At 37.2% G+C, this 143,299-nt stretch overlaps 11 protein-coding genes, 1 non-coding gene and 1 pseudogene across 13 annotated transcripts in view; 10 read left to right on the top strand and 3 right to left on the bottom strand.

The window, feature by feature from the left end:
- The window catches only part of LOC146137439 (chordin-like), a 13,941-nt gene extending 3,322 nt beyond the window's left edge, over positions 1–10,619 (top strand). The window contains 16 exon segments of the mRNA XM_083394339.1: positions 398–545; positions 1,190–1,310; positions 1,816–1,924; positions 2,377–2,533; positions 2,950–3,056; positions 3,522–3,671; positions 4,334–4,454; positions 4,820–4,930; positions 5,439–5,563; positions 5,995–6,066; positions 6,877–6,982; positions 7,536–7,789; positions 8,286–8,424; positions 8,920–8,994; positions 9,478–9,687; positions 10,354–10,619. Of these exon segments, the coding sequence (XP_083250465.1) occupies positions 398–545; positions 1,190–1,310; positions 1,816–1,924; positions 2,377–2,533; positions 2,950–3,056; positions 3,522–3,671; positions 4,334–4,454; positions 4,820–4,930; positions 5,439–5,563; positions 5,995–6,066; positions 6,877–6,982; positions 7,536–7,789; positions 8,286–8,424; positions 8,920–8,994; positions 9,478–9,687; positions 10,354–10,619 (2,271 nt within the window).
- A 10,699-nt stretch (positions 10,620–21,318) lies between these two features.
- On the top strand, positions 21,319–33,876 carry LOC146137438 (eukaryotic translation initiation factor 5A-1-like). Its single transcript, XM_083394338.1, has 4 exons — positions 21,319–21,462; positions 28,458–28,562; positions 33,277–33,408; positions 33,808–33,876. The coding sequence occupies exons 1-4, from the start codon at positions 21,319–21,321 to the stop codon at positions 33,874–33,876; spliced, it is 450 nt and encodes a 149-aa protein (XP_083250464.1).
- Positions 33,877–37,139: 3,263 nt separating this feature from the next.
- LOC146137437 (eukaryotic translation initiation factor 5A-1-like) lies at positions 37,140–37,865 on the top strand. The gene is made up of 2 exons (XM_083394337.1): positions 37,140–37,298; positions 37,671–37,865. The coding sequence occupies exons 1-2, from the start codon at positions 37,140–37,142 to the stop codon at positions 37,863–37,865; spliced, it is 354 nt and encodes a 117-aa protein (XP_083250463.1).
- A 14,888-nt stretch (positions 37,866–52,753) lies between these two features.
- On the top strand, positions 52,754–60,455 carry LOC146137436 (eukaryotic translation initiation factor 5A-1-like). Its single transcript, XM_083394028.1, has 4 exons — positions 52,754–52,951; positions 54,269–54,373; positions 58,341–58,496; positions 60,285–60,455. The coding sequence occupies exons 1-4, from the start codon at positions 52,793–52,795 to the stop codon at positions 60,351–60,353; spliced, it is 489 nt and encodes a 162-aa protein (XP_083250154.1). The 5' UTR covers positions 52,754–52,792; the 3' UTR covers positions 60,354–60,455.
- An 8-nt stretch (positions 60,456–60,463) lies between these two features.
- On the top strand, positions 60,464–68,295 carry LOC146137435 (eukaryotic translation initiation factor 5A-1-like). Its single transcript, XM_083394029.1, has 4 exons — positions 60,464–63,606; positions 63,822–63,926; positions 65,973–66,104; positions 67,510–68,295. Exons 1-4 carry the CDS (start codon positions 63,448–63,450, stop codon positions 67,573–67,575), a joined length of 462 nt encoding a protein of 153 aa, XP_083250155.1. The 5' UTR covers positions 60,464–63,447; the 3' UTR covers positions 67,576–68,295.
- A 3,582-nt stretch (positions 68,296–71,877) lies between these two features.
- On the top strand, positions 71,878–73,713 carry LOC146137434 (cytochrome P450 4F6 pseudogene; annotated as a pseudogene).
- Positions 73,714–77,399: 3,686 nt separating this feature from the next.
- LOC146137432 (uncharacterized) lies at positions 77,400–84,880 on the top strand. Its single transcript, XM_083394336.1, has 4 exons — positions 77,400–77,682; positions 79,743–79,890; positions 80,982–81,088; positions 84,602–84,880. Exons 1-4 carry the CDS (start codon positions 77,431–77,433, stop codon positions 84,842–84,844), a joined length of 750 nt encoding a protein of 249 aa, XP_083250462.1. The 5' UTR covers positions 77,400–77,430; the 3' UTR covers positions 84,845–84,880.
- Trnastop-uca (transfer RNA opal suppressor (anticodon UCA)) lies at positions 81,930–82,016 on the top strand. The gene has a single exon. It is a non-coding gene; the product is annotated as a tRNA-Sec (tRNA).
- Positions 84,881–88,745: 3,865 nt separating the features above from the next.
- On the top strand, positions 88,746–92,339 carry LOC146137431 (uncharacterized). Its single transcript, XM_083394335.1, has 4 exons — positions 88,746–88,997; positions 90,467–90,614; positions 91,387–91,493; positions 92,100–92,339. The coding sequence occupies exons 1-4, from the start codon at positions 88,746–88,748 to the stop codon at positions 92,337–92,339; spliced, it is 747 nt and encodes a 248-aa protein (XP_083250461.1).
- A 2,931-nt stretch (positions 92,340–95,270) lies between these two features.
- On the bottom strand, positions 95,271–98,100 carry LOC146137430 (uncharacterized). The gene is made up of 4 exons (XM_083394332.1): positions 97,849–98,100; positions 97,254–97,401; positions 96,429–96,535; positions 95,271–95,510 (listed from the first exon to the last, which is right to left on the bottom strand). The coding sequence occupies exons 1-4, from the start codon at positions 98,098–98,100 to the stop codon at positions 95,271–95,273; spliced, it is 747 nt and encodes a 248-aa protein (XP_083250458.1).
- A 1,319-nt stretch (positions 98,101–99,419) lies between these two features.
- Positions 99,420–101,926, bottom strand: LOC146137429 (uncharacterized). Its single transcript, XM_083394331.1, has 4 exons — positions 101,675–101,926; positions 100,650–100,797; positions 99,868–99,971; positions 99,420–99,659 (listed from the first exon to the last, which is right to left on the bottom strand). Exons 1-4 carry the CDS (start codon positions 101,924–101,926, stop codon positions 99,420–99,422), a joined length of 744 nt encoding a protein of 247 aa, XP_083250457.1.
- A 1,208-nt stretch (positions 101,927–103,134) lies between these two features.
- On the bottom strand, positions 103,135–107,077 carry LOC146137428 (uncharacterized). Its single transcript, XM_083394330.1, has 4 exons — positions 106,826–107,077; positions 105,863–106,010; positions 105,481–105,587; positions 103,135–103,611 (listed from the first exon to the last, which is right to left on the bottom strand). Exons 1-4 carry the CDS (start codon positions 107,075–107,077, stop codon positions 103,372–103,374), a joined length of 747 nt encoding a protein of 248 aa, XP_083250456.1. The 3' UTR covers positions 103,135–103,371.
- Positions 107,078–140,595: 33,518 nt separating this feature from the next.
- Positions 140,596–143,299, top strand: part of LOC146137427 (uncharacterized) — a 6,571-nt gene continuing 3,867 nt past the window's right edge. For both annotated transcript variants that reach the window (XM_083393429.1, XM_083393428.1), the window contains exon 1: positions 140,596–142,273. In XM_083393429.1, the coding sequence (XP_083249555.1) occupies positions 141,896–142,273 (378 nt within the window). In that variant the 5' untranslated portion in view covers positions 140,596–141,895. The remainder of the gene's footprint in view (positions 142,274–143,299) is intronic.

The raw sequence follows: 143,299 nt of genomic DNA, 5'->3' as shown, positions 1-143,299 counted from the left end.
TACGCTTTTTTGAGAATGTGTATTCCGTCTCCTTTTTTATTAGTTTAAAACATAGTTTAATTTTATGATAAGGGCTCTAAATATATTGTATAATGGTGGTCTGAGTTGTCAATTGTCGATAATTATTTTCATCAAACATTCCTTATTTAGCCTCCTTTTTATATATAATACTTTTACAGTGCTCAAAATTAAAAAAACTTGGAAAAAAAATAAATTCCTTATTTCAGGAGTAATTTAAAGCACACGTTTAATCCAATATCGTCCAAATTGTTCATCCGGCAAAAATTAATTAAAGTACCAACCACCTATTCGGGGAAATCTTTTTCAGGGCAATATAATTGCAACTGTAGGCGAACAAATCCCTGGCAGCACAGTATATACAAATTGATCCTTGTAGGTTTGGCGCAACCTTCCAAAGCACGTGATCAACTCACTCGACCGGAAGTCTCTCCAACTTCGCGCGCTTTTCGTCAACTCTGCCCCAGATGGGGTCAACAATTCCACGTCACGGGGTCGAGTAATGAAGCACAGGGCTCTGGGTCGAGGTAAGACTAACATAGAAAAGTGTTCGTTTTTTTCTAAATGCTAGGTAACCATATTTCGGTTCGAACAGTCATGGTAGGAATATGTATATTATAGAAGTATATATGTATATTATACACCCATAAATAAAGGTAGTAGGTAACATTTTGAGGGTGCTGAGACGAGGTGAGACTACCCCAGAAAATGAGAAAAAATATATGTTTGTCCATACGTTTGTGCATTTTCCTTTGTTTTTAAAATGCCACATGAACAATATTTCGGTTCAAACAGTCCTGGTAGGAATATGATAACCCATATTACTCAAGTAGTGGTAACATTTTTTTAGGGATACTGTTACGAGTTAGGACGCCGAAATGACGCAGGGTGCAGGATTTTGTTGTTGTATATTGTATATCTTGTTCGTCCTGTGAAATTTGTTGATAATTTGGGAAACTGACTGTTGTTACGACGTAATAACTGTTGCAACGTGCAAGGTATTACGCAGTTTTTGTTAAAGTAATGAGTTTTGCCAAAACAAAAAGAATGTGTGCCAAGAATCTAATTTGTTAAGGTGAAAATGGAAATGAAAAAAAAACGAAGCGGTGATTAAACGTTTTTTTATAGTAAATGGCTACACTTTATTTCAATGCTATTTCTTTTTGCTCAGAAACCTTCAGTGCTCTGCTGACGACCCCAGGAAATCCGCACGATGGCAGCAGAGGAGCGCTGGTCATGGTCACGCTTGGTCGGCAACGCTTCAACAAGCTTCACTTTGCCGTGGTGTTTAGGTAACTTTAGCGACCACATATCAAAATCGCATTTCTGTTGTCCTCAAAAGTCGCCGCGTTACTGAAGCATTGGTACGAAATCAATGCTTAAGTACAACTTGTGATATTAAACTTGATTTTTATTTAGGCAACATACCAATTTGGCTGACTAATGTTGCCTTTTGAGTTGAGTTATAATGGTGAAAATAACGGCCCAAATAGACGTTAAAAGCGACATGCTTTATTTTCAAACGTTTCGGCAATTTCTAATGCCATCGTCAGTGATATGAAGGCCACATCGGTTGCACCCGTTTACACAGATCCGTATATAGTGTTCCATAGTTGAGTTATGTTTCCAAAAATGCTCTTTGTGTTGGCTTACATAGACTTAGCTAAGTTTGGGAAAACCATTGGTGCTAGTCTTGTCAAAAATACGCTCGCCAATTGAATTGTCAGCCTTCTGGCATTACTACATACGGTGTTAAGGCAAACGAATGCCCAACGTTATTTATTTTTTATTTCGCAGACAAAATAACTCGGAATCGTCGCACCTCAAAGAGGTCTCGCTCCAACTGAGAAACAGGGAAGGCAAAGTTGTGCGTAGCATGGAAAAACTGAGTCAGGTAACTTGAAACGTTGACAGGCGAAGTTGTGCTCTTCGGATCGAATATATCAGTTCGTTGTTCTGATTAATACAAACTATCCAAAAAAAAAACAAAAAAAAATCATTCGTTTATTAAATAATACAACATCTGAAATATAACAGCTTTTCACTTGTTAAACGATTGGGTACCGTACTACAAATGGCTACAAGAAACACTTTAGTGATTGGTGTTCGTTAATTTTTGTTATAGTACACCAAAACAAGTTAAAAGAAGTTTTAAGCAAACGGCAATCTTCATTTAAAAAGGCACAATAAGTTGGAAATTTTTAACCATTAATCAATTTTGTGTTGTTGATATTTTAGGGCTCCTTTTATTAAAGAATGTTAACAGATCTGCTTTTTTCATCATACTATTTATACTATACTAAAAAATATGCAATATAATTTAAATTGTTTCATCCGCCCATTTTTTTTACCTTATAGGAAACGGAGCTGGCTGACGTTTGGCCTACCGACCCGGAAATTTTGCGCGGCCTCGGCGACGGATCGCTCACACTGGCGCTCCGGATTGGCAGCAAGTCGTCAGGAGATGATACGCAAAGATTCGAGGGAGCCCTTACTGCCAGGGTTTCATGCGACCGTGAGTACTTAAATATTTTGCTTGCATAACTGCCGTTTTTTTACATTGTCAGGCCGTTTTCTTTATATTATCTGCAATTAATAACTTTCCAACGTAGCTTGTAGATTATAGCTAAAATTTACTTTCTGTGTTGCTCTTTTCCAAATCGACATACCACTGTGTGTCGCCACCTGAAAGGTTTTGTTTCTTTTAAAGATGACGTTTTATTAACAAACAGAAAACGCTTAAATTATTTGTTTTTTAAGAAAAAGAAAAACTTTAGCAATCTTAGAATTAAAATACAGTACTTACTCGATTGTGATGTGTGTGGCTGATTGTATGAAGCTTTAATCGACTTAAGAAACCTGACTATGAAAGGATTCAGTGAGCAATTTGAACTTACACACGGTATCAGTAACAAGACCTTTGACTTCCAGTTCTACAAGCAGTGTTGTCTGGCAGCGGTTGTGCCCAGCGTGCCAGCACCGGTGCTGCTGGATCCGCTGTGCTTACTGTGCACGAAAACAGCACCGTGTCCTACAAGGCAAGTTCTACGTTAACTTATATATGCTATGTCTTGTCCAATAACGGTTTGACTATCTACAGTGAATTTAAAAAAAAAATTAACAAAACGAAATACGATAAGATTGTTGTCGAACACAAAATAAGCGGATTAAAACATGGTCACTGCATGGTTGTAACTTGCTGTATAACGAAATATCCTATATATAATTAATTCAGCGACTGCACGCGAGGATAAGCATTTAACATTTTTTTGTCAAACCCAATGAAAATTGTTCTCATAATTTCGTTGTGCTTAACACAGATTGCATAACGGTGCGTTACACCTTTTTAATATATCTTTTTCAATATAGGTAGCACTGGTTATAGTTGAATTTAAATCCAAAAGGATTGGAATTAAAAATATTCTTCTTTTTTTAACACGGTGTCTTTACCCTCGGTGTCTGTAAATTACATTTCTCCGCGAATAACAAAAACGTACTTTCAGGTTTCACTGGTCGGCCTTTCCAGTGACGTCACTTCGATTACTCTGTTGGGGGATTACCACAAGAAGAGAACCCGGGTGATCGCCGACCTGACGACCCCCTACGCCGGTGGGGTGTCCCAAGGGGTCCTGGATTCCATCAATGGGAAAGAGGTAAACCACCGAAAAATAATTGTAATGATGTAACCTGTGCTACTAGGATTGAGTTTACTGAAAAAATACCTTATGGTTGCCAGATTTTTTTTTTGACTTAAAAGACGGCTGAAATTGTATTACTGGAAATTTTTTTTTATCTTGTGAAATTGAAACCCCTTAATAATCTCGTTTGACTCTTAAGTTCATATTTTATGTATAAGTCTTAAAATTTTTATATGAAACGTTGAAGTTTACTTTATTGGAACAAGTTTTAGGAGAAACAATCACATATTTTAACACCTTAATTAGCTGTCAATTCTTTTATCGCAGATTAGACAAATCTTTATCACCGACCTAAACTATCAACAATTATTTCTATTATACTTATTTTGTCGTAACCATTCAATATATAAAAAAACAATAAAGGCCTTTTTGGTCAGCGTACCTAATCTGAACACTTCACATCGCATTTAGACGTAAGGCATCCTCTGCTTTTTTCTTTTGGCATAAACCCAATAAAAAGGCTAAATTTGCTCAGCATATGACCAATGTCGAGTGTTAGCAATTCTTTGTCTGTTTTGCGGTGTAATTCTCTAAAAAAACAGTATTTTTTGTTTGACAAAACACGCAATGTTATAATACATTCGAACGTTTCCCTCAATAAATGAACTCCTCTCTAGCTCCACCTGCTGTTGAGCGACCACGTGCGTTTGAGTGTTGAAACGGTTCAGAGCAACAGCGGTGAACTTGGCGGTGGAGTGCTGCCATTCCTCTACGGGGGGCATCTGGCAAGATACAGAGGTAAAAGAAGTATTTGTTAATTAAGTCAAAAATTGATTAAATTTTTTTGTATTTTCTATTTTTTTTATACCAAATTTATTAATGAAGAAAAAATAATTGGATAAAATTTTATTAAACTGAAATTTTTTTTTTTAATTTTTTTTTAATTAGAATAAATTACCTAAAAAACTGAGATGAGAAAATTTAAAAAGTTAAAGACCACAAACATTGAAAAAATCTCCTACAAAATCACAAAAAAGGCTAAAAACTGTTCTAAAATTTACATTAAAGCACAGGTAACCAAGCATTGTGTGTTAAGGTTTATATTGAAAATACCCTTTCAATAACTTGCTCGCAAATCTTTGAAATGACATTATTTTTTAAAGGACTTCCGGTTCCGTTGGCGGGTGCTCTCGTGCGACCTCCAGTGTTCACCGGATCGGCCGGTCACGCTTGGCTGGAGCTGAACGAAGAATGCCACCTTTATTACGAGATAGGTAAGCATTGTTTGGTTATTTCCGTGGAGTATTGGTCTTCATTAGGATCTGAAAAGAAAATTTATTCGTCGATAAATATGTTGGTCTTCTCTGATTTGTGGTGTACAATTTTTCTTCAATTGTTTTGGAAAACACTGGCACATATTGCCGAAGAGACATCAATAAAATTATAATAAGAAAATCACATAAATCAAAAATATATATGTCCTCATTTAGCATAAAATGTTAAAATATGAGTTTTTTTGCCTAAAATAAAACTTAAATTAATTTATCCTGTGTTTCCTTTTAATTGAATTAATTTCGTTTTCGCTTAACAACCATCATTTATCAGCGCTCTAATAACAATAAGCTACTTCACTTTAAAAAATGAATATAGCGTGTTTGCTACAACCGACACTTAAAAACATTTTTTTCCTTTTTTTTTATTTTTTTTAATTTACACAGTATAAACATAAGGTTAAAAAGTGTGTCCTGAATAATGACTTCTTTAAATCTTTCTTTCTTGTAGTGGTGTCGGGTTTGAGCACTCACAGCGACTCGACTGCCGCAGTTCATCTCCACGGACTTGCAGAGCTTTCCGGAAGTGATGGTGGCGGGCACAAGCAACTTCTAAAGGGATTCTACGGCAAAGAGGTTGGCTTTAGTTTATCTTTGTTGAAAGTAATTCAGTGCTATAAGCAAGTCAATTCAATTGACTTAAGTCCCAGTCAAGACATTCGTAAATTAACTTCCAAATTAAGTCATTCGTGCAATAACTTGATTCCAAAATCAATTGTTTGAACAGTACCGAATATTAGCATTTGTTTGTCAGTTTGCAGCATTTTTACACATTTTATTTGAATACAAAACACACTTAAAATGTGAAACAAGCAAGACGCTTTTCTGTGAAATTTGAACTTTCCAAGTACATTATCTCAAGTGCAAAGCGTAAGAGGTCGGTAAACCCGGTGTTTTTGTCTGGTTTGCAGTGATTTTTCAAACTTTAAGTTGCAGTTTACTCGCAAGCCTGCTTTTCTCTGAGTCCGGATATTTGTCGACTTATGCACTTGTTTGTTTTTTGACAGGCGCGAGGTATACTTCGTGAAATGACGGCAAGTCTTTACGATCAACTCAACAAGGGAACTGCCTTTATTCAGGTGAGTCTTCAGTCTGGTCTAATGGCTAAAAAAGAAACCTTTTTTGTAAATATAAATGTCGCCTTTAAACACATGTCCGCAAATTGGGGTAAACATTTTTGTCTGTGTGCAACCAAATGCCTTTGTATAATAATTATACTCTTTGTCTTGTTCTTGGAAAAATTGTATTGTATTCTCGACAAGATTTCGCGCAACCGTGCTTCATCAGGTCAAAGTAGAAGCACCTGATTACCCTATTCTTAATATTTAAAAGATTAAATAACGTTTTTAACAAAAGCGAGCCACTTTGCGCTTATAAACTGAAGCAATTGTTTCTCTCATTTTTTGCACGTTGACCCGAATACCAGGTTTAAAATCGTTAAACTCGGAAACTGTTTAAGCTGCTATTTGGCGACTTTTATCTACTTTAAATTATCAATAAAAATATGTCTATAATAATTTGTTAAATGTCGTTTGGCATGCAAAAATATGCTGTCTGGTTCATCTAACTAACAATCGTATCAAGGAATATAATGAAACATTCACACATATGTGTGTTGATAGCTGAGATCTAGCCCTTCGAAGCTGCTTTTTGACCAACGACTACGACTAACGTATAATTAGTACACCGAAAGCCATCGCAGACTCACCGAATCTGTTGATCTATGATCTGTTGATCGTATTAAGAAAGTGCTAAAATTAAAGCAATTGCAGTTTGTTTAACGATAAATTTCTTACAAGTCAAAATTAATAGCATTTCGTTGACCGTCTTTTGTTCGCTCATTTTGTTTCAAGATGAAAGTAATAAAAAATGTTTTAACAATTTCGCAGATCGCAACGAAACGCAACCCAGACGGTGAAATCCGAGGTCGGGTCCATATTCCAAACCAGTGCTCACATATGGCGCCCCCACGGAAAACGGATTCGATATCATCAGGTAAGACTTCTAACTTAAACCAAACTACTGAAACGATTTTAGCACAATAACTTTGAAAAAAATTACATACTTAACCACGATTATCTGTTACAAAAACTAATTCTGCTGACAAACTAAAAATCATTATTTTTTAAAAACCACTCAATCCGAAAGTGGATTGTTCGAATCCGACCTCTAACTGTATAATTAATGTTTCTATATTCATTCATTCGGTATATTCCTCTGCAGTAATTATAGCTTTAACCAAACGGTAAACAACCAAAACGATATTACCGCAATAGGTTAGGCAACATATTACATAATTAACAACTTCTATCTGCTATAATTCGCAAACTAATCCTACTGACAAACTAAAAATCCTTTTTTTTTAAACCTGTAACTTTGGACCACTTGATCCGAAGTTTGAAGGTTCGAATCCCACCTCTGACTTTATAACTTAATGTTCCTATATATAAACTGTTGCGTAATTCTTTACCAATTTTTCGGCCTATACTTTTTTCTTTATTCATCATTCGGTACATTTCCTCTGCAGCAAAATAAACCAGCCAAAGAGTTACTGTTAAACAATCCGTTTCAGGAAATGTCGACAGGGCGAGACCGATTACGTCACGCGACCGTGACGTCACCGCCATGCCTGCTGTGTTCAGTGACGTTAATGCCCTGGTGCACGACGGGGCGGCCCCTGTGATGACGCAACGTCGGCTGGAAATGCAACCCTTGTCTTGCTACTCGGAAGGCCGCTGGAGGTCAGACCAGAGTCAGTGGGCGCCCTCGTACGACACCAAGTGTACGCGATGCGTTTGCGAGGTAAAGGCTTTTTTTATTGTTTAAAGAAGCGAGTGATTTTTTGTTCTTTAAAGATGGTGTGTTTTTAAGCAAGAAATAAGAAAGTTTGTGTGTTGCTGAACTTTATTTTTAGATTATTTTCTGAAATAAAAAACTTGTTTTTTTTATTTGGTTATTTTTTTTATCCTGAGGGTAACTATGAAAAATGTCGTTTATAAGGAAAGGGGGCTTATGTTTCAAAATCATTTCTATATTTATATTTGTAAATCAACGTTTTATTTCTGACGAAACTTCCTTTTTCCAACCTACATTTATCAATGGCAATGTAAAACATTTTAAAAATATTCATGTAGTATATTTCAGTTGTTGTGAAAGTGCTATTTCTAGCTTAAGAAATAAAGAACAAAAAATGTATTTTTCAAAATCCTAATATCCTAATTTTTTGTTAAATTTTCCACCAAACATTTTTGTCTCCCCCCTCGCTGGTTAATTAAACGCCTAACTTTTTTCCACCCAGGGTGGTTCGGTGGTGTGCGACCCGGTCCAGTGTCCCCGATTGGCCTGCGAGCGTCCAGTTGTCCTGCAGGACCGGTGTTGTCCGGTCTGTAACGACGGGCTGGCGGGAGCTTCGGCAAAGGAGGAAAGTCTGCCCATAGGTGAGACTTACGTTTCGTTGGTTGCTGAATAAAACGACAGCGTAAAAATTTGCGATTTTTTGGTGTGTTTTTTTGTTCTTGCGCCGTTTTCTGAACTTTAGTGTAAACATAACGAAATAACAAACAAAACTCTATCAGCTTAGTATGTATTTTCACGACAGAATCTTGTCATCCAACACAAACACATAATGCCGACGATAAAAGTTTTTACAGCTTGAGAGGGCACCGTTTCGAACAATAATAATTACTCAGTCAGCAAGGTTCTAGGTTCTAAATTTTAATAAAAATTTATGCATTTTGCAGCATAAACGAATGACATCACTAGTTTATCTAAATTGTAATGAGTTCGAACTCTTTTGGGTAGTGACGGCTTTAAATCCACCGTTTTAACTCGCTTAGTAATTTCGATTACGCTAAAAATGTGATCTAAGCATGGTATACTTTACATCGTATTACCCTTATTTATAACCACACAACGCCTTTTTCTTTACACAGGTTCGCTATTTCCTTCTTCGTTTCACTCCAGACGTCCAGGTTTTGGCTCACCATTAACTCCAGCAGCCGCTGAAGGTAAATGTTCTTTCTTAGATTTTAGATTTCAAGGCAATTTTGTGCGCAAAGAGATATAGGTATATAGTTATAGTTTTCTAAAACAGCCTAAAGTTTCGCTGGTTAAATAAGTGTTAATACTAACTTATTGCAAAAAATATAAGTATATATATATTTTTTTTAATAAACTATACTTGTAATGCACCTATCTCTACAATATTTGCCGTCAAAACAAGGAAAGCACTTTATATTATGTGTATTACAAGTTTTGAGCCGGGCCTTCAGGACAATTTTTGTTTTTTTCGCGACCCCTGTTAAAATAACGGCCCGTCCCTCTCTAGTAATTCTGCGCCATCAGAACAGCTTGAAGTTAACACGGATGCAAATCTGCCGCTTAAAATAAACTTTCAAACAACCACAACAACAACCCTGAATAACCTTATCGATTAAAAAACAACAAACAAAAAAATGAAAACTTCAAGACCAATCAAATCTTTCGTGCAGGATGCGTGGACGAACAAGACGGCAAAGTGCACCCGTACGGTTCCAGCTGGCGTCCGTTCTTCCCCATGTTCGGACTGGTGGCCTGTCTCAACTGCACGTGTTCGCAAGGTGGCAAGGTCACCTGTGGCAAGGTCACCTGTCCTCCGGTCACGTGTGCCTTTCCCCGCCGCGAAGGAAGGAACCAATGCTGCAAGACTTGCCCGGAAGAAGGTTAGAAGTTTATTTTGTTGCAGACGTTTTAGTGTGTACATTTGTACGATAATATCGGATCAGAGCCGATACCCGATTCCAAGTGGTAGTATCGGTACTCGACCGATGCTAGAATGATATCGGTGCCGATCCGATACCAAATTAATTTTCACATTTTAACCTTGGTTTGCGAGACAACTGAGCGTTTTCCATTTTGAAATCTACAAATGAAGACTTTTAGCTTAATATTCGGCAAACGTCCAATATAAGGGCTGTATCTAAAACAATTTACGATTTTTTGCTGGCTTAAAGCATTTTAAAAGCGACATCGTTCCGTATTAAATTTTGTATGAATTTCTGTTCAATTTTAGAACTAATCGCTAGCTGAAAGATGTTATTCATGTAATCGATCTACTCCAGTCTTGGGCAGACTACGGCTCATTTAAAACTAAAACGTTTTCGTGTCGTGATTTTGGACTATTTAATTGAAAAAGTTACACCTTAAAGGCATGCTCACTCACCAAGGATATGTACAGCTTTCTTTGAAAAAGGATCACAATTTTCCTTGTTTGACTTGGTCCAAGTTTAAATATTTCTCACGCGGTCTCTTTAAAAAATAAAATAATCGGCCTTCCCTGATCTAAAATCTAACCCTCTTTCCTTGTATCACAGATTCTCAGAGACGAGGCTTCCGACTTGACTCTGCGGCGCCCTCTCGCGGCGACAGGCGCATGCAAGACGACAGTGGACGCGGCATGTGCCCGTTCGGGCGTGACATCTACGCGCCAGGCGAGCGCTGGAGCGTGAACCTTCCCGGTTTGTCAGTTCGACGGGGTACTCCGGGGCGACGTCTAGCAGCTCCGTGCATCACTTGCGAGTGCGTTTTCTCGCCCCGCGCCAACCGCTGGAGGCATAAGTGCAAGCGCAGCTGTTCGCCGATCAACGAAGCGTGACGGGACGCGTGGGTTGTCAAGACGACTTCTCGAGCCAATTTTTCGTTTGAGTTTACGAAGGACTTTTTTGTGCTGCTTTTAGATGTAGTTATTTTCTTTGATGCCTGTTGTTTGGCATTTACCAGTCTTGCTGAAATGAACCCAATTTGCCCTGTAAAATAGTAAATAATAGATGTTTTTTATTTATATTTTTAGGTTTTTGAAAAAAAGGGGTAAATCATTATTTCAAGTTTTCCAAAGATGTAAATATGGATTTTTTTTAAAGAGTTTTTTCTCTATAAAAAATCCCCTTTTCTGTTGTAGGAGAAATGAAATGATTGATTTAAATAACAGTATTTTTAAACAATCCACCTGTTGATGTCGGAAAATCGTGAATGATATTTTTTATTTTCCATTTGTGGTATAATATTTGAAAATTATTTGGTGATACTTTGCCTGTTCGTTTTCTTGGTGCAATTTAACGTTTTTGTATACGTCAATTTTGGACCAAACCGTACCTTTTGCGCCGTAACACGTGTCAAATTACCTAAGCATTTATTCCGTCATATTTCCTTTTATGCGTTTTATTTTGGATTCGCAATTGCTTTGTTACCAATACACGACATATTTTTGCATTTCCACTTTTACTCTTTATTGGGCGACGGAAATGAATCAAAAATCAAATGTTATACAAAAAAATATTAGAAAAACAATAAAAACCTTAAGCCAATCTCTACAACGATTACGTGCAAACAATATGGGAAGGTTTGGTGAGGATCATACCTTTGGCTGTCTTTTTTACATCGAAGTTGAGGCCTTGTGTTAGTATGATATAACTGCGGCTCAACCAGAACTTTTATCAATTTTTGCAGCCCAAAATCAGGAAGACGGAAAAACTTTCTTAATTTTAAATTCAAATAGAATTAGCAAATAGAGATGGTGAGAATATAAAATTTGTGTTTGCTGCCCGTACCGCACTTTATTAGGTTGTTCGCAAGCTGCGCTGCACCGCAAAATTTTAGCATTATAAGCAATATATTCCAACACTTAAAAACCACTACAAACACAAGAAGAAGAATTCAAACATAAAAGTACGGACAACAGCTTCTTTTTGAGCATTAAACATTTATGTGTAAACTGCTTACTATTTCCATTTATTTAACCAAAAAGAAAGATTTAATATGCGACACGCGGTATGCGGCACGGCGCGGCAAAATTGTTAGATTTATTTACGCGGCGCTGTACGGTTGCTTGGCTAAACCGCGCAAGCGGCGAGACGGGGATGTGTACATTTTTTGCACAATGTGCCTAAAAATATGCACGCCAAAAAGTGCAAAAAATGTGTTTTTTAACAATGTGCGCACATTTTGAACTGCCTTCAAAAATGTGCGCACTTCTTTAACAATGTGCGCACTTTTTCAACAATTTGAGCACATTTTGAACTGTCTTTAAAAATGTGCGCACTTTTTTTCACAATGTTGGCACATTTCAAAATGCCTTCAAAATGTGCGCACATTTTTGGGTTTGAGACTTAAAGTACAGAGTTTATCTAACTCTAACCTTAACTCCAAATTTAACTCTAACTCTAACCCTAGCTCTAACTCTAGTTCTACCTCTAACTCTATCACTAACTCTAACTCCCAAAACTCTTACTCTAACACTAACTCTAACCTAAAAATGTGCGCACATTGTTAAAAAAAGTGCGCACATTTTTGAAGGCATTTCAAAATGTGCTCACAATGTGAAAAAAAGTGCGCACATTTTGAAAGGCAGTTTAAAATGTGCGCACATTGTAAAAAAAAGTGCGCACATTTTTGAAGGCAGTTTAAAATGTGCGCACATTGTGCAAAATAACGCCACGCCCCTGTTGCAAGCGGCCGCAAACGCTACGCGGTTGACTTGCTAAATAATCTGCAAAAATTATTAAAGAACATAGAAGACTTAGTAAATTTAGGAGCCTTTATGTCTATTTTGAAACCATGAACACTTTTCATCGACGAAATACTTAGGTACACCACAATTTGCAATGTTTACCGTTTGTTGTAATTGCACGCGATATGTTATTTATTTCAGCAAATATAAAATTGGTATTATATTAATAAATATTTCTATTTTGTAACATATTTTATCACACTGCATAACGCTGTTATTTGCAAAATCTACTCTCTTGCATTTGAAAAACACTCGTTGATTTCTATTAATCGGCGTCACAGCTTGGAGATATTTTTGTATTGTGTTTGTTAGTGTTGTTACTGTTGTATCGTATTGTATGCAGAGTTGCCACTCGCCCACTCCTATTTAGTTTTCCACTAGATCTAGTGGTTCTCAACGGGTAACACTAATTTACGGAATGATGAATGGTCGGAATGGTCGGAATGGTCGGAACGCTCACAGCATTATTATTAAATATAATAACACTTGACCCACCTTCACCCAAACGCTAACCCCACCCTAAACCAAATATTGTGCGTTGGTTTAATAATTGTTTTAACGGGGTAACACTTAAATAAGTGAGCGTTCCGACCATTCCGACCATTCATCATTCCGTAAATTAGTATTACCCGTTCTCAACCTGTGGTACGCAGTTTGTTTTCAAGTACAGTTTTAACAAAAAGTTAGGCAACTTTTGGCGCTGGTCTAGAATCCGGCGCTCTTTCACTGTTGTACGTAAAAATTAATAAAAAAAAAAAATTCTTCAAATGCCGCATACCGCAACACATATTGTTTGAGTTAGGGTGCGGGTTAGCGTTTGGTTGAGGGTGGGTCAAGTTATTATTATTAATAAACATAATATTACTTGACCCACCCTCACCCAAACGCTAACCCAAACATATGTGGTATTATTATTCTTTTTTTGCATAACTTTTCACATACAATAGTGAAAGAGCGCCTAGAATCCTACCGACCTACCACAGTTATAAAATCAACGCACAAAATTTTAGTTAGGGTGTCGGTTAGTGTTTGGGTGTGGGTGGGTCAAGTGTTATTATATTTCTTTATTTAATAATAATACCTGACCCAAACGATAACCCGCTTCCTAACTCAAATAATGTTTCGTTGTGGTAGGATTCTAGACCAAAGCCCAACTTTTTTCTATTGTAATAAACTATACATTTACCGTAATGATGGCATAGTTGAATATTTTTTTCTTGACTACCGGTATTTTGTAAGTTAAAAAGGAACATACAGTATCACGCTTCACAGCAGAAATTGAAGCTGGTGATATATAAAAGTGAATTATTTCAGAAGGCAAAATGGCTAAGATACAGCAATGGAGGAAATGAAACGTTTTAATAATGACGCAAAATATTCCAAGTTGTTTGGAAAAATATGAAAATTTAGCTGTTTTTTGAATATAGCTGTTATTTGCCAAAAAAATCAGAGATAATTAACTCGCAGGGTGAACTTTTTTGTCACTAACTTACACAATTTCGCGAGTCGTGGGCCGCATTTGTTTCAAAATTCCTGGCTAACAAATTAGCTAATCCGCCCATGTTAATAAATCTCATATACATTTTGAGTAAAGCTTAGTTTTCGATAAGTTGTTGGTACGCAACAAGATCATAAAACCTTGAGGGGATACGCGGTGAAAAAAAGGTTGAGAACCACTGACTAGATCTAGTGGTTTTTGAAATAATCTAGTGGTCTAGTGTTTTTTTTTTGAGAATTTTTTTTTTTTTTTATAACCTTGAAATCGAGTAATATAGTTTATGTTATTTCCTGCCTATCCATTGTTAAAAATGGTAGCTGAATAAAAAATTCTCTTTTTCAAACGCAATGTGAAAATGTGCCTTCTCATGTTTGGTGAACGTCGATGGCTCGATGCTTGGTAACAACAAGTTGTGATACCGATTACTGTCAGTGTCGGGCAGCCCAGGCTATAAGCATTACCGTTTGGGTGGATCAAGCATTATTATTAAATATATTCTTAGATATTTATGCCTTTCTTGCGATTTCAACATTGACAACTCGTTTCGTTACTGTTAAAATAAATGTGTTGAGTTTATAGACCAGTGCCAAATGTTTTTTGAAGCAGAAAATCTGGCGCTCTTTCACTATTGTACGTAAAAATTAATAAAAAAAATTTTTTTTTCAAATGCCGCATACCACAACACATATTGTTTGGGTTAGGGTGCGGGTTAACGTTTGGTTGAGGGTGGGTCAAGTTATTATTAATAATAAACATCTTCTTCTTTCGTGTTGGTTAGATATCTGGGCAGTGGCTTGTGAGCCACTGCGTGGTAGAGGGTTTTGCGGCCAACATCGCTGCCCAACCACCGGGACAGGAAAAGTTTGGACATTCTTCCACGATGTGGTTTGCTGTTGTGTGGCTCCGCACTCACATAGTGGGGAAGGGGCAAGGCCCCATTAAAACATGAGGCAAAACGGCAGACTCCTGTTAATAAGCGGTTGCGTCTCACATTCGCTGTTCTCGACAGCTCTGGGGCATGGTAGCGAGCCGCGGAGATGGATGCGTGTAGCTTTGTCTTGTTTGTTGACCATTCTTCTTCCCAGGTTTCCTCCTTCCATTCTGACGCAGTTTTGCCATCAAGGATTGCTTTCTTGAATGACTGTGCTGCGGTTACAAGGGATTGTCGTGACTTCAGTCTCGTTGCCTGCGCACAGCCTGAGATTTTGCTGTGCAGTAGATGGTCAGGCCACAAGAGTGCCTTGCGCGATTGAGCAAAGGTTGCTCCCTTTCGCCTTATGTCAGTTGGCACAATCCCTGCTAGCACTGGGAGGTTGTTTACTGGGGTCGCTGTTAGGCAGCCAGTGATGGTCCGCAAGCAGTTATTTATTGGCACGTCCAGTAGTTTGGTGTGTGCACTCCTGGACCATGCGGCCGCACAGTATTCTGCTGGCGCGTATACAAGCGCGAGTGCAGTAGATCGCAAAACATTGCTGCTGGAACCCCATGTTGTGCCAGCGAGTCTTCTAATTAGAGCTGCTCGGGATGAGACCTTGTTCCTCAAGCCCTCCAGGTGTTTTCGATACGTGAGGGAACGGCCCAGTTTGACTCCAAGGTAGGTTGGGCACGGGTCAAAGGGAAGGTTGGAGCCGTTACATATGATCCGTATCTCCCTGGAGGCTTCCCTGTTGTTTAAGTGGAAGGCGGAGGCGACAGACTTTGTTTCGCTCAGCACCAGTCTCCATTTTTCAAGGTATGTTGAGAGTGTGCCGACATCCTTGATGAGAGTACTTTCGACAGTTTCCCAACTCCGGCTTGACGTAAGTATTGCGATGTCATCTGCGTATGAGTATTTGCGGGCAGTGGTTTGGGGAAGGTCATACATGTATATGTTGAAGAGCATCGGTGCAAGCACAGAACCCTGTGGGACCCCATTTCTTAGCCGCCTTAAACGACTTTGTTGGCTGTCGCTGGTACGGAGAATGAAACTCCTGTTAGATACCAGTTCCATGATAAACTGTACCATGCATTTGTCAGGGACGGTTTTCAGGAGCTTGTAGGTTAGGCCCTGGTGCCATATGGTGTCGTAGGCAGCTGTCAGGTCTAAGAATACAGCGCCTGTTTTGTTGTTGTCTTGGTAACTGTCTTCAATATCCTGCGTCAGGAGGGTGACTTGGTCTGATGTGCACCTACCACGTCTGAAGCCTGCTTGCTCTGATGGTAATTGGGGATCAACGACAGGTTCTAATCGTGAGTGTATGATTCGCTCAAGGATCTTGAAAGGGATGCTTAGCAGGGATATTGGGCGGTAGCTCTTCGCATCGTCGGTTGGCTTGTTTGGCTTGGGTATGACTATCACAAGGGCTCTTCTCCATATCCTTGGAATTTTTAGCCGGTTCATGCACGACGAGAGGAACTTTGCAAGCCAATGGATTGCAGAATCCCCCATGTGTATGAGGAATTCTGGATGGAGGCGATCGGGGCCAGGTGCTTTGCCGGACTTTAGCTTCCGAAGGGCGTTGCGGACTTCTTCGGGTGTAAACTCGCTAGAGAGGTTTGCGTCTGCAGTCGGTGATCTCCAAAGCTCTGATAGTTTCTTTACCAGAGTTGTCTTGGATTGCCGATGGATTTTGGCATTGCGACCATTTTTCACTAGACGCGAAGCTATAGCGTTTGCTGTGACAGGACACTTGCCCGGAGCAGCCGTGCCACGGCCTGTGAGTCGATTAATGGTGAGCCATGCCTTTCGGCTAGAGTGTGTGAAGTCGATGGACTCTACTGTCTCGATCCAGCGAGCTTGGCACTTTCGGTCTAGGTGGTTTACCAGTTCATCGGCTGCTGATTTGGTTTCTTCCAAATTGCTGGAGCGTTTAAACTGGCTATACAGGTCCTGGCAGTCCTGGTCCCAGCATGGGACGTAGTTATTGCGGAATCCCCGCGGGATTGCCTGTTTTGCCGTGCGTGTCAGCATTCCTGCGAAAGCGTAATAGGCCTTATTTTGGTCTTGCGAGTCTGGGCTTGGCAAGGTTTTTGCCATGTGGTGTGTTGCCTTGTTGTAGAGCAACCAACGTGCCTTTCGGAAATTCCACCGTCTTACAGGTTTGCTTGGGGTGGGTTTTAAATGACCGGCCATTGATGTTATTGAAACTCTATGCTGTGACCGAGGAAACCGACTGATGACGTGTCGTTCGGGAAGGGCTTGTCCAGAAGTCACTCTCGCAAAAGCAAGGTCTGGATTGCTTCCAGTGCTCCAGCGTCCCGAGGTAAAACTGTCGGGTTCTTTTGGGTCATACAAGAGCGACAGGTTGTTAGTTGATGCCCAGTTGGAAAGGGTTTCTCCATCGCGATTGCTGGTCTGGTACCCCCAGTCCGTGTGGTGACAATTGAAGTCACCTACATACAGGCAAGGGGCAGGGAGTATGGGCAGCGAATTTATCTCGAGTGCTACAGGTGGCAGCTTGTAGACGTTAACGTGAGTGGTTTCTTGTACTTCAACAGCATGCCATTCAATGTCGCTTTCTTTAGGGCATCTTGCTTTGATGGTGTAGTTAAAGCAATTTTTAACAAATGTGGCAATTCCATGTTTACGGCTAGTAGTATAATCCGCAAGGCGATATTGCTGAATCTTTAGCCTAGCATCTGTGTCGCAGTGGGTTTCTTGGAGTAGAATCAAGACTGCATCATGTTCTTCCGCCAGTCTTGTGATTACTTCCAGCTTAGCATTGGTGAGGCCCTCTACATTCAACTGGAGAACCGACATCCTCTCATCTTTGACGATTGTCCGCCCTGAAAAGGGCGCAGTGTGGGATTCGTGGATGTGGTTCGACGTTGAAGCACTTGACGTTTTCATATCTTCGCATAAGTAGCAAGTTTCGTTTCTCAGGGCTGTTTCTCAGATTAGCTCTGATAGGCTCTGATACTTGCGGGGACGACCACGTGAAGGTACTTGCTTTCATCCAATAATAAACATAATATTGCTTGACCCACCCTCACCCAAATGCTAACCCGCACCCTAACCCAAACAATATGCGTTGCGGTTTTATTTTGTTTTGTTCTTTGCATAACTTTTCACGTACATAAGTGAAAGAGCGCCGAAAATCTTAGATCTAAAGCATCAAGCAAGACCCTTTATGCAAGTTTATAAAATTGTCAAGATTCTTTTTTAAAAAAAAAACTAGATTTAATTTATTGTAATTCTAGATCCTAATCGTAGGAACAAAACAACAACTATACTTTCCAAGGGCAATGGTGTGTTGGTTTTAGTCGTACCAAGGTTTAAAGTTTAGTTTATTTATGGCGGCCGACACTGTGTTGGCTAAAAATCACGAATGTTTTCACACCTAAATAATATTATGTGTGGATTAAGTGTTAATTTGATATTTCTATAAATAGAAATTGTGCACAAACTGTTTTAGCCCGTTGACGCAAAACATTAAAGTTATTATTATGTTTCTGAAACAAAATAACTTTTGGTCAAACAAAAGGTCTGGTGTTGTTTTAAACGTATAATTTTGTTATGTTTTAAATGCGTTTTACTAGATTTTGGTATAGGCAGTTTAATGTTGAAAACTAAACAAACTTGATGTCACTATTTTTTTATTGTTGGACCTTCCTTGTTTTTCCTGTGCACTCCACTATAGGGGTCACCCCAAAGGCTGTGGCGTATCCAGGGGTGTTTTGGGGGTTCGGACCCCCCCCCCCCCTTTTCGGAAGTGACATTAACGTTTATTGTTCGTTTTTGTCAGGGTTTACCTCACCGTCCGAAGCTGCGTGTTTTTTTCAGTGTTATTGGGTCACACGTCTTGCTAATGCGAAACCAAAATCAAAGGCAAAACGCCTTTTTCGTTTCTTGTTTGTTCGACCGTAAACGCAGGAAATTTTTTTGTCTTTCGCCTTTCGTTATTCGTTCGGGTTGGCTGATGAACAAGTGGGTGTTCGACAATTAATAACAGTCGATCAAGTGCCCGCTGCCTCTTTAACAAACTATACACGAGTCCATTTTAAATACTTTTAGAGTATTTTACGTACGTAAGTGCGAAAAATTTTCGCCCTTCGCTCGAATGTTTATTTTACGTCCGGTTTTTACGTTTTGATGCTGTCTATTGAACTAGATTAGCGCTTCTCTACCGTTGAGCCGTGGAAGGCTGCCAAGTGCCTCGCGGCCAAACGGAAAACGTATTCAAAAATATTGGACATATTTTTTTCAACATTTCTTTTATTTTTATTTTCGGCAATGTAATAAAAACTTGCAAGAAATTTTAAACAATGCCATTTTCCCCAAAAAAAAAATCGCGCTCGCTTCGCTCGCCAGGTGTGTACTCACTTATAAAGGTTAAAAACATTGAACTAGATTAACTATTGAAGTGGCGTTTTTGCAGATGTTGCCTTAATGACATAACACCGGGAAAAAGTGATCTTCGTTTAGTATTGCAGGTGGCGAAAGCCGTGCTTTTAATTTAGCGTAGTCCCGTAAATGGATTTACCAAAATCGATCACATATATTTCACGGACTTGTTTTCGTTTTTCTCCTGAAGTTAACGATTGTACACTAAGCGGTTTCGCAGTTGGCGCCTGGCAGGAGTGTCAACGATGTAAGTGTGACGTTGTGTTTTGTGTCTAAAAGTTTGCTTTTGCTGGACGTTAATTGGCTGTTTCTGATGATTTTTTTATTATTTATGACGTCATTACAATTGCTGTTTTATGACGTCATATATGTCAATATTTTATGACGTCATTTACGTCAGACAAAAAAAAGAAAAAAAAAAAACGGGGGAATTCGCGAAGTTGAAAATTCGGAAACGTGAGGTTGAAAAATTTCTTTCAATTTCATAAAAACCTTTAATTTCAACAACCGTAACATGCAGTTATGTATTATATATATTTATTTTGGTCAATATTTTGAAATACATAATTATTTATAATAGGTTTAAAGACACTTTTGTGTGTTGTTAATATTCTTTGCTGAAAAATATAATTTTAATATTTATTAACAGTTATTTTTTTTTACACAATAAAACAAAGTTGAAAGTTTTTTATCGGTAATAGTTCTGCATATAGATTATTCCCAGAGATGTGATTACAAAAAAAGATATATTGCTGTAGCATTTAACGCAATATGCAATATTACTCTATATTGCCTAATTCGGCGTATCTATACATGTGACCGTTGTTCACTGACGCGTGACTAACGCCGAACTGTGCTCTTTGAGTGTTTCACATTCATTCGAATTATACACGTCTTATAGACTAGCCGATTGAATCACCGCTCTGTTTATCGTTGTGTTTCTGAGATTTGTTAATATACTCAACCGGCAACATCTGCAGAGTGAAGTGTCTTTGCCCAGAGAGTTCAAGAAGATAAGGACAGGTATTCTAGCGGCCTGCTCCTTTGGAGTCGGATTAAGAAATTGTAAGAGACTAGGCAGCCGTCGGCTCTCGTCTTCAGAGCCAGCAGCCTTCTTACTGCTAATTAAACACCCCTATTCGCTACAATTTCTACAAATTAATAATGAATCTCAAGACTCCGGTTAAATGTGCGTTTTCGTCAAGTCCAGAGTTCGGCCTCTTTATGTAACAAAAATGAGGTGGATAATACAACAATTCAATCATAGGGACATATAACTCATGCACTCACAATACTTGGTTGGAAAATTTGCACCAAATGCCATTCCACCTTTACAATTTTCAGTTGTGGCATATCAGTTTAAAAATTTGGTACTGCGCATGTCGGACTCAGTTTATTATGTGGTCTCACTCTAGTCCTGAGTCAGACTTCAGCAAAACAAACCAAGTCCCGAGCCTGACTACTTCGCAGCCCTGGTCATTTGGATCCATCCACTTTAAGAGATGTCTTCTAGCACGCTCAACTAGAGAGGCCTGTTATGTAGTTGTTGGCAGATAAACTTACAGATGGGTGCCGAATGTGATCATCCAGAACATTTTCAAATGCTAGGGAATGATGAAGTTAAGCATGCAATAGTGTGTGGAAATTAATGTACGCAAATCCGTTTTTTTTTTTCTATTTATTAATAAATTGTTTTGTCGACAGTAATGGAAATGTTTTCAACCTAAAGGCGCTATAAGAAAAAAAAAATTGATACAGTCATAATGTGCAATAGTCAAAAAGCTGTTATCTAACAGCGGTTATATTATTGATGTTATTAGTATTCAGTTTTGCACCGGGTTTGAAATAAAAGCACTGAAATTTTGAAAGTTCGACGACTATTCTTAAAAAAGACTACTTTTTTGCAGGTCCAACCAGGTTTAAAGCTGTAATAAATAACGCTGTATAGTATATTAAATTCTAAAACGATGTCAGATGATATTTCCACTGTTCATTCCGGTGCCCCTGACTCCTATCAAAAGCAATGTTCTTCTCTGAGAAAAGGGGAGTATATACTTATTAAAGATAAGCCTTGTGAAATTGTGGAAATCTCAACATCCAAAGATGCAATGGTAAATTTATTATTTAAAGCTTGTAAGTTCTTACTAATTTAATTTGTGTTGGTCACTTGTTTGTTATTTTTAATTGGACCTATTTTTCCATCTCATGTGAGTTTGCCCTGTGAAAGTTGTGGCTCTAAAAAATTAACGTATGATTGTTGCTTTAAAGTCAATTGGGGCAGTAATGTGAAAACTTAAGTATGATACTGAAACGTACATACATAGCATATATGTGCTACCAGTGTTCCCGCTAAGCGCATATTTTTTGCGCATTTGCGTAAAAATTTTGGGCACTTGCACACTTTTTTTCACGCACTTTTTTTTCACGGAAGAGCGAAAGCCCCCAAAAATTAAAAGTTGTTTTTTATTACTAAAATTCAACCTTCAGTCGTCTACTAAAGCCCAGATTATCACTATTTTGCAAATATTATTACATATAATACCTTGGGTACTCCATTTTTACTTTTAAATTCCAAAAAATGCTCAAATTAGTTTTATTTAAGCTACATATGAGCAAAAAAGTGCCCAAATTAGTTTTATTTAGGCTACATTCAAAACAAAAGTGTCCAAATTTGTTTTATTCGAGATGTACGGCCAAAAATGTGCCCAAATTAGTTTTATTTGAGCTACGTACGAACAAGGAAGTGCCCAAATTAGTTTTATCAGAGCTACGTACAACCAAAAAAGTGCCCAAATTAGTTTTATTTGAGCTACATATGGACAAAAAAGTGCCCAAATTAGTTTTATTCGAACTACGTCCTGAACAAAAAGTGCCCGATTTAGTTTTATTCGACCTACGTACAAAACAAAAGTGCCAAGTTTGTTTTATCCGAGCTACGTACGACCAAAAAAGTGCCCAAATTAGTTTTATCCAAGCTACGTACAAAACAAAAGTGCCAAGTTTGTTTTATCCGACCTACGTATGACCAATAAAGTGCCTAAATTAGTTTTATCCGAGCTACATGTACAGACAAAAAAGTGGCCAAATTAGTTTTACCCAAGCTACGTACTAAAAAAAAAGTGCCCAAAATAGTTTTATCCAAGCTACGTGCAAAACAAAAAGTGCCTAAATTAGTTTTATTCGACCTATGTATGACCAATAAAAGTGCCCAATTAGTTTTATCCAAGCTACATACAAAACAAAAGTGCCAAGTTTGTTTTATCCGACCTACGTATGACCAATAAAGTGCCTAAATTAGTTTTATCCGAGCTACATGTACAGACAAAAAAGTGGCCAAATTAGTTTTACCCAACCTACGTACTAAACAAAAAGTGCCTAAAGTAGTTTTATCCAAGCTACGTACAAAACAAAAAGTGCCTAAATTAGTTTGAGATATCTGCGCGAAAAAAGTGTTTCTTAACTAGGGGAGGTGCTCCCCCCTAAATAGAGCGCCGTCAAACTCTCAGGGCGTTGCAAGGACTATAAATATTTTATTTTGTGTGCAGTAATTTTTATGGTTACATGTTACGCCTTGTGTGATTTCTGCCTATATTCAATGTCTTATGCTTTACTTTGAATTTGAAATGACATGCATGTGTAGTTTCACCCGATACTTTAGAAATTTTAGAAATTTATGCAGTTCTAAGCCCAAAGGTATACAACCATTGAGACTTCTAGACCTTGAGATCGCGGCAATGCACTAATTGGAACTTGAGATTAACTTTCCGGCAGAAAAATTCACAAAACATACAAACATGTGAAATAGAGTTAATTATAGTTAACTAGGGATGTTCAAAGTAGAATCCCAAGGTATTCTAGAATAATAGGTTTGGAATATAGAATAACGAATCCAGAATAGCGAATCCTAGTATATTTTTGTTAAATTATTTAATTTTGATTTTGTTTAAGGAAGGAATTATCTTAATCTACCCCACAGGGCCCACAATCACAGCAATAAATCGGCCAAACAATTCGCTAACATGTGTACATTATAAAAAAAATCTCCCATATGTTTAACATTCTTAACAACTGTCATTTGAAGGAGTTCTGTAAACTGTAATATGTTAACTGTCCGGGTTGAAGACTTATATTTTTGCCAATGGTGGGTACAATGAAACACTGCACGCAGAAGTCTTAGGCAACTGAATACTGTTTTTTTGGCATTGTTTGGTCTTAGTGCTTCTCTTTTGGCTGACATGATCTGTTATTGTTATGCAGTCAAAATAATGTACTGCAAAGAATACATAGTTACTATTGACATAACGAATTCTTACAATTATACTGCGCATAGCTGCATAACCTCGCTGAATATTGGCCTAAAGTTGACCTGAAACCCTATAGCGTATTTTGTGAATGGCCAGAACATTTTACAACGTAATGCTACTTTTGCAACTTAACGCATTTGGGGCAATTGCGAACTCCGCACCCGACATTACACGTTAGGCGCCCAATAATGCTTGATTGACACCTAATTATTAGACGAACGTTATCACGAGACGCGAAGTAATTGGTCGCCCGAAAAAACGCTAACCCTGCACTACCAGGTTACATTTAAAGTGAGCACTATAAACTGGTCGACTTACCACACGCGTTTGTATAATTAGGCCTAACAATCGCGGTAAAACATTAAATTATATCGGTGCCAATTACATGAAAAAAAACGGCAGAATTGGATTCGATATTCTACTTTGAACATCCCTATAGTTAACCCACTCGAACCCAAACGCCAACCAGCACCCTAACTTAAAGGGTTTGGTTGGGCAAGTAATGCTAAGTTTAATCTTCTTAAGCATTTTGGAGCATAATGGTTGGAGATTGTAGTAAGACGTAATAAGAATATCAAAGCCCATACAGAAGTAGGTATCATTTTGAATGTTTCGAATAACTCTTTATTCATAGATCGCGAATAAAGAGTTATTCGAAACGTCCAAAATGATACCTACTTCTGTATGGGCTTTGATATTCTTATTACGTCTTAAGCAGATTTGTTAAGTCAAATTAGTGCATTGTCTAAGACTTCAAAATCTAAAAGTCAGACTTTTACATCTATTTCATGCCCGAATTGTTGTAGACCTATTTGATTAGAACTGCACTAATTTCTGACTTGCATCTTTTACAATGAATTTTGGCTTATTTTGTCGGAAGAAGGCAGTAGTACAGTTGACAAGGATTCAAGTTGTGCATAAAGGTTAGACACCAGGCCATGGTAACTGGATTATTTTGCGATACACGCGAATCTTTTGATTTACAACTTTTTTTTGTCCTAATTTGGAGATATATTTTATATCAAGGTACCTTTGTTTAGCACTGTTTGTTTTGTGTTATAGGAATATACTTGCTTTATATAAAAAAACTCGCGTGGTAATAGCTTTAAACTTTTTTAAACAAATTTATTGCAATAATCTGGGATATGCTTTTATTTGCAAAAAAAAAAAAAAAAAAAAAACCTTTCATGCTGGTTTTTAACGCTTAAAAGGTTAGGACTGTCCGAAGATAAAACTTTTAGGCTCATTGTTTTGGTAAAACAGTGTACAACGCAAAATTATAATATACTCAAAAAAACAATGTTGCGTGTTGTCAACTAAAGAAGTAGCTTGAATTTGTGTCAATATAAACAGGAAAAACGCGAGGGCGAAACCTTATTTTAATTAAAGTTATCAGCTTTAAGTAGAATGCCTAACCTGTTTAAAAGGTAAAAATGTTTTCTGCTAAAACCGCTGCACTACACGCGATAATTACCTTGACCATTGGACGGTTACATGACGCTACGCTTGACTAAGTCTGCCACACAAACGACCAAGCAAAATCATGTCTCAAGCGAGCGCAATACTGCAAATAAAGTGACTAATTTTATGTCTGGGAGAAACTAATTAATTATTAGTGAAAAAGTGCTGATCTTAACAGACTAAAATAAGTGAAGACCAAAAACTAGGTCTTCCGCGTATCGAATTTGGGCAATTTTTTCTTGAAATTTTGGGCACTTTGCACACTTATTTTCGGCTTTTGGGCACCTGCGCACAGGGTAAAAACCAAAAGGGAACACTGTGTGCTACCTTTCTGAGGCTCCATAGCTCAGTTGTTCCAGCAATGGTCTGGTTTACCTAGTGGTTTTTCTAGCCTGCCTCCTGCTTGCACTACAATCCTAATCATGCTGACTGATTTCAGTAAGCTACTCTAACTGCATCCTGTTTACTCTTTGGTGAAGTTACAAATCTTGTGGTAGATTCTTAGTTTTGGTTTGCCCGAAGTTGTGAGCTCCTTTCACATTGGTACATCAAAATCCACGCAGACTCCATGAATCTGTCGATTAATGTAGAAAGCATTGGCGTATGGTTGTTTCTCGACTTGCATATCTCTGAGCCTGTGTAGCTCAGTTGGTAGCTAGCGCTATGACCGGAGGTTGTGGGTTTGAATCTCACTGCAGACCACTTGTTTTTCTAGCCTACCCTGCTTGCATCAATGATAGACATATTTGGTGAGTCTACCTTGGCTTTCGGTGTACTAATGGTACGTGATACTTGAGCCATAAGCCTTGATCAAAAAGCAGCTTCGTATCTAAACATAAATTGCCATATATAAAATCTTTACAGACAGTTATTTTTTAGGGTTTGGCTTGATAGGCCATTATGAACTTTAAGAGACCGCAACAACATTCTTTCGAAGACTAATTGCTAATTCTTACCTGTAGTAACACAAGATGGCGATATTTTAAAATACCGTAGTGTTTAGTATAACGTTTCAGTCCCTCGAAATATCTTAAAAAAACACTGACTTATAAATATTATTATAAGACATTTGCATTCAAACTAATTGTTAACAAAAACTGCCACAATTGCTTATGATCTTCTAATACAAACAATTCAATAAATTCAAATAAATAAAGTTTATCGCTGGGTACATCACAAGTCCAATAAACTTTTCCAAAGGTGTCAACGGCTGGGTCAAACATTTAAACGTTTAAGTCAGGGGTTCCCAACCTGTGGTACAGGGTTTTTCAGGTGGTACACGAGTAGCTTCTGTTTTTTGTTTTTTTTAATTTTGGATTCACAACTTTTATATTTTGTTCATCTGTTTTTTTCACAAAAAAATCTGTTCATTGTTACGTGGCTATCCCTGTTGTTTCGTACCATAACAATCCTTAAAATACAGGTCATGTCAATTTTCAACAAGGAGCACAGTTGATTTTAAAATCTGTTTGACGCTCTGGAACAGTGGCCGTGAATTATGTGAAATGGTTGCTGTTGAAAGCTATCATCTACTGTTTTATAGCTTAATCTATAAATATCATTGAATAATACTAAAAATAAATAAAAAATATGATTTGATCAAATTAGTTCTTCAAGTAGTGGTACGTTTTGCAGTACAGAGCGTCCCAGTGGTACGAGATCATAAAAAGGTTGGGAACCCCTGTTTTAAGTTTAACAATAAACCTCACAACAATTTGCCAGTGTAGCAATTTGACTATTTAATTGTTTGCTGGTAAACAATTAAAAAAACGATTTTAAATCAAATTCAAAACGCTGTTTTTTGTCTCTTGTTTGGTCAACCATAAACGCAATATATTTTTTCCGTCTCGCCTTTCGTTATTTAATCAGCAAGTTTGTGTTTTTAATCATATAACACCTGGGAAAACAATCATCATTTAGTATAGCAGGATTTGAAAGACGCGCTTGCATTTAGCGTAGTCCCGTACAAGCATCGTTTAGTATAGCAGGATTTGAAAGACACGCTTGCATTTAGCGTAGTCCCGTACAAGTATCGTTTAGTATAGAAGGATTTGAAAGACGTGCTTGCATTTAGCGTAGTCCCGTACAAGTATCGTTTAGTATAGCAGGATTTGAAAGACGCGCTTGCATTTAGCGTAGTCCCATACAAGTATCGTTTAGTATAGCAGGATTTGAAAGACGTGCTTGCATTTAGCGTAGTCCCGTACAAGTATCGTTTAGTATAGCAGGATTTGAAAGACGTGCTTGCATTTAGCGTAGTCCCGTACAAGTATCGTTTAGTATAGCTGGATTTGAAAGACGTGCTTGCATTTAGCGTAGTCCCGTACAAGTATCATTTAGTATAGCAGGATTTGAAAGACACGCTTGCATTTAGCGTAGTCCCGTACAAGTATCGTTTAGTATAGCAGGATTTGAAAGACGCGCTTGCATTTAGCGTAGTCCCGTACAAGTATCATTTAGTATAGCAGGATTTGAAAGACGCGCTTGCATTTAGCGTAGTCCCGTACAAGTATCATTTAGTATAGCAGGATTTGAAAGACGCGCTTGCATTTAGCGTAGTCCCGTACAAGTATCGTTTAGTATAGCAGGATTTGAAAGACGCGCTTGCATTTAGCGTAGTCCCGTACAAGTATCGTTTAGTATAGCTGGATTTGAAAGACGTGCTTGCATTTAGCGTAGTCCCGTACAAGTATCGTTTAGTATAGCTGGATTTGAAAGACGTGCTTGCATTTAGCGTAGTCCCGTACAAGTATCGTTTAGTATAGCAGGATTTGAAAGACGTGCTTGCATTTAGCGTAGTCCCGTACAAGTATCGTTTAGTATAGCAGGATTTGAAAGACGCGCTTGCATTTAGCGTAGTCCCATACAAGTATCGTTTAGTATAGCAGGATTTGAAAGACGTGCTTGCATTTAGCGTAGTCCCGTACATGGTTCTACCAAAATCAATCACCTGTTTTTCTCTTATCTTGTTTTTCATTTTTCGCTTGAAGTTAATGATTGCACACGCAGTTTCGCAGCTGGCGCCTAGCAGGATTGTCGATGATGCATGTGTTCGCTTTGAGTTAAAAGGTTGCTTTAGCTGGATGTTAATTGGCTGTTTCTGATAAGTTTTGTTGTTATTTATGTCATGATTAGTCACTATTTTATGATGTCATTATCATTAATGTCAGACGGAAAGCACGAAATAACCTAAGTTAAAAATTTGGGCCCCTTTCTTTTTGGATTTTCTGGATACGGCCTTGATACCAACATATCTTGGCCGGTTCAAAAGTATTTAGCATTGCAGACATTTTGCCAGTAGGTATGTGAAAAAAGTTATTTTTAATGCTTTCAACCTTCAGGTTCATTTGGTTGGCCTGGACATTTTTGATGGGAAAACATACCAGGATCTTTATCCCTCTACTGAAAATGTTAAATGTCTGATTGTGTCCAGAACTGACTATCAGGTGAGATATATAGCAGAGTCCAGCAAAAAAATTATGGCAATATTTCTGCCACACTGATTTGTCTAATATATATATATATATATAGAGAGATATAGTTTTTTCACCAATGATTTAACCTGGCCTTTTATTTTGGTGTGGTAAGTTCAATGATTTAACCAGGCCTCTATTTTGGTGTGTTAACATAGTTCCTGTATTCTCAGGGTGCATTGTTAAACAAACTAACATAGTGAATAGCAATTGAATTGTCGAGCCAAGGAGTGCAACATCTCAAGCCAGTTCAGTTGCATTCAGTTTTAAACATACCATTCTCTTTTTGATAATTTACCCCCCTGGGCTCTGGTAGAAATCTCTGCGTTGAGTCACTGGGTGGCAGTTATTTAAATTTTCTGTGTTAAGAGGGTTGGAGATCTTATGCTTGGAGATCACTCGCCCGCTCACTTATGCTAATTCCAATGTTAATATGTTAATTTTTTATCGGGAAATCAGGCCAATGGAAGGCTTTTGAAAGTTGATGTCGACTGAAGTTTTTATGAGTTAACAGACAATAAACACAATGATAGTTACAAAACCTTAGTTCCTTATTCAAATAGAATCATACATAAAGTTACCAACACTAATTACCACAGCATAAATATAAAACATAACTTACACCGCAACAAAAGTACATGTTAACACTAACAAAGGCACCACTCAAATGAAGAACAAATGAGAATCGAGGTTTAAATGAGGCATGTTTATGCTCTAGGGCTAGGAAAAGCGCGCCACTAGGAGCAGTGTTTAATAAAATAAAACACCAAGGTTAACAAACTCATAATTTTTTTTTCTTTAAAAAAGTGAATCACAACGATTAGAAAGGTTTACAAACACTAGACAATGCATGGCAAACGCAAGAATAAAAACATTACAGTCCATCTCAACACCAACTAATTCACTGCATTAAAGTGATACACACAATAGGACCATATGTACAGCAATGTACCTTGGCTCCCTCGTATACTCATACAATCAGAGCAACCGATCAACCTTAAATTCACCAGACGAGAGATAAGAACCCGACTATGTGTTGACGAACTCCTCTGTTGTATGACAACCACCGTACTTACCACTGGGCGAAGCATCCAACCATTGGATATATACTCGATGCTTCCTTTCAACTTCTTGCATCCTTTACAAGCATTGAAATACTATTGAGGCCGTCCATTATTGGCGATATGTGGACATTCACCACGATCTTCTAACTGCGCTGCATCTGTGATTTCACTGCTCACATGTACAACTCGTTTAGTGTGCGCTTTACTAGGTTTGCTAACTCGAGAGCCAATCTTACTGGGCACGACGATCTGGCCACATTTCCAGGTCTTCTCCAATTCTTCCGATCATGGAAGTGGTTCTCACCAGGTTTGTGATTTCCTCGGGATAACAGTAGTGACCACTAGATGACAAAAACAGTCACGACGTCTTTGTTGAACATAGTTGCTTGACCACAAGCAAGATGAAGTACAGCACCTGCTTTCTGGAGTGACGACCTGCTAAGTAAAGAGGCAAGTCGTTCTTGACGACAGAAACGATAATGCTGCACAATTTTCCACCAACACAAGTAGGAATCAGGGCTTGAAATTTTAAAATGACTTTCCTTTCATCGCCAAACTTAAAAACTGTATGCAAAGGAGTGATTTTAACGTCATGCTTCAACTTGAAATGTAAATTAAGTTAATAATTTCGCAGCCATTGTTCACCACAGATGGTTTTCGAGCAAGCAGTGTCTATAACTGCCGAAATAAAGGTTTCAGCTACGCAACTGTTGGTTGAAAAAATAGCACAATGTTGACTTCATCGTCTGAAACATCATTAAAAGAAGTAGATGTATTATAACTTTGTGAGGACATGTCGCCGCCCAATGCATTTTAGGATCGCATAGGACGCATCTAGATATTTTCCCAAACTTATCAATAGGATTGAACATTCTTTATTCGAAACCTTGTCGTTGTTTTGAATTAATAGCTATGCAAGATTCTTCTTGGACATCAATACGCAAACCTTTGCGGTTTCAGTAAATATATGCATTTTAGACCAGACTTTATCGATTGGAACATAAGGTCACTTGCAAATGTCAATGCCAATTGTCATTCCTTAAAAGTTAAATTTGCGCCATCCAACAATTTAAAAGAAAGTATTGTATCTGGCAATTCCATCTCTTGAAACGTCATCTTATGCGATAAATGTTCAAACTGTAGAATGTAGTCAACATCGTCATATCAGTTAATGTTGCCATTTCATTCTCTGCGTTAGTTCTACCTTAATTGCTAAACAGCCTTTTCCGCTTTAGAGTTGCTCTCAAGGCCCTCTAGTAGGACAATAATTGCTTGTTCTTTCTTGATGACGCCCGTGACAAGCCACATTTCTACCTTGTTTTTCCATGCAGAATAAGGCAAGTCGTCTTTAAACTTTAGTGGGAATCTCTTTGTACTTGTTGTCATCTTGTGTATTTACTACTGGTTTTCTGTAACCATCCTCTGCTACCATTGAAGGTTGATGCTGACTAAAGGACAAACGAGAGCCGTTTAAACGAGGCATGTTTATGCTCTCGGCAAAGCGCGCCACAATGAGCAGTGTTCAATCAAATAAAACACTAAGGTTAACAGCTTTTATTGTTTTTCCAACAGTTCGGATCAAACAAGCAAAAAGCACTACAAATTTAACACAGGTCACAGAGCAATCTGCTTAAATGCCCCATGGAAACCTAAATGGGTTTTCAATGTAGAATCCCAAGGTGTTCTAGAATAGTATGTTTCGAATGTAGAATATCAAATCCAGAATACAAATTCCTTATGTATTATGTTGAGGAATTTTACCTATTTATGAATATTTGGCATCTGTATGACAATACAACAATTTAAACGACCACATTTGATTTGAAATAATCAAAAATTATTGAAAAAGAAAAAGAAAGAAAAAAGCATGTCAGTTATCCTTCTGTTAAAGGTAGCTCTACTGGCAACTCATAACCGGGAGCTATCTCTTTTATCAAAATCTAAAAATGCTACCCTGCTACAAGGTTTATTGTTCTTAAATCTCCAACCATCACATTTGTTATTAGTTTGGTAGTTTTATTGCTTTGATTAGGGGTAACTTTAGGGCAAACATATGTGGCCAATCTGGTTTGTCTGCTTGTTGTTTGAATTGATTCTTCTGGCCTGTGAAGTCAGAACAATGATTTTCTTACACTGTAACAAAAATGCAAAAAACATAATTTACTTTATTATGCTAGAGCAGTGGTTATCAACCTTTTTTTCTTTCATGGCTCTTTTTCGTTGCACAAAAATACATTTTTATGAAATAAAAAACTATAAAATACATTTAGAACAACAAACAGAAGAACATATTTTAAAAAAATATATATTTATTGAGTTGTGCATTAGTGAGATTAACAATAAATCAAAGTATTTTTGGCCCACTGGTTGAGAACTCTGTGTTAGATGAATCTTACAGTGTATTTTTTTTTTAAGTTCTTTAATAAACTGCCAGTGCTATTGCAATACGCAAGCTGAACATCATTTTTTGCATGCAACATAATTTTTTTGGTCCGGTGTAGTAAAATGTTCCCAATAGGGATGTTCAAAGTAGAATATTGAATCCTTTGGATTCGAATCCAATTCTGCCGATTATTTCGGGTAATTGGAACCGATATAATTTAATGTTTTACTGCCGATTGTTTCGCCTAATTGTACAAACGAGTAGGGTAAGTTGGCCTGCCGCTTTGGCGACCAATTTACAGGGCTTGCTTTAAATGTAGCCTGGTAGTGCAGAGTCAGCATTTTTTCGGGCGACCAATTACCAATATTTTTCGTCTAATAATTAAGTGTCAATCAAGCATTCATGCCGAGCCTTCTAAAAAGCGCACTTAAAATTTATGCAGCACCAATGCAAAGCGAAACGCTACTATGCAAAGTCAGTAATTTTAAGACTACTTGAGTCCAAAGTCCAATTGCATGTCAGTTCAAATACGTCACACACGGCCTTCTGAAAAGTGCTTTTTAAAATTTAAGCTACTTTGGATTTGTATCGAAGCTTCCGATATTCTACTTTGAACATCCCTTTGTTTGACACGGTATCAGGTGACTGATCGCAGAAACCTTAGATTTTCAAATCCATTTTTAGCTGTTTACAATTGTAATTATGGTATGGGCTGTAAATCTTCTTGCAATAATGTGTTCAACATCACTTTGAGCAGCACCGTGCATTGGTCTACAAGTCATCAAGATTGTATGGGCTGAAGTTAACGATTGCACACTAACTGTTTCGCAACTGGCACTTTAAAGGGAGTGTTAACGACACATGTGTTCGCTTTGCATTTAAAAGTTCACTATTTATACTTTATGATTTCATCATTGTTATACGGAAAAATTACCCCCTCATTTTGCTGTGATTTGAAGTCCTGTGTTAAAAAATTGTGATGCATAACTACACAAAAAAATATGGGGTTGTTGCCTTAACTTTTTTTCCCAAATGAGTAAAGCAGCACAATAAACTTCATAAATTTACTCACACAACCGTCCGTGATAAAACGCTTAAATGATAGCGATTCCAATTACCCAATATAAACGACAAAATTAAAAAAAAAAATTGCTTCAATTCTAACGATCCAAAAATTTTAACTTTAAACAACCATAACAACCACTTAAAACTGTTCATTTAAGTTGTAAATGCATTACAGGTTGTTGACATTGAGGATAGATTTTGTGAACTCATGTTGGACGATGGTTCAGTTCGCACTGACTTGAAATGTGGTCAAACAGAACTCATAAGCCAAATACAACAGCACATTGATAGAGATGAAGAATGCCATGTAAGTGTTGTCATGTTAAGCACTAAGAGCCTAGTTGGTTGTCAAATAGTATGCCTAAAAAACACAATGAATGTCTGTTATTATTTTTCTGTCATTAATATATGTGACTGCCGAAGTTATGGTGTACTATATATATACATTGGCAATCTACTAAAGAAACCGGATAGACATATTTATGTGAGTTACATGCTTAGCTAAGGTTTTTAAATTGAAAATCCTTTGTCCACAAGTAAACAAGTGGGCTGAATTAACAAAATTTCAACTATTGCTCAATCCTTGGAACCAAATCATAGATTTATAGTTATTAGAAACGTTCTGAAAAATTTATTAAAGATTCATTTTTCTGTGACAGTTTAAGCCACAGAGTACCATAATTTATTTATTGTTCATTTTATTCAGGTCACTGTGCTCAAAGCCATGGGCAGAGAACTAATTATTGAAATAAAAACTAAGCAATCAAGAAAGTAGCAAAAGAAGCAGACTACCTATTTTTGGAACTACTTAGCTGTCTTTTCCTAATATGGCAAACCTTTTTTCACTCTGTATGCTAATAGCATCTCCCTGTGTTCAACTGTAATTAAGTGCTTCAATTTTTGTACAGCAACTTTTTTCTTCCATTTTCCCGGCCATCAAACGTGTTTAAGAAACTTAACAATTTTTAAACTGTCTTGATTTACTTTAACTGGCCTACCAAGATGATTTTTCAAGCAGTTGTCTAAAGAGGAGTTTTTGCTTTGAGTTTTATCTCTGGCGGGTTTCTCTGTGTATATTATCTTTTTGTTCATTATCTCTAAACTCGGTCGGTAATATTAAAGACAGGTTACACCTGGCTTTTGGGTGGCAACTGGCTTGGCAGTGGAGATAAGGTTTGCAGTCATTTTTGAAACCAACATTTTCTTAAAAATGCCTTTTATCAGTTTTTCTCTATTATACAGCGCCATTTTTGTACCTCTAGTTACCATTGGGAGATAAAGCTAAAGACATCTTGCACCAAACTGTGCATCTTTTTGTGATAAAAACACTGGCTAAATGTTTTAACACATATGTTTTACTTAATGCAACCCTTCTTTAGGTAGTGTCAAACTCTTAAAAAAAAAAAATTATTGATGTTACCTTATGTTTACACCTTCAACCTGCTTTTTTTCTCATGTGCCTGCAATCCTGCATTGGTGTTTACAATATTGAATGCATGCTGCACGTCTCACAATTGTTCCGTCAAACAATTTGCCATCATTTACTAGAGGCTATAACTTCTGAACACATTAATTTTTAATTTTTTTAGCACAAAATTCCAATGTTGCGCGCATAATGCTTCCTGTTTATTTTACGGATACAGATTATATCAAAGTGTACAGAAGTAAATTGCACCACCTTGCTTTTTTAGCTTTGATGCTTCCTTGGTTTCGACCAGTGTTCAACAAAGTTATTTCTACCAGCCCGTGGCGCATTTCCTTCTTGCAGATAAAAAATACAGTTAAAATATCATCGGGTGCAATTCCAAGCAAAATGTTGATGAAGTTCTAAACTGATTGATAATTTAATAAAGCTCACTATGTTTTTTTAAGTCCAGTAACAAATTGTACAGGCATCACTAAACTAGCTCACTGGTTTACGAGCGTCACAACAGAAATTTGCATGTTAGACATTGTCTACTTCAACTAAGCTCTCCTAAAATTTTTCTGTGTGTCTAGCACACTATACAATGTTCCAAATAGTTCAAAATCTTATGATTATGTGTAAATAACAAGAAAACAATAAACAAAAACTCAATTGGTGGCGTTCTTCAGATTTCGCTTGAGGTGTTGCTTAATCAATTGATTTTTAAACTGTGTGCTACGGCACAATAATGTGCCCAGAGATATTCTTGATAAGTGTGTCGCAATTTATTGGTAATTTGCAAAACAACCTGTTTGTATTAGAAATAGGCATGCAAGACTTGGATGTATATACACTATTTGTAACTGTGATAACATTATGTTATTTACTACCTTGCTATGCAGTATGGGTGATTTTGAAGTTATGGTACTGTTTTTTAAAGGTGTCTAGAAGAACCACTGGCTTAATCCATATTTCAATATAGTTGAGCTGTCATTTTGACAGTTGTTTAAAAAAAATATTTTGCGATGTTAAAGCAGCTGGAGAAAAATTTGCCATGTTAATGAGGTGACAGGCTCCACCACTTTGAAAAGCAACCAAAATTAAAAATTCAATGCAACATTTAACACTGTCTTGGAAGAAAAATTGAAGCATTTTTTTGCTGGAGCCATTTGTATTGATTTGCGGAGCTAAAGCCATTTTTTCTTTAATTTTAAGAGCTAAAGCTATAAAATTTTTAATTGCTTTAGCTCAAGAGTAATAAATTGCTCAATTGATAAAAACTTCTTAACAGGTTAGTGTGGCAAATGTAAATTTAGCCTGTTCTGAAACAACTTTAAAAAAGGGAGCTGAAGCTGGAAGCTTTAAATGTGTGTTTGGTGGCTCCGGAGCTCGAGCCAATGATGTTTTTACCTTGGCTTTGTGACTTTTAGATTTCTCATAATTTTGTTTCGCATGACTAAATAGTTTGAAATTCATTTTTGCGGTGGATTGTTTAGTGTTTTATAGAATTGAATAGAGTTTTGTGTTGACTTTTGTTAATCAAACTCAATTTAGGTCTCAAAATTAGTAAAATTTGTTTACACTCATTATAGCAATGCTAAAATAATTCGAATTTCTATATTGTTTTATGATTGTGAAGCGTATGAATGTTGTTTGGATGCATTTACGTAACGGTTTTATTGACACTACTAAACAAGCTTTGTTGTTATCACTATGACCAAAAGTCCGTTGCACAAGTTTGTGTTTTACTACCCATGCATGTGGCATAACAATTAAGTGTGATTTTAATTGTTTTAGGATTAAAACAATTGATTGCAGACACAGAATACATTTAGTCACAAACGATTTTTTTACATTACAATTATGGATGTCTGATACTTAATTTGTGTTCCGATACCCAATATTTGGACATAAAGTATGTGATCCGATGCCCAATAACCAATTTTTATGGCCAAATAAGCAAAAGATAAAAATTTAAACGTTTAAAGGTTATTTGTATTTTTTTATGCGAAATTTGCTTTAGTGTTATGAATTACCTCCCCAAGTTAAACTACTGTTTTTTTCATATTTACTTTTTAAAGGTATAGTTTAATCGTAGAGTTTAATCGCAAATCGTGGCTTCAATTGCTACCTTAATTAGGTATTTTAACGGCTACGATACCAGCCTAGTATTGATAACACCAGCGGACATCCCTAATTACAATCCTTGTGGCCATTTATATTTATTTCCAATTTACCTAAAGTGTAGTGTAAATTCAGTCCAAATAAGGCAAGCCGCGCATGCAACAAATCGCAACCTCGATTGCACTGTGACCATAAAACATTTTATCGTTTTTATTTTCCGTCATCAAAATGTATGTTTTTTTACTTATTGCTCTTTTAACGCATTGAGAATTTACTGCCCATGAAGGTAACACAACAGCTATCATGGAGTCAATTAGAATTATAAATCAGTCGTTTTTGGGAAAGCAGTGTCTAAAGCGTTTGGCACTTATTGTTTAACTTTTGTTTGCTTTGTTTAGTAGCTTTTACTGCTTTTATATTGCTGTGTTTCTTATTGACTAACTTGCGTGATTATCTGGATTTCTAGGTCCTAACACATTTCAAATTATTAAAACTAAATTGGTTAAAAAATGGATGAAGATCATTCCAAGGGAGAATCTGGGGCTTCTGAAACTTATCCAGAACATTGCTCTGCTCTGAGAAAAGGCGAGCATGTTGTGATAAAAGGCCATCCTTGCAAAATTGTTGACATGTCCACATCAAAAACTGGAAAGCACGCTCATGCAAAGGTAGAATTATGTAATACAGACTGTCCGTAATTGTAGTCCTAAAAAATTCACGTCTAACAATCTATTTTTTGTTTCAAAAAGAAATGAAATTAAGATTTTTAGTGGCTTGCCTTCAATGCACTTCACAATTCAATTCAATTTCAATTCAAAGTATTTTTATTCTGCCATAAGCATTTTTTCAAAAAATATTTATCAAACTAGGCGAAAAAAATAAACAGCGCTTCGGTAAGGCGACACCGAATAACCCGGGAGGGTTTACGAGTCTGATGCCGCCTTTGGCATCACAATGTTAATCATAGGAGATAATTTGTGGCATTTTTTTCGTATTTGTAATTGAACATGCATAAAATTCTGCGATTTTCAAATTTCCAGGTTCACATGGCTGCTTTGGACATCTTTACTGGAAAGAAGTACGAGGATATTTGTCCCTCGACTCACAACATGACTTGTCCGAATGTTAAGAGAGTGGAATATCAGGTTGGATTCACGTTAAAAGGAACAATCAAAATTCGTCAAAACGCCCTTGTGACCAAGTTGCACTTGCATTTATATGTAAAACTAGATTAAAGATATCCCCCACCACCAGTTGCACAGTTTAGGATTACTAAAATAATGTGCTAAACTTATAGCGTGGTGAAGTGTCTATTCTGCCTGCAGATATACAACGAAGTGCTGAACTGTAAATCATTGGCCCGAAACCTTTTCACAAACTGGGCACAATCCTTGATCTCTATGAAACCTGGATAGCGCAACTAGTGGCACGCGTGAGCGATTTGTGAAACCAATTAGAAAGCTCTGACGCCATCTTGAAAGGTTCCTTAAGTGCGCAAATTTTGTATTACGGCTTATATTTTACCGAAATTTTAAGGGATTAGTGATGTACGATATTTGTATGCTTGGTACTATACAAAATACTAATAAAGCAGAATAACTTGATTTTAGCTCCTGCTGATAGAAATATACTTCGTTTTTACTGGCACCAGAAAATATTTATTTTTATTGCAACAAGGCAACGTCAAGTTAGGTAAAATCAACTTATATGATATCCAAATCTTTGGAATGGCCTTTTTGGTCAGTCTAGTTAATGTATTTATTATGTACATTTAACTATGCTGATTGGTAATGCTGTTCTGACAACAACATTTCTTAACATTTATTTTCGTATAATAGTAACAGCAGCAGGTAGTAGTATGGTTTAATTGAAGCTATACGCATTTGAATGAGGTATTTGATTTAATGGCTTTTTATATCTCATGAATGTCCTGAATTAGTTACTGTATTTTTATGTGGTGTTTGTGTCACCCACTAACAAACATTGGGCACCAGATGCCCAATCCATCACTAACTGGTGTTCAAATTGAGAAATGTAGGATAGTATCACATTCCAGTGCATTTTTTTGTTTTTTGTCGTTACTGTTTGCGCATAAATAACTTATCCATAATACAAAAATCTCTGCAAATAATTACTATTTTCCACACAGCAGCAACTCTGTTAGATTTGTGACGTTTCAAATCCTAATTTTTAAAAAAAAGCCAACGTCAATCCAAAGCAAAACTTTAACGATAGATTCCTCAACGATGAAGCCTTTGTAAACGAACTTGCAAGCAAATAAAAAATAACACGGATATGGTACAAAAAAAATTCGCGTTCACTTTGCTCTCCAAGTCTTCAGATATTCTAATACTTTGCCAGCAAGTATAACTTGAACGCTCAACCATTCAGTTTGGTGAATGATAACCGTGTATCGCAGATGTTCTATATTGTTCACTGACTGACAGCGCTTTAAAATACAACGCATTGTTTCATTTTCAAAGATGAAATACCGAAGTGCTAATCGGTTTCGCAAATTTGTTGATGATTACTGATAACTAAGCATAAAAAACGCCCTGGAATTTAAAAGTTTGGCGCCTGTTTGTATGTGTTTGTGGCGCCGAACTTGAAAATCGTAGTGTGTGTTTTGAGGACTCTTCCAATTTGGTACGTACAAAGTAACGCAAAAAAAAGAAATACAGCATACCGCAACATTTTTTTGGGTTAGGGTGTAGGTTAGCGTTTGAGTTTGGGTGGGTTAAGTATTAATCTTAATATATATAAAACAGAAGATTTGTGAGGTGTCTGTGTGTAAGATGTTCGCCCTGCTCGTCGACTTACAAAGGCGCTGCTCGTCGACTTACAAAAGGAGTGGCGACTCCCCGTCGTGTGCTTGCCTCTCCCCGGGCGCGCGCGCGACATATCGTAAAGTAACCGCGCACAACTTTTTTTATAAGTGCAATTACCCGCGTGGACATAAATAAATCAAATTAGGTATATTGCCCTAATAAAAAAAGTTTTAATGTGTATAACTTAAAATATGTTTTGGAATGAATCAAGTTCTCTCGTTTCTTAATCGGTCAAAAGGAGTGGTTTTCAATCCGTTCGCATCTTAATCTGTTCGTTTCGCGAACGGCCGAAATCATTTAATGAAGAATGACCTGCTTTAACGCAGTAAAAATCACGCCACTTTTGGGGCATTATGACGTAACAAGAACGGCTAGTAGTGAACAAAACAACAAGTTTAGCGCATAAGGAAAGAATATTACATACACGCGTTAGATACTAATTTGTGACAGAGGGGCTGGTCTAGAATCCACAAAGGATGCGGGTTTGGGTAGGTTTAAATAGTAATACTTGGCCCACCCTCACCCAAATATTGTACATTGCTTTAATAATTGTCTCAACGCTGTGGTAGGATTTTAGGCCAGCGCCAAATACAGTTTTCATTAGTCATGTTTGGTACATGTTATCACCTTCTTTTGTCCACTTTGCCTTGTATATAGCGTTGACCAGCACACATAAGCTTAACTTTCCTGCACTTATATACTGTGTGCCAGGTAAACTAAAGCACTACACAGTCAAAAACATAATTCGGCAAACCAAACTCAAGTAATTCTTGTTTTTTTTCAATTTTAGGTTTATAAAAACGTACAAGCAGCAATAGATTGCTCCCGCAAGGAGTAGCCTAAGCCAAAAAAATCGGATGTGCGTCAGAGGTTTACTGGAATATTACGTAATAATGCATATCAGTGCAGCTTGTACACTCAAGCTGGCTTGAATTTCGCGCAATGTAATTTCGACGCTGGAACGGATTACTTTTCAATCCGGATTGAACCTTAATCTAATCTGCCCGCGAAAGGTGCATATAAACAGGCTTAGTGGTTGAGGCCTAACAATGGCTTCCTACAATGTGTTTATCCACGCAATACTTGGCAGAGTTCGCAAATATTGCGTTTTTTGCAGCAGTTTTCCTTAACATTATTTTATGAGACATTAGGACGCTTACACAGACAACGTACAGCAACCCTAACCGAGTATAAACCACGCAAGATTTGGACGGAGTTTGCAAAATATAGCGTTTAATGCAGCGGTTTGCACACTAAACAAATTTGCTTTTCAAACAGGATTTTTTTTCGTTGGATGCAGTATGGTACCTACCGGGATTGCGTATTTGCTTGATTTCGCACAATTTGAACAATTGTTGCAACGACTTTTTTTGTTTGTTAGTAATTTTTGATCGACAAATGTCACGGGTTTTCGTTACGTAAAATATGCGAGACGTCTTGAGCCAAAGTTGTGTGTTTAGTAGCTCCATTTAAAAAAAAACACACAATGTTGCAATTTGGTTTGATGTTAAATGTATTTTTTTAAATTTTCGGCTATAACATGTGGCTTCAGGAAGAAGATTATACAATGCTGGTAACACGTGATTAGTGATTAAATGGTCAAAGCGCGTTCGCGCCTTACCTTTAGTGACCTATTTCAGACACAAAACTTCTTTCTATACGTTAATTTTACACTGTCTTAACAAAATGCAAAAATTAATGGCAATTTACTGAGACCAAGAATTAGATCTTTAGAGTCACGCAGATAAGTCATAATAATTTCTATTTAGTGACACGCAGTGCAAACGTTTAGGCATAAGCAAATTTGTTATGACATTACAAAAATATGTTTGCATTATTTATGCCTCTTACGAAGTTCTTACGCTATGCGTAACATTTCTTTTTGGGTATATTCCGATTAACACATTTATCTTCCATATTCATGGTACATAACATGAGGCCAGCAGTTTAACGTGTAACAACGTAATGTGCAATAGTGATAAAGAGCCCACATTATGTTGCATTGTTTCATTTTGTTTACGACAAAATTCAACTAGACTATGTACATTATGGTTGTTGTGGTGTAATTAACTTTTAACCAGTTAAAATAATGGGGTATTTCGTCTAGTGTTATTAGTAATACTAGACCCATCCAAACTTAAACGCTAACCGGCACCCTAAACCAATATTGTTCGTAACGCATAATTTGTAGACGGTACCTTTTTGTATTTTTTACTTTCTTACCAAATTCAAAAAATCCCCGTTTTTGTTTTATACATGTATTTTGTTTTCGTTTGAGCCAAGATTTTTCCAGTTTTCCGGGCTAGATTTTGGAACAGATGTTGGCCAGCCAGTTAGTTGTTTGGTCGTCCAAAGTCCTCAGACCATGCACTCCAGTCGCTGCTCCCAGTATTGGGCAATCCTCAATGACGTGATCTGCGGTTTGTTTTTCGGTACCGCACTCACAGTTTCCTGTCGGGGCCAGACCCCATATGTATATTGTTGAACCAAAACGCCCTTCGCCTGTTCTCAATCGGTTGAGCCTAACTCGTGAAGCTCTAGGTCAGGGAGTCCAACAAGCGGCACGCGTGCCAAATGAGGCTCGCGACCAAATAAAAAATAGCACGCAAGCCCCCCTAAAATACTTAATTTGTTATTCAGCCAATTGTCAAAAAACACTTAATTTTTTATACAGTAAATTTTCATTGTTTATTCACAATATAAAACAATCGCGGCAATCACGACAACTAACAATTAGTTGTAATACTATACCTTTATATTATTGTGGAGGCTAGCATTCACATAACTATAAGGTTTGGTGTGAAGAAACAAAAAGCAAAATCAGCTCACCAACGGACACTTAGGTGCAATAATGCGCACGGCTACTACACGTGTTTATTTTTTGTAAAAAAATCCTTTATCATTAGATAGAATTATAGTTACTAAACTTTGGCACGTCGGCATGTTTCGTTGTTAGATGCCCATGCATCTAGATGCTCACCAGATTTACTTGTGGCACCATAGCCCCAGTCAGTGTGCTGGTAGTTGAAGTCGCCAGCGTACAAATTAGGACGTGTGAACACTGGGATGGACGTAAGTGTTAATTGTGGGTGGGGAGGTTTGTATACATTTATTATATTGTATCCACCAACATCCACACACAGCCACTCAATATCTGATTCGATCGTTGATTGGCCGAGAAGAGACCAACTCAGAGTTTCGTGAACATACGTGGCTATGCCGTGCGTCTTGCTCAGGGTTGACCCAGCTAGTTTAAAGTTGCGAATAGCTAGCTTTTCTTCTTTGTCGCAGTGCGTTTCCTGAAGAAGGATGACCAGGACTTTATGTTTTATAGACTAGTTGCTGAACAACGCTAATCTTGCTAGCGGTAAGTCCTTCTATGTTCAACTGCAAAATGGTGGGTCGTAGGTACTTTACGGCAGCAGTTTTGCCAAAAAAAGGGCGTTTTCCTCTCCACCTCGCATTTTAAACCTGGTTTGGGCTCTATGTTTGCAACTTTCGTTCATCATTGTTTGGCAATGAATTAACAGGAGGGACCACGTAAAGGTAGTTTGTCACAAATTTAATTATCGCAACCCTTTGAAGCATAACTAATTCGTTAGGCCCGGAAACTGCCGTTCGGGTCGGCTACCCGCCGGCACGGTTGAAATTTCGTAGCTTCCGTTTTCTCAGCGCTGCGTGATATCTTTGTGTCGATTTCGTTTGCTATTGTGTGGTGTTGCTTTTAGCAGCATTCGTCGGGTGGATACCGAGAGAATCGGACGCATTTTGAGCACAGTTTGTATTCTCGTTGGTTGACGACAAGCTGTAGCCTAATGCGAGCACTTGTGCGCATGGGTTTGCCTAATACTGATTGTCGTTCTATCCAATAAACGTCTTGCTCGAGAAAGTAAAGTCATTCTTATCCTTAGCAGCTACTTTGGGGATCGTGTCCCGATCTAGTCTGCGACATAGTTGCACCCCCCTTATCCATGTATAAAATCAAACGACATTGGAAAACCGATTTTACACTTTGTTATCATATCATTAATTTAACAAGTTTTGCTACAACATCTGTCACAGCTTTTAGTGATCGCAAGCCATCATCAATAACCAGTTGCAGAGTGTGAGCGCAAACAACTCAAATCTGGAACATCAACAATTTTCATGCCTTTAATATTTGCACCACTGTCCCTAAGAACCAAGAGCACCTGATCTTTCTCAAGCTCCCAAAACTGAAGCATATTGAAAAACATTTCTAAGACGTATTTACCAGTATGCGAGCAAGACATTAAGTTAACAGACAAAACCACTTGCACTCTTTCCAGTTGTTGTTAATAAAGTGTGCTGTTTAGACTCATTAAAGATTCGGTTGCTCCTGACCAACAATCTGTGGTAAAGGAAATGCCTTGGGCTGTATGTTGTCTTGAGTGTTGACACCTCACTTTAAAATCTCGGTAAACAATGATCCGTGATTGCTGCGATGTTACGTCGCCAACAATCCACCTTTCATAGAAAACACGTTGGTGCTTATCGCCGCCAACGCCTTGAAACAAACAGACTTCTCAACGACGTAGATAAAATAGGCGTGTAAGATACAGCAATGTGCATTTTAAGCAAAATTAATTTATTATTATCGATTTTTCAAATGAACTCAATAGGTATAATTACTTTATTTTAAATGTTGGGTCAACCAATAGCAACGAACAAACCTTTGCTTTATTTTCATTACGCTTTGCACTAGTTATTGATAGTTTTGTTTGCATGGTTAACTTAAGTATTAGAACGACAGATTATGATCCTGACACTACATCTAATATAGAATACATTTTGGCCATTTTTAAACCAAATTTTATTTACTGTGATCTAAATTGGTTTGTTTAATTATTGCCACTCATCCAAATGTTTAAAACTGTGCAAAATCGTTAATAAATTGCGATTTTCTGTCATAAGCCTTTAGTCCAGCGGTTCCCAAACTTTTCTAAAAAATTTGCCGCGTTAATATAAGATATCGCTGTAAGACAGGGGTCGGCAACCTACGGCCTGCGGGCCGGATCCGCCCTACGCCTCTTTGACAAACTATACATGAGTCCATTTCATATACTTTTTGACTATTTTAACTACTAAGTGCAAAAAAAACGGATGATCTTTCTACGTCCGGTTGTTTACGTTTTGATAATGTATTTTGAATTAGATCAGCGCTTCTTTACCGTTGCGCCATGGAAGGCTGCCGAGTACGTCGCGGACAAACGGAAAATGTATTTAAAATTTTTGGACATATATTATTTAACTTTTTTTTAATTTTTTTTTATATTTTTGGCAATGTAATACAAACATGCAAAATATTTTAAGCGTAATGCCGTTATACCAAAAAAAAATCGCTTTTTATTCATGGTGTTAGGAGATTTGTCATTCCGGAATGATTCAATGACCGTCTTTTGTAATAGTGCGGTTTCCAGTCTAGAATTTTACAGTTATCCCAATCAATTCCGTGTCGAAGTTCAACCGCATGCTCTGCCAGATCTGACCGGGATGCCCTTTCGTGGCGGACATCACGCATGTGTTCAAGTTTCCTGGTGTGAAAGGAACGTTTAGTTTACCCTATGTATGTTGCTGAACAACCTCCACAGGGAATCTCATAAACAGCCCCTTGATGTTTTTCTGGTTTGACTGGATCTTTAGTTAAAGGTAAAATGTTTCCATTTTTTACCTTCAACTAAAGATCCAGTCAAACCAGAAAAACGATATGTTGCCTGGTGGAGCTAACTCTAAACACTGAAATAGATTACCATTTGCCGATCCCTAGTGTAAGACGTGCTTGAATTTTAGCTGACTTGGCACACAGTTCGGCACAGAGGTCGCGCTAATCGAATAACACCAGAAAAAACAATCTTCGTTTAGTATTGAAGGTGGCGACAGAAGTGCTTGTAATTTAGCGTAGTCCCGTACATGGATCTACCAAAATCAATCACACATATTTTACGGTCTTGGTTTAGTTTTTCGCCTGAAGTTAACGATTGCACACTAAGCGGTTTTGCAGATGGGGCCTGGCAGGAGTGTGGACGACGCACGTGTTCGCTTTTCGTCTGAAGGTTCGCTTTTGCTGGACTTTAATTCGCTGTTTCTGATATTTGTTATTACTTAGGACATCATTACAATCTCTATTTTATGACGTCATATCCATCGCTATTTTATGACGTTATTAAAGTCAGATGGAAAAACGGGGAATTCCCTAACTTGAAAATTCGTAACCCCCTCTTTTTGGATTTCTGGATACGCCCCTGTTTAATACTATGGTTTTATAGATTTTTCTGCTTTATGTATTGTTGCTTTTTAGATTTTATTGTGTGTTACCAAAATAACAGGATACGTAAGATGCTGGTCCACGACTGGAAATTGTTTAACGCAATTTTATCGTGGGTTGTTTGCTTTTGATGGAGACCATACTCGAAAGTGAAGCGTGATATACGAGATAACGATTTTGAATGTCTAAACAAGTGAAAAAAAATCTGTGGTAAAAAAAATCTGTGCCCCCCCTAAAAAATATTTATCACGTTTAAAAAAGTGTAAGCGTGCTTACTAATGTTTGTTGATTACCCCAATAAATTTTTCCCGAAAAATAACAAATCTAGAAAAGTTAAGGAACACTGGCGTTTATATGGAAAACTATGGCCATTTTTTTAGGAATTTAACACGTCGACCAGTTCGATTTAACAAACAAATAAATACCTTGAATTCTAAACGCAACTTTCTTCGAATCGTCTTGCGTAATTCCAAACTCTCCCTTACTCAAAGATTATAAATATTTTTTACGGCTTCACGCCACTTAGGCATGTATAATTACTTTCCACCACGGGAGATTGATTGAACAACAAATTAGCACACCAGCGGACTTGTTGGCATAGAAAGAAGCGTCACATTTGCAAGCTCAGCTGTGCACCGGCCGCTGACGCGTGACGTGTGCGTTGCAGCGACCTCGTGAATAGGCCCATTTGGCGAGCTCATATTTCGTTAGATAACAGCGCGTTTTTTGTGCTTTCGAAAGTAACGATTGTCTTGCCCGTTGTCGGAGATTTACAAATATTGCTGAAATGATCCCAACTTGCCTGGTAGAAGTCGTAAATAATCTACAATTTTTCATTTTTTTAGACGGGATTTTTCCAAATATGGATTTTTTTAAAGATTTTTTCTCTATAAAAAAACCCTATTTGTGTTGAAAGAGATATAAAATGATTGTTTTTAAATAACAGCTGTACAATCCACATGTTTATGTCGGAAAATCTTGAATGAACATTTAATTTTTATTCGATAAAGATTTGAAAATGTTTTGTGATGCTTTGCCTGTTTGTTTTCTTCGTGCAATCTTGCGTTCTTGTATACGCCAATTTTGGACCAAACTGTACTTTTTGCGCCGCAACGCGTGCCAACTTATTTCAACATTTATTCCATCATACTGCCTTTTATGTGTTTTTTTGGATTCGCAATTGCCCTGTAACAATAAACAACGTAGTTTTGCATTTCTACTTCCACACTTTATTAAGCAATGAAAATAGAATACACAAAACAAATTAAAAACTAAACAATTTAGAAAAACAATAAAAAAATAAATTAAGTCTTAACCTAAGTCAATATCTACAATTATAACACGTAAAAAGGGTATGGTTTGGTGATAATCCAATCTTGGGCTGTTCTTTTAACATTGAGGTTAAAAAGGCCCTGACGCTGTATTATATAACTGCGGCTCAACCAGCATTAATATCGATTTTCACAACCCATAACAGAAAGACTGAAAAAAACTAAGCGAAATACTGGACTTTCAACTCCAAGGTTTTATAATGTTTGAACGTAACATGGCCTAATGTCTGTCTACAGGCGTTACTTTCCTAATTTCTATTTTTTTATTTTAAAATATTTTTGCTTTGTGTCATGTTTCACTTAACTGTAATTTGTAAAAAATTAAGGACATAGAAGAATTAGTAAATTTATTTAGCGAATGTCAGTGTATAGTTAGGGGTAAGAAGGCGTCGGCCCTGAAGACGAGAGCCGACGGCTGCCAAAGTCTCTTACACATGTTCGTATCTGACTCCAAAGGAGCAGGCCGCTAAAATACCTGTCTTAATGTCTTGAACTCTAAAAAAAGTTACTTCACTCAGTTGATAATTGCCTTTAGTATATTCACAAATCTCAGAAACACAACGATGTAACGAAGCGGTGATTCAAGCCGCATCAGTCAGTAAGACGTATTCAAATGAATGCATACAATAGAATAAGGGCGAAAAGCTCAAAGCGCACAGTTCGGTGAAGGCCACGCGTCAGTGGACGCCGGTCACGTGCATAGTGACGTCAAACAAGGCAAAATCGAGAATAGCATATCAACTGCTACATTTAGGAGCTTTTCATTTCTATTTTAAAACCATGACCACATTTCGACCACGAAATACTTACACCACAATTTGCAATGTTTACCGTTTGTTGTAATTACACGCGATATGTTATTTTTTTAGGCAAATATAAAATTACTTTTATGTAACTTAGTTTTTTATTTGTAATAACGTATTTTGTCACATGGGGAACGCTGTTAGTTGCAAAATCAACTCCCTTGCATTTAAAAAGATAACCGTTGATTTCTATTAATCCACGTCACAGCTTGGTGATCGCGCTTGGAGCAGGATGTGACGTCAGAAAATGCGCCTTTCTTTTCGGAAACTTGGGCGCCATGTGAGTTAAGGGAATGGAAAAACGTGGTTCTGTCGGTTAATTTTCGCTTTTAGTTGCTTTCCAGCCTGGTTGCCATTTTGGATTATTTTAATCTAGATGTAGGATTATATAAATTTAATTTAGATGTTTAATGGTTAAAATAACGGCCCAAATAGACGTTAAAAGCGACATGCGTTATTTTCAAACGTTTCGGCAATTTTTAATGCCATCGTCAGTGATATGAAGGCCACATCGCTTGCACCCATTTATACACACTTTGGTCGCACCAAGAAATGATAAGAATGATAAAAAAAAGAGTGCGAACCAAGCGTCGGAAAAAGATAGGCATGTCGCTTTTAACGTCTATTTGGGCCATTATTTTCACCATTAAACTTATCAACAGATCCGTATATAGTGTTCCAAAATATAGATGTTTTTTTTAGATTATAATAGAAAAATAGGCGCTGATCTAGAATCCTATACAACATTTACGTTCGGAGGCTTATATTGCTAACATTATTTGGGTTTTGGTAAGTCAAGCATTATTATTAAATATATTCTTAGATATTTATGCCTTTCTTGCGATTTCAACATTGACAACTCGTTTCGTTACTGTTAAAATAGATGTGATGAGTTTATAGACCAGTGCCAAATGTTTTTTGAAGCAGAAAATCTTAGATCTAAAGCATCAAGCAAGATCCTTTATGCAAGTTTATACAGCATTAACCTTTATTGGTTGCTTTTGTGTGTAAATGTATTGAATATTTACAAAAATCCGACAGATTATTTTTTAAATTTTTCTATAAAAAACGGCGCTGGTGTAGAATCCTACTGCAATGAAAATTATTTGGGTTATGTTACGAGTTTAGCGTTGATGTATTATTATTAAATTGGAATATTATAATACTTGACCCACCCAAACTCCTAACTCGCACCCTAACCCAAATATTGTGCATTGGCTTAATAATTGTGGTAGGATTCTAGACCAGCGCCAAAAAAACTAGACGTTTCTAGATTTAATTTATTGTAATTCTAGATCCTAATCGTAGGAACAAAACAACAACTACTTTCCAAGGGCAATGGTGTGTTGGTTTTAGTCGTACCAAGGTTTAAAGTTTAGTTTATTTATGGCGGCTGATACTGTGTTGGCTGAAAATCACAAATGTTTTTATACCTAAACAAGGTTTGTGTGGATTAAGTGTTAATTCGATATTGCTACAAATTGATATAGTGCACAAACTGTCTTAGCCCCTTAAACTTACAGTTTTATTAAGTTTTAAATGCAACAAGATTTTGGTATAGGTGGTTAAATGTTGAAAACTAAACAAACTTGATGTCGCAAATTTTTTTTTGTACTGGTTTGAAGTTGCTTATTTTTCCTGTGCACTTTATACTATAGGTGTCACCACAAAAGTATCTTGTTTTTCCTTGGCAGTTTTCTAGCTCTTTGATATCCGCAAAAACAACAACTAAAACGCACATTATTTGGGTTGGGGTGCGTCCAGTATTATTATTATATAATGAAAATAATAATACTCGACACACCCTAACCCAAATAACCTGGGCTAACTTGGCGCCTTGAATTGATATTTGGCAATATCTACCGAAAGTTGTGTCGATACAAAATTAAATTTCTACACAGTCCTTGTATTGCTTACACCTTTCCAGCAAACACACTTTTGCCGAAAAATATGGAAAACAAATTAATATTCAAAAATATGAATATGAATATTAATATTCAGCGATATTAACCCTTATCTGTTGAGCCAACAACTCCAACCTTTCCGACATAAACTGGGAGGCAACATCTTCAAAATAAGCCATAAATTATGTTTAAATTCATTCGGAGTGGGAGTTTACTGTTTCTTCGAAAATTCATAACTGCCCAAGTTAAAAAAAATGCCCTTTGTAATTAAATTCCGCAAACACACAATTAAACGGTTTGTTTGTTTCCCCACTTTTGTAGTAGGTACTTACAACTCTCCCTGCAATCAGATCGATGATTACCTCTATTTTCTTAAGAGAACGACTGATTCAACTTGTGAACGCCAGACCATAAGAGTCATTAAATAACATGACTTGTTTGTAATTTAAAATCCAAGGTGTTTCACAAGTATAAAAATTATTTTAAAGCAGAAAATATTAATTATGGTTGTCTGGTTTTGTGATAATGTCAATAATATAATTAATATTTTCTGCTTTAAAACAATTTTTATACTTGTGAAACCCCCTTTTTCCAGTCTACAAGTGATTCGCACAGTGTGCAATCACTTGTTAGCTTGAACTCTTGTGATTGATTTTATTCCATCCATTTTCCAAAACACCCATACATTTTCCAAAACACCCATACATTAAGCTAAGGAAACATGATTCATTTAATGATGGCTGTAGTAGCTGCAGCCTGTCCTGTTAAATCGGTGATCGACAAACTGTGAGCCTTGGAGAAATTTTTAGTGGGCCGCGGGCAATTTTTGTAATCTATTCTGTGTGTTAGCAGTACATTCACTGTACTGTGTGTGGTTAAGATTTTTTTTTACTTTTGCTCTTTTTTGCATCATAGGGCCACCATGCTATGCACCCCCAAAAAACTATACTTTATTAAATTGCATGCTTGTCATATCACTTCTATTTTGATTAAATGAGACTAAACTTTTAGTACAACACACAAGATTTTTTAGGATTATATGTTTTATGATGATACTTAGTGACGTCTTCAATAGCTCTTTGAAAGGAATAGCTCCTTAACGAGCAGTTCAGGCCGCGACAAAAAGTGTATGTTTTCTCCAAAATTTTTTAGTATTCATCCACTTATATTTACAAAAATTAAGGGGTGTTTGATTTGGATATTGTGACCTTTCTTCTTTTAAATAGTTGTTAAGTCATTTCTGCAAACACTTTGCAAAGGAGGCTTCAACAACAGATTCACTTTTTATTTATCAAAAAAGCTTAACTAATTCAGAAAGCAATTGAAAAATAGAAAATGCGTTACAGTGGACAATAAAACAAATGCACAGATACTTGCGCAACATAAAAAAGTGTACAAAAGCATTAAGCAAACAATTAACTAATTGCCAATGACACTTAAAGTTATAAAAACTCTTACAACACTAATGTTAGCATCCCTTTCTTTCAATATTTTATTGTTACAAGTAAATCGCAATATAAATGCGAAGACTAAAACAAATGATGATTTTTGTTTTTAGCTTTACAGACACTAGGAGTGCAGGGCAATTGTTGGCGCTTGTCTAGAATCCTACTGTAGAAATCAAGCTTTGTAATACTCAGCACTCCTTTCTATTATTGCTTGCGTATTAAAGGACCGTAGCGAACATACAATTTTCGCACGGTAAAAAGCAACTACATTTCAGAAATGATGCAGGTTTTCTGTGAGATGAAAATTTAGAGAAATAAAAAGCTTCATTTACAAACACATGGTTACGTAAAACAAAACATACCAAAGTTTGATGTGTGGCGTGTGTAGGGTCTTCGTATGGAGGCTGGTGCCGACTGCACCATGCAACAAAAAAATAAGCTTTATTTGCAACTAAATATCCCCAAAGGCTAGAAGCTGATACTTCTTTCTGGGAAGACTCGCACTACCGCGCCTAATTAAGTGATTTATATGCTTAACATTATTTTGGTTTGAGTGGGTCAAGTATTAATGTTATTATATTTATTCTCCTATACCAGAGGTTGGCAACCCCTGGCACCGGCATGCGGGAAACCATCACAACCACCACACCATTAACATTATTAACACATCACTAATACTAGCGCTAACTAAATGGTCGCACACATTTCCAGTTCTGCAGTGTTCTTGTCACAAATTAGTGTCTTAACTATTGGATTTAACTTTATTTTTTGTTTGCGTTAAACTTGTTGTTTACAACTAACAGTTTGTACTATGTCACAATGCCCTAAAATTGGCGTTTTCTTTACTGCGTTAAAGCAGGGCATTCTACGTTAAAAGTAAGCATGTGAGTTTTTGTGCGACTGAGAAAACAAGCTCAAAGCGAAACTGATAGTTAACACCTCTGGTTATTTAGGCTGAAAAACTTCTAAGTATGTTTCAAAATAGCGGGCACAGCATTGTGCTCCGGACAGTTTGTTTTTTTTCAACAGGGTTAGGGTACCTTTACAGAATTATCTTATGAAATAATGCAAGTTGTTGATTAATTTGACATTATTCATAAACTGGCACACTGCATTCAATGGTTGCCGACCCCTGTTGTATACTTATTTCAGCATTCTTTGATAACACATTTTGGAAATCATACCTTATTATATTTTTTTTGTTGCTTTCTATTTGCGTAAAAGCAACTCTATCTGTGAGAGTATAAAAAAAATTTATCGATTTTATTTTCAGTCTTCAAAATGTATACTTTTTATTTATTGCACTTTTAAGGCATTGAGAATTCACTGCACATAAAGTGACCCAAAATGCTCCTAATCATTAAGTCATTAGGAATTTATAAATCAGTTCTTTTAAAAAAGCAGTGTCTAAAGCGTTTGGCACTTATTGTTTGACTTTTGTTTGCTGTGTTTAGTAGCTTTTACTGCTGTTATATTTCTGTGTTTCTTATTAACTAACTTATGTGATTATCTGGATTTCTAGACCCTAACACATTTTAAATTATTAAAACTAAATTGCTTTAAAAATGGATGAAGATCATTCCAAGGGAGAATCTGGGGCTTCTGATACTTTCCCAAAACAATGCTCTGCTCTGAGAAAAGGCGAGCATGTGGTGATAAAAAACCACCCTTGCAAAATTGTTGACATGTCCACATCAAAAACTGGAAAGCACGGTCATGCAAAGGTAGAATTATGTAATACAGACTGTCCGTAATTGCAGCCCTAAAAAAATTACATCCAACAATCTATTTTTTGTTTCATAGTGAAATAAAATAAAGATTTTTAGTGGCTTGCCTTCAATGCACTTCATAATGTTTATCCTAGGATAGTGGTTCTAAAACTTTTTGAGACACGCCCCCTTTTTACAATTTTAACCAAACTTGCGCCCCACCTTGTTTCAAAATCAAAAAACATTAAGCATAACAGCAACTTATTTCTAGGTAAGTTGCATTATTGCAAATGATGTAACTGTTTTTAACCCAGCTTAACCTATATTTTGAAACGCGGAATTTCTGACAAATTTACCGCGGTTTCAGTGGCCAATTTGAGATCAGGGACCTTAAAAACACTCCAATCTCTAAAAATGGAGTGGAGTATGGATTTGGGGGCTTTAAGAATACATGTTAAGTTACATAAAACTGAAAAATAGATTAGTAATGCTTTCTTGCCATTGTTTAATATAAAAATTACAAGACTTCTATGTTTTTAAAGAAAAAGTACCGTATTGTGTTAGGGGAAGCCCAAGATTTTAGCAATTTTTAGTGTTGCAATTTTGGAGTGTCTGTGGAGCCCCTCTAAATCTTGTTGAATTGTTTTGTAAACTTATGAAACTGATTTTTATGTGACACATGATGGGAAATCAAGCCGAAAACATAATTTAAAAAAAAAAAGTTTAATCTTAACAACCCTAATGCTGGGTAAAAGTTTCTAACTGAGCCTTATAAAACAGAACGCAATACGCAAAAACTCTTCAAAAGCGAAAACAAAATGATTAAAAAGCTATCAATCTGGTAGTGTGTGATGTAACAATGAACAGTATTTTCAAACAATTAACAGTATTAGCACTTTCTCTGTGCATATTTGAGCTATATTTTGGTATTAACAAATATTGTTTTTAATTGCGTGCATGCGTGCGGCACATACCATGTTTTCCTCGAATGGCCGATCAGAGCGGTTAACTTAATCACGTGATTAATGCGTTAGCATAAAGTTTTTGTGGAATCATCTCCTCAAACAACGAAAATACTAACCTTAAAATCAACAGACAGAAAAAACTAATGTGTGATAACTCGGTGTTGTCCATTCAATGATCACCATAAAGTTTAGTCATAATTAATACAAATTTTGTCAATTTTCGCATACCCCCTTGTGAACCTCGCACGCCCCCCAAGGGCGGCGCGCCCCCCAGTTTAAGAACCACTGTCCCAGGATATAATTTGTGGCATTTATTTCGTATTGTTAATTGTACATGCATAAAATTCTGCGATTTTTAAATTTCCAGGTTCACATGGTTGCTTTGGACATCTTTACTGGAAAGAAATACGAGGATATTTGTCCCTCGACTCACAACATGACTTGTCCGAATGTTAAGAGAGTGGAATTGCAGGTTAGATTCACGTTAAAAGGACCAATCACAAATGCGTCAAAACGCCCTGGAATTTGACCAATCACTTATAACAAAAGTTTGATAAAGACACATTACCAGCACCACTCATACAGTTTATGTTTACTAAAATAATGTGCGACACTCACAGTGTGGCGAAGTGTCTATTTGCACCTGCAGATATACAAACGAAGTGCTGAACTGTAAAACATTGGCACAAAACCTTTTTACAAGCTGGGCACAATATGGCTTCTCATTTGTTTCTCAGTATTTTAACAACCTAACTGCATTTTTTGTGCTTTGTGCAAATTTTGTTGATGTGTCTCATAAGCAGCGCTTTAAAGATTTTTTCACCCTTTTAAATGTGCCATCAATACCCTGAAGCTAAAATCTTCAAAGTTTCGCCAACTTCACATATTTTAGTAAGTTCACCCTCCCCTTATTTAAAAAAAAAAAAAAAGATTTAAATCACAAACTAACATAAAACAAATTTATCATTCAATGCTTGAAAGATAGATACCTTAACGATGAAGCCTTTGTAATCGAACTTGCAAGCAAATAAAAAATAACACTGGTATGCCACAAAAAAATAGCATTCGCTTTATTCATCAGGACTCCAGGTATTCTCATACTTTGCCAGCAATTATAACTTAATCGCTGAACCATTCAGTTTAGTAAATTGATAATCGTGTATCGCAGAAGTACTATATATATTGTTCCCTGACAGACACACTTTGAAATGCAACTCATTGTTGCATTTTCAATGATAAAATACGGAAGTGCAAATCGGTTTCGCAAAATTGTTGATGATTACTGATAACGAAGCATAAAAAACGCCCTGGAATTTAACAGTTTGGCGCCTGTTTGTGTATGTGTTTGTGGCGTCGAACTTTAAAATCATAGGGTGTTTTGGGGGGCTCTTCCAATTTGGTACGTACAAAGTAATGCAAAAAAATAAAAATCTTGAAATACAGCGTACCGCAATGTACATTATTTGGGTTACGGTGTAAGTTAGCGTTTGAGTTTAGGTGGGTTAAGCATTATTATTTTTAATAATACTAGACCCACCCAAACTTAATCGATAACCCGCACCCTAAAGCAATATTGTGTGTAACGCATAATTTGTAGACGGTACTTTTTTGAATTTTTTTCTTGAACAAACAAGACTTCTCAACGACGTAGATAAAACAGGGGTGTAAGATACATCAATGTGCATTTCAAACAAAATTAATTTATTATTTTCGATATTGAAATGAACTCTTGTATAATATCATTCACGAAGTAGTTGGTATCCTGGTGTAGCTTCATTAGCGTTAAGCCCTTCATGTGCTTGTCACCGCAGGTCGCTTTATAAACGGAGCGTTCTGCCGTTGTAGTTGTAACAGGCAGAGTCGCTCCATACAATCGGCGAAAGTCAAACTACAAATATAACCAAATTCTTTGATAAGTATCGTTAATTTTGTTACTACGAAGTGCAACCATTTGTGATTGATACGTCATAGAGGCTGTTCGGATAGTGCAATTCCACAGTGTTTCATGCGCATTTGAAATCACATGACTAGGGATGTTCAAAGTAGAATCCCAAGGTATTCTAGAATAATAGGTTTCGAATCTAGAATAACGAATCCAGAATAGCGAATCCTAGTATATTTTTATTAAATTATTTATCCTCGATTTTGTTTGGGGAAGGGATTAATCTTAATCTACCCTACAGGGCCCACAATCACAGCAATAAATCACCCAAACAATTTTCTAACATGTCTACATTATAAGAAAATCCCTACACATGACTTGAATGCGTCAACGAGGTGTTGCGTATTTCTAGCGTCAAACAGACAATTTTAAACAGCTATTCAAGTATTCAGCTCCTGAAAAAAGCATCTATATCACAGAAACATAATGTTTTTGTTCTATTTTGCAAGTTTACAAACTGTGAATCGGCCACGTTTTTAATCTATTTGGGTCATTCGTCTAAAGCTAATGCAAAACCAAAATAAATCGCATTTTTTCGTCTTCTGTTTGGTCGACAGTAAAGGCAGGTTGTATTTTCTCTTTCGCCACTATTCGTTTAGGTTGGCTAATAACAAGGGTGTGTGTGATCGACATATGATAACCCTGAGTCAAACGCTGTTTGCTGTCCTAGCTAATATCCGATGTTGGTGTAACAACTAGGGATGTTCAAAGTAGAATCCCAAGGTATTCTAGAATAATAGGTTTCGAATCTAGAATAGCGGATCCTAGTATATTTTTATTAAATTATTTATCCTCGATTTTGTTTGGGGAAGGGATTAATCTTAATCTACCCTACAGGGCCCACAATCACAGCAATAAATCGCCCAAACAATTCGCTAACATGTGTACGTTATAAAAAAAATCTCCCATATGTTTAGCATTCTTAACAACTGTCCTCTGAAGCCGTGCTGTAAACTGTAATATGTCAACTGTCCAGGTTGTGTCCAAAACTTATATTTTTGGCAATAGTGAGAAAATGCAACACTGCACACAGAAGACTTAAGCAATTCGGTCCTGTTTTTTAAAGCATTGTTAAGTCTTAGTGCTTCTTTTTTGACTAACCTGATCTGTTATGCAGTCAAATGATGTACTGCAAAGAATACAAAGTTATTATTGACATAACGAATTCTTGACAATTACGTTGTGCATAACTGCATAACTTCGCTGAATATTGGCCTAAAGTTGACCTTAAGTAACCCCATAGCGCATTTTGTGGACGGCCAGCACGTTTTGCAACCCTATGTTACTTTTGCAACTTAACACATTTAGGGAATTTGCGAACTCCACACCAGACATTACACGTTAGCCTCTCACCCAATAACGCTTGATTGACACTTAATTATTAGACGAACGTTATCGCGAGACGCGGTAATTGGTCGCCCGAAAAAACGCTGACACTGCACTACATGGTTACATTTGAAGCACGCGCTATAAATTGGTCGCCGCGACGACAGGCCAACTTACCACACGCGTTTGTACAATTAGGCGCGACAATCCGCCGTAAAACATTAAATTATATCGGTTCCAATTACCCGAAATAAACGGCAGAATTGGATTCGATATTCTACTTTGAGCATCCCTAGTAACAACAACATTTTTTTTAGCGTAATCCCATATACATGAAGTTTAGGAAACTGGTCTGTTAACAGTCTAATTATAATTGTATCAAAATCAGTCAGATATACTTCACTGTCTTGGTTTAGTTCATCACTTGAATGTAAGTATTACACACAAAACGACTTTGCAACTGGCGCCTGACAAGATGTTCATTTTGCATCTTAATGCTTGCTTCTGTTGGATGTTAATCATTTCTGATTAGTTTTTTTAAGACGTCAATAAAATCACTATTTTATGACAGGGAAGATGGAAATAGGGGAATTCCCTAAATTGGAACCCTTTTTGATTTCTTGTATATGCCCTTGCTGATCATGTGACTGCCCTCTTTGAAATGGTCGCACTCACGCTTGATTAGCACTATTTCTGCCACTTAAAAAATGTGAAATTGAAAAAAAAATATCAAATTGTAACTTGCTAACGAAGCATTTTGCTTGTCTTTTGTTAGTATCTGTTTTGTGAAGCGAATAATTTTTTTGACTACTTCACTGCTTAACGTAACAACGAGAGACTCTATTGGCAAACGCCATTTTTTAAATTGAAGTAAAAAAGTTTCCAGTAAAATATTGGCAAAAATTTACTGATACCGATATATTGGTAGAAGCGGAAAATCAGCCGATTTTATCGAAAAAGCAATATATTGGTAGACCTTGAGTTATCGGCAAGTAATTTGTTGCCCAAGAACCCTGACGGCACCTTACTATGGGCTGTATTTTAGAACACTAAATGTCTCGCCATAGCAACAGACCTAAATCTAAACTTTGAACTGGCGTTTGTAAAATTAGGAACAACATTTCCATGGTAAAAGGCATATCTGTTCATTCAAGTTGTAATTGCACTGTAGGTTTTGGACATTGATGAAGATGGATTTTTTTCACTTTTGGCTGACGATGGGAATACTCGCGATGACTTACAATTGAATGACGCTATTGAACAAGCAGAAAAAAAAGAAATGATTAAACGAGCAAAAGATTGCGTTGATGGTGAAGGGGAATGCCATGTAAGTGTTATCCTGCAATGGGCAGTAAGAGCCTAGTTGGTTGGTAAATACTACGCTTAAAAATCACAATAAATGTCTGTTATTCTCTTTTTGTCCAATTTATTAACATATGTTACTGCAGAAGTTATGGTATACTAAATATATACCTTATAGAACAGAGTCGGCAACCCCTGGCACGCAAGATAATTTTTCAGGGCACGTCAAATGATTTAACATGCACGATATACCACCTTAAGAAATTGCAGCTATTACATCACTATCACATCATTAACATTATTATTACATCACTAACGCTATCTAAATGATTGCTCACATTTCCAGTTTATCTACAGTGTTCGTGTCTCAAATTAGTGTATTAACTGTTGTGTTTAACATTATTTTTTGTGGGCGTTAAACTTGCTGTTTACGACTAACTAAAATTGGCGTGATGTTTACTGCGTTAAAGCAGGGCATTCTACATTAAAATTAAGCTTATGTGTTTTTGTGTGACTGAGAAACCAAGCTAAAAGCGAAACTGATAGTTAAAACACTTCTAGGTACCGGCTGAAAGGCGTCGAAGTATATTCCAAAATAGTGGGCATCGTGACAGTTTCAGCAGGGTTAGTGTATCCTTACAGAATTTAATCAATGAAATTAGTTTTAATGGCGTCTCCCAAGGTGCGTAAATTAGATGTCAGATCAGAGCAGGCCTGTGGACTCGGGGCTCGAGTAAGACTTGGTAAAACTACCAAAGTCCGAAGTGTGCGCATGCAATAAGGAAGCAAACTGTAAATCGCTATGGTGGAATAGCATAATGGTGGTATTTTTCCCATGACTCATGAGTGGAGGATTGCTGAATATCCATCTTATTTTAGTTTCGTAAATCCGTGAAATAAAGGGAGCCTGACTCGGGACTAGGTGAAATTATGACCGGAGTCTGACTCGGGTTGTTTTGAACCGACTCAGCAGCCCTGGTTGCTTGTGTAAAACCAAACATAGAAAATGTTTGGCACGCGAGTTGTTAATATTTTGACATTAATCATAAACTGGCACACTGCGTATGAAAGGTTGCCGACCCCTGTTATAATATATTTAAATTGCCATTTGCTGGCAATCTAGTGAAGAAACCACTAATATTGTCATGCTTTAAACGCTATAATCCTAGCTACTTTTTTAGATGTTTACAGTTGGAAATGTTGTTTTCTCATGTGCAGGATTGAATTGATTTTAAATTTGGCACGTCAATAATTAAACCTTTAAGTATATATACATAAGCGCCGAACAAAATTCCTGGGCTTTTTAACCCAGAACAAAGTGTTTAAACACCTTCCAAGCCTAACAGCTCTTGGAAAGCATATTATTATTGGGACAATGTGCTGTGTCTCCTGTAATATCGCTGTAGAACAAATCATTTTTTCACTTGCCACCCTATCGCAGATGATACTTCCCTCTGCTGTATTTTAGGAAAGTAATTGTAAACCGTGTTACTTGTACTGTATTTTGCGTGGTCTTATAGCAGTTTTCTTCCATGTAACTTGAAATCCAGGGTGTCCAAAACACTCTGCACACCCATGTTTGCCGCCTATTGGTGTATAAATCGTTTTTCAACATTGATTTGGATGGATAAATTGAATGTACAGTAGTTATCTTCTTAACTGACAACCATAAGTAGACTAAATAAACTGTATTTGAACAATTGCCCATTCTGTGGAACCAACTCGTAGATTTATAGTCACTAGAAAGATCCTGAAAAATGTAAAATAAAAGATTAATTTTTTGTAAATTTATTTATTGTTTGTTTTTATTCAGGCCACAGTGCTTAAAGCCATGGATCACGAATGGATTATTGACATAAAACAAAAGCAAGTGAAGAAGTAGGAAAGGAAGCAAACTACTCTTCTCATTTTCAGAACTACTTGGCTGGCTTTCCTTAATATGGCAAGCCTTTTTCACTCTGAATGCTAAAAGCCTCTCCCTGTCTCAATTTAGTGCATCAAACTTGTTCAAGAAACTGTAATGAATTTTAAACTGTCTTGATTTGCTTTTACTGGCCTATCTAGAGATTTTTTAAGTAATTGCCTGAAGAGGAATTTTATCTTTGATTTTTTACCTTTGACCAGTTTAGCTGTCCTCTCTCTGTGTACACTCCATTTTTGTTCGTCAAACTTGATTGCACCTTACTGGCTTTTGGGTGGCAACTGGCTTGGCAGTGGAAATAAGGTTTGCAGTCATTTTCAAAACAAAAGTTTTTTTTTTAAATGCCTTATCAGTTTTTCTCTATTATACAGTGCTATTTTTGTACCTCTGATAACCATTGGGATATAAACCTAAAGAAATCTTGCACCAAACTGTGCATCTTTTTTTGTGAAAAAAAACACTGGCTAAATGTTTTAACACATTTGTTTTGCCAACTGTTACCCTATGGGTAGTTGTCAAACTCTTTAAAAAAATTTTTTATCGATGTTGACTTCTGTTTACACCTTCACCCTTCAAACTGCTTGAGCGATTTTCTCATGTGCCTGCATTGGTGTTTACAATATTGAATGCATGCTGCATGTCTCCCAATTGTTCCGCCAAACAATTTGCCATCTTTTACCAGAGGCTATAACTACTGAACACATTAATTTTAAAGTTTTTTAGCACAAAATCCCAATGTCACGCGCAATGCTTCTTTTTTTTTAGGGTTACCAATTAACAAAGTGCAATGAAGTGAAATGCACCACCTTGCTTTTTAGCTTTGATGCTTCCTTGGTTTTGACCAGGTTTCACCAAAGTTATTTCTACCAGCCCGTGGCGCATTTCCTTCTTGCAGATAAAAAAAAGTACAGTTCAAATGTTGTCGAATGCGGGTCTAAACAAAATTTTGATAAAATTCGAAACTGCTTGACAGTATATTAAACCTCACTACGTTTTGTTTTTTCAAGTCTAGTAACTTGTAACGGCAATGATTTACGAGCGTAACAACAGAAATTTGCATGTTAGACATTTTCTACTTACAAAGCGTTCCTAAATTATTTCTGTGTGCCTAGCACACTATACAATGTTCCAAATGGTTCCAAATCTTACGATTATGTGTAAATAACAAGAAAACAATAAACGAAAACTCAATTGGTGGCGTTCTACAGGTTTCGCTTGAGGTGTTGCTTAATCACATTGATTTTTAAACTGTGTGCTACGGCACAATAATGTGCCCAGAGATATTCTTAATAAGTGTGTCGCAATTTTTTGGTAATTTGCAAAACAACCTGTTTGTATTAGGAATAGGCATGCAGGACTTGGATGTACACTGTTTGTAACTCCGATAACATTATGTTATTTACTACCTTGCTATGCAGTATGGGTGATTTTGAAGTTATTGTACTGTTTTGTAAAAAGGGGGTCTTAAATATTTTTTGTGACGCTGGCTGAAGACGTTCACGAACCAAGCTGTCGTTTTGACAAGTTTAAAAAAATATTCTGCGATGTTAAGGCAGTTAGAGGAAAATTTGCCATGTTAACGAGGTGACAGCCACCACTTTGAAAAGCAAGCAAAATCAAAAAATTCAAAGAACTTTTAACACGTTCTGGGAAGCCAGCAGATCCAAGCAATTTTTATGCGGAGCTGGAGCCATTTTTTTTTCAATTTTAATGAGTATTAAATTGCTCAATTGAAAAAAACTACTAAAGAGTTTAGTGTGGCAAATTTTAATTTAGCCTGTGCTCAATCAACTTTTAAAAAAATTACTTGTCCGGAGCTGAAGCTGGAAGCCTTGAATATGTTTTTGGTGGCTCCGGAGCTTGAGCCAATGCTGTTTGCCCTTGGCTTTGTGACTTTTAAGATTTCACATGAAATGTTGTTTCAATTTACTTAATAATTCATTTTTGCGGTGGATTGTTTTATGTTTTGTAGGATTTAATAGAGTGTTGTGTTGGCCTTTGTTAATCAAACCCAATTTAGGTGTCAAAATCAGTAAAATTTGCTTACACTCATCATCGTAGCCATGCTAAAATAATTCTAATTGCTATATTGTTTTATGATTGTGAAGCGTATGTATGTTGTTTGGATGACGGTGTAACGGTTTTACTGTCACTACAAACAACCTTTGTTGTTATCACTATGACCATGAGACCGTTTACTACCCATGCATGTGGCATAACAATTAAGTGTAATTTTAATTGTTTTAGGATTAAATAACTGATTACAGTCACGAAATACATATCACAATTATGAATGTCCGCTACTGGATATTTTATTTGGATACCCGATGGTTTGCACAAAGGGTAGTGAAATCCGATGCCCAATAACTTATTATTTGATCAAATAAGCAAAAGAAAATTTAAACGTTCAAAAGTTTTCTTTGCAATATTTTCTGACAAATTTGCTTTGTATTTAAGAATTCCCCCCCGTTTGATAACCCACTTTTTGATAAATTTGGCGAGGTTTGTTTGCAAATACTGGCTTCAATTGCTACATTAATTAGGTATTGGAACGGCAACGATACCAGCCTAGTATGGATAATACTAGCGGACATCCTTAATTACAATCATTGTACCCATTTATATTTATTTCCAATTTACCTGCAAAATATAATGTAAATTCAGTCCCAACTTTGTTTACCTATAAAGGCATGCGACGTATGCAACAAATCGCAACCTTAATTACACTGTGAGCCTAAAACAATCTATCGTTTTTGTTTTCCGTCTTCAAAATGTAGACTATTTATTGCACTTTTAACGCATTGAGAATTTACTGCACATGAAGTGACCCGAAATGCTCCTAATCATTGAGTCATTAGGAATTTATAAATCAGTTCTTTTTGAAAAGCAGTGTCTGAAGCGTTTGGCACTCATTGTTTGACTTTTGTTTGCTGTGTTTAGTAGCTTTTACTGCTGTTATATTGCTGTGTTTCTTATCTTATTGACTAACTTGTGTGATTATCTGGATTTCTAGGTCCTAACACATTTTAAATTATTAAAACTAAATTGCTTAAAAATGGATGAAGATCATTCCAAGGGAGAATCTGGGGCTTCTGAAACTTTCCCAAAACAATGCTCTGCTCTGAGAAAAGGCGAGCATGTGGTGATAAAAAACCACCCTTGCAAAATTGTTGACATGTCCACATCAAAAACTGGAAAGCACGGTCATGCAAAGGTAGAATTATGTAATACAGACTGTCCGTAATTGTAGCCCTAAAAAAATTACACCCAACACCTCTATTTTTTTGTTTCATAATGAAATGAAATTAAGATTTTTAGTGGCTTGCCTTCAATAAACTCCATAATGTTTATCCTAGGAGATAGTTTGTGGCATTTTTCTCGTATTGTTAATTGGACATGCATGAAATTGTGCAACTTTCACATTTCCAGGTTCACATGGTTGCTTTGGACATCTTTACTGGAAAGAAATACGAGGATATTTGTCCCTCGACTCACAACATGACTTGTCCGAATGTTAAGAGAGTGGAATACCAGGTTGGATTCACGTTAAAAGCCCCAATCAAAAATGCGTCAAAACGCCCTGGAATTTGACCAAGTTGCCCTTGCATTTATTTGAAAAAACTACGATAACGACATCTCACCACCACCACTTGCACAGTTTAGGTTACTAAAATAATGTGCGATACTTACAGCGTGGCGAAGTGTCTATTCGCACCTGCTGAAATACAAACTAAGTGCTGAACTGTAAATCATTGGCCCGAAACCTTTTCACAAACTGGGCACAATGCATCTGCCCATATTTTTTTTTAAGTATTTTTAGTAAATAATTGTTTCCGCGCTTTGCGCGAATCTGGTTGCTGTATCTTGTAGGCACCGCTTTGAAGGATTTTTTTCACCCTTCTAAATGTGCCATCAATACCCTGAAACTATAATCTTCAAAATTTCGCCTTTATTTAGTAAATTAAACCGCCAATTTATTTAGTAAATTAAACCGCCCCATTAATAAAAAAAAAACAATTTTTTATTGTAAACAAAAATGTCAGTTCAAAATTAATACGGGCCCGCCGAGACATTTCAGGCTTGGCTTTTAACATGCGTGTAAAAAATCTTGATGAACGCTAATGTAGGTCAAGCCTATAGACTGATAAGAATTCCGCCGGGGTAAAATCTGCAACCCATTAACTGAGCCTGCTTAATGCGCCGTTTTTTTATTTTGCACACTGCTTCGTGTGACGTTACAAATCCTGAAAAAAAGGAAACGTTAATCCAAAGCAAAAGCTTTAAAAATCGCAACTAACATAAAACAAATTTATCGTTCAATACTTACCTTTTCGTACTTCCTCACCCCATGCATATTTTGGTGCACCGTGCACACCGGTTGACGAGCACTGGTCTATGTTATACGGCGTTTTAAAGTAGATTGTCAGTTTTGATGCTGCCATCCTTACGTAGCGGTTTGACGCATTTCGGCATTTCTCGAAACACAAAAATTTTATCAGCCTTGACCTACATTGCCGCGATTTTTGCGCTTGGGTTTACAAATTTCGGTGTTGAAATTTTGCACTAGCACCGCTTGATTTGGGTGAGTGGTGATTGACACCTTTATGCCCAACTTGCGAGTATAACTTTAATTTTATATCGCAAGTGCAACCCCGATCTCCCCTAAACTAACGCCTTAAACAGAAAGTCCTGCGCAGTCAATAGTCCGGTAAACAATCACACTGTCCATCATACAGGAACTATATGAAGTACAAACTCCGGAAAATGTGTTGGTCCTCTTCTAAAAACAATTTAAAACTTCCTGTTAAATACAAATACTGTGTATTTAAGTTCACAGCTCGTCTAATTTGTGTACGGTTATTTCGCCTAACATCTATACTTGGTAAGCTTACAAGATTTCCATTGAAGCAAAATGTATATTGGTGAATCGTATGAAGTATTGACGACAGCTGTAGATACCGGCCAATGGCCTACTTGCTTGGCCAAGACTTCCACATAGTAATAGGCTGATGCTTAATAACAACAGACCAACTTTTTTGTAATATTTTTAAATCTGCTGAAATATTTCTCATTCTGCCAGTGTTGTTGTTTTTGGACTCGGAAGGTCTAAATGAATTGTGCTACAATTAAAGTCCTAGTCACGTTTTAATTTAGAGTTTCGCCAGAAATGAATTGTATGTTTTTTGTTTATGCATCCGAGTAAAAATTTATCTAAAATCTTACTGTTTTCTGTAATCGTACCACTGAATTCCCCCACCCCCCTGAATGTATCAATATAAATGATAAAAGCTCTCACTCGCAGAGAATTCTACCGGCCCGCGCAGGGACGCCGGAGCGATTTTCAGCTCGCTACGCTCGCCGAAATATTGGGGGGTCCGGAGGTACTCCGCAAAGGGCAGGAGGGGCGCTTGCCCCCCTCTCCGGCGTCCCTGGGCCCGCGGCATTCATCAGAATTAAGATAAAGTACATTAAAAGCGTTGTTGGATGCAATTGGACGACAATTTATGAAGATATTTATTCGTGTTTTTCTCTGTTCTCTGTTCGTTTTACTTTCGCCTAAAAAAATCGTTTTTTTTTTAGTGCATTGATATAAATGATGACTACTACCTCACCCTTTTGGACGACGCCGGAGAAACCAGAGAGGACTTGCAGGCCGAAGGCGAACAACTCGAAGAAGTGAAGAAATTGATGGATGGTGACGGTTCATGCCAGGTAATGCAATGCCAGGTGGCATGCCAGCGTAATGTTTAAGCGGACTCCAGCCATAAGACCCGAGATAAGAACAACTTGAACGCCGGAATCAAACACAGTTCGGAATAAGATCAAATTAGCACTAAATACTTTATATAGTCGTAAAAATCAGAATAAGACCGAAGCCCGTGGGAATAAGACCTAAATTGCCAGAATCAGGCCAATACATAGTTTTACCTAATCCCAAACCCCACCACCCCGGAGTACATCCCAAACTCCCTCAATAATTTCAGTCAACGTCCATTTTTTCCAACCCCGCCAATAACGTAAGCAGGGAAACTCCGGTGCCAAAACAGCTGCGCCATTCAAACTAAGGCGCCCATACGTCGACCTCAAAACGGCCGATGGCAGTCACACGGCCCCCGATAGTTTAGGGCAGTGGTTCTCAACCTCTTTTTCTTTCGTGGCCCACTTACGTTGGAAAAAAATTCTGTGGCCCAATAATTTTTTATGAAAGAAAAAACTGTAAAATAGGTTTAGAACAAAACACTGTAAAACATATTCCAAAACCGATTATTTATTCAACCGTGCTTTAGTGAGATACTTGCGGCTGAACAATATATTGACACAAATGAGACTGAATCTAGCTTTTTAAATTGGTCTGTGGCCCACCTCAATGTTCTTATGGCCCACTGGTTGAGAACCGCTGGTTTATGGCGATATTTTGTCCAGTCCTTATTCTGTTGAACTTCATAGGACGTCTTATCCCGACTAAGTTCTTATTTATCCGTTGATATTACTGCGTATTTCAAATTATAATGTCATTTATTGTGGATAGTCTTAATACTATGGTGTTAAGATTTTTCTGCTTTAGGTTTTTGTTGCTTTTTAGGTCGTTGTGTGTATTTCCCGAAGAGGGGTTGTTTAATAATATTATTCCTGGTAGCACCAGTTTGTGTGCCACTAGATCAGTGGTTCTCAAAGTATGGGTCGCACAGGGTCAAAAAAATGGGTCGCCTTATTCAATCCTGCGCAAACGAACTTTTTTCATTTCATTTTTGAAATATTTTCAATTCAATCATGACTGGATTATTGCATCATAAGTGGTATTTTATGAACGTTTTGATGGCAGCCAGCTAAAGCTGCTAAGACTGGTGTAAGCTGAAACAAGCCACGCTGATATCATAAAGGAAAAAATTCGGTTTCACCAATCACACTAAAATATAAAACAATCATTTGTTTTATAGTGTCTTTTTTTATTTCATTCATATCAGAAAAAGTACATTTTTTGATGTTTGAGGCTTGGGTCGTGAGATGCTCATAAAACTCAGATTTGGGTCGCGCTTATAAAAGTTGAGAGAATCACTGCACTAGATGTTGCCCCCAAACCATTTCTTTTTATTCTAACGATTTGTTTTTTGTTCAGGTGATTGTGCAGAGCGCCATGAAAGAAGAGAAGGTTATTACGGTGAAGGCCACAATCAACAAATAAGAATCGCATGCTGCTCGTTCAATAAAGTTTCTTGCTTTTTCCAAACTGTATTTCCACAATTTGGCAAACTTTCTCACACTTTGGCGCATCAATATAATTTTTGTCGGTCTGTTTCGTAATCTTTTCCGCCAGACAAGGCTACACCGGACGATTTTAGCCTGATCCGTACGCGTTGTCAACTAACTATATAGGCCGCGCAGCACCGTACTTCTGTTGCCTGGCCAGTGTAATTGCTTTTTAAGCGTCCCAATACATTCGCAGGTCAGTTAAACAAGCTGGATTAAAACGAGACCAGTCTGCGTTATTGTCCATTTTTTAAACTGACCGAGGGGATGAGTTTCGGTTGCCTTATGTGGGTTTTAGTTTACCGGTGAATTTTTATTTTTTTGTGTCTAAAACACGCAATAGTCTCCGCGTCTGTAATTAAAAGTCAAAATGAATTTCTGAACTCGAGCTGCTAAATTTAAAAATAAATCGCGCGTTTTTCTGTGGAAAAGGATTTTTTGAGTGCGATTTTTCAGTGGCTCTTTATTCAATTAATTTAAGTGTGCCGTTGCCCCTTACTTTTGCTTTGCAAAGCCCGGCTTCGTTATTTCAACAAAAGCCAGTTTTGTGCTGATTTAAGGCCGTTTCTTGGCGCCATGTTTGAACTGTTTCGCACCTTTGGGGCCAACACAATGTACCGCCTCTGTACGTTAAGGGTTGGGCGAAAAAATCTTTAAGAGCATGACTTACCTAGGCCCTCTTCATACCTTAACGCCAGCAACCAGCGACCCACGTTCAAAGATTTCCGACATGTACTTTGTGTAAAGTTGTCGATGGCCTAGCGCGGTTTCAGCTGAGGAATAATGCCTCTTTAGTACTTAGTACGGACGGCGGTGCTTTCGTGTTTGTTTTTGATCTCCCACGTTTGCCAAAACCTTTGGAACTCATTTTTTTTCTCAGTGTTGCGTCTGCAAACAACTCAATACCGTACTTTGTCGACAAATTCTAATTTAATCCTGAAGTTCAGTGTTTCAAAACGTGTTCCGACCAGTGCTTATATCGCTTGGAAAACAATAAACAATATCCCAATTAAATTTGTGTTGTCAATTCCAATTAAATTTGTCTGGTTGTTGTTTTCCTGTCAATTTCACAGTCTTGCCGAGTATCTGGAATAACTGTGATTGCCGCTCGATCCGTCAGAAATTAATGCAGTTCTAAGCAGAAAGGTCTACGGCAATTATCCCAGAAACGTCGGACTTTAGACTTTTAGCTGACAATGCCCTAATTGGACCTTTAGGCCCATTGACTATTAGACCTTAGGTCTTTGACAATGCACTAATTGGACCTTTAGGTAAACTCCCGACATAGATAAATTAGAAAAATTTGCTGAAAATTTACAAAAAAATGTGAGATAGAATCAACAACACTTGACCCACCTGAAACCAAGTAATGTGCGTTAATTTAACAATTATTTGAACGCTGGAAAATAGCCCAAACTCTTGGGGGCATAGATAATTCCTCGTCCAGGGTGCATAGAATTGTTACGTCACACAGTGATGTATTCGGGCCTAAAGCGTTTATGTAATTATTAGGGCCATTTTTATTTTAACCTAAAAAAAAATTTTTTAACTTTATTGCTTGTTTCTAGAGGCCACAGTTCTTCCTTGAATTGATGCCGGTAACCCAAACATAACATTTTGTCGATTTCAGACCAAACATAATATTTTGTCGCAAAGTCAAGGTGTTTTATGGATTATAAAAAGTGCGTCGGTTTTTTTAGCGATAGATTCCGCTTGCTTAGGCATTTTTGTATTACAGAATGTCAGTAGGCTATTCCTAAAATCCAAACTGTTGATCTTGTTTTGTGATTCTTTGTTGTTTTTCTATGATGTCATAAAATAAATTTGCATAGATGTTCCGGAAAGATAATAATTCCTATCATTGATGAAGCATAAAATATTTAACTATACAATCATAACGATGAATCATGAATGTATAGTTTATTATAATAGAAAAAAATGCTAAACTTTTTCGTAGAACTGTAATTTTATTTGAAAACGTGCTGCGTGTACCACTAGTGGTACGCGTACCACAGGTTGAGAACAACTGCTTAGGGTGAACTAATTGTCGTAGACCATTTTGCTTAGAACTGCACTAATTTCTGACGGATTGGTTGTTATTGCTGTGTAGGCAAATATGATCAGCCAAAATTAATTTGAACCATCCTACCTTTACAATATTTTTCGGGTTCGAATGTATGGATAAACCCCCTTTTCACTTTGGCATACAGCTTAAATGCAGTTGCTGCGTATTTATACTATTGACGATAGTTAGTTTAACTGAAAGGAAAATTTATAAAGTTACACTTGGATTTTTGCAAAAGGTCCAAATGCCTGTCTTGATGTACCATTTTCGTGTTAACCGAATATTTGCTACTGTGTGTAACAAAAAAGGATATATAAAGTTAAGAAAGTGGTCGTAGCCGCTTATAATTTCATTCAGATTAGGCTGAGAATGATAGCTTAGATTTATCTGCAAGCAAGATTCTTTCATCAAAAGAGCCATATAAGGCTTCCGAGTCATAGGTTTCCGAACCCTGCTTTATAGGGACTCACTGTTTCCTTTTTAGTCGACACTCTGTGAACGCCGAAGCCGAAACTGCCACCAGTAAAGCCATGTTCAACTCTATACCAACCCCATTAGCTCAGGAAACACGCAACCAATTATATTTTAACAAGTAAGACATGGCCCCTGTGCTATGTGAACTCCACTAAATCGAAACTAAACAAACTGCCATTGTCTTTAAAAAATCCCGCATAGCTCGCTTCCAATAACATATCTTACAGCGCAGTAAAAACACGTCTCGCCAGCAAGGCGTGCATTTTGTTGTCTCCTGTAGTGGGATTCTAATAAAACTAACGCTGCAGGAAGAAGCGAATGCGTTAAGGATTTACGATTCAGTTTACTACCTCGGTAGGCAGGACGCAAATGGGAAAAGGAAATAGCTGGAACAATTTTTTTTTTTTTTTTTTCAAAAGGTTTTTTTTTTCAAAAGGAAAAAATAGGGGGCCATTGATTTCCTAAATTGTTTAAAGGGGGCGATGGTGTAAAAAAGGTTGGGAAACCCTGATTTAAAGGAATGTACGGTAGTCTGATTGTTCGTTAAGTGGTTTAGATGTCAGGAGATTCTCAAGTATTTGGGCAAAACTAACGGGAACCGATACCCCAGCCTCAACGTATTTTTGTGCAGGTTAATATGCATTAATTTGCTCAATGAAGTTTAGTTACCACCAGTTATTAAAACTATACTTTTTGATACATTTTCTTTTTAAAATAGAATCGCCGTTGTAGATCGCAAATTATGACTATATTCCCTACATTTTAATATCAGCGCCGATTTTACCCTATTCATACCGATGAGTACCGTTAATAACAGTTGTGTCGGTAATCGGCTCACTGTAAGACATCCCTAGTTGTAACCAAACTCCGTTTAATGTAGCGAGAAAGTTGCTGAAAAGTTGCGTTTTTAAAGACACCAGTGACAGGACACAGTTCTTTATAATGCCCACCTGGTTTAAATTACCGCAATTACAATATACGACATAGTTAAACGCGCTTCTATAATGTATACTGCAACGTAGAGTTTTGGAAACTTGCAACGCTTTGGTTGGGCGACAACACAAAATATTTTACTTTTTCACAATTTTTGTTAAGGTAAATTGGGTTACCACTGATTGATCATTAAAGGTGAGGTGGTTTGTGAATTGAGCTTAATCGAATGATTTTGATAGATAATTCCAAAAGTCAAGGAAAGGCGCAACTTAAACAACATTACCGCAAAGAAACAACATTGGAAAATTTAAAGTACTGTATGAAAAATTAAATAAAAAACATGTATAGCTTGGGGTCATGCGAGATTTTTGGTGATAATAGTTTTAGCTTAGGCCTACTTACAATTGATGCATTTTTTCGCTACATTATATCTCACGTGTTCCATATTTGAAAACGTTAAAGATATTAATAAAAAAACAGCGCGTTTGGTGTTAAATAAAAAAATGCGTCCAAATAACCGATTCCTTTTAAAACTTTTCATGATAACCACGAAGGACAGGTAATAATCGTTGTAAGAATATCATTTCGAATTCCTCTTTGTTTAAGATTAATAAAAATTTATTCGAAACGTTCAAAACGATACCGAATTCTTTACGGGATTTGATATTCTTACTACGTCTTACTATAACCTCCAACCTATATGCTCCAAAGTAATAATTGTTGCATACCGTCGCTAATATACAGGGTGGCATTTTCCAGCACACAATGGGAGGTTATCTATGTTTTGTCGTGGAACTGGTTTGGAGCGCACAACTTTTGTTTCAACGGGTATATGCTGAAACAGTTCTGGTGGCTATACTGACCTACGTGCTAGTCAGGTATATGCAGCAATTTACCATAGACTATCGAAAATGTCTGGATTTGGCAAGTCGGGGCTGTTCTTCGCCAACTCACTGGTTCTTCGGCCACCTAAAGCTTTTTCCACCGACTGAACAAGGATGGCAAAAGCGTGTAAGTGAACTGGTGCGTCTGAAGGGCATTTTCATCACCTGGCTCGGCCCATTCAAAAGCTACGTCAGCCCGCATCGGGCGAAAACGTTGGGCGCGTTTTTTCACAGTTCAGCACCCAAAGATGCGCTCATGTACGGCTTTGTTCGTTCCTGGTTGGGCGACGGACTTCTAACCTCTTCGGGTCCAAAGTGGCAACGCAATCGCAAACTGCTGACTCCGGCGTTTCACTCCACCGTTCTCAAGAACTATGTTGCGATGAAGAACCGCTGCGCCAAAGTCCTCGTCAGCAAGTGGATGACGCGACACGGTCAATGCGTTGACGTCAGCTATGACGTAGGCAAACTAACCTTGGACGTTATGCTTCAAAGTCTGATGTCAACCGAGTCGAACTGCCAAGTGGATTCCAACAATCGATACGGGCAATGTGTTCGCGACCTTCTAGAAGGAGTCTTAAAGCGAATTCGATCTCCTTTGTTTATGATCGATTGGATTTTCTGGCTTTCGCCGACTGGAAGAATGTTCCAGAAAGCTTGCGATTATGTTCACAACGAAGATGAGAAAATAATCGGAGAAAGAAAAAAAGCTCTTGAAGAAATCAAAGCTAACAGGTAAAAAACTAAAATTTAACAATATCAAAGTCCAGAAGTATTTTGAACGTTTCGAATAAATCTTTATTCACTTTCAACATGGTGAAACGTTCAACATGCTACGTCTTACTACAACCCTCAACCATTATTATCCAAAACCAAAAGTTTGTTTTAATGTTTAAAGGGTTTGGCCCTTGGGTTATCAAAATATTTTTCCTAAAAGTTATGTTTATTATTCTATTGGCATGTTTTTGTTAACAGAACCAGAAGACCAATAAAAGAAAGCAAGTATTTCGATCTTATCGACATTTTACTGAGAAGTAAAGATGAAAATGGACAGGGACTCTCGATCCAAGAGATTCGCGACGAGGTGGACACCTTTCTCTTCGAAGGACATGACACGACTGCAAGTGGAATCTCGTGGCTGATCTACAACTTGGCTCGTCACTCCGACTACCAGGAGAGATGCAGGGAGGAAGTGATAAAGATCATGGGAAATAAGGAAGAGGTTGAGTGGGATGATCTCCACCAGCTTGTTTACCTTGAAATGTGCATCAAGGAGAGCTTGCGCTTGTACCCGCCAGTTCCTCACATCGCCAGGAATTTCAACCAGAAAACAACCTTTGTTGACGACTACTCTCCCGGAGGCAAACTAGAAGTATCTCCTTCTACTTCAGCAGTAGTTTTCATTTCTGCCGTCCATCGCTCAGAGTTAAACTGGGATGATCCGCTCACCTACAACCCGGAGCGCTTTTCTCCGGCAAACGCGTCGAAACATCACCCGCTGGCATTTGTCGCCTTTTCGGCGGGACCGCGAAATTGCATCGGGAAGGCGTTTGCCATGAATGAGATCAAGGTGACCTTGTGCCACATCCTGAGGAACTTTGAACTGTCGGTGGACGCTGATACTCCAGACACGGTTTTAAAGGCGACTGTTGTTGTAAAATCGGAAAACGGGATTAACGTGAGACTGACGAAGTTAAATTCAGAGGACCATGACTGATTTTCTTACTGCAAACACTACAAAATGATATAATCATCTCTCATATTTAATAATCTTTATATTTAATTTGAACTTTATCCGCATTGATTGGTAATGATTTGCGCTTCGTGTAAGTAATATATATTTGAATGAAGAAATGTATTTGACTTCGCTGTTTTATTGTGTAATATACGTTGTTTTAATTTTAATGTGTAATTTGTGCTGTTTTACTATGTAATATACGTATTTTAACGTGTAATGTATGACATACAAAAGGGCCGTAGGCCCATTAAATGTAAACTGTAAGTGTTGGTGCAAGCAATGTTCTATTAAATTCAAACTTCAAAATTTGAATAAAAAATTCAAGGTCGAAAAGACACATTACCTAATAATTATACAAGCGCGTTTCGAAACGCCTTATCAAGATGATGTCGATCTACTCGACTTTTTAGACTTTGCGGGTCATTATCAAGCTACCTTACAGATCCGTGTACCAAACAATTCAAGTAATTCTACAAAACAGAAAAAATTGATGGAAAGAGTTTTTAATTAACGTTAAAATATAGGTGTAAAGACATAACCTAATTTTAGTCTTATTTGTGTCCGAATCACATTTGTCCAAAGCGAATTAGTTTTATTTTGATTAGTACGCAAATACAATATTTTGAAACACTATACAAATTAAACTTCTACAGGAAAACCAGCTTTAATTAGGGAAACGCTGTTTCCTGTCTGCCCGCCACTCTGTGATCCAAGGATGTAACTGCAACAAAAAAAGATGTACAAGTTTATACTACAACTCATTTCGCTATTGAAATACTTTACGGATCGGCGTTTTTATACATAAAAGACACTTTTGGTCGTATTTGAACAGTTTTCACAATTTTTTGGGGGGTAACAGAAACCTTGAAATATATAGGGTTACCTGAGGTCGCCCCAGCCACTTCCAAAACCATATCTTTGGCCTAAAGACACTTTTGCTACTGCTACTAGCCTGTCACTTAAAAGAGTTAAATAAAAATTATTTTAAAGTTATTATTATTGATCTTTTGACAAAACTGTAATTTGCTTAAATGCGTTTTTTTCTGTTCTTTGTTCTTGAAGGTTTTTTTTTAAGGTTTGGTTTGGGGACCGCTAAGTAGTTTTAAGAGACCGCAAGACGCAAGTGTTTCATTTAAATACCAAAAAGTTGCAAGTCCAAATTTGGGAAATCGCTGGAGAAATTTGGGGGACCGTTTCGGAATGGCCAAAATAACGCCCGAAACTGTAGTTAGAGGGTAATCGTGGGTCTGGCATTGTACGGTTTGGTGTCGACGTTTAGACGCCCTATAGTTTAACCGGCTGCGCCGCTGTTTTGCCTCCGGATTTTTGCCGTTGTTTGGTGTGATTGGTGGGTAATGAGTGGGGTTAGAAAACGGGTTTAAGGTAAAAATTAATAATTAAGTGAGTTAGTAATGACTTACTGATGGGGTTTTAAGTTAGGTAAACTTTGTTTAGGCCTGATTCTGACCATTTAGGTCTTATTCCGAGTTGTTTAGGATTTATTTCGATTTAGACGGTAGACTACTACGACTATAAGTTATTAGGCCTTGTCCTATTTTGGTCTTATTCCAAACTGTTTGGGACGTTGAAGTTGTTCTTATTTTGGTCGTATGGCCGAAAGTCCCCTTGGACATACCAAAACAAGCACACGTTCATCCCGTGACTACACGGCTAGGTAGCAAGGTAACTCTATAACGTTATGTTATGAGTAGGACGATAAATTTTTGACTTGTCAAAAAAAAATTCAAAACTTACACGTTAGGCCAAACTGGGTCAAATTCTTTCAGGTATAAATCAAATACAAAATTAAAAACATTTTGGCAAATTCGCTTGTAAAACTTACACCAATAGGTTAATTCCAACATTTAAGGGTCTTTAATATAGTTCGCAAGATACATTTCATTGTGTAGTGATTAACTTATTAAGTTTAGCAAAACATGTTAAGTCTTTGGTTTACAAACATTTCTAACAGAAGCCGATAAGTTTTTTTTATCAAAATGAAAACTATTGTTTTCCAGTCCCTTGATTTTTTTACAATGATTCGTACGAGAGTGGTTTTCAAACGTAACAATCGCCTTTCATTGAACACTTTTAAAGATATTTATGTTTACTGTTTTGTATTTTACCTTGCAACTAGGTCATAGTTCAAGCAGAACAGTTTTGTGCTGGTTTTGTTTTATTTGCGACTGTAGCCTTATTTCATTTTTTTAGCACATATTTAAAGGTAAAATGTGAGTTTTTTAAATGGAAGACGTCATTTGTGTGCCGTGTTCTGTTTAAAACTGCTGGTAAGAACTTGTTTACTATTTTGTTTAGTAATGAGCTGCTTGTCGAACTTAGTTAGTCGGCAGCCATGTTTGATTACATTAGCACTGAGTAATTTAAACTGGCGTGTTAGTTTTTGATTTAAAATTTCCAATTGGCTTAGCCTACCCTGTTCTGCATGGTTCTTAACTTTTTGGTAATTACCTCCTAGGTGTAAACTTACCAATTTTAGGGTAGTAATTTTGACAATGATATGAGACGAGATGTTTATATTAACCCATTAAAGCAAAAACTAGTATTCTGCCTATAATTGTATACTTTTAATGGTTAGGAACGCTAATTGGTTAAACTTGCTTATTTATTAATTGATTGCAACTCATACCTCTGAACAAAATGATTTACTGAGCAAAATGCCCGAAAAGAGAAAAAAATGTATTTGTAGGATAAAGAAAAATACAAACAAAATAAAATTTTACCAAGGAGTCACATCGCCTAAATATATATACGGTCGACGACAAGTTACATGAGCAATTACGGTTTACTATATATAGGATATACAGCTATGTGTAGGCACTAGTGATTTGCTACAAGATATAGAGTCAACAGTGCCAACTAAATTTCCAGATTTAAAAGTTCTGTTTATTACCCTATATATAGTAGCTGTGTAGCAAGTGTACCTTAACCCCGCTAGGCCTAAGTAAACTTTTTGTCGTCGTAAAATACGCAGACGGGGTCAACAAACTAGTAACTGGCGAACTACCGAGCCGTAACTAGCTTTTACAACTACTGAGCTGACACACTTAAGAGCCAGCAGAAAGCAGTTTAGCCGCCGGCAGAACGATTTATATGTGACATATGGTTAAGATAGTTGAGTACTTTAGGAGAAATCTTACCCAATAAAATGTGCGTTTTTCTGTGTGAAATACATGCCTGTTGCCGCAACACAAATAGTTTTACCTCGAGTTACAGTATAAAGCCAGACTACGTGATTCTAGAAGTCAGTGTTGTAAATAGTTGTTTTGAAATGAACTAAGTCTCAGTTAAGGTATTTGTAAAATGTATTTTTCAAGTCCCAGTCAATTCATAATCAAATATACGATTGAGAGCAATACCTCATACAAAAACGCAACATCAAACCTAACAAGAAACTGATTTAAATGCAAAAGTTAAGATGAATAACCCAAATAAGAAGTTGCTTTATTTCAACCCAAGTCATTTTGCACAAAATACTTGAGTCAAGTCAAGTCATTTGAGTACAGTGACTCAAGTTTCATTAAGTCAAGTTATTGACTTGAGTCATGACAACAATGCTCGGAATAAGCCTAAGTAGTTTTCTTTGAAGGATAGAGGATATCAGAGCATTCTTCTAACACGCTTTTGCAATTCATCTCCAGGTTTTCAAGCCAGAACAAAAAAAAACGCACGCAAAAAATGAAGGTAATATGCGCCGGGATGCCCAAGTCGGGCACAAAATCGCTCTGCAGCGCCTTGAGGGAGCTCGGCTACAATGTGTACGACTTCGAAGAGCAGATTTGGTTTCTACGCAAGCCGCTCAAAAAAGCGATGGACCTCGGCTGCAGCAGCGAAGAATACCGAGAAATGTTCAAAGGCGTCGACGCCGTCACCGATTTTCCGGCTTGCATGCTCTGGGAGGAACTGCACAGGGCATTTCCCGACGCTAAGGTTAGTGCGAGGTTTTGCCATAAAGTTTTTGAATATTTGCAGCAATTTGAATGTCTTCGGATTAATTTACGTATTTCTAAAAGTCTTTGAACAGGCATAGGAACGCTATGCACGGATCTGTAATGTAGCTTTATAATAAATCTCAACGCCAAAAAGGTCAAATAAATCGACATAACCTTGATAAATTGAATAGGCTTTGAATTTATTTACGTATTTAGAACGTCCAAGAGTAAAATAATTGTTTAAACTATTTATTTTTGTGCTTACCATTGTGGTTTTACTGTTTTGTTTTAGTATTATACTCAAAACACATCGAGTGACTCAATGTTGGCCTTTGAAAACCTATAAGTTTTCTTTAAATAGTGTTTGAATGCCTTTACATTTGTTTTAAATAATTGTGTGCCAAGTGCCAACCCTGCAGTAATATTGCCCGGCTGTGGCGCTTGACTCGTTTATTATTGATGGAAACCACAAGGCCCTGTGCAAATTACGCCAGCGCTGTGCATAAATCGAGATAAGCGTAATAGAGTGGCTCTCAAGCTCTGCAGCACATATGCTTTTTTCTTAAATTTAAAGCAAAAGTACGAGGGAGACTCCTTAAACTGGCCGAAATGCACGTGTGCATAATAATCAGTGTTCCCTCTTATCTTATTCGTTTGGGCAACTTTTATTTTCGCCAGTAGCCCAAACAAAGCTAATTACGAACTTTTTGTTCGCACGGGGTTGGAAAAAAATTTAACACACATACTTTGGTGAAGAAAATATTGAGTACTGAAAGTATTGTATTTCAATGTTTGCGCAAAATTTTGCTCGCATGGCTTTAAGGAGACGACTGGCGTTAAAAAAATTGTTTACTTTATTTGGCTTTTTTGTTTGTTTTTCGCCAAAAATACGCTATCCGAAAACGGATGTTGGCCAATGGCGGCAACCAGTGTTGAAATGACTTGACATAAGTGTACTTAAGTATCGGTTTTTAAATGACTTGTTATTTTTTGCAAAAGGCTTGACTTGGACTAGCGTTTATTTAAAAAGACTTCCCCGGGACTTGAGTCATTTCAAAATGACTTGTTTACAATACTGGCGGAATTTTTTTCAAATTACCTGCGACACGTGGTTACCAACTTAAGTACGCCAACTTTTACAAACAAAATTGCCAACTTAACCAAGAGAGTTGTAAAGATAGTATTTTTGCAACCTCGCATAATTAATCAAAAAAACATTTTATACTTTCTGCTACAAAGATACTCTAAGATGGTATTTCTCTACAGTGGACTTTAAAACTGTAGGAAAGGAAAGTACGTAAAGAGGTCGCTACCAGCAAAAAAAACCCAAACTTCTAGTCAGTAAAGTTTTTCGAGCATTTTTTCTTTTAAACGCAAATGTGTTTGAGCGTGCGTTCGGAGCGTGATCTAATATTTCATCAGTGCTGTAATAATGAACAAACAATCGAAATTGTAGTGTTTTTATCAACTTTTTTTAAGCCACAAAGCACTTATGAATTAAAATAATTTTAGAAAAAAGCAAACAAAACTGTAATGCATTTAAATGAACATCACAACAACAGTTTTTTTTACTTTCAGTTTTTCTTAGTGCGATATCTTTGACTGTTTGAACAAAGTTAATATTAGTGCTGTATTATACCTATAGGCACGAACAGGCCAACGCAATTAAAGCATTTATTAGTTTGTTAAATATTTACCATTCACTTTTTAAAACTCTGCGTGGTAGCCTAAAGCAAATCTAAAAATCCTATAATTAAGTGTCATATCGGCTTAGCAAGTAAACCTTTTTTCGACATAATAGAAGTGGTCCATTTTTCAAATGCCCACAAAACCTAAAAAAATTGAAATACTTTTATCCTGCTGTTTTTAGCCGACATATATATATCAAACTTTTTTTTGAAATTTCCTGCTCATTGGCGGAAAGCTTGACTGATCGCAGCTGATTTTTTTTCCCTAAAGGTTTATGACTTAATTTGGTGACGTCATGCCGAAAAATCTAACGTTACCCTAAACAAAAATCACTTAACGCCTTAATGTCTATTTCCTTGTATGTGTCAGGTTATTCTGACGACACGCCGTAATGAGGACGAATGGGCGAAAAGCGCCCTTCATCAGATTAAAGTGATCAGGTCCAACTTCCTACTCAGGATGCTCTTAATGCTCTCGTACACTGGAATACTGGTCCAGGATTACGGCAACAGCGCAAGTATAAATTTATTTAACCCCAGTGCTTCTCATTTAACCCCAGTGTTTTTTTGTAAGAAATAAATATAATTGTAATGCTTGACCCACCCGAACCTCAACCCTAACTCGCACTCTAACCCAAAGAATGTTAGCAATATGAAATTTAGTCGGATTCTAGACGAGAGCCAGTGTAGTAAACCGGAAACCAAGATTTGCAAAAATTTTAACCTCGGCTTGTGTACACCTGAAATAGCTTCGAGATCCATCAATGAATCGCGGCCCACTGGTTGGCAAGCACTGTTATATCCGACATTTGCAAAACTGCTAATCCTGGCTTGTGTACTTTAGGCCACGCTAATAACTTCAACTTGTGTTTGCCACCCAAGCCTCAAACCCTAACTCGCACCCTAACCCAAAGAATGTTAGCAATATAAAATTTGGTCGGATTCTAGACCAGCGCCAGCGTAGTAAACACGAAACTAAGATTTGCAAAACTTTTAACCCCGTTTTTTGTACTTTACACCAGTGCTTCCCAACCTTTTTCAGTTCGCGACCCACTTTTAATGCAAGTTTTACTGTGCGACCCACAATGAGATATGACCAAACGAATAAAGTTACATAAAACTTGCATTCTTACTTCTGGCGTTCATATACTGAAATAGGTAATGCGATACAACACATCTAATTTTTACGTATTTCTGATATTAATGCATAAACGTTGCGTAAAAATAATGCAATAATTTTCCGATCTAATGGGAAAATGTAACATTTGAAATGCTTTGCGACCAACCTAAACGTGCCTCGCGGCCCACTGGTTGGGAAGCACTGCTCGCAAGTCTAATGAGAGTTCGATTATGACTGCAGGCTGCTTGCAAGTACTACTGCATGTCAAAAAACAGCATTCAAACAAACTTGAGAAAAGAGCAGATACTATTTTATTGACTGTTTTGTCATTAAAACGTCAAAAATTACAAGTTTTTGATGCACCCTTGTATACCTTTTCGTACTGGTGCACCCCATGATATTTTAAGGCACCCTAAGGTGCACCGTGCACACCGTTTGAAAAGCACTGCTTTGCACCACGCCGATAACTCCAACTTCTGCTTGTTGCAGCGCGCTTTGGTCTTTCCCAGAAACCAAGCTGGCCTTGGGTGAGAGTCCCGGTCAATGAACAAGCTGCGAAGATGCGCTACAGAGAACACAACTCACACGTCATTGCAGTAAGACATAATTAAGTTCGCTGTGTACGTTAAATTATTAATTCTCAACCTTTTTTGGCTATTGGATAATTTATTTTTTTTAACCCATAATTTCTAAAAAAATCTATGGTGGCACAACTAAACGTTATTGCCATAAGATATATATAATTAAGTTCGCTGTGTACGCTAAATTATTAATTTTCAACCTTTTTTGGCCAATGGATCATTCATTTTTAAAACCTATAGATTATAGTTAAGCAAGGCGTCTAATTTTGCAATAAAAACCTTTGCAATACGATTTTTTCTTGCTTAACCTGCAGCAAACTGCTTTTAATGCGTTGACAGCCAAAGGTAAAAATAACTCGTCTGAATGATAATATCGATTAAACTAAGTACAAACCTTAGTAATCCAAAAATCAGTTTGTTTGGATGTTACATGATAAATATATACCTCTCCTAAAAGCTTCATTATCCGAATTTCAAATAATGAACAAGATACTGATGATGCTTTCGGTAGCGAAATATATTTATCATGTAACATCCAAACAAACTGATTTTCGGTTTACTGAGTTCTGTACTTAGTTTAATCTTTATTATTTTTGATGTGCAACCAGAATCGTTTGCTTTTCACCATTCCGATTCAGGCAGATTCTGTCACTCGAAAGAAAATTCTGATTGACTGAGAATATAAATTATTTGTTCAAAAGTGATTCTGAACTTAACGGTGAAAAAGGGTGATTCGGTCTCACGCCTTCGTGTTAAGTTCGATTGGACATTAGCCAAGCACAACTGCAGACGCGCCACGAATAGTATTTTATTCTCGATTCCCGGGTTTATATTAGCTTTTGGCTGTGGTACAATCGCCCGGATGAACTTCAGTGGTCTGGAGTGCAGGCTTCAAACCTGTAGCTGATTAGCGTCAGAGTGGTTCAATTCCACCTTCTGGGCGGAAAAATTGCTTTATACCAGTGCTTCTTGTTCACCCCTAGCATCTATCTCCAGATTTCATTCACCCTTGTCTCATGATATGATAAAACTATTTCGTCTATATATAACAGCACAAAATGACTTGTTTCGCAAGCTATCATCCATTTCTGACAATTCACCCTTATCACCCCTGCAAAAATTTTATTCACCCTGGGGTGAACCATTCACCCGATTAAGAAACACTGATTTATACAATTGTTCTTCCGGCAAAATCCTATTGCCAACGTTTGCCGGAAGAACAATATACTGCTAAGTTATGTAAAAAGTATAAGGTAACCCTCGTAACTAAAAAGCGTGTTACCAGGAAATTACAGTTTATTCAACGCTACAGTTTATTCAACGCTACAGTTTATTCAAAGCGGTCTAACCACACCTTCAATATCTAAAAATATTTCCAACAACCTTACCAATTTCGCCAAGCTCACCAAGCATCAGTACTTAATTAGGATGTTATACCATAATTTGGGTAACCCATGTTTTTATGAATTCAATATATTTACATTGCTTACAAGCGGTAACTTAACTAGAGCATTAACTTTGGGTAAAAAGAGCAAACTGTCAACAAAACGATCAGAGAAAATTAAGGATAAAACTCGAGATCATATGTTTGTGTGATTTATATAATATATTTATCTCTGTATACACATTGGCCTTTGAGGTGACCTTATTATATTATTAACATGGACGTATCAATAAACATCGAGTTTTACTTGTTGTACAAGTTGTTAGTACACAGCTTTTCAAATGCGTGTATAGTTTGCGGTTGGCAACCACAGGCAAACAACACTGGTTGTCCATAGACGGTTACATATTTACGACTTATCGCAAATATGTTTACATACTGATGTGTACGCTTTCCATGGAAACGCTGCCACAAAACTCCATAATTACTGTTGTGTAACGATGTTCAATTGACTAAAATAGGGGCGGTATGGGAATTTTGGCGTTTTTTGCGAATAATAACTGCGCCTCCAGCTAAATTTCAAATCCGTTACGCAGTTTTCGCCAATTCCGTAAGATTCAATTTTCCCTTTTTGCTTTTTTACATTTTTGGCCTTCTATGTAACTATATATTGTGTAACAGGGGGCGGGCAACATACGGCCTGCGATGAGATTTTGAGCGGCCCGCAGACAGTTTCCGGTGTTACATGATAATGTGGTCCGCGGCAACAGTCTGCCACAACCCCCACTACTTGCTTACTACGTCAAATAATAATGATTGTTGTTTATTCTTTAGTTATTTGTTTTCTTTGTGTTTTTAGATTCTTTGTTTTGGGGTAAAATTAGATTTAGAATTTACAATAATAATTTTCACATGGATTTGCCAAGAAATGTAAGGCTGTAAAGGAATAGCACGAATTAAACAAGTACTTTTTTACATAAGGCGGCAAAGAAAGCAGTATGTTTGCTGTGCAATGAAAGTGTTGCCGTGTTTAAAGTGTACAACAATACTTGCAGGCTATAGCAGCAATACTTAATTCGGCCCGCCAAGTACTTCATTTTCCCATATCTGGCCCGCCGACCGGAGAAGTTGCCCGCCCTTGTTCTGTAATATATGTTTACCGTTAACAGAACATACATAGTAATGACGTCATTGGTATAGGATCGGATCGCGATATAAAAACTATTTTACCCGTAATAGAACATGTAATAAAATCAAACCTTTTCAACTCAATGTCCAAAAAGATTATCTCCTAAGTTTAACTGCAACTCTGTCACTCGATATTTATTCCGTATGCCTAAAATTTCATTTAAACAATTTCATTTTTTAGTCTGTAATAAACCTTTACCGGTTATAGTGCGTCTAATAAATCAACTCCACTTTTCAACTTATAGTCCCCAAATACTAAAGTTTAGCTATGATTCTTTCATTCGATATTTTCAAATTCTGCATGTCTAATTTTTTTATAATTTATACAGTTTTACCGGTAATAGTACTTCCTATAAACCAACTTCACTTTTTACCTCATTAACTCGTCCCCAAACACTGAAGTTTAACTACAATTCTGTCACTCGATATTCCAAAATTTAGCATGTTAGAAATTTTCCTTGCATATTTTCCTAATCCTTTTTTAATCTATAATACACGTTTACCGGTAATAGTACGTCCAATAAATCAACACTTTTTAACTCATAGTCCCCAAACACTGAAGTTTAACTATGATTCTGTCACTCTACATGCCTAAATTTCGTATATCCCTGAGTTATTTTCACTTTACACACTTTAACCGCTATTACTACGTCCAATAAATCAACTGCACTTTTCACTTATAGTCGGTCCCTAAAGAAAAGTCTAATTGCAATACTATCACTATATAAAAAGTCTGAAATTCTGATTTTGTATGCCTCAAATTTCCTTTAAATATTTTCCTAATTGTTTTTTTTTTAATTTGTAATACATGGTTCCCAAATACTAAACTTGAACAAAATTTGTCACTCGTCATTCCCAAATTTTGTATGCCTGAATTTTCCTTTTTTTATGTTTTCCGAATTTGTAATACATGTTTACCACTAATAGAACATGTAACTCCAGTTTTAAACTTATAGTCGGTTCCCAAAGATCAGCTGCTTCATTTCAACCTCCGAGATGGCTGGGCTCCTCTTTGTGATTTCCTGGGTCATCCGGTTCCTAAGGTTGACTTCCCACATCGGAACAAAGGAGGTACGATCATGGACGAACTGATTGAGGAGTCCATCTTCATGAAGCAGATAAAGAAGGAGTGTCTGATCAGCATATGTGTGCTTACAGTGGTCTTCTCCTATCTCTTCTATTCTTTTTTCATGGTTTAAGACCTTGATTATTTACTGTGGATGTTTGGACATCTTTCAAATGATTTCGGCAAAGTTTTTTTTACTCTTTGACCAGTTCTTAAAACCTTTTAGTGTACTAACCCTGTACCGGAAAACTCAATTTGTTTTAATAGCCCTCTTAAAAAAAGTAAAAGGTGTGTTGTGCAATTATTTATGAACAAAGAACTCTATAGAATACTTAAAAAAGGAGATATTACTTCATACTATTCAGTTTTCGAAAAAAAAAAACCTTTTCGGATGATAATTATGCGCCATAGCTTAAGATTCACTGCTATATATGTTAAGTTAAACTTCCACCAATGCAGGCTTCAAGTTTAGAGTTTTTAAGATAGAAAAGGATCCTATTTTAACTGTGAAGTGGCATATTTCTCAAAATGTGCTGAAAAATTGTGATTTTTAAATGTGCATTGCTTTTAAGGTGTCGTAAAAGATTGACTGAAAGGTTTGGTTGGTCAACGTTACACAAATCACTATGTCTAACTATAGCAAAACCTAAAACAAAAAAGAGAAGAAATTTTTTTTGTCAAACGTGTAATTAAGAAGAATTTTTTTAATCAGTTTGAAATACGGATGAGTAATTTCACTGTTGTTAACCTATAAGTTTGGTTAAAGTGACCTATTTTTAAGTATGTTTGCTTTTAAGATATCGTTTTTTTTCGAAACAAGCTTCTAAACCCTAAGAGAGCCAAGTGACTACCTTTGAAAACCACTGTTCTGGAGTAAGTTTGGGTTTATCAGATGCTCCTTTCTGAAATTGTGAAGCTGTTATGCGCTTGCGATTAAACAACAGCGTTTCTGATTGCTACAAATTTAGAATCAAATGTTTTAGCAGTTAATGGATAGGCCCATTTGCAATTAATCAAACAAATTCCAGGAATAAGAACGATTTACATTAACATTGAGGTCGAATAAGGTGTAAATCTGAATAACACATCGCTTTATTTTGGTTGGCAATATTTCTTTCGGAAAAACGTTTGTCAAATAGAATAAAACGCAAAATGCGATGGCTTGTCTCTTTATACGCTTTCGCTTTGCTTGCAATATGATTGCGAGAAGTTTGGCAATCATTTTGAATTTCGTACTTTTTTAATTAAATTTCGAATTTAAAATCCACATCGTTTGGATATAAATTCCGCCATATTTTGCTGTGGCGCATTTTTGTATCACCTTTACTGTTTTGCGAAGGTAATACGAGAAAAAAAGTGTTGTTTTAGTGACTTACCAGCACGACTTTACCAGGCTCCTAATAAAAAAAATCTTGTTTTACAAACCTAAAAACAAACTTCTGAGTGCATTCTTGTCTTCTCAGTTATTACAAAAACGCAACGGAGACATTCTACGAGATTTTGCTAAAACGGTCATTAAGTTAAATTTTGAGTTATTGACTGATACCATGTAAAAAGCAAACCAGGTAATCTTTTTGGCAAAGTGAAAAAAACAAAAAAAACCCAACAACTGGGGTAGCACACACTACTAGGGGTAGCATACAGTAAAAATGCTTTGCTGGTAAATAAATTGGCATTTGTAGAAACCTAGTTAAAGGGAAGTTTTTCACTGAAAGTTACATTCTGGAAGGTGCTTATATTGCCAATGCAAGCGTCTTATTGTCAGTAAGATCCCGCAGGCCTACATAAATAGGTATCGTTTTGACCGCTTCAAATATCTCTTAAAAGAGGAATAAAGAGCTATTCAAAGCGTTCAAAATGATACCCCTCTCCGAAAGCATCTTAGGTAGGCTACTATATAGGGGGCCGTGTCAGCACGACCCCAGAAGGGCTTGATGAAATACACAATGTTTTTATGTATGTTTCAGTTACTTCTGATTGGGCTACTACTCACTACAACCTCTGAACCATTATGCTCAAAATGGCTTTATGAATAATTAGGAAAATGGTGAATTAAAAACGAAAAGGCCAATTTTTTGACTAATAATTCGAAATATTTAACTTTGGTAGCTGAAAAGTCGATACCAAAAGTTAGTCATCCATTTTGCCAATTTTGCCGTAGTAATGACGTAATTCAGACCAATTGTACGGTTAAACACTTTACCCGAAATCGGTAGAAAATTGTGATATCTGACATTACTAGCCACGTTGGATATAAGCAAGGTTTGCAAGTTTGCTAATTTTACCGTAGTAATGACGTAATTGGATCAATTTAACAGCTACCGATTTAAAAAAGAAAATTGGATCAATCACAAGCAGTTGGTGGTCAGCAAAGTTTCCAAAAACGAGGCCAAATATAAAAATCAAACATAGATTTACTGTGGATGTCGCATTTTACTAACTAACTATAGGTAATACATACAAGAAACGATGTACCATAAAAATACAACCAAACACATGACTTGTATAATTTCAAGAAACGAACTTTGCACCTCGATTATCGAAAGCAGAGTTGAATTCTGAGAAACTAACTTATCGTAATCACTAAACCTTTATGAGTGTTATGAGCAAACTTGATTGGAGTTACCCAAAATTTGGGCTTTAACCTCGTTTTGGCAAGCAGAGTGTACTAGAACTGTGTAACGAACGCGGTAAGCTAGTAGGTCAACGTGCCGCAAAAGGGCAATTGCTATAAGCTGTTTCAACGGAAAGGGTAAAATACTTTTTCTCTTTAGCAGTTTCAACTCGTAATCTAGACGAGAGATTTTTTTGTCAGTTTCAACTTGCACTTCAGACGAGAAACACGTTTTAACTAGACAGTAATACAATGAGTGTTTTCAGGGTTGTTAACTGAAGATTGGTTAAGTGTCTTGCATGACCTAAACCGGCATTTCAAACTGTAACAATTTTTCAGGTCCCGAGTCCTAAACGACTTGATTAGTCGTTTTTAAAACAAGAGTGTGTTTTTTTAACGCACTTCTTCCCATTCAATTTTTGGTAGTTATGAATTAGATTTTGCCTAAAGTTGCAAATCCAAATTATTATATCCTGAAAACTTCCTTCTAATAAAGTTATAATGTAAAGTATAACGGTTTAGCTCGTCGTGTGCAGTAACATATAGTTGACATTGATTGTAATTTACTCAAAAGTGGATTTATATTCTAGTTTGACAAAAATCGCACTTTAAAAAAATCGAGATTATAATGACATAAAGAAGTTTGCGTGAAGCACCAAAGCATTTGTGTTGTAAAAAATTCTGTTTAACACAGTTAACAATATGGTTATATTTACGTTTCTGTTCAGAATTAATTAACAATCCCTTGTCTGCATCCTGTAAGAATACACAGTACCGAAATTTCAGTTTCAAGGCATTTTAATGCAGTGTTTCTTATCCTTTTTTTACAAAAACTGATACCTAAAAACTACGCGAAGTGTTACAGCTAAGCTTAAGCGATTTAATTTTCTTTACTGAACGTTTTATGAGCTTGAATTAACAAAATGCAAAAAGATAATAAGCTATTCTGACATATATTTGCTGGTCCAACGTTTCGGCTTCTATACGGAAAGCCTTTATCCAGGAATGACACACATGGCTAAGAAGAGGCAAAGTGAAATGACACACAAAAAAATGGAAGATAAAATGCGCGAAACAGCGTTTAACAAATAAGTCTTGTTAGCCATGTGTGTCATTCCCTGATAAAGGCTTTCAGTATAGTTAGCTGAAACGTTGGACCAGCAAATATATGCCAGAAGAGCTTGTTTTCAGTGTACTATGCCTGGTAGCAACAGCATATTTACGACAATAACAGCATTTAAATTAAATTGATGTGAGCCATGATCTAGTTTTTCTTGCGCAATAGTCGCATAATTTTAGAAAAATCTAGTTGAGGATTAACCACAACCCTTTTTAATATACATATCGTTAGGTTTCCCGCATCCTGTTCTTAAGATACCCATCACCGAACCGCAAGCATAAATCAAAATCCATTTTCAATATGAAAGTGATATGTGCCGGTTATCCGAAAACAGGCACCAAGACCCTCTGTTCAGCCCTCCGTATCCTCGGCTACACTGTGTACGACTATGAGGAGCAGTTCCTCTTCTTGAGACGTCCTCTCATGAAGGCCATGGATCTCGGATGCAGCGAGGAAGAATACAGGGAGATGTTCAAAGGAGTGGATGCCACCACCGACGTCCCGGCTTGTGTACTTTGGGAGGAGCTGTACAGAGCGTTTCCGGAGTCAAAGGTTTGAAGCGTCATTTTGGCCATTGGGCTTTATTCTACCGAATTTAGGACGTATTCCGGCAGATTTAGGTCTTATTCAGACGATTTCGAACTTATTCTGTACTGGATATTACTGCGTATTTGGCTGTATTATGTCGTTGGTCTGTCCCCAAATAGATGAAGGCACGTTTACTAGAAGTTTCTTAAAGTGGTTTGCTGTGATGTCTGTAAAAGAAACTGGAACAACAAAATAAATTTGGGCATGTAGGAAAATGTCATTTGATTTATTGTATTCGTACACAAAGAGTTACCGAAAGGCTTACTAATAGAGCGTAGATCAGATTCCTAAAAGGTCTTGAATATAGGCTAATAAGAATATCAAAGCCTGTACATAAGTAGGTACCATTTTAAACTTCTTGTTGAAAATGAATAAAGAGTTATTCGAAACGTACAAAATGATACCTACTTCTGTATGGGCTTTGATATTCTTATTACGTTATTACTATATTCAAAAAAGCGGTTATTATCGATTTCGGTAATGTTTGATTTTGCCCATACCAGGGGAACTAGAGGGGCCAGTGACACAATCAATGTAAACATTAAACGAGGTTGTGGCACGACAAACTTCCAAGAAACGTAAATGTTTAACATATCTTTGCCAGGTTGCGGTTTGTTTACTGATAGTCTGCACGTTCACCTAAGTTCTAAAAAATGCCTTTGAAGAGGTTCTAACAACAAACAAAATCGTTTTGCGATAAAACGTACGACTTCCTTTTTGAGATATTTAATTACACATCATAAAATGGTTGCTAATTTTCTCTTCAACATTTGTGAACTGAATACTCTACAGTAGACGTGGTCAAAGTACAGCCCGCCAAGCAATTTCACCTGGCATATCGCTCATTTTTCCATCACCTTTAACGTTTTAATCCTTATTTTTTTAATATTGAACAAATTACACCTGTAAGGTAAACTCACGCTGCTCTACCAACACCAGCTTGTCTAAACAATGCTTTTAAAAGCTTAAAAAAGAGTTACACTTTATATGAAGGAAAGATACACAGATATGTGTTCAACAACTGTGATCTAACCCTTTCTGAAACTGCTTTTTGACGATTACGGCTTACGTATCATTAGTACACGGAAAGCCGACGCAGACTCACCGAATCTTTCGCTCAATTATGAAAGCAACACTTTAAATTATGTGTATTTCGGGTTTCGGTTTTCGGTTTTGGAGCCCAATAGACATTTTTATCGATTTATTGATAGAAGTAGCCTAAGCTCTTTGTACGTCGTATGTCAGGTTTCTAAAGTTTCTGTTTATGGCCACAGTCCAGTAGCGTTTTCAGAGGCAGAGTCATTTTTAAATGGTGTCTGTTTTGTCTAACCGGCGCCAGGTATTTACACATGGCACTTACGATGTGGTGTATGTGAGTGTTTTTAGTAGCTGTTCTAATTAATGGCCGGCTAATTTCGATCACTGCTTCCCAGGTTGTGTTCACGATGCGTAAAAACGAAGACGAGTGGGTCAAGAGTGCCCTTCACCAGCTCAAGGTCATCCGCACCAACACGTGGTTGCGCCTCATGCTCATGCTTTCGTGGACGGGCATTTTGCTGCAGCAATACGCCAACTCAACGAGTAAGTATTGTAAATGGGCCATTTTTAAATGACTTGTGTCCAAGTCAAGTCTTTTTGCAAGAAGTCTCACAGTCCAAATCATCAGTTGCCCAAGTCCAGTTTCAGTCAAGCCATTATGAGAACAAGTCAACTCAAGTCAAGTCATTGACATAAAAATCAAAGTTAAACTAAAAAATGGTTATACTCATCCGTAGTATAAGAGAAATAAGTAAACTAAAAATAATAAAAACGCAATCTACAGCAAGCAAATTGTTTTACTTGCTAAAGTTGAGATAAATAATTCAATTTAATTAAAATATTTAAAGAAGCCATTTAATTTGTTTAAGTTATTTGAATTCCAAGTCATGTCATTTGAGTCAAGTCAAAGACTTAAGTTAAGTCAAGTCACTACAACAATGATACCCCGATAGAAGGCTGCGACAAAGCTATCCTGCTTAGCAAAACTGTTACTACACCTATGCATAGATGTCCGGAAATATCCGGTCGGAATGGACATTGTTTGCAACTATATGAAGTAAAACGCTTGCACCAACTGTTTCACGTAAATCCGCTTAGCTGTTAGAAGAAAAAAAAAATGATGCTGTCCACTGCCCTTCACCAAGGTCGTCCAAGGTCACCACGGGCCACGTGTGTTTAAAATGCAAACGGTTTAATGATTCAAAGCTAGAACCCTCAAATTTAAACATAATGATAAACAAAGCATTTCTTGTTCACATTAAAGAGAAATCAAATTATGTAGCATACAAATTCAAACTTGGTGCGTGTGTCGTAGATCGTTTTGTGTTCAATATCGCCGCATCATCTCCGTGGAACCGAGCTCCTGTGAACGATAGATCGGCCATGATGAGGTACAGGGAACACAACTCCCATGTTCTAATGGTAAGGAGCGTAAGAACTATAACACAAACAGGGCGCTTCACATAAAAGGGGTGTGGTAAACTCCACAATGAAACAAATAATATTTAAAATAAACAAACAGTAATTCATTACTACGATAAATAATAACGAGGTTAAGAGTCCTATTTAAGGATTTTCATAAGAGGTTAAGGATCCTCATACGAAGTTAAGAATCCTATTAAGAGCTTAATGATCCTCATAGGAGATTAAGGATCTTTATAAGAGGTCAAGGATCCTCATAAGAGGTTAGGAATCCTATTTAAGGATTCTCATAAGAGGTTAAGGATCCTCATACGAAGTTAAGAATCCTATTAAGAGCTTAATGATCCTCATAGGAGATTAAGGATCTTTATAAGAGGTCAAGGATCCTCATAAGAGGTTAGGAATCCTATTTAAGGATTCTCATAAGAGGTTAAGGATCCTCACACGAAGTTAAGAATCCTATTTAAGGATCTTTATAGGAAAGTAAGGATCTTTATAAGAGGTTAAGGATCCTCATAAGAGGTTAAAGATCAAGGTCAAACTGGAAGGTCGCCAACTGAAGGTGTGAGGAGCCATGTTCTAAATCTAACTTATTTACCGTTCTAGGCTGCTTCCAAAGAACGACTTTTGCAATTCGACCTGGGAGACGGTTGGGAGCCTCTTTGCCGTTTCTTGGACGTTCCTGTTCCCAAGCAACCGTTTCCACATCGTAACAAGGGCGGGAAAATCGTGGAGGAAATGATGGAAAAGTCGGTGTTGTTCTCCAAGACCAAAAGAGAGATTAGGATTACTTTGGGCGTTATATTCGCCGCATTGGCTTGCGCCCTGTATTGGTGTTTTCTGTAGTCCTTGTAATTAAAAACCGTTTTAGAATTACTTGAATTGAATTAAGTATTTTGGCCGCTTGACTTAAGTATTTAGATGTGAATCACTTTTGTAAAAACATGAGCAGTTTCTCAACTTTTATACGTGAAAAGATGCTTGGTATTAGTTATGTTTTTGGTGTTTACATTGCGAAATATAGCTTGGAATGAAATAAATGTAGCCTACTAATTTTAATAGTTTAACAAAATTAATTGACTAACTCTTACAATGGGTCGGACTGGCCACTGACTATTTTTTGTTGAAAATGATTTATATTGGATTTAAACTATTTTGTAAACGATATGAGTGGGCTTTCGTCATTTTGCAATAACTTGTTTACCACACTGAAAAATGCCTTATTGTTTTATAGAAAAAGATGCGCTGTATAATTATCATGATGCCATTCCTCCTAGGTAGGCTATATATATAATTGTTATTCTCTAGATATTTTGTGGATATTGGTTTTACTCTGCAATGTTTTAAATCGTTATTTTTTTCGTTTTTAAAATAAACCGCTTAAATTTTTCAATAATTAAGGGTAGTTTACCAGCAGAACTTAATTATAATTAACAAAGAATAATTTCACAGTTCATTGCTTTCAGCTGATTGCGCGTTTAGCTAAAGGCAACTTTTTAGTGTTAGTGAGTTACTGAAGCAAAATTAGAAAACACAGATTTTCCCCCAGTTCAATAGAGTTTGAGTTCAAGACAACCTTGATTTGCGTTTTTGGAGGTTTCACATTTGGCTTGGAACTACTGAGGGTTGCTGTTAGGGATGTTCAAAGTAGAATACCAAGGTATTCTAGAATAATAGGTTTCGAATCTAGAATAACGAATCCAGAATATCGAATCCTAGTATAATTTTATTAAATTATTTAACCTCGATTTGTTTGGGGAAGGGATTTTTTGCTAACATGTGTACATTATAATAAAAAAAATCTCCCATATGTTTAACATTCTTAACAACTGTCATTTGAAGCAGTTGTGTAAACTGTAATATGTCCACTGTCCAGGTTGTTGCCAAAACTTATATTTTTGCCAATAGTGAGTACAATGCAACACCGAACACAGAACTCTTTAGCAATTCGGCCCTGTTTTTAAAGCATTGTTGGGTTTTTGTACTTCTTTTTTTGACTAAAATGATCTGTTATGCAGTCAAATAATAATGTACTGCAAAGAATAAGTTACTATTGACATAACGAATACTTGACAATTACGCTGTGCATTACTGTAAACCTCGCTGAATATTGGCCTAAAGTTGACCTTAAGTAACCCTATAGTGCATTTGGTTACACCCAGCACCTCTTTCAACGTAATGTTACGTTTGCAACTTAATGCATTTAGGGAAGTTGGGAACTCCCCACCTGAAATTGCACGTTAGTCGCTCGCCCAATAATGCTTGATTGACACCTATTTATTAAACGAACGTTATCGCGAGACGCGGTAATTGGTCGCCCGAAAAAACGCTGACGCTACACTAACTGGTTACATTTAAAGCAATCACTATAAATTGGTCGCCGCAGCGACAGGCCAACTTACCACACGCGTTTGTACAATTAGGCGCGACGGTCGACGGTAAAACGTTAAATTATATTGGTTCCAATTACACGAAATAAACGGCAGAATTGGATTCGAATCTCATCTGGATTCGAATCCAAGGATTTGATATTCTACTTTGAACATCCCTAGTTGCTGTACAAAGTGATTATAGGTAAGTAAGATTCTTTGCTCACACAAAAGTAAGTAAGATTACTTGCTACACTTTTGATTATTTGCTAAAAATATTAATTCACGAATTGGGTTAAAATTTAAGCGTTTTCGAATACCACATGGTAACAATTACTAGCAGTTACTGTAGTGTATGTTTAGCGTTGATGGTGTGTTGCTACGGGTAAGTAAGGCGCTGGCTCTTAAAGCGCGAGCCGACGGGTGCCTAGGTATTTTACATGTTCCTTGTTACACCTGACTCCAAAGAAACAGGCCGCTAAAATACCTGTCGTTAACTGCTTGAACTCTAGACAGAGTCACTTCACTCAGTTGATATTGCTTGTTGAGTATATTCACAAATCTCAGAACACTCGATAACGTAACACGGTGATTCAAGCCGCATAGTTTTAAACTGTATAAAATCGAAGAGCATAAAGTAGAATGAAATCGTGAAATGGGTAGTGGAGTAATACTTGATGGGATAACAATTGCCCACCTCCACTAATAATTGAACGGGGGTCGGAAGGTTTGAGTTCTAAAAACGGTAAATATAGATGGCGATGCTGTTTATTGTTTCAACGTTGGTGTTTCTTAAATCGAAAGCTTAGTATACAGTCGCTGCCCGTGTAAGTTTTAAGAAATGATTTCTGTAAAATTATTTACAGGTTATACTGTGTTGTATAGGATTGTTGTGTGTGACCTTTATGACGTATTTCTGTGCCTGTGTATAAGCCCGACTCTTGTAGTACTGCGGCATTCAATACTTACGTTCTAATACTCAGTGGTGTGTTTCGTACCCTGCCAGTTAATATTACAATTTTAGTTCAATTATATTAATACCGTTATTTAAAGCAATATCCGAATATCTTTTAGCGGTCTGGTGCACCGCGTATCATTTTAATTGAAGTTGTTTCGACCTTGATTGGATTAGACTGCTTTTTAGCCGCATATTTGCGCACTAGTTCGCTCGAGAAGAACAGATGTTTTAATATTAATGTTTTCTGAGGTAATCTTGTGACGTCATTTTTAAACTCCTAATGCCCCCAAACCAAACAAATGCCCGGGTCTTTTCATTTTTGGTTGCTCCCTAAAAGGGCCTTTAAAAGCTCTTGGAAGAGTATCTTTTCGACCGTGACAGATAAGCATGCCGACCACTGATATACAACAATGGCGAAAAGCGGAAAATATAGCTTGAGAAAGAAACAAATTAAACCACGATCTTTACAACGACGGCAAGTATAACCTGCACTAGCATTGATATTGCGATCTTTAGTTCGCGCTTGATTTGCTCAAATGTCGGCGAATCGGAAATCGTTTCTTTTACAACAGTTCCGTTCTTGTTCTTGTGCGGGAACTCCTGTTCGGGAACCGGCACGTCTAGAAACTTGCACAAAGCACCCCAACCCTCGGCAACTTGGAAAACCAGCAGCTTGTCTTTAGGGGCGCTCTGAAAAAAACAACACTGACAGTCGACTTTTCTGTAAGTTTGCATTGTACGCTGTTTTTAACAAGCACAAATGTTTTTTGAAATTTGAGTTTACATTGACGAATAACTTATTGATTTTTTACAGTCACGTATAGGCAATTGCGATAAATGATACCAGACCAGTCGATTCAACACCGCTTTATTAGGGGCTCTAAGAAAACATCATGTGTTTTTACTTAACGTTGTTTTCGTCTTTTAGCTAATTTAGAATTCGTTGAAGACATAAAGAATTATATCGGATAGGAACCGATACCCGATACCAATTTATAGTATCAGTACTCATCCGATACTATGTTGGTATCGGTGCTCGTCCAATACAAAATTAATACGGTAAATTCAGCCATGGTTTGTGATTTTGTGATCCAGCGCAATGATTCTTCCTTGAAAGGCAAATTAATCAAAACATATTAGGGTGAAGGATTATGGGTCAGGGTCAAGTAGAGATTGGGCAGCTAAGGGTCCTTTGATGCTGGTGAGAGTTGTAATCATTTCAAAGCCAGTGTTCAAGTTTGGGCAGTTTTACAGCCGTGGTTGTTTGTTTTTTAACTTGAGTCTGTACGTTTAAATTGCGTTATTAGTTTTAACCTTTGATTTTTGCAGCCTTCTTAATGCAACGTCTTAACGCTAAAACAAATTCCGGGCTAAAACCCAGAAAATAATACCTTTAATTTCAGTTATTATTTTCATCAGTTTACCTATTTGAGCTTATGTAAAGACGCCGTGACCGGGTAGCGATGCTTTTTGTTAAATATCGGAATCGAAATAAAATGCTAACTATCGGATATCCCTAACATTGAGCCTTGCCTCTTAACGACTTGATTGTGTATACATCAGATCTAGGCACGTCGTTAATATACCCTTACAGTTCTAAAAACTTACCGCAATAACGCTGTGGTTGTGTTGTCGATATCTCATCTTGCAAATCATTTCGTTTAACAATTTATTCGCCCAAGGTCGAAAGGACTTTGAGCTAAAGAACGTTTGCACTGCGACGTAACAATATTATAGTTAATTGCGACTCTGTACAACAAGCAAGGTATAGTTATCAACCGCAGCATTAGATCAGTATGCAAGCAACACATACAGCTGCTTTACTGATGTATTTATTGTACTGGTGACACCAATTTGGTAAAAACACACAAAGGAACGCGTTCCAAATTGCCTTTCATGCATATTGTTAGATTGCTTAAAATAAAATTAAAAGTTAGACTTTATCTCAGAGCCTAACCTTCTATACCTGATTTACACGTGTTTAATATTTAACAGTGCGGTTTTAAAAAGTATTTCTTATTTACAAAGTCAATTCACCCAAGGAAGTAAAAAGGGTCACCCATGTAAAAAAAATCCTGAGAACCTGTGCTCTATTAGAAACATTCTGCAAACCTTTCAACTAATTTTTTGCGAGGAGACAACTCTAATATGAATCTATCTATAAACTGTGATATGAAAACATTATCTATGTATATATTAACTGTGATATGAAAATGCAAAGAAGTAGTTAAAAATAGAAACTATGTCTTTATGGGGCGTAAAATAGTTAAAACTAATTCATTATCTTTGTGTGAAAATAAGTTTTATCAGAAAAGGGAGCTAAACCCTCTAAACTATATACTTGATTTTGTTTGAAAATAACGATCACTGTGCTAGTCGTAAAGCCTAAATTAAATACATTGCCTTTTAATGTGGATTTGCTGGATTACTTACACAACATTTGGTGGTAGTTGCGAAATCGTCTGCCAGTTGGCGACAAATTAATCAGCATCATGAGCAACGGATTTTTCATGCCAACTTTTATCTGGTTTTCCCAACTTCGCCACCATACATCTTCGTTTTCTCGACGAGTTAGAATGATCTGTAGTTTAAAATAACCTTAACCAAATAAAACATATTCCGAAACAATTGGTTCTCTTCTTCACTTTGACAATTTATTCGAAACGTTCACGAAATGTTACACTTTTCGTAGACGTAATGATCATTTTACGTCTAACTACAGCATTTAGTCATAATCTTAAGATTTGTCACAACGTTCGTAAATTCTTTTTAGTTTTGTATGGGCTTCAATATTCAATTATCGCCTTACTAAAACCTTGAACCATTATCCTAAGATTTACTATTAACTTTTACAAAATGTTACCTACTTCTGTACGGGCTTTGACACTAACTATACGTCTAACTAAAACCTCCAGCTATATGCTCCTAAATATGTGGGCTGTTATCGTTTTTAGCTCGTCAAAGTCTAGATCACATGCAGCCTTGCGCACTCGTGTTTAAATGATTGTTTTAAATTATGCTTAAAAACCTTTGCATCCGGGAATGCCGAATGCAGTTCCTGCCAGAATACAGATGACGGTATGTCCGTGACAGCCTCCACGTCTCTGTAAATTCTTCGGAAGTCTTCTGTTGTCCCCCCTTCTTCTATAATCTTCACCATATCTGGACCCAAGAAATGAAACTGCTCTTCGGCGTCATGAACTTTGTAGCCGAGGATTCGAAGAGTTTCGGCGATCGTCTTGGTTCCAGTTTTAGGAAATCCCGCACAGATTATTTTCATGATTGAAATGCCTTTCGAAACCTTATTTTTTCCTATTCCATAAAATCAATAATCTAAGCATTACTCAAGTTTAAGGTTTTGGCCAGGGTTCAGTAGTGCAAGTCGTTTAAAATAAGCCGAGTCCAGCAACCTACTGCAGAGTGGGTTAACATAAATAGGAGTTTTGCACTCCAAAAAAACATTTTAAAACCCTGGCATCCGTGCTATAAATGTATTCTGTATTTTTTTCTGCCAATCTTGTATCTGCAACAATCTGCGATTATTTGGTGGTACTTCGTTAAATGAGATGCGTTTTATATTTTTCTACAATACGCCTTTGTGCGAAGGAGCCTTTTCGATGAAGCCAAAAGCTAAATGAAAACCAAAATAAGATCACAACAGCGTTTCGCCAATTATGTTATAGTGAAATTGCAAGCCGTTTTCTCCCTAATTTGTCAGCTTGAGCTACAAGAAATATCCAGTTGTTCTTCTTACACAGTTGATACGAACACACAACTGCGCTCAGCACGACACAACAAAAATAAACCTTGTCCTCCTACTACGGCATACTATAGGTGGACGCGGTATTATGCGACAAAGTTCGTGCTGTTAATCATTACCCAAGTTTAGGTAAGCTTTGACCAGAAGTAACCTTAAACTGACATAGAGTTGTACTAAGCGCGGACACTAAGTACAATCTCTTGTACATAGAGAAACATGCTTAGTAGTTACTGTAGGTGCTGTGATGTCACGAATTGATATAAGTAACGCGAGTGAACTAACATAGTATTTTTCTTGCTTGATTTTGGCCAAACCTCCAATTATTTCTTTTTATTAAGCATTTTTATGAGGCACATACCCACATCTCCAAACTGAATTTTTTTGCTATGTTAACTACGCAATTGCAAACATATTCGCGCTGTGCAACTTAAACGATAGAGAATCGTTTTTTTGTGTGCGAAAATCGATAGCATCTTCATAATGTAGCTCTTTGTACACTCCAATCTACAATTTTTACAAAAAACAATTTTTTTGGTGTTCTGAAGGTTACTTTTTATGACGTCATGTTTAGATGCAAGTGTACGTGTGACTTTACTTTTGACGTAACCGTGTGATGTCACTCTTTGAAGTTACTTTGTGACGTCATCCCTGAAAAATTATTTCTTGCCCCCCACCCAAAGAGAATTTTCAGATATCGTCAAACTTTGTATTACCTGTGTAATATTTGTACATTAAACCAATTGTAATGAATATGATAGTTAAGTCGCTCAATATATCGCCGACCACTGATAGACAGCAACGGCGGAAAGGCGGAAATGTGAATTAAAAAAATAAACAAATTAAATCAGTATCTTCAATACAACGGCAAATAGAACGAGCACTAGCATGGAGATTGCAATCTTTAGTTCGCGCTTGATTTGCACAAATGTCGGCGAATTGGAAATCATTTCTTTGATGACAGTTGCGTTCTTGTTCTTGTGCGGGAACTCCTGTTCGGGAACCGGCACGTCTAGAAACTTGCACAAAGCTCCCCAACCCTCGGCAACTTGAAACACCAGCAGCTTGTCTTTAGGGGCGCTCTGAAAAATACACACCGTTTTACTTGTCGTTTTCTATTTTGACTAAATTGGAAGGAAAGTAAGATTTTTATCACGAAAAAAAAGGTAACTTTTAGTTATTTTGTTTCTCTGCCACTTTCAATTAACCTAATAAGTAATCTATTTCATATTTCTAATTTTAATGAGCAGTTTTTGGCAAAACGGTCCCTTTTTTCTGACTTAAACTTACGGCGACAACGTTCTGGTTGTGTTGCCTGTATCTCATCCTCGAAATCATTTCTTTCGAAATGTTTCTTGTCCAGGGATAAACGGAAATGCCAAAGAACGTTTGAACTGTAATAAAAATAATGAAAACTTGTGACGAACTGTCAGCACTTATGACTTAAAAGGCATATCACGAAAAATTGCTATGTAAGGAAAATTAATGTTTTTTAAAATTAAAAACATAAATTTTGGAGCATAATGGTTGGAGGTTGTAGTAAGACGTAATAAGAATATCAAAGCCCATACAGAAGTAGGTATCATTTTGGACGTTTCGAATAACTCTTTATTCATTTTCAACATAGAGAGAAGTCACTGATGGTAAAAACATAAATAATTGCTACTTGTTCATATAAAAACTGCATCTTTGTTATTCTAAAAAAAAAATACCTACACAAACGTATACATCAACTATCCATTTCTTCTAAGCATGGGCGCCCCCACGGGAGGGCAAGGGGGACACTCGCCCCCCTCGGGAATTTTTAATGCGATTATTAATCATTGTTTATAAGTGTAATATGTATTACTAATGAAGGTTATGGAACAATATCAATTTGTATATAAATTTATACTGATTTAGAAACGTATGTGTACATATTAATATCATAAGTATGGAAGTTTAATTAAGTGAAAATATTAATATTTCCCACCCTGGAAAATTTTCTGCGGGCGCCTCTGCCTATAACGTCATTTTTTTGTCAACGATAACACCATACATAACTCAGTACACCCGAGAGTTCAATTACTTACGAAGGGTCTTAATGAAATGTCGGTATCGTCTCCCAGTTGGCGACAAGTTAAGAAGAATCTTTAAAATCAGATTTGTCATCCCATCTTTCAGTTGATTTTCCCAACTACGCCACCACTTGTCCTCGTTGTCGCGAAGCATTAAAATAATCTGCAAGTTAAATATATTACCGTTAAAGCAGAAGCAGCATAGGCCTACCCAATTAAAACAGATTTCACTATATTTGGTTTTCGACGCAGCTTTTTTGAAAGAGCGACCTCATCCCCCTAGAAGTTTTTAGTTTTGTCCTACTGCAAGGAAATCCGATGTGGACCGATTAATTTCGACTGGCACCTAACCGGTCCTTTTCTACAAAACCAGCATTTCAAACCCTGACAATCGTCCCTAGTAAACGCCAAGGCAATATATTATAAATTAAGTATTTTAGTGGACAATGTACATTTATATATTGCATGATTGCTTGGACGCCTATTTTTAGTACAAGCAGTTCACAGGTGCAAAAGTTTCGCGGCATTGTAAGAATCTCTCGAGACAGACAGGTGTACCTCAGCAAACGGTTTAAACATCACTGCTTTAGACTAACCCTGATAATCCTAGTAGAGGGGCGAACAATTTTGGCTTACTTAAATTGCACAAAGACATTTTCACCCAGTGTATCATTATTTGACGTAACTTTGTGACATCATGCTGCAAAATGTTGTACCCATACAAAAAAATTATGCTGCCGCTGTAAGGAATTTGTGCACGTCTTGTTATTCGTTTAGTTTAGAACAGTTCGCCTTATTGCTGATCACGACGAATTTTCGCCACAATGCACGCGTGTACACCGAAAGCCTAGACTACCAGAATCAGTCGATCAAATATGCAATTAAGCCCTGGCTATAAAAACAACTGCAGACTGCGGCGAGTATCAGACTCACGACCCAGGCCTATGCGCCCTTTATTCTGAAGTTGTCTGTAGCAAAAGGATGCAACGAGCAATGGTGTTATGGTGGTTTCTCGTCTTAAGTCTATTTGCTTCTAATACCTTTGCATCTGGGAATGCCCAATGTAGTTCCTGCCAAAGCAAACACGACGGTGTGTCCGTGACAACCTCCACGTCTTTGTAAACTCTCCGGAAGTCTTCTGTTGTTCCCCCTTCCTCCATAATCTTCACCAAGTCCGGACCCAAAAATCGAAACTGCTCTTCGGCGTCATGAACTTCGTAGCCGAGGATTCGAAGAGCTGCTGCGATGGTTTTGGTTCCCGTTTTGGGGAATCCAGCGCAAATTACTTTCATGATCGCCTTTGTAGGTAGGCCTAAACGTTTTTATGCTTCTAAGAATCAGGTGGCTCTCTTTAAAGATCAATTGTATTAAAATCTTAACAAGCTTTCGCACAACAGGCTATTCGTCGCATAAATTCGTCCATTCAACAACAAGAAATGTCCGTCTGAAATACATCTGCCTGCCTTAGAATGAGTAATTCAAATACACAGGTTTGTACGATCTTTGTTCAGCAAAAGCCAACACATATGAAAAATACATATGTTTGTCTTCTGTCAGGCTGCCAGGTCCAAAATCAAGTATTACTTACTAGAAACACTAAAGGTTTTATTCTCTCAATGTCGATAAATAAACGTGCTGTTCTGTTACAAAGTATACACGATGTTAATCATCCACCAGGTTACGGCGTTTTACACGAAGTAACCTTTTACCCGCAATAACCTTTGACCCGACAGCGAGTTACAGAAAAACGCGGTTCCACAAGCTGGTTGTTTGGTTAGTCGCCGGTTGTTCTTTGTTATCTCTCAGCGTTACAGGAAAAGGCAGTTTTGTGGTAAAGCATTGCCGTCGTTAAAACGAGAAGTATAATTTACAAAAAAACAATACCTTTGCAAGTTAGCAAAACAGTTTCGGGAGAGTACAGGTAAAATAGATATACATTTTTCACCGGTTTTAAACTGCTGGAAATTACTATAATAAGTTTCGGGGTGATTGGACAGTTTCACAAAATGCAATATTTGACTACTATGGCAATAGGAAAAACACTATAACAGACACGAAAAACATAATGCAACATAGTAAGAAGATCAAAGCCCATACAGAAGTAGGTATTATTTTGAATTAAAAAAAAACGTTCAAAATGCTACCTACTTCTGTATAGGCTTTGATATTGTTACTACGTTTTACAACAACCTCCAACTATTAGAATACAACATAGTACTAAAATACTCGATTCCGCACCTTTACGGTCTTTAAATTGTTTCATGTTGGAACGCACTCAAACATCTGGTGGACTTTAAACAGTGACATTTCCTCCACAAAATAAATTCAAAACCGCTGTTTAATAAGCACTACTGCTTGGTGGCAGGGAGGTATGATATTTTATATTTTTTTGCTCGACATTACGTCACTTCATTGTGAAAAAAAAACAGATATTTAAGCGCGACCGGCCTAATATCAAAATCCGCCATTCCCATTGTTTAAGAAGCAAAATTGTGGAAAATTCTACGATGGATCGCAAAATATGGCTAATATGACAGGCTCAAGTATCGTAGGTATATCATACAACCACTTGACGCCGATCCATTATTATCGTACATGTTCAGTGACAATTTCTTATGATTACGTCACAAAAGGCATCTGTGTAATATGACAAGGTATGGGAACGCACTTCCCAAATGTGCCACAGTGGCACGACAAACGCTGTGTAATTGAATTAGGGGACGTTTTCGGAAAAGGATTAAACTAACAGCTTAAAAACAACGGCAAGCATTAGAAGTACTATCATTGAAAAAACAATCGTCGTTTCACGCTTGATTCGCGCAAATGTCGGCGAATTGGAAATCATTTCTTTGATGACAGTTGCGTTCTTGTTCTTGTGCGGGAACTCATGTTCGGGAACCGGCACGTCTAGAAACTTGCACAAAGGTCCCCAACCCTGGGCAACTTGAAACACCAGAAGCTTGTCTTTAGGCGCGCTCTGAAAAAACATCAGTGTATTGTGGCTAAAGGTTGCTTAAATGTGGGAAAAATAGCAATAACATTATTGTTCTTCATTTTTTTGTGATTCATATGCGAACAAATTATCAAGAACATAAAGTTTAAAATTTATTATTTAAATTTTAAATAGTGCGTTTTGTCTCCATCAATCACAAATCCAACCGTAAAAGTAAATGACCTTTTAAACGCAAGTGTAAGCAGACGTAACTTCAATGATAAAATTGAAAATAAAACATTTGAAGTTTCCAACTACAAAGTCATTAGATTAGATCAGCGTTTCTCAACCGGTGCGCCATGGAAGGCTGCCAGGTGCGTCGCGAGCAAAAGGAAAAAAATAATGTAGGTCCTATTATATAAAACATATTTTTTTACTTTCCTATTAAACTTAGCTCATTAATTCCACAAGCCTTTTAAGTAGAAAACTTAATAAGCCTACAAAGCAGCAATATCTAAATCATTAATCTATAATAGACTTCCATAGTAGGCCTATTAGGACCACCGACATAATAACGCCATATTTGCAGTAATAACCACGACAGAATAAGATCTAAAATTGTCTAGATAAGACCTAAACATGTCGAAATAAGTCCAAAATTAATCGGAATAAGACTTGAATGGACAAAATAACGTTTTTAGTCTCAAAGGCTAGAGTCCCTATAAAGATATGCAACTATTAAACCTATATATTAAAAAAATTGCAAGCAATTTAAGAAAAATACCGGGGTACACCTAAAAAATTTCTTCCTCGCTTCGCTCGCAAGGTGCGCCGCCACGTCATAAATGTTAAGAAACGCTGGATTAGACATTAGAGAAAGAATCAAGAGACAACCGAAAGGGTTTTAGGCGTTAGCTTTTCATGGCGCTAATTGATGCAACGCCAGCCGATTTAACGTCACTTCTTTGGGTGCGATCTAAGAAAACAAAACGTTTATTTAATCAACGTTGTTTTGGTCTCTTACTTAATTTACGACTTGTGATAATAGACAAGATGCCTTCGGGAAGGCCTACCGAAATCAGTCAGTCCGAAAGGCCGTTACTGTTGGTCAGTACGATCCCAGAAGCGCTTGATCACAGAATACACGTTGTGTATATGTGTATGTTGTATGTTTCAGTTGTTAAAAGGCAGCGCTTAGTTATGTTTTTCGTTGAATTTTTTTGATTTGTCGTGCATTTTACGATCCGAGCGTTCGCTGTCTTTTAGCGTGAAATCTAGGCGATTTGTATAGTTCGTGAGTTACTTTTAAATTATCGCCTTTTACTTACGCTTACGCTTTTACGTGCATTTTAATTGTTTTCATTTATACTTTGACCTGATGAAGCACGGTTGTGCGAAAGCTTGTCGAGAATCAAATACAATTTCTTTATACAGTGCCACCTGATTCCTCTATTTTAAATTACAGTAAATAGAGGGATGTCCGAAAATATCGGATCGGATCCGATAGCCTAAGAGCTAAGTGGTAGTATCAGTATACTTGCCCGATACCAGGGTGGTATAGTTGCCGATTCTATATCAAAATTTGTATAATTAGATTATTAATTAGCCATGTTTTGCGACCCAACGTATAGCGATTATAACATCGGCTACCATAAAACACAAATTTATCAAAACATATTAGGTTAACAATTGCTCATAACTAAACGCCTTCAAGACCAAACAAATTTCGGCATAATAGCCAGGAAAAAATACCTCAAATCTATTTCTTACTTTCAAATTTATCTATTACTTTATTTGAGCATAGTAGAGACCTTATTTAGTATCAAATCAGATCGAAATCCTATATCGGGTATTGGTATGGGAATAAAATGCCGAGTATTTTGTAAATATACCCCCACAGTTCTGAGAGCTTACCGCAATAACGCTGTGGTTGTGTTGTCGATATCTCATCTTGCAAATCATTTCGTTGAGCAATTTCTTCGTCCAAGGTCGAAAGGGCTTTGAGCTGAAGAACGTTTGCACTGTGACGTAACAACAGTATAGTTAGACGTAAAAAGAATATCAAAGCCCATACATAGAAGGATGTTGAAAATAAATAAAGTTATTCAGAAACGTTCAAAATGCTACATACTTCTGTATGGGCTTTAATATTATTATTACGTTTCTTACAAGCAAGCAAGTAAGGCTTTTATATTCTTACTACTAATTGTTTTTGTTTAAAAAACGGTAGCTGCGGTAGTGGTGAAATTTAAAGTAAACATCTTGTTCTTTATTATCGATTTTTCGGATTACTTACTCATCCTTTGGGTGTAATTGCGATATCGTCTGCCAGTTGGCGACAAATTAATCAGCATCATCAGCAACGGATTTTTCATGCCAACTTTTATCTGGTTTTCCCAACTTCGCCACCATACATCTTCGTTTTCTCGACGAGTTAGAATGATCTGTAGTTTAAAATAAGTTTACCAAAGAAAACAGATTCCAATACAGTTGGTTCTCTAACTCAGTGCTTTACAACCGGGTGAATTGTACACCCTAGGGTGTTCCACAATTTTTAAAGGGGGTTCCACAATTTTTTTAAATTAAAAAAAAAAAATTTAATATTTTTTTTTAAAACTATGATCGGGTATTACAATCAATAAACAAGTTTATTACCCGATTGATTGAAGTGTACCATACATGGCACCATGGGCGCACCCACAGGGGGGCAAAGGGGCACTTTCTTTCCCCCCTCTGAAATTTCAAAATGCCATCTTTATTATTGTTTATAAGTGTAATATGTATTACGATTTGTATAAATTTCTATTTATATCAAAACGTATGTAGGCCTACATAATACTATCATATGGGTACTGAAGTTAAATTTAGTGAAATTATTAATATTGACTTTGACTTAAGTTCTTTGTAAAATGACTTTCCTTGGACTTAAGATTTTTTAAAATGACTTGACTTGGACTTAAGATTTTTTTAAATGACTTGACTTGGACTTCAGTTTCTCAAAAAATGACTTGACTTGGACTTAAGTTCTTTTAAAAATGACTTGCCTTGGACTAAAGTTTTTTTTAAATGACTTGACTTGGACTTCAGTTCCTCAAAAAATGACTTGACTTGGACTTAAGTTCTTTTAAAAATGACTTGCCTTGGACTTAAGTTTTTTCAAAAATGACTTGACTTGGACTTAAGTTTCTTTAAAAATAACTTAACTTGGACTTAAGTCATTTCAAAATGACTTGTTTACAACACTGTGAGTGTGGAATACCTTTGCATTGGGGAATGCCCAGTGAAGTTCCTGCCACAGACAGCACGAGGGTATGTCAGTAACAACATCCACGTCTCTGTAAACTCTCCTGAAATCTTCTGTTGTTCCCCCGTCTTCCATAATCCTCTCCAGATCCGGACCAATGAGTCGAAACTGCTCTTCCGCGTCATGAACTTCGTAGCCGAGGATTCGAAGAGCTTCGGCGATGGTTTTCGTTCCAGTTTTGGGAAATCCGGCGCAGATAATTTTCATGCTCGTTTTTGTTTTGCTAACTGTATAATGTAATATGATAAGAAGCTATACTGAGAAGAATTTTCTCCGGTACTTATTTGTCTCATCCGGCGTTTAGGCTACCTATACAGAATGTGATATTGTAAGTACCTGAGGAACTTCTTTTTCAGAACTTCTTTTTTATACTATGCCTGGTAGCAACAGAATATTTATGAAAATATGCTGTTGTTAGGCTTAAAAGGGCTTTTCAATTTGTTCAGTGGCAGTTTTGCCCAAAGAAAAACGATACCAACGTGTAGGATTTGTAGTTTTCATAAACAGTTTAGTCTCCGTGTTATACGTGGGTCTGTAATGTAGCTTGAAAATGAATAACAAAGCCAAATAGGTCTAGTATAAGTCGATGATACAAGTATAGCTTTAAAAACGTCTTCATGGCGTTGATGTCGATTTTCCTGACCTATTTAACCCTGGTATTCATTTTCAAAGTAGTCTTGATCTCTAATAAATATCGCTCTTCTGGTGTAAACAAAGTTACCGACTTTTGGAGGCGGGAACCAGCTGTCCTCATCAGGGTAAAAATATAATTAAAGTCAGCTGCCTAATATTCAGTTCATAAATTCATTTACACCAGAGCGATTTTTTATTTTAAGTGGTGGAGTAAACTCTATTGAATCTGCTTGTTCCGAAAATACATCGCAATCTGCCCAACCATATCTTCTACTTTTTAGGTTTTATTTCACTCTTTGCGGAATCATTTCTCAGTAAAAGTAAATAACTCGCCTTTCAGTTCATATACTCCTGGCAAATTTGCGATTGAACCTCACTCTCCTTAGGCTGAATCCCCACCGGTTAGACAAAAACGCTTTAAAGCAGTCTGATCGCGTCTAATCAAGTGGAACGCTATTTCTTTTGTTGTCGCGTCCCCACCGACCAGACTTGACGCAAATCTTACGCACAGCAGACAGACATGACTAAACGCGTTTTTAGCGAGATAGCGCGTGCACTACTTTTTTAGCGTGTCTGGAGATGCTTTTTGCTAGAAACCATGAGTTTTTTACGTTTTCTTGTAGGTTTTATGTTAGGAATGTTATTTTAAAAGGTTCAGCAGGTATTTTTTTGTAAATTAATATAAAAATATAGGCGCTTATTCACTATTGTACGTGAAAAGTTATGCAAAAAAAAAAAGAATAATACCGATTACCACAACGCATATTGTTTGGTTTAGGGTGCGGGTTAGCGTTTGGGGAAGGGTGGGTCAAGTAATATTATATTTATTATTAATAATAACTTGACCCACCCTCAACCAAACGCTAACCCGCACCCTAACCCAAACAACATGCGTTGTGGTAAGCGGCATTTGAAGAAAAAAAAAATTTATTAATTTTTACGTACAATAGTGAAAGAGCGCCAAAATATATTCCTGGAACAGTTGAAAAGCCTTTTGAAGTTTGTTTTAATTGGAGTTTTCCATAACTTTGCCTATACATGTAATTATCTTAGTATAACAAAAATTTAGGCGCTGGTCTAGAATCCTACCACTTTTTTTTTTTTAGCAACAGAAGGTACAGTAGCAAAATTTAGTTTTTTAATGGAAATTCCAAAGGTAACAATAAAGCTGGTTAGGCTGGCCATATTTTTCCCAAAGGTGAAAGCATTTTCCGAATAAATTTGTACAGGGGGGTATTATCTTGCAAGTGGCGACACCTGGCGTATTTTATTGAAGGTTCACGGTCATATATGTTTGCATTTTGCCCGAAAATTTAGAATTGTGTAGTTGCCCTTGTGCTGGGTCTACCCCAATGATAAACACACCGTCAGAAAGAGCCAACCCTCTTCTGTACAGCGAGGGCAAAAATAAACCCCTATATGCATGGTGCGACGCCTAGCGGAACTCTTAGCGTGTCCTATATTATAAAATACTTGCCACTAGGTGGCAGCACAGAAACTCCGATCGAGTCTTGGAGTAGCCTTATTCTATTCTTAAAACGTAACTAAGAGTGCTTAGTGCATTAGCCTTTCTTTACAGAGTCAATTCTTTGAGGGTAATTTTGATGAAATATCTACGGCCGCCTAGCATACGAAATTGCATTGACGTGCGCAAGTCTAGAATCCTACGACAATATTTCGGCTTTTTGCCTGAATTTAGAATTGTGTAGCTGCCCTTGTGCTGGGTCTACCCTAATGATAAACACACCGTCAGAAAGAGCCAACCCTCTTCTGTACAGCGAGAGCAAAAATAAACCCCTATATGTATGGTGCGACGCCTAGCGGAACTCTTAGTGTACCCTATATTATAAATCTCTTGCCACTAGGTGGCAGCACAGAAACTCTGGATGAGTCTTGGGGTAGCCTTATTCTATTCTTAAAACGTAACTATGAGTGCTTAGTGCATTAGTCTTTCTTTACAGAGTCAATTCTTTGAGGGTAATTTTGATGAAATATATACGGCCGCCTAGCATACGAAATTGCATTGACGTGCGCAAAGACCATCTGCATTTTTATGTTTGACACCGATGTATTAGATTAAAACAGTTGCTGGACCAATCGCGCATACTGGTCATAGAGGTCCTTGGACTGATATAGCCAATTGAGAGAAGCGTGGTCAGTCCGCAAAGTAAAACCTTGTCTTAGGAGATAGCAGCGAAATAACTTAGTGGCATAAACGACCGCTAATAATTTTTTTGCGCCTGGTGGAATAATTTCGTCCTGATTTAGTTCTGCTGCCATAGGCTATGACATGTTCTTTTCCCTCTTTCCACTGCGCTAACACACATCCAATGGCAAAATAAGACGCCGTTCTATGCCATTCAAAACAATACGCATTAGTCGCTGGAAACCAGCAGCGGAATTGCATAGACCCATTGGCATCACATTGAACTCGAACATACCCATGTGGCTCGCGAAAGCGGTCCTTTTCGCGGGAAGTCTTATCCATAGGAATTTGCCACTATCCAGATTTTAAATAGTGTAGGCTACTGAAACAGGTGGAGTTAGGTAAAATATCGAGGCTTCGGTCTACTGTAGCTGTTTTTCTTTGTCGCCTCATTTAGGCCCCGATAATCAATGCAAAAACGAGTTTTATCTGATTTTTCCTCACGAGTACTATCGGGCTCGACCATGGGAATGACGATGGACGTACAAAACCTTGGGTCTTCATCTCGTGGACGATTTCGTCCACTTTCTTCTTCTCAGGTGGTGCCATCCGACAAAAGGGTTGGTCCACTGGGCGAGCATCTCTGGTGTTAATCACATGTTCGACGAGATCAGTTCGTCCTATTTCTGTAGAGTGGGTCGCAAACGATCTATGACGATGTTGCAAAAGGTCTGTATCCGTGCGACATCGCTTGTTGTAAGACCGCCACCAATTTCAATTTCGTCTGTAAAATCCTTGTGGTTTCTTCAGTTGGGCATACGAAGCTGACGCTCTGTTGGGTAGAACAAGAAAAGTCCACGCATCCGCGGTCATTACAATAACATGGGTGTGTTTAGTTTGTGACCTATTGTGGCATGGGCAAATGACAGGATTTCGGGACACTACGACAGGTTACGTTTAACTTCAGCCTTCAAACAGTTCCATACCTTTCTCGTATGATGGTAAGCGGAACGCCGAATAAAATCCATTTCCAACATTTTGCTGAATTCAGCTTTTTCCCATAAAATAACCTTTGACACAATCTCGGTGCGGTCAATTTCTTGTAATTGAAGGGTGATAAGGTTTAATGTGTTTACAGCTAACGATCGCCTGTGTTGCTTACTCAGCTTGTCTTTACGGAAAAGCCGCTGTACCTTTACCTGGACCAGGGGTGCATCCAAGGGGGGGATAGTGGCCATGCCCCCCCCCAAAAAATGTATTTTTTGCCTATGTTAACTACGCAATTGCAACATGGCGTCTCAAACACTTTGTCTGTGATCCTTTTTAATGTAATGAAACTTAGCGACTTTAAATTTGACAGCTATAAGGCAAAAATACGGCTTTTATAAATTTGGCAAACTCGTTATAGCCTATTTGCACATTGATATACCTAAGTATATAGTACTTTAATATACAATCGCATTACTAAGGGCGGCATACACTCTTAAAGACCTACAAACTATAACTTATCATTGTTTTAGACTGATATTCATGACAAGCATTTGAAGGTATGACGTCACAACTTGTCACCGCGTAACGTGACGTCACAACCGGTGAACAATCGTCAAAACGAGCTCAATTGAATAACTTGAAAACAACTGCGAGGACAACGAAGGCCAGCGTAGATACGGAAATCTTCATTTCGCGCTTGATTCGCGAAAAGGTTGGAGAAATAAACAGGCTTTCCTTTATCATAACTGCGTTCTTGTTCTTGTGCGGAAACTCCTGGTCGGGAACCGGCACGTCCAGAAACTTGCACAAAGCTCCCCAACCCTCGGCAACTTGAAAGCATCAGCAGCTTGTCTTTAGGGGCGCTCTGAAGAGATATAGTTTATAACGGTTTACAATTACTTGTCGTTTTCTGTTTTGACTAAATTGGAAGTAGTAAGATTTTGTTCACAGAAAAAAAAGGTAACGTAAGGGTAACTTTTAGTTTTTTTTTGTTTCTCTGCAACTTTCAATTAACATAATTTGAGTATTCTAGTTCATATTTCAGGTTTAATGGAAATTTTTAAACAAAACGGTCTTTAAAACAGAAAAATATAAAAGCGAAAGCGTCACATAAGCAACTGTTTACTGATTTTGCTTAAATTATGTAAAAATAACCAACTGCTGTAGTGAAGCAAACGGGCAAAAAATATTACACGATGAGATTACGAGCTTTCCGTGCTTCCCTTTGGCCAAAAAAATCACAGCGTCATAAAACGAAAAGCAAAAGTTGGTTAACCCCTTTTTGTGGAAAACTGATACAAAAACAAGTCTCGAACAAAAATGCAACATAATAGGAGAAATAAAGTCATTTATCTAAATACTTAAGTATAGTACTAGTTTTTTTGCAGCTTCGCAATATATTACAAAGTGATACTAATGTTTACTAAACGTTTTAGATAAAAAAATGAATAAAAAAATCGTTTCTTTAACACTATATTCGCACTCAATTTTTAATACACTTGATTTCATAACGAATATGGCGAAAACACTTTGGAGCATAAGTTGGAGGCTTCAGTTTATCAAAGCCCATATAGAAGTAGGTAACATTTTTGACCAAAGGAAAGCATGCATCACGAAATTTCATCCTGGAATATCTCCGGAAGTAAACATGATATCAATCAGAAATTTTACCCATTACTCAATACAACTTAATTTAGTCAAGAAAAAAATATATATTCAGTCATATTTGGCCTCAAAATTTAAGTGTGTCAAAAGTGACTCACAAAGGGTAATACCTACGATTCTACTCTTCTAAAAGAGCCATGACTCGAAAAGTTTTCAGTCAAAATTCGAGTTATTTGAAACTTGCACCAAATGTTCCATCCTTCTGGGCTTTGATATTCCTACTACTATAGGACATAGGTATGAGCAGAGAAAGACGAAAAAACTTACTAACGATGCTCAACAGAAATAATTACGGAACCCTTGCCGAGCATTCATGGCAAGGCATTTTCTGTAAAATCACAAGAAACGAAATTGTGACAATACGCTTCATCTAGAAAAGTATTTTATTCATTGCAATGTTCTTTCTTACGCGAACCATTGTCTCTAGAACCTGTAGAGCAAAAATTTAAATCTTAAATAATTTCAAATACGCCCCCTGTCCCACCTTCCGCATTAAAAAACTGCTCTGTTCGTTGAATAGATAGATAGATATGTTTATTGTTAGGGAAGTAGATTCCCAGGGAGCAGCGAAAGACCGTTAGGTCATCAAAGTCAGCCGCTCCCTGACCGCAATATAATCAGAATACATGTACAGGTATACGACAAATTAAATCATTAAAAAACAAATTTAAATACAATGAAACAACATAATCTTGGCCACATTAGTGGCTGCTATAACAGTGAACAACCTTTGTAGAAAAACAAAACAAAAAGAGGTACAAACAAACAGCAAAAAACAAAAGGGCAACGGTGCAACGGTGCAACACAAGCGACAGAAGGGGCACAATTTGTGGATGGCACCTTTGCCATACAATACAATAATTACAATGATAACTAAATACAATACAATGATAACAATACAATAAAGAATAATCATGGTTTTGTGGCCAGTAAAGCTCTGCGTATGGGTCTGTAAACAGGTTTGGTGGGGAGAAGTTTTATTTTGGACCTCGTAAAGCGTTGTTGATCGTTCAGTCAACCACTGGACGCTAACTTGCAACTTTTAAAGAAATCCACAATCAAAATCTCGAGCCAACAATCTCGATGGTTATTGCTTATCGGAAATTTCCCCATTCTCAGAATTGTGTCTGGCGACCCAACTTTATGTCTCGTCGGTTTTTGAAAGGTTTTTTTTGGAATTGCTTTGGGTGAGTTCTAATTACAAGTCTGTATTGCGGGCGGCATCCTTTACGATATCGTTAAACCGGGTTTTGTTTTCATTGAAAGCAGATAAAAAGTTGCTAGCAAGTTTAACAGCTTAGTTGAAAGCGTTTACGGTAACAAGTTGGCTCGTTCACAGAATTCGTTTGCTCACAAGTTACCGGACATCGTGCATAACATGAACCCTTGTTTTGTTATGTGGGGTTACTCTGGGTGAGTATTAAGCTGCTTTTTTCGGGTAACAGGATTTTAGCGAGGGTAAGCGCAATCACACACAAGAGCTTGGACTTGAGATTTGCTATGTTAATGACTCGCACGAGAACACGACATTTGTTTGAAGTATATTGTCTTAGAATAGATTGAGCAAATTTAAAAGACCTACGAACACTACGCACAGATCTGTAATGTAGCTTGAAATTAGTGTCAAAGCCAGATAGGTCGAGCAAATCATCAAAATGACTTATTTTACAACACATCAGATTCGTTTAGTGTTGTATGCTTATGGTGTATTGGTAAATAATTTTGTCCCTGGCAAATCTAACCGATGCAGCTTAGATTTCTGATATCCATCCCCAGTTCAAAAAGAGCTTGTGACGCCAAGACATAACAAACAGCGGTGTGTGTCATGAGGTTTTCAGTGTGTACATAGGATTTACTTCACAACCACTGCATAAAAACTTCCCAGAATAGCCTGGTTAACCATTCACCATTCGCAGGTTACTAGAAAGCTTCCGCTGTTGTTCAGGGTTACTACCGGTCACTTGTGAGGTTACTACGGGTCACGAGTGCCAGCTGGGGCCGGACTTGGGTTATGTGCTACCACGTTTAAACACTACGATAAAAGGGTGCATCTTTATTCCATTTAAAATCATCACGTTTCTGCTTGGCGATCACCGTTTTGCTGAAGCGTAAATTAACACAAAAACTCAAAGTAAAGGAATATATATTTCGCCTATACTTGCATCGTCAGTTCTTCGATTCCTGTAAGAAACTGACGAAAAAAATTATTCATTGGCGTAAAAGACCAAAGTCCAAGTTTAGTTATCTGTATAAAATGACTGAAGTCAAGTAAGTCATTCTAAAGCATTTAACGTTAAATCAAGTCATTTACTTTAATGTCTTATTTCCAAGTTAAATTATTTGTACAAATGAAGTCGTTTCATAGCTGGGACGTCACAATTGAGGCATGCCTCAATTCCTAGCTAAATCGTTCATTATGTTTTCCGAGAGAATTTGCGAAAGAAAAGGGCACGCATAATGCAGTGTATGGAACTTTTGTGATCTGAAGAGAGGCTTGGCGCTGCCTCTCTTTGCGTATTCAATGATTTTGACCGCGTGAACGCTTGATATGAATAACGCAACAAAATAGAAGAAAAAATAAAGCACGCTTAAGGTATAGAAATGTAAAATTTGCGGGAAAGGGAGTACGATTACAGCAATTCATACAAATTAAAGCACCTAAAAACGTGCAATATTTACTATACTTCAGCAAGTAAGGCACTGCCTCACCCGCCTCCCCTGACTGCACGTCCCTGGTCCGAACTAGATTGAGCAGTTAGGCACATTAAGCAAACAATAAATATTTTTCTAATAATATGTTGGCTAATCGTTTGGACGATCTTTTCGAAAAATTAAATAAATTTTCTATGTTTTTTGTTTTGTTTTGCATTAATCCAACTTAATATGAAAAATAAGATTTTAGTAAAAGTAGATAAACTAAAATGTTACTTGGATTTTCTTTTCAATTAATTCAAAGTTTAATTATATTCCAGGTATATGAAAAATCGTTAACGTTTATCGGTTAGTAAAAACATAAAAAGTCGTAAATCGGTTTAAAAGAGTGATATCGGTCGATCTCTAGTTTATACCAAAGTATAGAATTGTTTATTGTTAGTGGAAATTAAAGTCAATAAAAACTACCGCTAAACGGCGATAAAGAAATGTATAACAACTTTATGTTTCGCGCATCTAAGTTTAACGTCCCAACACTTCCAAGGTTAACTTAATATCGTTACCAATAAAAAGCATAAATGGTTAGAAACGGCACCCCGGTTTAGAAAGGTGAGTGATATCGTTTATTTGAGAAGTCTTGCGCAGTGTAATTAAATTCGCTTAAGTGCTGCCTAATACACAATATCATTTGTGTGCAACATTTATAACAAATCTAAGCTGAGCAAAGGTATGTGTATAAATGAGGACGAAACAAGGTGATTATCATTTTTGTCCATGTGTAAGGTGTGGCCATTTGCTGTTAACCAAGTAAGAAATGTGGCTCTTATGTTTCTGACTTGGCCACCATGCCCTAGTGGCATTTTACTGTCCCTGCGTAACATTTGGCTTTAAAAGAAACCATTTGTCTTAAACTTACTAAAGCTTATTAAACAAAAAATACATTGAAACACTATCTTTAGCGGTATCCATTTTACCTTATTACACTAAATATATGGGGATTGGAGTATTTCACTCATAGGTGCTTGTTTTAAGTTTGCAAATGTAAATGTGTTCATTGCAAAACGTTTTTAAGTATTAGTTTAGTGTTAAACAGCAATTAAAATAGACTTCGGTACAAACAATGTATAGATTTATTTACCACGATATTCTTGTCATTGCGCCCTAACCTAAGGTCACACATTGGCAGTAAACAAAAATCTATTTGAATAGAAGTCAGCCCAGTTTAAAACAATTATTCACACAGCAATCCATTGTTGTCTGCTAAAACCAATATTAGGCATGAGGTTAACCACTTCCTTAAAGGCTTAATACAATAGGCCTGCTGCAATTACCGTTTTTCAGTGTTCTAAACAAGTAATTTTGAAACAAATTAAGTCCAAGTCGCGTTATTTTTTAAATACGTACCAAGTCTAAAATGTCACTGTCTTTTAAATGACTTGACTTGGCGAAAGTCTTTTGAACAAATGACTTGACTGTTAAAATCTAGCCTTGTTAAAAATGGTACATTATAGTTGTCGTGATATAAATGCAAAACATTGGTTTCTTCTTTTAAATCAAAAAATGGCTTTTTAGGCAACATGCTGCAATGTAAGCTTCACAGTCACAAATATAAGCATGTAAAGGCACACGTGTGTTGTTTAACATTCCGACGTTTATTTGCGCATAAATAGCACAGCGCAGCAACGCACACTATAAATGCAGTGCTTGGTTCAATCCAAGAACAACAGTTCGCATCCGGCATTGCTATTGGCCGCAAAATCATTGCGCCAATACCCGTCATGGTTGACGTCAGTTTTACTTTTGTTGTTTTGAAATTGTGTTTTTGTTTGTTGCTTTTTTAGGGGGGCAAGTGCTCTTTTCATGAAAATGATATATTGCTTTCACAACGTTAAATATTATGCGACGGAAATCATAAGGCTGACATTTGTTAAAACATTTTTGGTACCATTTTAAGCCAATCTAGAGGGCGTGGCCGCAAAAATTTTTCCGGACCCCCCTATATTTCGACTCGCTACGCTCGCCTGCGGTATATGTTGCCCTTATTAAAAAAGTCTCCCCCTTGCCCTGAAATCGCTCCGTCGTCCCTGGTAAAGTCATTGACATAACAATAAAACGTTTAGCTATTAGAATTGGTAAACTCGTCCGATCATCACTATGAGCAATAACTAAAAAAACGCAATCAACAACAAACAAATTGTTTTACGTTAAAAAATTGGAAATAACCAATATTTAAAAAAAATGTTTATTGAATACAGTTTAAGTCCAAGTCAAGTCATTTGTCCGAAAGACTTTCGGTCAGAGTCGTTCACGTCCATTAAAAACAGTGACTTTATAACTGGTTAATATAGTGGGCTAAAGTTAGATCAGCGGTTCTCAACCAGTGGGCCATGGCTCATTTGTGGGCCATAGAAACTTTTTAGGTGGGCCACAGAGCAATTTAAAAAAGCTAGATTTATTGAAGAATTTAATTTCATTTGCGTCACGATACTTAATTTTACAGGAAGAAAAGGAATGTAAATGAAACTTATAGATCTATTTGATATATGAACCGCACAGGCCAAATGTCGAGTTAGATCCGTTGTTGGCCTTTGCGGTTCAAACATATAGGAAGAAGGTTACAATTGATGTAAACATGTTGCAGAAATGTTTTGTCCATATCTATTGATTTGTGTTAGGGTTGGGGTTTGCATTTATGCTTGGGTTGTGGTTGCATTACATTTCATTTCCTGGATTCCGCATAACTTCAATGATTTTTTTCGGAAATCGACTTAAATGACTTTATTAGCCGGGTAAATAGCCTCGGGAGGTGCCTATAGGCTATTTAACCGAATCGCTGTTCCACGCTTGCATCCGTTAGTGATTAAATGTCGATTTGACATACTTTGGTGTCCAGATTAATAGCCTCTTCCAATGTAGTTAGAATAAATTCAACAGCAAAGCATTGGCGAACCGATGTTCTTCACGGAACTGTTTTGAAAGCGAACGAAACACGTTCTATTATCTATAAGTCCGGATCGGATAGCACTCGGAATCTTGGTCAAATAAGGAAATGTTGTTTCACAACTGCAGGTGAGTATTCGACGTTTGCAAAACAGAAAGCCGTACTCTTTAATTTGTTTATTTGTTCTAATTTTGGACAACAAGCAATTGCTTGTTGTATGTTGCGTTTACGTTATTTTTTAAGTGTGTTATTTCTCATAATCCGACAAAATTACCAGGTTTATTAGTTAGCTTTTAACTCTTATACGACCTAGTAAACTTGTTTTATTTCAATGACAAAGGATTTCACTTGTTAGTTATTTTAAAACTCTTGACTTTGGATTTAAGTTATTTTTCAAATGACTTTACTTGGTCATTTTAAGATGAGTTGTTTACAACATTGTACAACCCTGACGGCGCAGTGACAATCACGCAAACAAACAAACAAATAAACATACGATCGCACACATGATCATGCAAATTGGCAACTATACGCAACACGGCAGGGCATGACCGTCGCACGCCGCACAACAACATATAGAGGCGTCACTTCCTGCCCAAATGAATGCACTCAGTCACCGGCAGTTGCCGGCAGTATCGACGAATTGTGCGTGTGTCAGAGGTTGATGATAGGTGAGGGACAGATACAGGCCAGAGGTGAGGCAGCGGTTAGTAGCAGGGGTTCTTAAACTTTTTACGTGGACACCCCTGAAAGTCGGAGGGTTCGCCTTCACTAGGAATTTTTAGAGATGACGACATAAAGAAGCGTAGACTTTAGAAACCCGCGGTTTTCGGTTCAACAAATGTTAAACGTAAATGAAATCTAAATACATATAAGGAGAAGGCACCTGAGCGTTGTTTTTAATAAAATTCTTTTCTCTTTCCATTTTTTGAATTACATCAGGATTTCTATTTGGGTTTAATAAACCCCCTAAAATTAGTCTACGTACCCCCCAAAGGGTTCACGGGACCAAAGTTTAAGAACCCCTCGGTTAGTAGCAAGTGATTGGCCCGTACGACGATTCTTATAAGTGGGACTGTTGGTAGCTCGCTATAGCTGTTGAATGAAATTGATGCAATTTAATGTGCGTCTAAACAGTTCTAAACAGTACACTATAGATCTGAATTAAGTTTATGATTGAAACTCGGCGCGTAAACGGTCGGTTGTAAAAGTTTGATTGCTAGAAAGGCTGTAGGTTGCTCTAAGGCAGACCTACACAACTTTAAGGCAGACCTACACAACCACAACGACAAACAAGTTTGTGTAGGAGTTGGTTTTCAAGCGTGTGAAACAATATTTAATACAAGCCAAAAATATGACCAGCGTACTCTTGGCATGAAGCTTGGTGCAGACAAAAATGTCCGATAGAGAAGGTAACGTATTTTCACAAATTGTTAAAAACCTAACATCGCTGCATTTTTTACTTTTTCTTGCGTGTTAAAATCAAACAAGTTTAAACTTAACGTCTAATGTAGCACGCCTGCGTCCCACGATGTAATAAATTCTACGGTTTACCATACAATACCTCTATTTTAAATAAGTTCGGAGTGAACTGTATATTTAAAAGGGCTGTAGTTCAATTGCCAACTGAAGGTCATTTATTTAATGGAAAGTTCACACAAGTTATTATTAATTTGTTGCTTTAAGCTGAAGGTCATTAATTATTAGTGTCGAACGGTAAAGCAAGGGAAGAGGTTCGGGAGCTGTTATAGCGTAGCTTTTCCTAGCTTTAAAATTTTCTATTCTGGTTGTTAAGTTTTTGTGTGAACAGATTTGCAGTTGTGGACAATTCAGCATCTCCAAAAACCTCGTTCGGCACTGATCCTTATGATCTGCATATTTTTTGCCTCAAAGCTTGCACGCAAACTTGCCGCAGAGAGGCGCCGTTCAAAAAAATCCGTCCCATCGCGGGTTTGCCGTCTTTCCGCGAAAAACCGCGCGCAGAATTCAGCGAGCTCCGCCGAACCGAAATGCCCCCGATTGGCGAGCGACGAAAGGCGTGTCGCACATTCCAACGATTATCGACCTTCCGCGGTCTTGAATCCCGCTTCTCGGAAAAGACCCGGTTCAGACGGGTGCTGTGCGCTTGTATATGCGTCAAAGTCATGCTTTTTGTAACAGCTGTGTTTTTGTTGTAGGCCAAAGCGTTGTTTTTGAAACACAAGTTTGGAATATTTGCTATTTGTTTTGGAAGTGGCTATTTACCTGGATCGTTATTTTACGCTTGCACCCGTACAGGATTATGCATTGATTTGGGTCGTTTGAATTTGGGTGGCGATAGCATTACATTTAATTTTTCGAATTATACATAATTTTAATGACTTTTTCGGAAATCAATTTAAAATACCTTCTTAGCCGGAAAAATATCCTTAAAAAGTGCCTAGAGGCTATTTCACCAGATCGCTCGTTTACGATTGAATCCATACAGGATTAAGCTTTGACTTGAGTTTGTGTGGATGTTACTATTATATTTATATTTCCGAGTTTTGCATAATTTTACCGTTTTTTTTCCGAAATCGTTTTAAATAACTTTTTTAGAGGGGCAAATAGCCTCAGAAAGTGCCCATAGGCTATTTAACCGGATCGCTCGTTAACGCTGGCACCCGTTTGTGATTATATGTCGATTTGAACTACTTTGGTGTCCGGGCGAATAGTCTCTTCCGATTGTTAAAGTTGACGCCTTGTATGTACACCAGTGGTTCTTAAACTTTTTTTACCGCGGACACCTAAAATTTCTTTTTGCTTCACGTGGACCCCGGTAGGAACGAAATTTTAATAAATGACGTCATAAATGGACGTCACAATCAAATAGACTTTCAGAAATATGCTGAAGATTTAGGTAAAATGGAGTCTAAATACATTCAGTGGTAAAACATTTTATGTTTCATTAAATTTTTTTTTTTGGAAAACTTGATTACTTGTTAAATATGCAATAATATATGAATTGGGCCTTTATGGACCCCTTAAAATTAGTTCACGGACCCCCAAGGGTTCCATGGACCCCAGTTTAAGAACCCCTGATGTACACCGTAAAAAGGTCTAGTTCTTGACGAGTAGTACCTACTCTAATCCGTTCCAATATTATCGGGCAACCCTATAGTTTCAATACAGCTTGCCTTCCTTTTTTAAATAATGTATTTATGTCAAGTCCCGATTAAATAATACTAAGTTGATAAAAGGAGAATGTTTGATTCTTCCGGAAAAAAAGGGGAGGATATGTTTAATAAATACTTTCTTAATTTAAAGCGATGTCGGTTTTTATTTGTGCTACGCTTCTTAGGATTCGGATCTCTAAAGTTATGAGTCTTAAATGTGGACATTGCTTTGTGCGTCGTATTTTTCTGGGGGTTAAAACTCGAAAGCGGAGTTTCCAAAAATGTCGATAATTTTTCCCGTTATTTTCGTATTTTTCTCGATATTAGACGCTATTCATAGAAAAACACTTGAACACTTCGCAAAGGTTGCGTTTTTAAGCAACTGTAAGGTTATATTTAGACTTTATTGCTCGTTCGCATCTAAAATCACAAAAATTATCCGGTGACTCATTAAACGTTGACCTACATTGAGTTTTCGCCACTCACTACTCGGGGTCATTGACCCCGCGCGCGGCAACCTGATTGGTCGCCTTGTAGGTCAAGCAAGTTTCACGCCTCAGGCCCTGGGCGCCATTTAACCTTTAAGCGGATAAAGCCGCAAATTCCGCAGATCGCCGAAAGATCTATTCACTCGAGGAATTTAAGTTTGTCCTGATTTAGCCTCGGCTACTTTTGGTGTCAAGTTTGTCCGTAGCATTTTTTCGCGACTTAGAGGTTCGCACTTGAATGACCGTATGATGACAGTTGTTACTCAAACTGTGTGACTCTATAAACTCTAAAAGTGTGACTCGAATCTTCTTTTGTATTTAGAGAATCAATATATTCGTATTACAAACAGGAATACAATCACGTATAATAAAATTGAGTCTACACTCCACATAGGAAATGCAGAATATTATTACTTTTTTTTATTCCCTGTAGTAGTAAAAGCTACATTGACCAGTCCTAATATCATTAGTATGCGAAAAGTGGAAAAGTTGCGAACCACTGACCTATGATTATATGGATGCCCGATAATATCGTATCGGTAGCGACACTATAGGGTTAAAAGAGTAATTTTATTCGTGATTTTATGTTTGTTACTTCAGACATGGTTTGCGATCCGGCAGCATTATTTCTTAAAAAAGTCTTAAAAATAAAATAATGTACATCTTAAAATAATTTATACGTTTTTTGTCTTAAAAATAAAATAATTTATATATGTATATATATATATAAATAAAATCAAAGTATTTTTTAAACTGTGAATTAACAGTCGAATGTACTTTAGCTTTTTAATCACAAAGCGGATTTTGACTTAGCAATATCATTTCAACGCTTTGATTCATCGAATAGGTTCTTTATCACATTTGAATCGGCATTTGAATATCGGTTCATACTTTTCACTCAACAAAGCCGGTACCGATATAAAAAATAAAATGTGACGAATCGTACAATCATCAACTGTTGTGTTTTTGTTAAATTTTCGCAATCGCTGAAAAAAATCCTTGAACTTGTCAGTTTGGAATAAACTAACCGCGGTGTTGACTAGTTCGTGTGAAAAACAGGGCTGCGGAGTCGGAATCGGTTGGTTTTTCTGGAGTCGGACTCGAGACGAGTAACACTACGTAAAACTACCCGAGTCCCGAGTCCCGAGTCCCGAGTCCGACCTGCAAATGCGCATTAACAAATTTTAAACTGGTATTGCCGCCAACTGTAAGTTGCAAAGGCGGATAGCATGTGGTGGTATATTTTCCAACCTGCATTGTGTGTGAATGAGTTATACGACACCCCTATAAGTCATTTGCTGACTATCCACGTTATTTTAGTTACGTAATTTGGCGGAATACAGGCCTAGAGTCAGAGTCGGACTCGGGACTCGGGTTTATTTTTTGGGCCGGAGTCGGACTTGAAGGTCGGACTCAGGTTATTTTTAACCGACTCCGCAGCCCTGGTGAAAAATACAAAGTTAGAAATTCGACGTCAACTAAAACTTGTATCGCCTAATAGTTTACTTATAAATCCCCAAACTACCAAAACATCGGTACTCAGCCCCCAGAAGACCACATTAATCACTTTTGTCGCCACACAACCTCGAACCTGGACAACCCGTATGACGTCGTAAGCTGTCCTTGATCTTGTTAAGTTTTGTCTTATCGTAAACCGCCAGAAAGCTTCCTTGAAACGGGCAGAATCCACAAAGATGTCGACTAGATTAGATGTGGATTTTATCAGGGTCTTTACTCCTTATTATTACGATAAACAAAAGCGAAATGGAATACGTCATTTGTGGCCGATGTTGAGTATGATTGATTTGCGAATGTTTTTGTTGATTTTGTTTTCACCAAGCCGTCACGCCATCTTTTTTAATGTATTTAAACTGATATTTCAGTTGGATATTTGTGCACGACATCGAAGAATAACCTCATTTCTGACGTTCCGTTATGACGTAACTCTGTGACGTCATCTCTAAAAATTTGCATGCGTTTCTGTAAAAAATTTAAGGCCAAACGTGAAGTGTCCCGAAAATACTTCAGTAAATGTGAAGAAATAGCGCAGTGTAACGATTTGGAAGCCCTTGTTTAAACCAACTTGATCAAACTAAATGAGGGCGGCGAGATTATTATAGAGCAATATCTCCGAAAGTTGTGACGCTCATACGCTGATTTTTATAAAAACGTTATTTTGGCTTCAGCTATCTAGCAGAAACACTTTTAGCTAAAAATATTAGTAAAATATTTCTAAATATGAGTATTAATATTCAGCGATATTTACCCCCCCAATGTCAACTTGCCTCCTAGCTTAAATCGTTATAACTTGTTGGCTCGACAGTTAAGGGTAAATATTGCCGAATATTACTATTCCCAATTATAACTATCATTTTATTTATTAATTTTATTTGCTAAAAAATATTTATTTGCCAAACGTGTGTTTGCTGGATAATTGAAGGCAAAACAAAGTTTGTCTAAAACATTCAGCTTGTTTACAACTTTTGTAGATATTGCTCTATAAAAATCTAGGTGAGCTCAGTTAGTTCGCTTAGTCAGGGGTTCTTAACCAGGGGTTCGTGTATCCCTAGGTGGGATGAAGCACCAATTTAGGCATATTTGGAAAGAATGCGTACGAAAATCAACAACAAAAATGTCATTAGTAAATTGACCTATTGTTTGTGTGTTGTAAATATTGTTGTTCTTACAAGACTGTACTTACCGCATGCATTCAACACGGAAGTTAAAAATGCATTGAGTTTAATTCCCATCATTGCAATTTAATTTACATCCGTCGACCATTGTAGACAGGGGTATACGAGAAAACTTTATGAAAGCTAAAAGGGTACGAGCGCCAAAAAGGTAACAATGGCTTATGTGTCTAAACCGAACAAGTGCATGCATTGCGCTTGTACTACGAACTTGCAGTTTCGACGTGGCGCGTCAACCGGGTTTAACTTTGGCAAAAATGCGCAGTTAACCTCGGTGAACCAGCGCCTACAATGTGTCGAGGATAAACCAGACCGTTTCCCGGTGACTCAAGTTCGCGCCAGCACCGAAGTATTTGTTCGTGCTCCGCTAAACTCGAGTGCCGACAGTGAACCAAGCCTTTCGACGGCTCTGCCCAAGTATTTACAAAACGTCCTCATTTGGCTCGCTTACCTCGAAAAGCAGTTTGGCCACCTGTTGTTTGTCTTTCGTCCCACAATGTTTTGGAACTTGCGATAAAAATTCGGTACGCTACAGTGTTGTAATGACTTTAGTCAATTACTTGCCTTAAGTGCACTTAAGTCACTGTTTTCAATTGACTTTACCTGACTTAAGTTTTTATGGCAAAAAGAATTCACTTGAATTGACTTAAGTCTTTTAATTAAATGACATGACTTGACTTGAGTCTTTAGGACAAAAGACTAGGGTTGAAATAAAGTGTTTTTCTTAGGCGTTTTTTATAAGACTGGGGTAATTATCTTAAGTTTTGAAAGAATTTTCTTGCGCCATGTTGCGTTTTGTGTTATTTTTTAGTTGAGTTTTTGCTCATAATCAGACTAGTTTTTTAATTTTAATAATTTAACGTTTAATTTTTATGACAGGGACTTGACTTTGAACTAATCTGCTCTTATTACGACTTTACTGTGACTTGACTTGTTATCTATTTAAAAAGACTTTACTGTGACTTAAGTTCTTTTAAAAATGACTTTAATTGTACTTAATTGCTTCTAAGTCATTTTTAAATGATACAGTTACATCACTGTACACTATGCATCTGTAATGTAGCTTGACAATAGATTACAAAGACAAAAAGTGGGGTCGATCTATCTACTCGACCTTTTTGCTTTGAAATTCATTATCAAATTGCGATATTAAACTTGCCAGAAGAGGGATTAAAAAGTTGGCTAATCTTTATTAATGGCAGTGTTTTCCTAGTTCGAAATCTTGAAATTAGCTGGCACTGTTCGACGACAACTTGTTTTGTATAATGTAGATTGAATTTGACCTAAATACCCGGTTGTACGAAAGCTTAGTAAAATTACAACACAATTTGTCCTTCAACAGTTCCACCTGATTTCCAGTTAAAAAAAGTAATGGACTGTGAGTGGAAATATTATTCTGTGCAACACAGAAACGTCCCACGGCCCACTTAGTCGCACCAAAAATGCGCCGGTCAGGTTCAGGCTAAATCTTCATTCCGATCCGGCTTATCCAAAGCGAAAGGAAAAGATCAGGTATTATTGCATTACGAGACGAGTGCAATAAGTCACGTAGCATCTGTACACCACGAAACGCAGTCCCCAAAATGAATCAGACGCAACCGCTGTATACCGGAAAACGCATTCCACCAGCGTTGTAAACAAGTCATTTTGAAACGACTTAAATTCTAGTCAAGTATTTTTTAAAGAATTGAGGTCCATGTCAAATCATTTTGAATAAAGTCCTTAAAAAAACAGTCCGACTAGAAGCGGTAACTTAAATAAAAAAATATGCAATCAAGTCACCGTTTTCAAATGACTTGCCTTGACTTAAGTCTTTTGACAAATGACTGGGGTTGAAAAGTTTTTCGGAGTTTTTTTTCATTAAGCATTTATTACTAACTTGGTTATTTATCAAAATTTTTGCACGTAAAACAATTTGCTTGACTTAGACTTAAGTTATTTTATGAGTGACTTGACAGGTATTTTAGTCATTTCAACATTACTTGGAACGACATACATCTCTTTAAACTAATTCAGCCCGGAAAACCTAAAAGTTTTTGTTCTGCTTACAGTAACACCAAACAAACTAATCCTGAAAGCATGCGTCGGTCGATGCGGGTCGCATGACACTCACCATTTTCACGAAAAACAATACACGTACGTCGGGGTATTCAACATTGAAATCACAAGTAATATACATGATTCAGAAGTGTGCTAGACAACTCAGTTGCTTTTTAACACGCTACAAATGACAGCAACAACAAATATTTGGCTGTATACGTCAATGGTGAAAGCAAAACGGTTCGTTCCGCTAAAAACATTGTCGCTAGTTCTCCGTCCTCTAAAAAAGTGTTTTATCAGCCCATCCCGTCATCTTCTTAAACGTATTTAAACTAAGATTTTAACCACTTTGTGTACCACACCAAGCAAAATTCTACGGTTTCATTAGGTCAGTGATTTACAACCGGTGTTCAGTTAAGGATCGCCAGGTGTTTGTAAGAAATTTAGTAACTTGATTAATGTAGTATGGAACACCAATCGAAAATCACTGGTTTAACACAATGGGCGTAAGTCTCTTTTTATTTTATCAAAGTAAGTTTGAACGTTTTATGGCGATTTACCCTATTTATTATTGTGTAATAATATGATTGTAATTGCGTTGGCATGTTTCCGCTATTATCGGCTAATGCAGCGGTTCCCAAACTTGGGTCCGCGGACCAACTGGGGTCCGCACAGCACTTTCAGAGGGTCTGCAAGGAGAATTATTCATTATTTTATAAACATTAGGCTTTAGCGAAGTTGTTAAACATTGTCTGTCATAATTCTTAGTTATCACTCATCAGTTATGCTTTATTATTCGATAATAAAGCGCGTTGTACGAGGTCTCTTGTGACACCATAAAGCATCTATTATGCTGTATTATGCTATCCGCGAATCGTTCATATTAGTTAGAAAGTTGTTACATTAGAAAGAATCGCGACTGCACCAGTGTACTACAAAAACATGCGTCAACTGACCCTTAAATTTTTATAGGGCCGCCAAATATTAAAATCATTGCAAAGTGTTCGCCAGGCAAATTTTTTGGAAAAGTTTGGGAACCGCCGGGCTAACACAATACAGGTCGAATACGATTTTGTTGACACCCAAACAGGCCTAGTTATCCTACAAGGAAAACTTGAAAATCAACTGTTGTTGTGTTGTTTATATTTATGCATTATTGTAACCCCCTTCGTTTGATGTTGCGCATAATTTATTTTAATGCTAAAGTGTTTCGTTCGTCAACAAAAGCGTCGAAAAACACTACCTTAGATTATTGTTTTCGACGTCCTATTATGACGTAACTTTGTGACGTCATCTTCAAATAAATTCGTCGATCTGTTTAGAAAGTAATTCTACTTTCACCCTTCGGTACACGTGGACCAATTACTAAATGTTGTTATACAGAGAGGCAGATTACTATATGGCGGTGGGGTTGAAATTGCGCTTAGCGGTCAGTTCAAAGTATTACTAAGCGGTTAAAAACGTGTGTGTTGAAAGTGCTATAATGCTGTAATGCGGAAATGCCACTAGATGTGTTTCATAATCAAGCTCCACTTTGTACTTCTTTGTATGTTAGTGATTTTCAAACTGTGTGCCGCGACACACTATACTGTGCCTCGAGGGATTCTTAAGTGTGCCGTGAAATGTTTGATGTTTTGTGAATTAAACTATTCATATTGCTTATAGACATTCAAGCAAATCATGCAAAACTTGAAAGCACACTATCCTTTGCAAAACCCAATAATATTATTCTACTTTCCTATTGCCTTGCTGTGTATTCAAGGCGTTTGTCAAATACGGTAATATTGTTTTGTAGAAAGTAGGCCACGAAGGTTTTTTAATTTTCTTAGTTTGCCGCGAACTAAAAGGGTTGAGAACCGCTATTGTGCATAGTGGAAAACTAAAAATAAAAGAATATGCATCATAGATTTCATTGCTAGGCTACAACCAACTGGTTTTATTGGTATAATACAGGAGAAACATATTAATGCAGTGAACGAGCATGCTGAATGCTGGTGCACCTATATAACTTGGTTTCGAAATCCGAACCGCGCTAAACCTTCCATCGAAAGCGGTACTGCGCTGCACTCAAAACACTGAGTATAGCACTATAGAGCAGGGCACAAGTCGGGAAAACCCTCGAGTTTCGCAAGCTCTATGGCTTCCTCTCATGAACCCGATATAAAACAGCTGATTGTGATATTTTGTCAAACCCTTCTTTACCTTAGTGGAGTACGAAATCGGTCACGTGACTTTCGCACAGAAAGGACCGCCCGCTATGGAGTGACGTCATCCCTAAGGGGTCGTTCCTGTCCAATCAGGAGACAGGAAAAGGCGAGTCATTGCGGTGGGGAATATTGTAGGCGTTGACGCAATATGAGAGACCGCACAAAAGTGGTTTGGTCTTATTCAGTGTTGAAATGACTTCAGATAATGCCTTAACTTAAGTGCATTTAGGTCACCTTTTTTAAATGATCTTACTTAATCAATGTGTCAATTAACTTTAAATTATTTTTTTTTTTACTTTTTTCTTTTTTAATGAAATTGTTTTTTTACAAAAACAATTAGCTTGTTATATGTTGTTTTTTTGTTATTTTTTGAGTTGTGTGCATTCAAGTCACACATGCTTGCCTGAAGCCAATTAATAACAAAAATGGGATGTGTTTTTAAGAAACTACAAAGAGTTCTGCGGCAATTTTGAGAAAGTCATATATGCATGAACAGTGAACAGTGAACACGCTGCGCTTTCTCTATGGGATTAGTGGAATGTGGGTTGCGCAAGGCTTGTTTTGCAGCACTGGAAATTCCAGAAACAACATTAGAATTTCCCGCCGCTGTGGAACCGGAGTAAATGTGTGAGTCAAAATCCGTGCGTCTGATGCTGCTGCGGAAATTGTATTGCCACATTTGACGAGTTGTTGTTGACTCATCGATTCCCAGTTTCCTGCCTTCAGTAAAACGTATCCTGTGTTTAGAAGCTTTTATTTGAATGCAAAACCTTGGAAACAATTTACATAATTGTTGTTAATTCTTGGAATGTTTTATAATAACTGTAATCATTTCAAACGCAAAACGCGACGCATTTTTTTATTTTGAGGTCATTTAAAAATTGGTTGAACGAAAATCAAGAATTTCACGTTATATGTGTTGAAGGTATGTCTGAAACGCGTTAGCAAATGCTCAACATAATATTGTTAGTCGAAAAATACAGTTTTTACCTTATACATGATATATAAGGGAGACTTTGAATTGGTGTCAGGGCTGTACGATGCTTGGAATTTTATTCCTATACCGATAACCGATATTTTGGACAAAAATATCGCGATCCGTTCGATACTAATGACGTCATTAGCATGATTGAGCAAGCCGAATAGATAAAAAAATCATTCGGAAATATTTTTTCTAGGTTATTACGGCGATATTTGCTCCAGGGCTAAGAAGTTTAGTTTTTAGTTGGTAACCTACTATTTTAAGATAAATTTACCCTTTAAGGTGAAAACCGATGCGTTAGACCACAAAACATGGCTGAAATTCGTGTATTAATTTGCTATTGGATCGGCACCGATACCGCATTACTATCGGTCAAATACCTACCAATACTAAACCATACACAGGTGCAAAAATCTGAACGCTTCCTTTAAAACCTGTTAAATCAACGCACCCGTATAATCCGCACCCCAGTTAAAAATCAAAAGGGTAAATCCGGACGAAGCCGCACAAAGGGACAAAACAACGCACAGGAACGACCCGAAAACGTTTTTTCGGACGCTTCGACTATTTTCGCCAAAACACGAGTAATACAATGAGGCGTCTGCGGTATGCAGTATAAGCTCTCACACATTGGAGGTTGTCACCCGAGTCAATGTGCGTTTCTCTTTGGCGCAGCGCACTGCAGTGACCCACCAGTAAACGCCACATAACGAGTACCGATACTAACACTGCAGTGACCCACCAGTAAACGCCACATAACGAGTACCGATACTAACACTGTAGTGACCCACCAGTCGTTTGTTGTCGTCTTTATATTTAATTAGACCTGATTGTGTGTAGCATGCAGTTGCGTAGCCAGCCGAAAATTTTTGGGGGGGCCAAAAAGTTTGGACTTTTTTGTTTAGTTTTGTCATTGTATTTACTGCCGTAACGAACACAAAAAAAATGTTAGCAAACCGTTTTGAGCAGCAACTGATTGAGTGTTAAACGCAATACACAAAACCATTCAAAGAGCAAAAACTGTCTAAAAGTAGCAAAACTACATTAATGTATAATAAACGTAATATTGACTATATCCTTTGTGACGTAACAATGCATGAAAATTAAAGTTGTTGCATGCCTGTGATCGACTGTTGTGGTACTGCTCATAAATGCTAAAAAAACAAATCATTAAGATTAAAATTTTTAAAAATTTTTTTGGGGGGCATGGCCCCTCAGGCCCCCTGGCTACGCCTATGGTAGCATGTCCGATAACATCGGATCGAAGCCGATACCCGTTGCCAAATCGTAGTATCGGTACTCGTCCGATACTACAGTATCGGTACTCGTCCGATACTAGGGTGGTATCGGTGCCGATCCGATAGCAAATAAATAGTGGAACTTCAGCCATGATGTGTGATTTAACGCAGCGATTTTTACCTTGAAAGGGTAAAGAGTAAAAACTAATATAGGTTAAAAACAAGAACTAACTAAAGTTATTAACGCTAAAGTATATGCAGGCCTGACAACCTGGAAAAACCTTTCGAAGTTTCAATTTCATCGATTTTGCTTGTTTGAGCATATTAGTGACGTCATTTTGTATTAGGGATTTAAGCCTAAAGCATATCAATATAAAAAGGTAAACTTATCAACAATGTCGGACATCCCTAATTGTAATGACGTCATTTTGTATCGGATTGTATCGCGATAATTTTATCTAAAATATCGGGTATCGGTTACAAAAGCTTATCATTTTAGCGAATTAATCTTGCTGGACGCAACGATTTAATTTCAAGGGATGTCATTTCAGTAAATAAACAATTACGGTAGACTTATTGCATAATTCAAAATGCTTGTAACTTTTACATCATGTAATAAGAATATCAAAGCCCATACAGAAGTAGGTAGCATTTTGAACGTTTCGAATAACTCTATTCATTTTCAACATGGTAGGTATCATTTTGGACGTTTCGAATAACTCTTTATTCATTTTTGATGTTGAATTGAATAAAGAGTTATTCGAAGCGTTCAAAATGCTTCCTACCTCTGTATGGGCTTTGATATTCTTATTACGTCTTACTACAACCTCATTATGCTCCAAAGTTTTACTTCATGTTTTTTTGCAACGGTGAGTCTGCTGTGGCTTTCGTTTTAATCCCTATCGGATTGGATCGTGATACTTTTTGTTATAAAATCTGGAATCGTTTTCGGAACTAAATACATCAGACGTCGCTATACTTGAGACGTGACCTTAAACGAACCGACAACATTGCTATTCTCGTGTCGAAGTTTCCTGGAAGCTGCGATTTGCTTTTCCTTGGCGAGCTGATAAGATAAGATCTGAGATCGGAAACTGCCTTTCTGCGGTTGTTTTGAAGTTCAACAGTTCCGAAGGCTGCTCACCGCCGTTGTAAAGGTCGTTTGAAGCCTGCAGCCGAAAGTTTAATATGAAACACGCCTTTACTTGTGGTTTACAATATAAACGTATAATGTGGCGTTATTTTATCACCTCTCTTGTTTGGGAAGAGGGCATGAAAACTTTTTCAGCCGCCACTTGACAAAGTTACATCTTAACGTGACGTCATAACAAGGTACCTTAACCATATTGCACAGTTTGTTTGTTTTTTCGAATTTTAAAGTCCAAAAGTACAAAATAGGCTTAGACTGAAAACACCATTCAGGTCCGCGCGATACGCAAAAAATGGTTGCATTTACGTAGTTGAAATAGGCAGGCAAAATGCAGATTTGAGGGGCATGGTCACGTATTCCCGGATCCGCCCCTGCTCTCTGGAGTATTGAACAATTGCAGCTTTAAATCTGGTCGATCGCAACGCTTTCAAAACAAACCATATTGCAAATACATGTTAATTGCTTCAACCTAAAATGAAAGACTGCAGGTTTCGTTTTTACAAAGGTGCAAATTTTCTTTTTCTGGTGTTTGTCCAGCGATTTTTATATTGTCTTCTGCGAAACACCAGTGTGCTTTGAGATACTTCTAACCGTGCCACCGAAGTTATTTGGGGCAGTTTAGGAAATTAACCCATTATAATTACATATAGGCATTCAGGCAAGCACTTGAGACTTGAATGCACGTTATCTGTGCTAAATAGATCAACTATATTTTTTTGACGTTTTAGTTAAAGAAACCAGGGTAAACCAGGGGTAGACACTTCACACGGCTAGATCGTGCAGCAGTGATATCAATCTCTTGACATAAACGTATTAGCCGAAACGAATGTCCGTATTTATCGATATTTATTGTAAATGGCCGTATTTGTCTAATTCTAAATAGAGCAGGGGTTCTTAAACTGGGGTCCATGGACCCTTTGGGGCTCCGTGAACTAATTTCAGGGGGTACATGAAGGCCAAATTGAAATATTAGTGTACGTTTAAAAGTAATCAAATTAAAAAAAGAGTTCAATTAAAAATGAAACGTTTTACCACTAAATGTTAGACTCCTTTTTGCTTTTAAACATTAGCACATTTCTGACAGGCTATTTGATTGTGACGTCATTTTTAATATTTTCTTGCCTACAGGGGTCCACGTGAAGCAAAACATAATTTTAGGGGTCCGCGGTGAAAAAAGTTTAAGAACCCCTGAAATAGAGGAATAAGATAGCACTGTATAAAGACAAATTGTATTGAACGCTCAATTTGGGCTTGATGTCACATTACGCCTCATAGCACGCTTTTCTACACCCATACCTTAGAGCACAGACCTCCCATGAAGGTATAATTGTTTTTGTTTAAATTGCACGTCTTTGCGTGCCTGTGGATATATTATACGTCACCATTCTTATCGCCTTTTACTCGCACTTGTGCTTTTATTTTAATTGTTTTCATTTCTACTTTGACCTGATGGAGCACGGTTGTGCGAAAGCTTGTCGAGATTTCAATAGAATTTGTCTTTATACAGTGCCAGATTATCCCGTATTTATCAAAGCCTTTTTTTAGCAATAAGAGAAACACCTAGTCAGAGAATTAATTACGTACCTAAGAGTTTCCAAGAACTTTAGTGTGCCAAAAATCACAGGGACTCTTAATTAAGAGTTCTTGCCAATTTTCTGGAAATTGTCTGAGTGTAATAACTCTTACACGATCATTTGAACGCCTCTGATACCCCACAGGTATGTAGCTAATGCCTGCAAATTAAATTGTAGTAATTGCGCGAGAATGCACACAAACAGGACACGTCTATCAATCAAAGGCCTTGCTATTTCGAAGTAGGCCAAAGCGTTAATTACTTATTATTTCTAAACTGATTTGAGCGGCGCCTCAGCTGTACAGTTGTGGTGCATTTTGTATAATATTGTATATGATCGACTGTCATGTAGAGGAGCTTGAATTTTGTATACACCACAAGTCCTTAGTTTAAGCTGTAATTACAGAACCTGTATAATGTTTATGTGTATTGCTAAGGTCGTACACGTTTTTTTTTGTATTTCATGTTTTTTTAAGATAAATTTTGTAAGATAGAGTGGCAGTTTGAGTTTGATCTTATTTTTTTAGCTGTGCTTTAAACTTTACAAATAGTTGTACGCTGTACTGAGATTTAGTGAAAAAAAATCTAAAGTCTAGTAAACTGGACGACTTTTGGTACACAGGCTAAAATTTGTACCATAACGAAAAAAAAACAAGCAATTTTTGGTTGCTGGTGGACCGTTTGTAATCACGGCCTATACAGTCTATGTTTTTTGCATTTTGAACCAAGCGTAATAACCGAGTTAGTAACAATAAAACTACAAGTTTACTAACTCGAGTAAAACCAGGATCAGACATTTTTAAAGGAATATAAATTTCGCCTAGACTGGCATCGTACGTTCCATAATACGAATGAATCCAAGTTAGTTGGTATGTTGTTGTGTAAAGCTGCTATTTGTGCAAATGTTTTGATACTGAGTAGTTTGTAAATGTTCAACGCAATAAAGCCAGCGGTCCCGAGCAAATACAAAATATGACATTATTGAAAAACGGTTGCAAACGTCTTGTTTAATGAATAACCAGCAGTTATCAGAATTTAAACGGAACCTGGAGTTAGGCCTATACCTTTTTGTGAATAGTGGTTGTCGTGTGGATAAATGTGCGGATGTAAATGGTGTATTATTATTTTTTATTATGAGTAAAACAGTAATCAAATAAGCTGGTGCGCCCACTTATGAGTTACAGGTACAGTAAATATAGTCTCTCAGTGGTTCATTGCGGCTAAGTTATCTATTTTATATTGGTCAAGGCTCACGGTTTAAATACACAAATCCTTTCATTGTTATTTCACTCTTTAAACTAAAGGTTGCAAACTTACAGTGCTTGTTTGGTGCGGATGGAAATTTTGGATGTTGAAAAGCACTGCCATAACCATTCTAGGGTTACGAAAGTTCGATTTCCATTTTAAATGTTATATTCCCTTAGAGTCAGACCTTAGAGGCCTAATAAAATAATCTATGCAGCCAATTTGTATCCAATTTAAACCGAACAAAATAGAAATACGTAGGGCGATTATTTTTTGACAAATAAAAAAAAATAAAAACATTTTAAGAGCCAAATCGCATTGTTGTATGAAATACTGCATTAAGTGTCTTGTTCTTTTAAGGACCTCATAAAAGAAGTCAAAGTGCTATACACAATTCAAAACAAACAAAACAATGGTGACCTTTTGACCGGTCGCTGTGTTGTTTTCTTAAATTCGATGACGCCAATGCATTTGATTGATTTATTTTGTACCTCAAGCTTAAGTGGGTGTGTCTTTGGGGGCGTGCATTTGGACTTTGCGCAATTCCAACCTCGTTCTAACGGGTCGTTTCGGAAACTCCATGCAAGAGGTAAAATGCACCCTACATGTTTACAATTCCCACAAATATCGGCACAAGAACGGTATTTCTTTGTATTAAATTGTTTTTTAATTAAGGCCCAGGCGTTGTCTATTGAATACTTAAAAATTAAAAAAAAATCCTCAAAAGCAAGTCGAATATTCTTGGAATTCTGATTTCTTGGCAGCCCGGTGTCGTATAAACGCCTTATGTAATATAGTAGTCATTTTTTGCAGCTTTGGTAACAAAAAAAACTATTTATTCTGTGATATTTTTTGTAACTGGCAAAATACACAGCAGTTTACGTAAATAACATTTAGCTTCTTAATTATTACTAAACCTAAATTTTACTTCAACGGTTCCGACAAATGCCCCCCTTCTGCAAAGACTGTATTGCTTTTAGATAACTCAAGCTTGATTTTTTGTTCAAAACGCCTTAAAACACCCCTGTTTCTCGAAGCATATACCATCGACATATTGTTGGAACCCTTTTACCCTTTCAAGCCCCTCTTAAACGTCCCCTGGCCCCACAGCAGTGGCCCGGGTTCATTTTAGGGCGAGTTTTCCTGTTAACGCGCGTTAGAGGAGCGATGGAATTTGATCGGCACCTGATGTTTGCTCTCTGTGACTCTGTAAGCACAATGGAAGTGCTATAAGCAGCCGATTCCTGTAATTTCATTCTTGGCTGCGGTAAAGTTCGTGTGCAGGACAGTTGTTAAGCAACGGTCCGAATAACCGTTGAAAATTGTTTATTTCGACAATGAAAGGACTTTGGGGCATATTTTTAGTTTGCACCTATTTAAGCTTTGGTAATTTGCTCTGAATCTCAAGACTACATACTTCTAATTCTGCTGGTCGATGTTCATACGGTAATATACAGGGCTGGGGAGCCGGAGCCGGAGCTGGAGCCCGGAGCCCGGAGCTAAGCATTTTCTCTGGAGCCAGAGCCGGAGCCGGAGCCATTATTATTATTTTTGTGGAGCTGGAGCCGGAGCCGGAGCCATTTTTATTATTTTTGTGGAGCTTGAGCCGGAGCCGGAGCCCTTTTTATTATTTTTTTGGAGCTGGAGCCATTTTTCAATTTGTGGTGCTAAAGCTAAGAAATTATATTTTGTTCCATCTTCAACGTTAGTTAGCCAAAAGCAATTTTTAAAACTTGCCATTGAATAAGTGACTGGTGGCACCTGAGCTGGAGCTGGAGCCGGAGTCATTGGGTGTGTGTTTGATGGCTCCGGAGCTGGAGCCGGAGCCAAAGGATATGAGTTTTACGACTCCGGAGCTGGAGCCGGAGCCATTTAATAATTGCCTGATGGCTCCGGAGCTGGAGCCGGAGCTAATGCTATTTTACGGTGGCTCCCCAGCCCTGGTAATATACCCTTTCCTAATAGAGTTTACAAATTCCATATAACAGTAAAATATTTTGCAACCTTCTTCAAAGGTTAACCAATATACAGTAATTTTTTTCAAAAGGTTAACCAATATACAGTAATTTTTTTCAAAAGGTTAACCAATATACAGTATTTGTTTTCAAAAGGTTAACCAATATACAGTATTTGTTTTCAAAAGGTTAACCAATATACAGTATTTTTTTTCAAAAGGTTAACCAATATACAGTAATTTTTTTCAAAAGGTTAACCAATATGCAGTAATGTTTCAGAGCAAATAAGTAAAAAAAAGTTAAGTATCGTCCTCGCGCGTACAACGTGTGTTGTTAAATTACACCGTTTTAACAGTGAAAGACTAAAAATTCATACTATACGTTATCGTCGTGCGAAAATGTTTTTCAATAGCCGCGACGTTGCTTAAGCATTTGAGTTCAAACTTCTCACCTTTATAAACGCCCGAAGAAAATCGTTCTAATAAAAGTAAATCCCGCGTTGTTCATTTCGCTCCAGGTCAGCTAAGCCGCAAAACAGGATTTGGAAAAAGCTTTTTCTTATAATATTTATGCTTGGAAAAGAAGGATAATAGCTCGTATCCTTTGAACACAATGAAACGAGCTTCAAAAACCGCCGGTCGCGCTTTCTGTAATAGAAGGATCCAAATAGCGGCGTTTTAGGTTTTTCTGCGAAGGCGGGTCTAAATATAGCGGGATCGTGACACTTGGTCACAAAGGAGTCGGATTAAGTGGCAATCGGCTTAACTTTGCGACTTGAACTTGAATTTTAAGCAAGAAAAAAAAAAACTCTCGTGACCTCGAGGTTGAATCTTAAAAATAAAATAAAACATGTTTGTTTAACCCCAGATAGGTTCGGGAATTTTATTACAACCGTTGTATTTAACTCACAAATTTGACGTTTTGTAAAACAAACTTAAGCAAAGTGGGTTCTGATTCCGAAACTAAGATAAGGCAAAATGCTCGTAAACCTTCATTCTATTTGAACCTAAAGAAAGCCGAAATAAACGTTGTTCATTAAATCAATCAATTAAAAAGTTTAATTAGTCAGACTTTAACTCTTACTCCCCTGTTTGCAAGGGGTCTTAAGATATACCGCCGTATTCTCAAACCGTTTTTTATAGTTTGTGCAAAGCCGAACGTACGATGTGTGGCAAGCACAACATTTGATGACTCGTCGTTTTTCGGACACCTGATGTGAAATGACCAGAGTCCACGCTTTTGCAAACAAATGACCATAACGGCACTTAGCTGGACAAATATTGTTAAACTGTGACGTATATGGTTGTCTTTACAGATGCCAAACAATTAGACCATTGTGGAGCTTTTTTAAAGCTTTTAACTTAAAGGTCCCAAAAATGGATCATTTTTGTTTGTTAGAAAATTGTGCTGCCTTCCTTTGAAGCGGTCGTTTAGCCTGGTCAAGGGTTTAAAAAATGATTGGAAAATTAGCCGCAAAAAACAGTCAAATACCAAGAGCTTTGTACACACTGCGTTCGATGTAGGTCACTGAACTCTGTGTCCTCATGACCCCTTGACTGATTGACCTTAAGGTGATCTCACAGGATTTTAATCGAATGAGAGGAACTTTTTAAATATTTAAATGATTTTTTTTTCAACTTTTATACCCTTTTTTAAGGTTTGATTTACAGGTTTAACACTATGAATGCCTGTTGTCCATTTTGGTTTGCAAGCTTGAAGCATTTTAGCTTATTAAATATTAATTTGTATACGAATTTTTTTTTAATTTTTGCAAAATATAGACCCTAGTCTCGCGTTGTATTTTGTAGAAATACAACATGAACAATGAACTTGTTTGTTTTTCTGTTGGAATTTTAGAAGAGAAATTATTAGTTAACTATAGCCTTTCGTGAAAACATTATTTCGAAAACTGACATATTTTATGCTTACAAAGCAATACATTACCTTGATAGCAATCAATGTTGTCTGATGCTGTGCACGGACAAAATTGACACAGACCTTTTTCCGTACACAGCGTAAGAAAACATTGATCATTAAGCTACATTACAGATCCGTGCATAGTGTACCTAAATGCATTACCTATATATAAAATCGTTTTCAATCAATCAGCCTCTAGGTGTCATGTACTTCGATTAGGCGAATTACAGCAGGATGCAGCCTACACCAAATACAAAAATAACGGGGTTCTCCCCAAAGGCGGAAAACCGTCAAACCCTGGTGGCAAAAAGGTGGCGGTGTCGGACAAGGGTTTATCCAGGGGGGGGATGGGGGGTTAACGTAGCCATGCTCCCCCCTTCCCCTTAAAATTATTATTTGTCAATTTTTGCTAAGTAAATTCAACTACTTTTTCAGTTTAGACTTTAGAGTATATTTTAGTTTTTGCAAAATTGTTTCAGCCTAAAAGTGTCGTGCGTCTTATAAAACACAAGTTTGGGCAACTTAAACGATTTAAAGGCCTTTTTGGCTTTACTTCTTTATGAAGCCACGTTTATATGCAACTTTGTGACGTCACGCTATGACGCACTTTTGTGATGTCACGTCTGAAAAAAATTCCATGTTACCCCCCCAAACAAATATCCTGGGTCCGCGCCTGGTGTCGTTTTGCGTTTGACGACTGAATGGGTTGCCATTGAGCTGTCAGTTGTATTGAGAACACGAGGCGAGATCGAAAGGTCAAATCAAGGTCGAGTGAGCGCGCGAAAATTTGTCTGGAACTAGAACCCGACTGAACTGTACAATTAGCCTCTCAGCCAGCAGCCTAGTGCTTGTACAGAGCCTTTCTTTAGTTCGCTGAGCTTAATGCTGGGCGGTCTAGCGCGAAAAAGCCGAGCCTGGTAGTGGAATTTGGTTCACGGTGTCGTTTTCTCCTTTGGCAGCAGGACGCCTTTTTTCCGTTGCTTGGCTCGTGGTTCAGGCCCTGTATATAAACCAGGCGTCGGTGCTAAGAAGTCTGTATCATTGGGCGCTAAAAGCTTTAGAGTGGCATTAGAATTTCAACTGAATATTTTTGTTTCAAAGTTTTTACCAATATGCACTCTAAGCAAATTTTCGTCATGAAAATTAAGAGTTGCATTAGAAATATGCAACCTATACAACTTAACTTGCCAACAAATTAACTGTTTTTTTTCTTGGAAAAAACGAATTAGCCTTTATAATACTTACTTTATAATACAGGAAAGTGAAAAATATAACGACAAAAGCTGCTTTTATTGGTCTGTACGCGAATGCGTATTGGTGTCACATGTATTGGCTTAGAAGTTGTTGTTTTTTATTTTGAAGTTAAGAATCTCGGCAAAAGTTCCCAACGCTTTTTAAAAAGCAATTGATTGAATGGCATAATGGCTCGAGGTTGTAGGTAGTAAGCCGTGGTAGGAATATCAACGCCCATATATAAGTAGGTAGTGTTTTTTAAATGAATAAAGAGTTATTCGAAACTTTCAAAATGCTACCTACTTCTGTATGGACTTTGATATTCATACGGCAATTGATTAAAACTTTGCGAAACTTGGCGGCATGGTCTGCGCCTGAACGAACATTTTTGCAAAACGCAGGTGCAGCGCTGGTCTATCATGAATTAACTACTTTGCAAAGCAGTTTGCTAATGACAGGCGTTTCCGCACTCGCTAGTCAGCAGCACCGCAAGTAGCAAGAACCCATAAAGGAGGAAAACCCGTTTCAACCTGACCTGAACCCCAAGCGAACTTAATCGAGGGGTCGTGCAATTTGGCCGGGTCTCATGATATCAAAGAGATAGCGGATACCTTCAAAGTGTAACGTTTAATATTTCCGGCTGTACTGGAGTTGTATAGTGAATACGGCTGAATATTAATATTTATATTTATAAATATTAGTATTTTATTTGTACTTTGAGCCAGAAGTGTGTGCGCTGGATAGCTGAAGCCAATACGAGGTTTGACTGAAATTTGTAGCATAGTAGAAGCAGCCTCCAGAGATATTACACTCTAAAGTCACGTCCAGGTCTTTTCCAGAGCTGCTTTGAATTGGTAAAGTTTTACTTTTTGACCTTTTTTCAAGTGTTTATCATACGTCCAGAACGTATAGACTGAGAAGATTGGCGCACAACCGCAAAACAACGCGGCATCCGGATATGGGCTTTAGCGCAGGCGCACAGAGCGTTTGTTGTTGGCTCATCAGTCTGCATTAAACGAGCAGTGAAGATGTGCGCTGTGTGGAATGTCTCTACAGTGCGAAACCGCTGGACGCAGGCAAGCACGGCAGAATTTTGCAGAGCGACTGAACGCTGTTAGAACTTAACAGGGACTGTACTGACTTAAGCCACTGTTTTTAAATACCTTGGCTTAACGTAAGTCGTTTGACGAAATGACTTGACTTTAATTGATTTAAATCTTTCGGACAAATGACTTGACTTGATTTAGGTATTTCGGACAAATGACTCGCATTGGACAAGTTTTGTTGTCAACCTAAGTTTTGTTGTGTAAAACTTTAGTTAAAATAAAGTTTTTCATTTAAATTTTCTTAATCAAAGTGGGTTCTTTATCTCAATGCACGTAAAATAATTTGCTTGATGTAAATTGCTTTGTTGTTGTTTTGGTTGAATTGCTGTTGCTCATATAATCGACGATTTTTTTTATTGGGTTTGCTTTGATGTAAATCAATTGACTTCAAGTTGACTTTGGACTTTTGCTTTTATGATTATGTAAACTTTTTTTTAAAGTCTAGAGCAGTGTTTCTTAACCTTTTTTACTTGGGGGCGCACCTAGAGACGTATGAAAACGTTGGCGGCGCACCTTGCGAGCGAAGCAAGCGCGAAATTTTTGAGGTGTACCGATATTTCTCTTAAATTGTCTGCTTTTTTATTTTAATGGGCTTTATAGTTGCATTTCTTTAGCCTTTGAGACTAAAAACGTTATTTTGTACATTAAAGTCGTATTCCGATTAATTTTGGACTTATTTCGACATGTTTTTTCCTTTCGTTCGCGGCGCACCTAGCAGCCTTCCATGGCGCACCAGTGTGCCGCGGCGCACCGGTTGAGAAACGCTGGTCTAGAGTCTGAAAACGTGGGCAGCAGCAATACGAACGACTTCAATTTTGAAAAAAATGAACCGAAAATACCGCTGCTGCCTACGTTTAGAAAACAAAAAATTTGCAGAAATAACAGTAAAGTTTTTTTGTTCTTTTAATTCCTGGTGGAATTTTACAGATATTAACCCGCAAAACCAAATGATATAAACTTGTGCCCTTTTTTCAGAAAACAAAAACTTTTGCAACAATAACAACAACGTATTTTGTCATCTCTAAACTAATTTTTTGCAGATGTTGGCGCTCAGAAAAAACGCGCCCGAAGAAAAGCGAAACTTCAACAACCTGTGCTTATTTTTCAGAACAAAAAACAGTATAGTTTCTTTATTAAAAAAAACGCACCGAAAAAACAACGCAAAAATGAAAATCATCGTGGCCGGTATGCCCAAGACGGGAACTAAATCGATGAAGGCTGCTCTCACCCTGCTAGGCTACACTGTATATGACGCCGAGGAGAACTTCGACTTCTTGTGCGAGGACTGGACCAAGATCATGACGGTGGGGGGGAGTCCCGACGACTTTCGACGCATGTACGCTGACGTTGACGCAACGTGTGACGTACCCGCTTGCTACTACTGGGAAGAGATGCACAAGGCCTTTCCCGACGCGAAGGTAAGAGCTAATAGTGTGATTTGGAAGATAGATGTGACTCATCAAAATACAACTTGATAATGGATTACAAAGCCAAAAAGGTCGAGTAGATCGACATCATCTTGATTTAGACGTTTCGATACGAGCCAGTTACTGAATATGATACAAGCTCGTATGATGTCGATCCCTTGATTATACTTCAACAGACAGTTAATCTATGTCACCGTGTTATTCGTGAGCCGGTATGCACGCTGACAAGTTACACGAAAAACACCGCCGTGCAGAACGCAGGTCTACTACACACAGCTGTAACCAGCAACAAATGATGTTTTCTTGTTCAGAAACAGGTTAAAAGGTCATAGTGCTTCGGAAACAATCGTGTTTAATTGAAAACGAAACGACAATTGACCCATTGTTTATTGTTTTCTACGCAAAAATCGTGACGTATATGCCCCATGAAATGATTTTTTTTTGTTGCTTGCTGAAATTAGCGTATTCCGCTTCTGCTAGGTGTCGTTGGTAAGCCTGGGCCCTGGAATTGCGTAACCTCAACTTTCCACCGTTTGTTTACAGTGATATGCTTTCTTTTGGCGTGCAGACTTTTCGACAATTATGTAGACGAGGTGCTTTGCACAAATATGACTTTACCCTTTGCTTGCGAGATCAAAATTTCGCTCAAATCAACGTTTTTGTTTTCAGGTTTACGGTCACACAGAAAAACGGCGCAGTTGATTATGCTGTTAATTGTTAAAGGCAAGAAACACAATCAGTTAATTTGCCTGAACAGTGCGAGGTTACCCTTGTAATATCCGCTGTATAGTATACAATAGTTTTCAAAACCAAATCTTATGAGAAAGCGTTAATGTTCATATGACCATCTGGTGCTAAAAATATATAAAAAGTTGTTTTAAACGGTTACAACTACTTCTGTATGGAATTTAATATTCTTAGTGTATTTACTAGAATGCCAAAGAAGCGGTTCGCAAAGCAGTAGCAGTATGCTGCAGCATAGAGCGTGGGCGAGCTTGTTTTGCTCTGCTGTGGCGC

Source organism: Ascidiella aspersa, chromosome 7, assembly GCF_963924565.1.
Source record: "Ascidiella aspersa chromosome 7, kaAscAspe10.2, whole genome shotgun sequence".
NCBI classification, from domain to species: Eukaryota; Metazoa; Chordata; class Ascidiacea; order Phlebobranchia; family Ascidiidae; genus Ascidiella; species Ascidiella aspersa.
The sequence above is the reverse complement of the archived record's forward strand: the minus strand, read 5'-3'. Positions and strand labels throughout refer to the sequence as shown.

What these genes read in the sequence shown, in the direction of transcription:
- LOC146137438 (XM_083394338.1), top strand. Translation starts at nt 21,319, where the DNA reads ATGTCAGATGATATTTCCACTGTTCATTCCGGTGCCCCTGACTCCTAT. An exon ending in TGTCCAGAACTGACTATCAG is followed by an intron (nt 28,563 to 33,276) that starts GTGAGATATATA and finishes AATGCATTACAG; the next exon opens with GTTGTTGACATTGAGGATAG. An exon ending in ATAGAGATGAAGAATGCCAT is followed by an intron (nt 33,409 to 33,807) that starts GTAAGTGTTGTC and finishes CATTTTATTCAG; the next exon opens with GTCACTGTGCTCAAAGCCAT.
- LOC146137437 (XM_083394337.1), top strand. Translation starts at nt 37,140, where the DNA reads ATGGATGAAGATCATTCCAAGGGAGAATCTGGGGCTTCTGAAACTTAT. An exon ending in GAAAGCACGCTCATGCAAAG is followed by an intron (nt 37,299 to 37,670) that starts GTAGAATTATGT and finishes TCAAATTTCCAG; the next exon opens with GTTCACATGGCTGCTTTGGA.
- LOC146137436 (XM_083394028.1), top strand. Translation starts at nt 52,793, where the DNA reads ATGGATGAAGATCATTCCAAGGGAGAATCTGGGGCTTCTGATACTTTC. An exon ending in GAAAGCACGGTCATGCAAAG is followed by an intron (nt 52,952 to 54,268) that starts GTAGAATTATGT and finishes TTAAATTTCCAG; the next exon opens with GTTCACATGGTTGCTTTGGA. An exon ending in ATGGTGAAGGGGAATGCCAT is followed by an intron (nt 58,497 to 60,284) that starts GTAAGTGTTATC and finishes GTTTTTATTCAG; the next exon opens with GCCACAGTGCTTAAAGCCAT.
- LOC146137435 (XM_083394029.1), top strand. Translation starts at nt 63,448, where the DNA reads ATGGATGAAGATCATTCCAAGGGAGAATCTGGGGCTTCTGAAACTTTC. An exon ending in TTAAGAGAGTGGAATACCAG is followed by an intron (nt 63,927 to 65,972) that starts GTTGGATTCACG and finishes TTTTTTTTTTAG; the next exon opens with TGCATTGATATAAATGATGA. An exon ending in ATGGTGACGGTTCATGCCAG is followed by an intron (nt 66,105 to 67,509) that starts GTAATGCAATGC and finishes TTTTTTGTTCAG; the next exon opens with GTGATTGTGCAGAGCGCCAT.
- LOC146137432 (XM_083394336.1), top strand. Translation starts at nt 77,431, where the DNA reads ATGAAGGTAATATGCGCCGGGATGCCCAAGTCGGGCACAAAATCGCTC. An exon ending in GGGCATTTCCCGACGCTAAG is followed by an intron (nt 77,683 to 79,742) that starts GTTAGTGCGAGG and finishes TGTATGTGTCAG; the next exon opens with GTTATTCTGACGACACGCCG. An exon ending in ACAACTCACACGTCATTGCA is followed by an intron (nt 81,089 to 84,601) that starts GTAAGACATAAT and finishes TTAAACTTATAG; the next exon opens with TCGGTTCCCAAAGATCAGCT.
- LOC146137431 (XM_083394335.1), top strand. Translation starts at nt 88,746, where the DNA reads ATGAAAGTGATATGTGCCGGTTATCCGAAAACAGGCACCAAGACCCTC. An exon ending in GAGCGTTTCCGGAGTCAAAG is followed by an intron (nt 88,998 to 90,466) that starts GTTTGAAGCGTC and finishes ACTGCTTCCCAG; the next exon opens with GTTGTGTTCACGATGCGTAA. An exon ending in GCAATACGCCAACTCAACGA is followed by an intron (nt 90,615 to 91,386) that starts GTAAGTATTGTA and finishes CGTGTGTCGTAG; the next exon opens with ATCGTTTTGTGTTCAATATC.
- LOC146137430 (XM_083394332.1), bottom strand. Translation starts at nt 98,100, where the DNA reads ATGAAAATAATCTGTGCGGGATTTCCTAAAACTGGAACCAAGACGATC. An exon ending in CGGCATTCCCGGATGCAAAG is followed by an intron (nt 97,402 to 97,848) that starts GTTTTTAAGCAT and finishes TTTAAACTACAG; the next exon opens with ATCATTCTAACTCGTCGAGA. An exon ending in ACAACCACAGCGTTATTGCG is followed by an intron (nt 95,511 to 96,428) that starts GTAAGTTTTTAG and finishes TGTTTTTTTCAG; the next exon opens with AGCGCCCCTAAAGACAAGCT.
- LOC146137429 (XM_083394331.1), bottom strand. Translation starts at nt 101,926, where the DNA reads ATGAAAGTAATTTGCGCTGGATTCCCCAAAACGGGAACCAAAACCATC. An exon ending in GGGCATTCCCAGATGCAAAG is followed by an intron (nt 100,798 to 101,674) that starts GTATTAGAAGCA and finishes TTTAACTTGCAG; the next exon opens with ATTATTTTAATGCTTCGCGA. An exon ending in ACATTTCATTAAGACCCTTC is followed by an intron (nt 99,972 to 100,649) that starts GTAAGTAATTGA and finishes TTTTTATTACAG; the next exon opens with TTCAAACGTTCTTTGGCATT.
- LOC146137428 (XM_083394330.1), bottom strand. Translation starts at nt 107,077, where the DNA reads ATGAAAATTATCTGCGCCGGATTTCCCAAAACTGGAACGAAAACCATC. An exon ending in CAATTACACCCAAAGGATGA is followed by an intron (nt 105,588 to 105,862) that starts GTAAGTAATCCG and finishes GTTACGTCACAG; the next exon opens with TGCAAACGTTCTTCAGCTCA. An exon ending in ACAACCACAGCGTTATTGCG is followed by an intron (nt 103,612 to 105,480) that starts GTAAGCTCTCAG and finishes ATGTTTTTTCAG; the next exon opens with AGCGCGCCTAAAGACAAGCT.